The sequence below is a fragment of the Salmo salar genome, chromosome ssa23, assembly GCF_905237065.1.
Source record: "Salmo salar chromosome ssa23, Ssal_v3.1, whole genome shotgun sequence".
Classification (NCBI taxonomy): domain Eukaryota; kingdom Metazoa; phylum Chordata; class Actinopteri; order Salmoniformes; family Salmonidae; genus Salmo; species Salmo salar.
The window spans coordinates 15,235,663-15,360,628 of record NC_059464.1 but is presented as its reverse complement, the minus strand read 5'-3'; the positions used below and the strand labels follow the sequence as shown (position 1 = coordinate 15,360,628).

General features: G+C 42.0%; 1 protein-coding gene across 10 annotated transcripts; it reads left to right on the top strand.

Moving 5' to 3' along the window:
- Positions 1-3,479: 3,479 nt before the first annotated feature.
- LOC106584184 (CMP-N-acetylneuraminate-beta-1,4-galactoside alpha-2,3-sialyltransferase) lies at positions 3,480-103,814 on the top strand. Of its 10 annotated transcripts, none has more exons than XM_045705914.1 (13): positions 3,480-3,700; positions 7,656-7,782; positions 20,683-20,730; positions 22,742-22,784; positions 37,374-37,466; positions 56,833-56,927; positions 62,234-62,297; positions 62,853-62,948; positions 63,210-63,396; positions 80,308-80,454; positions 84,661-84,807; positions 92,415-92,555; positions 103,279-103,814. In XM_045705914.1, the coding sequence occupies exons 2-12, from the start codon at positions 7,665-7,667 to the stop codon at positions 92,538-92,540; spliced, it is 1,164 nt and encodes a 387-aa protein (XP_045561870.1). In that variant the 5' UTR covers positions 3,480-3,700; positions 7,656-7,664; the 3' UTR covers positions 92,541-92,555; positions 103,279-103,814. The 10 variants fall into 10 exon arrangements, 9 of the variants coding, with proteins under 9 accessions (XP_045561870.1, XP_045561871.1, XP_014024640.1 ...); XM_045705915.1 differs by lacking the exon at positions 103,279-103,814 and adding an exon at positions 93,380-93,474 and having other exon boundaries at positions 7,659-7,782; XM_014169165.2 differs by lacking the exon at positions 103,279-103,814 and adding an exon at positions 93,380-93,474.
- Positions 103,815-124,966: the final 21,152 nt, after the last annotated feature.

Here is a 124,966-nt window from a genome sequence, read left to right as displayed (position 1 = left end):
ACTCCCTCAAAACTTGATACATCTGTGGCATTGTGTTGCATAACAAAACTGCACATTCTACAGTGGCCTTTTATTATCCCCAGCACAAGGTACACCAGTGTAATGATAGTGGCATTTAATCAGCTTCTTGATATCCCATACCTGTAAGGTGGATGGATTATCTTAGCAAATGAGAAATGCTCACTAACAGGGATGTAAACTAATTTGTGCACAAATTGAGAGAAATAAGCTTTTTGTGCATATTGAACATTTCTGGGAATCTTTTATTTCAGCTCATGAAACATGGGACCAACACTTTACATGTTGCGTTTTATATTTTTGTTCAGTATAGTTTTTATGGTGCTACTTGCACCTATGTTTGATTTCAAGGAGGTGCAATGCCATTTTAGTAACTAATACTGCCTCCTCTTAGCAGATTCACACTGTTGACTGCATACCTATACATTGTATTTTGTAGGAATGCGTTGAATATAGCTTTTTCCATTTTGAGTTGGTTTTTTTACCAGCATATTTATTATATGGTGCTTGGAGAAAGTGAAAGTAACCTCTGCAATACAGACAGTTTGTCAGTTGCAATGCTGTAGAGGTTTCAAACCGATTAGGATGTATGTTCTATTTTTGCTATAGCGATGAATTGGATATAGCCTGTTCAGAATTGCTGTGGGCTCTCCATTTATTTCCAAGTTGGTTCTTTACTCATTTAATGAAAGTTGTGCATTGCACTTTTATTTAAGTCCAGTTTGAGAGGACATTTTAATAGTTGTGTGCTGCCATTTGCTATTTTTTTGTGAGGGGGGGGAAACATGTTTGAAAATATTATTGTTAATTCTACATCTATAAGATGTTCATACGGAGTGTGTCCCCTACTACCCATCTTCACTCGGCCAAGATCATCAACCATGATGCACTTATTAGGATAGGATATAGATTGTCTTCATTGTTTGTCTGTAAACTGCTGTTGTCTTGAGTGTAGGGTTGGAAAATTTTCCCACGTTTTCTAGAAATCCCGGTCGAAATATGCCTGGAATCAGGAGGGAATAAGCAGGAAATCTAGGTATACCCAATCTGGGATTTCTGGAAAACGTGGGAATTTTTAGAAAGTTCCCAGCATTTTGAGACCCTAATTGAGTGTGTGAGTCACAGAACTGACAGTATGGGTTACAGTTAGTTATAGAGGCCCACATTCACAGCAGTACTACTGAGCAAAAGGTTTATATCATCATCATTCAATAGTATGGAAAGACTTATGACTTATAATACATCGAGGAAAATTACTTTTCTATCAAAAATAACTGTATTGCTTTGTTTTATAATGATACATGTTCTATATTCACAGCCAGGAAGACACTGAGATGTAATTATTATAATAAGTAGTTTATTGAAAGATATAAACTGTTGACTCTAGGGATCTTGGCAGCATCCCAAATGGAACCCTATTCCCTATATAGGGAGTAGAGTACCATTGGGACCATTCCCTGGCCTGTTCATGTTTGACCTTTTGAACATTGACCTCTTTCCTGTGTCTGTGATAAATGAACGCTGGACTTCTTCCATATTATCATTCATGCATTTTGTAAACAATTTTTGTTTCAGTAAATTTTTGGCTTGCTTATGTCCTGTATTGGTGTTATTTGTTGATGGTTCCATTACTATTTAATTATACTGGTTAATGATGTTTGACATGCTTATGACAATTATGACTACAATTTGCAGTATATATAATCACACTTTCGGATACCTTGAGAGTTTTAGAAGATAATACTTCATACCATTACATTTACCTTCATATGGAGTAAAACGGTCAACTGAATTATTCCTGTCCTAAGAGAAGACTCTCCCGTGTTTGTACCAGCAAACCCCACAGGTTAGCCCAAAACAGGATTTACACAGAACGTTTGAGATTAAGTTCAAGGAACCTGTCATTGCTTGAATTCATAAAACAATTTTTACAGAACTGTATACCATTTTGAAGGTCATACAGTGCATTTGAAAAATTCAGACCATTAGACTTTTTTCCACATTTCGTCACACCATTGCAGCAGCGCAAAAGATTCGGGGCTGACCCAAAGACAGGTCCTGGTAACATCCATGCTGTGCACAACCATGGTCGCCAATACCCAATCATGACAAAGCTAAAACAGGTTTCTAGATTTTTTTCTTCTAATTTATAACAAATAAAAAGACTACCTTATATACATAAGTATTTAAGACCCTTTGCTATGAGACTCAAAATTGAGCTCAGGTGCATCCTGTTTCTACAATTTTATTGGAGTCCACCTGTGGTAAATTCAATTGATTGGACATGATTTGGAAAGGCACACAGCTGTCTATATAAGGTCCCACAGTTGACAGAGCAAAAACCAAGCCGTAAGTATAGCTCTGAGATAGGATTGTGTCGAGGCAGTTTGCTCCATGGAGTTTGCCAAAGGGCACCTAAAGGACTCTCAGACCATGAGAAACAAGGTTCTCCGGTTTGATGAAACCAAGATTCAATTATTTGGCCTGAATGCCTAGCCTCATGTCTGGAGGAAACCTGGCACCATCCCTACAGTGAAGCATGGTGGTGGCAGCATCATGCGGTGGGGATGTTTTTCAGTGGCAGGGACTGGGAGACTAGTCAGGATTGAGGGTAAGATGAATGGAGAAAAGTATAGAGAGATCCTTGATGAAGTCCTGAGCGCTCTGGAGCAGGTTCTCAGACTGGAGTGAATGTTCCCCTTCCAACAGGACAGCAACCCTAAGCTCACAGCCAAGACAACGCTGGAGTGGCTTTGGGACAAGTCTCAATGTTATTGAGTGGCCCAGCCAGAGCCCAGACTTGAACCCGATTGAACATCTCTGGAGAGACCTGAAAATAGCTGTGCAGTGACACTTCACACCCAACCTGACAGATCTGCAGAGAAGAATAGGAGAAACTCCCTAAATACAGGTGTGCCAAGCTTGTAGCGTCATACCTAAGATGACTTGAGGCTGTAATCACTGCCAAAGGTGCTTCAACAAAGTACTCAGTAAAGGGTCTGATTACTTATGTAAATGTGATACTTTTTTTTTTTTTAAATGTAAGTGTTTTGGCTTTGTCATTATGTGGTATTGTGTGTAGATTGATGAGGGGGAAAAAACAATTTAGAATAAGGCTGTGATGTAACAAAATGTGGGAAAAGTCAAGGGGTCTGAATACTTTACATAACACTAGCCCAGCCTTTACAAAAATAGCAGTTGTATATTGCTCTGTTTATGGTTTGCTCTCACACAGGTTGAATGTCATTTTTGTGTTTAGCAAGCATTGCTCATTGTTTTTGAATGTAGGCAAGAAAATGAAAAGTGCTGAACAGCCTTATGAATGTATGATTATATTTCCTATTTCTGCTTTTCTATTTGAATCCAATGCACTGACATTCAAGTCGCAACAACGTGACTTCTTTCCACCCACACAACTAGCTACATTGTAGCAGTGTGCCACTGATTTGGCGTATCAGAAATGTTCCCTCCCACTGTCAATGTTGGGTCTACTGTGTTGTGTGTGCTGATGGTGCAACTGTACAGTGATCGCTATTTACCTTTTGAGGAGGGTTCCACATACACTCGCTGCTGGATAACAATTTGAAATTGACGCTGGAGATGGACAGCTAACTTGCATATAAAGACGAAATGTTTATCTTAGCTATCAGTCACTTCTGGGACACGCATCATCAAAGAAACGGTAAGGACACAAAAGGTGACCGTTAGCATAGCGCTAGCTAGCTTCTGTACTGTGACCAGCCATGCTTCATTGCTTAAATAGTAGAATGTGATAGAATGTAAAGTAGATACCGGTATTTAACATATCGACAAGCCTGTGGCAATACATGTTCGGTCTTGCGCTTTGTTTCTGTTCACTTTATGCAATGCTGTCGGGCTAGCTAGCTGGCTTAGCTGTCCAGATATACCTGACAGCCACCTAACTCACTGAGCTATAATAAGAACGACCATGGTGGTGCACAGCATGGACGTCACCAGGACCTGGCTTTCTGGGCTGATTTTGGGTCAGCCCCGAATCTTTTGCGCTGCTGCAATGGTGTAAAAAAATAATGTGCCACTTACTTCATAGACCTGTGGTAGGCAAATGAGAAAGCCAAAACAAAATCATAGATAGCAAGACTATCTATGGCAACATATATGGATGTTGCCAAAAGAATGATTGGTAAATGTTGAATTAATATGGAAATGACTAAAAGTAACTCCACTAAGAATAACAGTTACATGTAGTGGAGTTACTTTTAGTCATTTCCATATTAATTCAACATTTACCAATCATTCTTTTGGCAACATCCATATATATGTTGCCATAGATAGTCTTGCTATCTATGATTTTGTTTTGGCTTTCTCATTTGCCTAGTTGACACACAGTACCTTTTCATCAAGGTCTATGTTTTAAACTCCCAAAGTCATCCAACGGTTATAATCAGGGGTGTAGTGCTGCTGGTGCGCAGCAGAGCGACGCTTCGCCACTTTTCATAATAGTGCTATGTCTCGCAAGATCACTTAATTATTAATTAGTATTTTACATAAACATAATAGCATGATAATATCAGACTACTATTATACCAAAAACACCATGTAATTTAGGCTGATTGTGCTGAAATGTTGAATTGTTTTTCTCATTCGATGACAGAGTTTAACTCCATTGGCTCTAAAATTCGATTAGTTCAGCTGGTTAGCCACAGTGGTGGTTCTAGACCATTTCAACTGGGGGGGGGGGGCAAGCTGGGGCCAGTTGTACTGTTAGAGGGGCCAGTTACATTAGACGTTATTGTTGTCATATCGTTTTCTTCACTGCATTGCAGGCATTAGCAGGCAAAAGACCATGGTCATTATGCAGATGCATGTTGTACGATACTGTTGTGTTCCGCCTAAAGCCGTCCCTCTAGAAAATGTGTGGGTTAAATTAGTGTTCGTGTTGCCACTGTCTAATAACGGATGTAAAAAAAGAACAATAGCAAAAATTTGTTATGTAAAAATGATTTCATACTCCACAAGGGGGTCCAAAATTGTTGTCACAGGGGCACTGCCCCCACCCCCCACCCCCCAGAACCGCTAGTGGTTAGCCACCCTTACATCATTCAAGATGAAAATGCATATTCCCATGAAACTGACTTGTATCACCTGTAAAACGTGAAGAATTATCATTCACGATTGACAGTGATGATGGCCTAATTTATAATAAGGTAGTCCTAATTTGGGGTTTTAGGATTTTTTTAAATATGACATTTTCCTTTAGCCACTTACAGTATGTGTCGGCATAGGCAATCATGCAATTAGGCTGGTACATTGTATGTATATTCTAAAATGATTTTATACATAGGCTTCATGTCAACTTTCATTCAGAAATTATGGCTAATAACGTTTAAAAAAAAAAAAAGTTTTTATCTATTAAAAAATTGGCACTACACCACTGGTTATAATAAATGTAAAGCAATTGCCGTGTGTGGTCAACTGATCATTCCAGCACCATTTTGATTAGGACAGCGTCATTGCACTTATTTGAGACAAGCATGGGAACTCATCTTGATAAATAAAAAATTAAAACAGATATGGATAGATAAATCAATCAATGTCCGATTTTTGTTTTAACTGAATCTCCGTTTGGATATTTGGTCACAATTAGGCTGGGAAATGTTAGCTAAATCGAGGTGAGTGCTCATGATCATTAGTCTGGCAATTGAAAGCGATTTTGTCCACACCACACACACACACACACACACACACACACACACACACACACACACACACACACACACACACATTACCTGATGAGCATCCCTGATGTTTTCCTGAACTTTCCAATACTTTTCTGATGCATTTCAGTCGCTTAGCCTACTGATGCGAATACACATTTGTACACTTTTCACATAGGCTATTCAAGTCATTTGACATATGTTTGTATTGTTTAAAATGTTAATGAGTCCTACATCGTTTCCATAACAATGTAGCTGAAACCACTATTGGCTTCATTGACTTACTAAATGTATTCTCCTGTAAGTGTAAGCGAGGCTACTTGCTGATATATTATTGTAACAGTAAGCCAACCTACACAGTAACCCATATGTGGTTACTGACCACAATCGATTGAATTAATAATAAGTGTTTATTAATTGGCATTGGGGAGAGCATCGCTCATGGCAGAAAACAGCGATGAGGGAAGGGGTGCTGGATTTGCCAAATTATAATTACTCCTGACTCTATAAAAAATAGATTGAATTAATTAAATTAATTGAAAATACTACACCAGCATAATTTAGCTACAGAGGATCGATATATATAAGTGGGTTACTTATATATATATATCAATCGTGAATGACTTATATATATATATATATACTTATATATATATATTTTTTTAAATAGCTGTAAATTATGTTTTGTCACATTATGAGAGCATAGCCTAGTCTACTGTCGGGAAACAATCAGTTGGGCAGCCCGCACAACAAATACAAAACAGTTGATTGTTGATGTGTGGCTTTCAATGAACAGCAGGCAGCAGCTAGAAGGTATTTCGCAATATTTCAAAATACAATTGCTGGGGGAAAAATCTGTTTGTATAGGTTAGTGCCACTGGAAAGTTGGTGGACTATAATTTCCTCCTCATATTATAGGCCTAAAATCTGTGTAGGCCTATCCACTATATTCATTGGCCTATGCTATTGGTTGCATTTAAGACATTTGTTTTATTGATCTCAGTATGTACATGTCAGAGTAGCTTGTCATTTTGATCATTTGTGTGGTATAAAAAAAACATATTATTGTAATGTCTCCATTCATGTAAAATTACGTAGAATTACAGGAAATTATTTTAGAAAAGGCACTTTTTTTCCTCGGACCCAGCAGCCCCTTAGCCCTGGTCTTCAAGACTGAGCCCCGATTGTTATGAAATTCTGGCGATGCCCCTGGCGCACAGGCCAGGTGGTGCTAAGGCAGCGAGGAACGCTCAACTCCGTTCACTTAAATCGAGGCCGAGTTGAGTTTTGATAAGTGGTCGAGCGATTTGCTAGCAACAACATTAAGTAATGAGTCGATACTTTTAAAAATGCCAATTCAGAAAACGCTTACCTGCAACTGCGGCCCATCGTACTTTTGATAAAATATTTTATGGAATACAACCAGCGACTTTTTCCTAAACACAAACGATGAAAAAGTCGGTGGTTGTAACTTATTCGATTAAAAAAAATATATATTAAAAGTATGAATATGAACACTATGTGGAAGGACCGTTGTTGTACAGGATAAACATAGGTACAGATAAGAGTCTTCACAATTTACATTTTTACAAGTATCAACTGATTGTTGTTGCTAGCACATCTCACAACCAGTTCTCAAAACTCAATCCCAGCCTCGATATTAGAGAACAGATTGTTCCTCAGTTAGGGGTGCGGTTGAAGTTCTGCGCAATCAATGAACCAAACCTGCTGCTATTCTACCCTGTTCTATTCTATTATTTTGACACTATTCTATAAAAAGTGCATTGTAATTCCATATTTTGGATTGTATCATATTCTATGCTATTATATTCTATACTACTCTTTCCTATTCAAACAAAAATATCCATGCATTTTGAAATTGAATTTATCCTGATAACAATCAATCTCCTTCACCTACAATGTGGATGGTGCCATGTACAGTAGGAGGTGATGAGAATCATGAAGCCAACCCGTCACCTGCTCCTGGCGCTTTGTCCCATGGTGGTCCTGGGCTTCCTCTACTACTCCTCTGGGAGACTGCACCCCTGGGGCTGGGGACATAAATCACGTAAGTACAGTATAGCAACTACCCATGTCCTAGACTGAGTGCCAGTCTGTTTGTGCTATCATGTCAAATCATTGTTACTCATTGTCATGCCAAACATGTTTATAATGAGTATGATGCACCAAGCTTTGCTCCCACCCCCACCCAGCATAATGTTTCCTGTCATTGTAGCAACATGTTTTGTGTATACTACTTCTTACCAGAAGGGGGCGCTAATAGACTAAGGCAACTAAGGAAACATGGAACTGAAAGATGTACTGTACATTCAATAAATTCAGAAATCACGTAACTAAACGAAATAAAAATAAACTACACTATAGAACAAAGAAATTATATAAAGCCTGATAGTAAAAAGCTCTGGAGTACCTTAAATGAAATTCTAGGCAAAAAAAGCGAACTCGGCTTCATCCTTCATTGAGGTAGATGGCTTGTTCGTAACAAAACCCTTTGATATTGCCAACCACCTGAATATCATTTTTTTGTTGACAAGATTTGCAAACTGAGGTATGACATGCGAGCAACAAATGCTGAGCCTTTATATTCATGCATAACGGACCAAATAATGAAAGTCAAGCAACTGTAATTTTGAGTTCTGCAAAGTTGGTGTGGGAGAGGTGAAAATATTGTTGCTATCTCTAAATAAGGACACACCACCTGGTACTGACGACCTGAATGGTAAATTGCTGAAGTTGGTAGCGGGATACATTGTGACTCCTGTTTGCCACATCTTCAATGTAGGCCTAGAAGATAGTGTGTGCCATCACACATGGAGGCAAAGATCTTTCCACTATCCAAGAATACCAAAGCGCCCGTAATGGTTCAGACAGCCGACCAATCAGCCTGTTACCAATGCTTAGCAAACTTTTGGAAAAAAATCGTGTATGACCAAAAACAGTGCTATTTTACAGAAAACAAATAAAAAACAGACTTTCAGCATGCTTATAGGGAAGGGCACTCAACATGCTCGGCACTGACACAAATTCCTGATGATTGGCTGAAAGAAAATGATAAGAAGATTGTGGGAGCTGTTTTGTTAGTATTCAGTGCAGCTTTTGATATCATCGATCATAACCTCTTGGTGAAAAAAACGTAGGCGTTATGGGTTTACATCCTCTGCCTTATGGATTGACAGTTACCCGAGTGTGGTGAACCACAAGGGCAGCTGGCTTGGGTAATTATTGTTTTCTGTTTTTACTAATGAACTTTCACTGACCTTGAATAAAGCCTGTGTGTCTATGTACTCTGACAATTCAACCGTATACACGTAAGCTAAGACAGTAAAATAAGTAACTGACACCCTTAACATAGAGCTCCAGTCAGTTTTAGAATGGGTAACTAGCAATAGGCTGGTGCTAAATATCTAAAAAACTAAAAGCATAGTTTTCGGGACAAATCACTCACTCAACCCTAAACCTAATCTTGATCTATTACTTAATAATGTGACGATTGAGCAAGTTGAGGAGACTAAACTGCTATGTGTAACCCTAGATAGCAAGCTGTCATGGTCAAAACATATAGACTCAATGGTTGCTAAAATGCGAAGAGGTCTGTCCATGATAAGGCATTGTTCTGCTTTCTTGGCATCTAAATCAACCAGGCAGGTCCTACAGGCCTTAGTTTTGTCGCACCTAGACTACTGCCCAGTTGTCTGGTCATGTGCGGCAAAGAAGGACATAGGAAAATTGCAGTTGGTCCAGAACAGAGCAACATGTATTGCACTTAGATGTACACGGAGGGCGAATGTCAGTGGTATGCCTGTCAATCTCTCCTCAGGGTTGAGGAGAGATTGACTGCATCGCTATTGGTCTTTGTGCAAGGTGTTGATGGGTTAACGGTACTGAATTTCTGTTGAAGCAGTTGTCAAACAGTTCGGACACTCATCGGTACCACACACGACATGCAGCCAGAGGTCTCTTCACAGTCCCCAGGTCCAGAACAGAGGCTGGGAAACACACAGTATTAAATAGAGCCATGACTATATGGAACTCTCTGCCACCCCAGGTAACTCAAGCTAGCAATAAAACCAGATAAAACCAAATGTATTAAAAATAAAAAACATATCACATTTACATAAGTATTCAGACCCTTTACTCAGTAATTTGTTTAAGCACCTTTGGCAGTGGTTACAGCCTTGAGTCTTCTTGGGTATAATGCTACAAGCTTGGCACACCTGTATTTGAGGAGTTTCTCCCATTCTTCTCTGCAGATCCTTTCGAGCTCTGTCAGGTTGGAGGGGGAGCGTCGCTGCACAGCTATTCTGAGGTCTCTCCAAAGATGTTCCATCGGATTCAAGTCCGGGCTCTGGCTGGGCCACTAAAGGACATTGAGACTTGTCTCAAAGTCAGTTCTGCATTGTCTTGGCTGTATGCTTAGGGTCGTTGTCCTGCTGGAAGGTGAACCTTCGCCCCAGTCTGAGGTCCTGAGCCCTCTGTAGCAGGTTTTCATCAAGGATCTCTATGTACTTTGCTCCATTCATTTTTCCCTCGATCCTGACTAGTCTCCCAGTCCCTGCCGCTGAAAAACATCCCCACAACATGATGCTGCCACCACCATGCTTCACCGTAGGGATGGTGCCAAGTCTCCTCCAGACGTGATGCTTGGCATTCAGGCCAAAGAGTAGAATTTTGGTTTCATCAGACCAGATAATCTTATTTCTCATGGTCTGAGAGTCCTTTAGGTGCCTTTTGGCAAACTCTAAGTGGGCTGTCATGTGCCTTTTACTGAGGACTGGCTTCCCTCTGGCCACTCTACTATAAAGGCCTGATTGGTAGAGTGCTGCAGAGAATGTTGTCCTTCTGACAGAGCTCCAGAGTTCCTCTGTGGAGATGGGAAAATCTTCCCATCTCCACAGAGGAACTCTGGAGCTCTGTCAGAGTGACCATCTGGTTTTTGGTCACCTCCCTGACCAAGACCCTTCTCCCCGATTGCTCAGTTTGGCCGGGGGGCCAGCTCTAGGAAGAGTCTTGGTGGTTCAAAACTCCTTCCATTTAAGAATCTTGGGGACCTTCAATGCTGCAGACATTTTTTGTACTCTCTCCCAGATCTGTACCTCGACACAATCCTGTCTCGGAGCTCTACGGGCAAATCCTTTGACCTCGTGGCTTGGTTTTTGCTCTGACATGCACTGTCAACTGTTGGACCTTATATAGACAGGTGTGTGCCTTTCCAAATCATGTCCAATCAATTGAATTTACCACAGGTGGACTCCAATAAAGTTGTAGAAACATCTCAAGGATGATCAATGGAAACAGGATTGACCTGAGCTCAAAGGGTCTGAATACTTGTGCAAATAGCAAAGGGTCTGAATACTTGTGCAAATAAGGTATCTGTTTTTTACTTTTAATATATTTGCAAACATTTCTAAAAACCTGTTTTCACTTTGTCATTATGGGGTTTTGTCTATAGATTGATGAGGAAAAACATGTATTTATTCCGTTTTAGAATAAGGCTGTAATGTAACAAAATGTGGAAAAAGTCAAGGGGTCTGAATGCTTTCTGAATGCACTGTAAATCTTTTGCCTTGCCCATTCACCCTCTGAATCGAACACATACACAATCCATGTCTCAATTGTCTCCAGGTTTAAAAATCCATCATTAACCTTTCTGCTCCCCATCCTCTACACTGATTGAAGTGGATTTAACAAGTGACGTCAATAAGGGATCATAGCTTTCACCTAGATGCACCTGGTCAGTCTGTCATGGAAAGAGCGGTTCCTAATGTTTTGTACACCCAGTGTATGATTTATTTTATGCGTTTTATTTGTTGTGTTTTCTTTCCTGTTTCGACCCCAGGAAGAGTAGCTAATTGGGCATCCCAATAAAATATGAAATACTAATACTACATCAGGCATGTGCATATGTAAATAGGCTGCATCGCAGATTGAGATTGCAGTGGTGGGCTCATCTGAAACACCTTGAAACCAAAAACCGGACAAAAGGGCCATGTAGGCTACTTAATACGTTGGAGTTGCAAAACTGCAGTATATTTGAACAAATGCTGTGACATGATACTAATGGATTATCAATCAATTTATTTGATGCAACTATACTCTATATACTCTGTCCTTTTCAGTTGTGTATTTTGTCCCCAGAAGGATTTTGAATCTCCAAAGGCTGTTTGTTTATTGTCATTAGCAATAAACGGACATGTTTTATCACACCATGTAGTGATGTTGGAACCAGCTAAAACTGGTGCCTCTACTTCTCTATCTATTATTTGCACAACCATTATTTTGTGTCTTTAATTTGTGATGGAAAGCTTGAATAATTTTTTCATGCGATATTGTGTCTGCCCTACTCTTTCATAGCATAAAGACAAGCGCTTTTGTATACAAGCATTAGACATCTAGCTTCTCACAGATTCAACTTGATTCACTAAAGCATTCAATTGCATGTGTTGCCGGGGTTTAAAAAACGGTTGCAAAATATTTTGCTATGGTGTGCTCCACTGAACACAACTTGGGTGTCTTTCTTGTACAGTAATCTTGTTCCCAGACACTTCTACCCAAATGTGTGAAGAGTCTGGTGGACCAATGCGTCAAACTTGGCCTTCAGTAGCCAATACAGCAAGACTGGGAGTTACTACCGGCGCATAGGCATTGGCTTAAATCGGCTTAAGGCCAACTTTGAATCGTTGATTTCCCAGGCTTACATGTGCTGGGCACAATAGCCTGTGGACGAGGTAACTTGTAAAGTAACTAGTTGATACTTTTAGTGGTAGAGGGCAATGTTTGCCTTCTTTCACCTGTTTATTTTAAAAAATGTATTTCACCTTTATTTAACCAGGTAGGCTAGTTGAGAACATGTTCTCATTTACAACTGCGACCTGGCCAAGATAAAACAAAGCAGTGCGACACAAACAACACAGTGTTACACATGGAATAAACAAACATACAGTCAATAATACAATATAAAAAGTCCATATACATTGTGTGCAAATGAGGAAAGATAAGGGAGGTAAGGCAATAAATAGGCCATAGTGGCGAAATAATGTATAATATATAGCAATTAAACACTGGAGTGATAGATGTGCAGAAAATGAGTGTGCAAGTAGAGACACTGGGGTGCAAAGGAGCTAAATAAATAAATAACAGTATGGGGATGAGGTAGTTGGATGGGCTATTTACAGATGGGCTACGTACAGGTGCAGTGATCTGTGAACTGCTCTGACAGCTGTTGCTTAAAGTTAGTGAGGGAGATATGAGTCTCCAGCTTCAGTGATTTTTGCAGTTCGTTCCAGTCATTGGCAGCAGAGAACTGGAAGGAAAGGCAGTCAAAGGAGGAATTGGCTTTGGGGGTGACCAGTGAAATATACCTGCTGGAGCGTGTGCTACGGGTGGGTGCCGCTATGGTGACCAGTGAGCTCAGATAAGGCAGGGCTTTACCTAGCAAAGACTTATAGATGACCTGGAGCCAGTGGGTTTGGTGACGAATATGAAGCGAGGGCCAGCCAACGAGAGCATGCAGGTCGCAGTGGTGGGTAGTATATGGGGCTTTGGTGACAAAATGGATGGCACTGTGATAGACTACATCCAATTTGTTGAGTAGAGTGTTGGAGGCTATTTTGTAAATGACATCGCCGAAGTCAAGGATTGGTAGGATAGTCAGTTTTACGAGGGTATGTTTAGCAGGATGAGTGAAGGATGCTTTGTTGCGAAATAGGAAGCCAATTCTAGATTTCATTTTGGATTGGAGATGCTTAATATGAGCCTGGAAGGAGAGTTTACAGTCTAACCAGAGACTTAGGTATTTGTAGTTGTCCACATTTTCTAAGTCAGAACCGTCCAGAGTAGTGATGCTGGACGGGCGGGTAGGTGCGGGCAGCGATCGGTTGAAGAGCATGCATTTAGTTTTACTTGCATTTAAGAGCAGTTGGAGGCCATGGAAGGAGAGCTGTATGGCATTGAAGCTCGTCTGGAGGTTAGTTAACACAGTGTCCAAAGATGGGCCAGAAGTATACAGAATGGTGTCGTCTGCGTAGAGGTGGATCAGAGAATCACCAGCAGCAAGAGCGACATCATTGATGCATACAGTGAAAAGAGTCGGCCTGAGGATTGAACCCTGTGGCACCCCCATAGAGATTGGCAGAGGTCCGGACAACAGGCCCTCCGATTTGACACTCTGAACTCTGTCTGAGAAATATTTGGTGAACCATGCGAGGCAGTCATTTGAGAAACCAAGGCTGTTGAGTCTGCCGATAAGAATGTGGTGATTGAAAGCCTCAAAAGCCTTGGCCAGGTCGATGAAAACAGCTGCACAGTATTGTCTCTTATCGATGGTGGTTATGATATCGTTTAGGACCTTTAGCGTGGCTGAGGTGCACCCATGACCAGCTCGGAAACCAGATTGCATAGCGGAGAAGGTACGATGGGATTCGAAATGGTCAGTGATCTGTTTGTTAACTTGGCTTTCGAAGACCTTAGAAAGGCAGGGTAGGATATATATAGGTCTGTAGCAGTTTAGGTCTAGAGTGTCGTCCCCTTTGAAGACGGGGATTACCACGGCAGCTTTCCAATCTTTGGGAATCTCAGACGATACGAAAGAGAGGTTGAACAGGCTAGTAATAGGGGTTGCAACAATTTTGACGGATAATTTTAGAAAGAGAGGGTCCAGATTGTCTAGCCTGGCTGATTTGTAGGGGTCCAGATTTTGCAGCTCTTTCAGAACATCAGCTATCTGGATTTGGGTGAAGGAGAAATGGGGGAGGCTTGGGCAAGTTGCTGTGGGGGTGCAGGGCTGTTGACTGGGGTAGGTGTAGCCAGGTTGAAAGCATGGCCAGCTGTAGTAAAAATGCTTATTGAAATTCTCAATTATCTTGGATTTATTGGTGGTGACAGTGTTTTCAAGTCTCAGTGCAGTGGGCAGCTGGGAGGAGGTGCTCTTATTCTCCATGGATTTTACAGTGTCCCAGAACTTTTGGAGTTTGTGCTACAGAATGCAAATTTCTGTTTGAAAAAGCTAGCCTTTGTTTTCCTAACTGCCTGTGTATATTGGTTCCTATCTTCCCTGAAAAGTTGCATATCGCGGGGGCTATTCAATGCTAATGCAGTACGCCACAGGATGTTTTTGTGCTGGTCAAGGGCAGTCAGGTCTGGAGTGAACCAAGGGCTATATCTGTTCCTGGTTCTAAGTTTTTTTTGAATGGGGCATGCTTATTTAAGATGGTGAGGAAAGCACTTTTAAAGAATAACCAGGCATACTCTACTAACGGAATGTGGTCAATATCCTTCCAGGATACCCAGGCCAGGTCGATTAGAAAGGCCTGCTCGCTGAAGTGTTTTGTGGAGCGTTTGACAGTGATGATGGGTGGTTGTTTGACCGCAGACCCGTTACGGACGCAGGCAATGAGGCAGTGATTGCTGAGATCCTGGTTGAAGACAGTATTTGGAGGGCAGGTTGGTTAGGATGATATCTGTGAGGGTGCCCGTGTTTACGGATTTGGGTTTGTACCTGGTAGGTTCATTGATAATTTATGTGAGATTGAGGGCATCAAGCTTAGATTGTAGGATGGCTGGGGTGTTAAGCATGTCCCAGTTTAGGTCACCTAACAGCACGAGCTCTGAAGATAGATGGGGGCAATCAATTCACATATGGTGTCCAGGGCACAGCTGGGGCCAGAAGGTGGTCTATAGCAAGCGACAACGGTGAGAGACTTGTTTCTGGAAAGGTGGATTTTTAAAAGTAGAATTGCAAATTGTTTGGGCACAGTCCTGGATAGTAAGACAGAACTCTGCAGGCTATCTCTGCAGTAGATTGCAACTCCGCCCCCTTTGGCAGTTATATCTTGTTGGAAAATGTTATAGTTAGGGATGAAAATTTCAGGGGTTTTGTTTTTTTTCCCAAGCCAGGATTCAGACACGGCTAGGACATCCGGGTTGGCAGAGTGTGCTAAAGAAGTGAATAAAACAAACTTTGGGAGGAGGCTTCTAATGTTAACATGCATGAAACTAAGGCTTTTAACCTCTATGGGCTAGGTGGGACGCTAGCGTGCCACCCGTGGTGCACTCCATCAACAGCAGGTGCATTTCAAGAGCGGCAAATTTGAATCCAAATAAATGTCAAAATTCAAACTATTTTACACCCTTTGAAAGATAAACATCTCCTTAATCTAACCACGTTTTACGATTTCAAAAAGGTTTTACGGCGAAAGCATAAATTTAGAGTATGTTAGGACAGTACATTTACAAGAGTTGTGTGTAATGTTTTGTCAAGTCAAAGACAGGGTCACCAAAACCATAAAACCAGCTAAAATGATGCACTAACCTTTTACAATCTCCATCAGATGACACTCCTAGGACATTATGTTAGACAATGCATGCATTTTTAGTTCTAGCAAGTTCATATTTATATCCAAAAACAGCGTTTTACTATGGCATTGATGTTGAGGAAATCGTTTCCCTCCAATAACCGGCAGTCAAGTCAGCGTCACAAATTAAATAATTAAAATTAGAAAACATTGGTAAAATATTATATTGTCATTTAAAGAATTATAGATTTACATCTCTTGAACGCAATCAACTTGCCAGATTTAAAAATAACCTTACTGGGAAATCACACTTTGCAATAATCTGAGCACTGCGCCCAGAAAAATACGCGTTGCGATACAGACTAGACGTCATGTTGGGGAGATCTAAAATCGAAAATACTATGTAAATAATCCATTACCTTTGATTCTCTTCATCAGATGTCACTTCTAGGTATCACAGGTCCATAACGAATGTAGTTTTGTTCAAAAAAGCTCATCATTTATGTCCAAAAATCTCCGTCTTGTTAGCACATGATCTAAGCCAGCCGGACTTCTCGTCATGAACAAGGGGAAAAAATATATTTACGTTCGTTCAAACATGTCAAACGTTGTATAGCATAAATCATTAGGGCCTTTTTTAACCAGAACATGAATAATATTCAAGGTGGACGAATGCATACTCTTTTATAACGTATTGGAACGAGGGTACCCAACATGAACTCGCGCGCCAGGTGTCTAATGGGACATCATCGTTCCATGGCTCTTGTTCGGTCAGATCTCCCTCCAGAAGACTCAAAACACTTTGTAAAGGCTGGTGACATCTAGTGGAAGCAATAGGAAGTGCCAAAATATTCCTCAGCCCCTGTGTTTTTCAATGGGATAGGTTTAAAGTCAATACAACACATCAGGTATCCACTTCCTGTCAGAAAATGTCTCAGGGTTTTGCCTGCCAAATGAGTTCTGTTATACTCACAGACACCATTCAAACAGTTTTAGAAACTTTAGAGTGTTTTCTATCCATATATAATAAGTATATGCATATTCTAGTTACTGGGTAGGATTAGTAACCAGATTAAATCGGGTACATTTTTTTTATCCAGACGTGCAAATGCTGCCCCCTAGCCCTAACAGGTTAAGGTTACAGACATCAACCAATGAGAGCGCCTGGGGAATGGGAGTGGAGCTAGGCATTGCAGGGCCTGGATTAACCTCTACATCACCAGAGGAACAGAGGAGGAGTAGGTTAAGGGTACGGCTAAAGGCTATAAGAACTGGTCGTCTAGTACGTTCGGAACAGAGAGTTAAAGGAGCAGGTTTCTGGGCACGGTAGAATAGATTCAAGGCATAATGTACAGACAAAGGTATGGTAGGATGTGAATACAGTGGAGGTAAACCTAGGCATTGAGTGACGATGAGAGAGATATTGTGTCTAGAAACATCATTTAAACCAGGTGAGGTCACCTCATGTGTGGAAGGTGGAACTAAAGGGTTAGCTAAGGCATATTGAGCAGGGCTAGAGGCTCTACAGTGAGATCAGACAATAACCACTAACCAAAACAGCAATGGACAAGGCATATTGACATTAGGAGAGGCATGCGTAGCTGAGTGATCATAGGGGTCCAGTGAGTAGCTAGGTGGGCTGGAGACACGGCGATTCAGACAGCTAGTCTGTTGTAGCCCCCTCGTGCAGTTATGTCGGCAGACCAGTTGTGGTGGATCAGCAGGGCTCCGTGTAGTAAAAGGGTCCAGGCCAATTGGCAAAATAGGTATAGTGTCCAAAGAAATTTGCCGATGGGCCTCTTCAGCTAACAGTCCGATATGCTCTAGACAGCTAGCGGGCCATGGCTAGCAGATGGTTATTCAGGGGACGTCGCGATGGAGGAGCCTGTTGAAAAAAAACCTCGGGCAGAATACGTCGGTAGTCCAGTCGTGATGGATCGGCGGGGCTCCGTATCGGCAGTAAAAGGGGTCCAGGCCAATTGGCAAAATGGGTATTGTAGCCCAAGGAGTGGCTGATGGACCTCTTCAGCTAGCCGGGAGATGGGCCTAGCATAGGCTAGCTCCAGGCTAATTGATGCTTGCTTTGGGATAGAGACGTTAGCCAGGAGTGGCCACTTGCATAGCAACTAGCTAGCTATGATGATCCAGGTGAAAAGGTTCAGAGCTTGCGGTAGAAATACGGAGATATGGAGAAAAATAAGTCCGATATGCTCTGGTTTGAATCGCGCTGTGCAGACTGGCAAGAGTTGTCCAGGCTAAATGTTAGCTGATGGCCGCTAGCAGTGGATAGCTGACTACAAGCTAGTAGCTAGTTAGCTGGCTAGCTTCTGTTGGGTGTTCCGGTTCTAAAGTAAAGAAAATAGCAGATCCATACCACATTGGGTGAGGCGGATTGCAGGAGAGTATGTTGAAGTTGAGGTTAAGAAAAATATTAAAAAATATATGCGAAGAAAAAAAATTATAAAAAGATATATACACGGGACAAGACAAAGACTGACTGCTACGCCATCTTAGATTTTTTTTGCAGTTCATCTGTAGTTCATTTGTACCATCACATTCTCCAGTAATAACATTCTGGGGGGTTATTGTACACAAACCTGTTGATGCATCACCTGTCTCAGTAAACACACAAATGACTGTGGCGCATCCCAAATGGCACCCTATTCCCTATGTAATGCTATATAGTGCACTACTTTTGCCCAGGGTCCTGGTCAAAAGTAGTTCACTATGTAGGGAATGAGGTATAATTTTGGTCATCAACGAGATGTTATGAGATATTAGTGCTAACTGACATAGACAGCAGAGGCAGTTGGGTTTTTAACTAACAGCTTGTTGTAATGGACTAGATATTTGTGTCGAATTACACCAAGGTGTCTGGGATTTATTAGAATCATGTCTTTGCCTCAACCAAGGAGACTTTTGTTTCGAAATCTCCTTGGCAAGGCTCACTTTCAAGTAATTATTATATTGTTAAATAATGTTATTCCAGCCTGAGCTTTTCTCTGCGTAATAACAAAATGGTTTAACTTTATTCCTATGCAATTACTGGAATAGGCTAACTGAAGTTATATGTAACAACGTACAGTAGGCCTACAACGTAACTACACAGCTGTAGAGCATTACACAACTTTGTCGTGTTTATTTTGTACAGTTATACATCCATGATGGTTTTTAAAGTTACATGTTTAGGTTAAATGTCTAACTCAGGAGAAACAAGAACAACACTACTTTTCTCTTTCATTCTCTTATGTCCTTCCTCTCACTCTGTCAACTAGCACCCAGGGTCTGTGAAAATACACGTATTTCAAAGCAGAAAATGATTCCTGTACCTCAGACATATCAGCATTTGTTAGCAATTTGGGAGATATGTTTGTTCACCACTCTCCACAGATGCAGGGTGAGTTTCCAAGTTCAGAAAATGATGGAGGAGTGAGCCAAGCATGATGCCGTAGGGCTTCTTGTTCTCTGCCACCCTGAGTCCAGGCTTGATTTGAAAATAGCCCATTATGTAAAAACCAAGTAAACGTTTGGAGATTAGTACATTTAACTTTACTCTGAGTGTTTAAGCTTTTTGGCAGATGAGCCAAAGAAAGAAAGTTGAGCAGGCTAACAGGTGTCCTCAAACAACAGATCTTGTGAGAGCAACTCAACAACCTCACACTCTCTATCCTGATTTTACGGTACATTTACGCCAACTGCGGTGTCACTGTGGGGTGTGTTGAGCTTTCTTTTATGTGGTTTGTAAGGTGTATCTCTTTAAATGGTCCTCATCCCTGATTTGAGGCTGCATCCCTATTCTCTACATAATTCACTACTTTTGACCAGAGCGCTATGGGCCCTGGTCAAAAGTAGTACATGACATAGGGAATAGGGTGCCATTTGGGACACAACCCCTATCTAACAGCTTGTTCTACAACAATAGCTTGTTCTCCTATGAACCCACTATCAAGTGATGCACCTCTCAGGAAGTTGTTTGGACTAGGCAGAATGTGTATTATATACTTGTTTGGACTCCTGAATGTCCAATGATGTGCAAACCAAACCCTCAAACCAATCCCTTCAACTGTGCAAACTTGATTGAATTACTTCTCTTTTTAATCATCCTGTCATCTGCTTCTCCTACTCTGGACAACAAACAGTGTTGATCTAAGCCCTTTTACAGCTTTAATTTGTTTATTTTTAATAGGGTTATTGCTTAATTTCATGATTTGCAATATCGTCCAACACTTTGTAAAATGGCGGGCTGAGACATTTTGAGTTTTGACCCAGTTTTGCCGACAGTGAATGATGATGTTGGTGGTAGAGCCTAGCTGCCTAGGAGCAACAGAACAGGAGATGGATGTGCTCTTCTGAGAGAGGGTGCTGGTAGTGTTAGTGGAAATTATGAGGGTAGTGGTTAATATGGCTTCTTGTTTATGTCACACCCTATGACTAACACTACTCAATCAAACACCTGTTTTCACACTGTGTTTTCCACATAGAAATAACATTTCTACAACGAACATTCCCATTCAAGTCATTGTTCTGTGATGGATGGGCCCATGGCAAATAATTATATTTCTATGGTTTTCCCTTGGATAGGAGGGCTTGTCCAGCGATATCTAACTGAACACTTACTACCCTGGGGGTTAACTCGTTACTTAACTCTTGTGTTTCAGAGAAAGACCTGGATAGTTTTTTCTCCGTGGGACGATTATTTCACTCAGGTAGTATAGATTAAGGTTTAGAGATAAGCCAACCCTGCCACATATAAACCAGGCATCCATGTTGGGAGGTTTTGTAGATCTTAGGAACTCATATGCATTTTAAAAAGCCTGGCTTTCTCATAGTACTCACTTAGGTGTGCTTACATTTGATGAACAATCATCTAGAATTGAGTGCAACTGCTGTAAATAGTGTCTCTGGCATATCAGATGATAATAGTGGTCATTCACTGTATTATTGAAACTATATATTTAATTTATTGAAATCCATCACCTCCCAACATTGTAAAACATTTCCAAACTGCCACCAGTTCAATCTTCTATGGTATGTCCACATGTTGAAATGCAGTATATCTTTCAAAGACAATTATCTTCTATCTAGATGTGTTAATTTTATAGGAAAAGAATGGCTGGAAATGTACAATTTCATTCAGTGTTTCTCTTTTGGATGTGTATGTAAGACTTCACCTTTAATGTTTTAATGATTCACTGTACATTGAGAACCAGCCTTCTTTTGAATTTCCTAACCAAATGTGGATCATTCAACCTCATTAATGACCTTGACATAGGAAATGAAAACGTGCCATAGAAACCCCCATAGTCGTCCAAAATCCACCCTGCAGTGAAGAGATATATCTTTGTAAGAGCAGGACCCATGGGCTCCCCTGATTTCCAGACCCCGGAATCTAGAGCCCAGAGGTAGCTGGCTAGAGGCTTGCTGCTTTCCATCAGGAAACTGCTGCTAGAACAAATCTCACTCTCTGCCCAGCAATAATAACAAGCACCTATTTATCTCCTCCCCAACTAACCCACCACGCTTCACAACAAACATGTCAATCCCATCAGTCCTCAATGAACCTGTCACCACAGCACTCCTCACACACACACACACACACACACACACATACAACACACACTCCACCACACACTGTGGTCTAGTCTCCCACAGCCAGATGGTATTAGATCAATTTACAGCTTTATCTTCAGTGTTCTTGAAGATCTCCAACTGGCTGTCTTCTCTTTTTATTTGTGCTTCATTTCCTTTTAAGCAGCAGGGTGCACGGAGTTATTTGCTTTAGCGGGCATATAGCAGCACCATGAAAGAGCTGGATAACTTGAGTAACTAATGAGAGGCCATAGATCTGGCTACTCCACTGTCAATTTAATTGAACTCTGCCAGGCAATGTTAAAGATCTGTACTTTTTTTGTTGTTGACTGAATGTACTGTTTTGAAAGTGGGTGAACAGTGCTCTGCTGCTTTTCAAATACAAGTGTGACCTCTGTTTATTTTTGTTTTAACAGGAAATGTTGGATTCAAAACGATCATTTGTTTTCTTGTTTTAAACATGGTATTTCGAATGAAGAAAGCTGTGTTTGAGATTAAGTTGTCCTGACCTCAGTAAATCAGTTAAACTAAACCACATCATTTATCTAGACACATTTGCCAGCCAGACCATTGAGAAGAGCAAATATGATGGTTTTTTTGTGTTACTGTACCACTCCTATAAGGACATGAAGTCATGTACCAGGCCTGCAAATAAAGGGCAGAGAAGACACAGTCATTACCAGATTAAAGAACAGCTCCAGTGACCTCTGATATGATGAATATAATATAATGATTGCAGACAGACATGTTTTTATGAAGTTGAAAATGTACCCATGTCGTAAGAGATTCATGTGTCCATGTCGTAAGTAGAAATAGCTACTGCCTCATGATCCATGACGTTTCCTATGACCCAGGCTCCAACAGAAACTTACCAAAAATGTCATTTTCTCTCATTGCTTTCCGCTAGTTGTTATTTTAAGCTTCATGATACCTAAGGATCTTAGACCTTGTCTATAGATGATCCACAGCTAAATTAATATGAAAGAAAGTAAACATTGATTACTACACTTTTTGTTTTAGTTTGTATTCATCCGTTTTGCAATGTTTTGTTCCTTGTTCTCTAGCCATCAACATTATACTTAATCTCGCTCTGTCGCTCTCTTTCTCTCTTTCTCGCTCTCGCTCTAGTGTATGACAAACAGGGATTCTTGCTGAAGTTGGATGGTAATCTGTAAGTATTCCCTTAATACATTCTCTTTTCCAGTGTGTTGTGTTTTACCCCTTCACCTTGCTTTGTGTGTTTTGGCTACATGATGTTCATGTATGTTTTCGGTAGCCTCGACAGTCATCAAACTCTTAAGACTGTTACTGCTTCGGCTCCTTATCGCAAGTATTCAGAGTTATTTAACAAGATAATTATTTTTGTGTCTTTGTGTGTTTGTTAATGATTAAATCGATTAGTTATACGTACGAGCATGATACTAGCAACGTCAAGGTTGTGGGTTCCCTTCTCACAGGGGGGTCGTTCATTTCATTTCAGCAAGTCATGACACCCAGATTGCTCTGAAATCGTTTCTGTAGTTAGAAAAAAATAAGCATTCCGGAATCATTATTTTGTTGAAATATTATTTGATCTCTGAGAAGTTAAGCTAATTGATTTCACCCATATTAGCCATTTTAATTTATAGGATTCATATAATATTCATTAATTATAGTACCTAGCATCTTATTCGAACCAACCTTTTTTCTAACAATGAGTTAGACATGAGGAATCCAAAGAAGTGGTCCAGGGACTTGCATTGATTTGTGACACAGGTGCAAAAAAGTTAGCATTTGAAACAGTGGCGGACTGCCGCGCAGAAGAAATATCAGCCTGTGCAGAGAAGTACGAGATTGACTCAACTTTGTAGAGTTAACACTATCAACGTTTTGCTTTACCTTGGGAATTGTGCTCAAATCAACACAATATTAGCCACTTCAATGTAACATACCGAAACAAAACAACTATGCAAGACTTAGTATGCAAAACTAACTGCAATAGATTTTATTGTAGGCAGAGTGCATTGGAGTAGGATTCAATTGCATTGACAGGCACAACTCAGCCCGCACTCTACATAGACCGCTATGCTATAACCAGTCAGAGCTAAAGTAGGCCTATATGCAAATACTATTACCATATATGGATCTGTGCCATTCACTTTGAACTGTTCTGTGTTTACAGCATGAGCGGTCACGAGTAGACGTGCTTGTTTTGAGATCAAAGCGAGAGCTGCATATGCATGTGCACATTTGATCATATTCTTTGCTAGTTAATGAGTTATTAGCCTTGTTATAGCTAATTTCTAGTCAGGAATGTGGGAGTGGTTGCTTCCTACAAGAGCACAACATGTGTGCCTTTCTAGACATCTTTGAAAAGCAAGTCAGGTAAAGAGCTTTTTTTATGTGTTAAAAGGGCAGTGTTGTATTTTGAGACAGTCTTGAATAAGCTAAGTAGCCAATAGGCAGAGCATAGCATAATTTCTCTGGTTCTCTGTAATAATGGTATAGGAATAATAATGCATTTTATTTTGTAAAGTGGTTTCTTGCATGAAACACAACATTTTCAGTCACCTCCATGTCTGAAGGACAAGTGGATAAACAGGTTAATGTCAAGCCCGGCATGTTTTTTTCAAAAGTCTCACGGAATGTAGACCTACATTTAACGCCACACATTTGCTGCTACTGTGGGCTGAATGATAGAACAGCTGTTTCCATGTTAATGTTATGGGATGCATTTTTCTCCATTATTTTTTTATGGTAGTCCATTCTGATCAAATAGCCACGGTTAGTTACTTGGCCACTGTTTAAAACTAACTTAAAACATTTTTTGGTTAATTTCCTGCAATTCTACACGTTTTACCATGGGGTGGAGAGAAATGTTTGCAGTTTTTATTATGATATCTGACTGAGAGTGACTAACAAAATCAATGGGGGCCCACCGGTCAAAAATTTGACCATGATTACTGCAAGTTTAGATTGCTGACCGCAAGACTAACTTACAATCTAAAATATTTTAGCTGATGGCTTATTGAGTGACTTTCAGTGATGAATGGTTATCCCAATTTGAGCCCAGAGTTGACCAAAGTTACCTCACTAACTCCTCAAACCTGCTTCGTAGGATACCCCTCTGGTCCATAGACTGCTTACAGTTTTTCTGCTTAAGAAAACCAATGTAATTTGAGTTAACTCTCCCTTTAACAATGGGGGGGGGGGGATTCAGGATGTAGGACGGGACAAACCCAACAACTTCAATGACACATTTCTCTGAACAGGGGGAAAAAAACATTCAATTCAATTCACCAATTCACTGAGAATACTGTACATTACATAGGATGAAGAAACAATACTCAAGAGCCGCCGCTCCATACTACTTGTTAAATATAGAAAACTGATATTATATACACATTGTTAGTTTAGTTAGGTACTATATTTATTCAATATTATATGGATCTTATGAATTAAAATGGCCAATTTGGGTGCAATCAATTAGGTTACCGTAATTTCCGGACTATTAAGCGCACCTGAATATAAGCCGCACCCACTGAATTAAAAAAAATATATTATTTTGAACATAAATAAGCCGCACATGTCTATAAGCCGCAGGTGCCTACCGGTACATTGAAACAAATGAACTTTACACAGGCTTTAACGAAACACGGCTTGTAACAAAAATAAATAGGCTTTAACGAAACACGGCTTGTAACAAAAATAAATAGGCTTTAACGAAACACGGCTTGTAACAAAAAATAAAAAATTAGCAGTAAGCTTTAGTTGTCTTTTTTGCACTGAGTCAATTCCTCACACTGCTGTTTCCAACGTCTTATCATCTACTCATTAAGACCAAGTTCCCGTGCAGCAGCTCTATTTCCTTTTCCAACAGCCGGATCAATCGCCTTCAACTTGAAAGCTGCATCATATGCATTTCTCCGTGTCTTTGCCACGATGAGGGTGACAAAATGACTACCGTAATCAGAATGATGGGAAGTTTGAGAGCGCTCGATTTAATCTAAACAGTAAACAAAAAAGTTGTTTGACCTTAACCCGTTCGGCAATTTCATTGGTCTAATGAAAGCTTCATGCCGGCAAAAAACGGACCACGTCACAGAATGTGTTTTTTTGGAGAGAAAAAATGTGAAAGCGGGAAAAATCCATATATTAGCCGCGTCATTGTTTAAGCCGCGAGGTTCAAAGCGTGGGAAAAAAGTTGCGGCTTATAGTCCGGAATTTACGCTAATTAAATTATATTTCAACAAAATAATGTTGCAGGAATGCTAATCTTATCTGTTTCCAACAACATAAACTATTTCAGAACAATCTGAGATGGTGGAACGACCCAGGGATCACATTCATAAAATGCATGCACTCAAACGTGTCTGCTAAGTGGAATAGATTAGTATTACAATGCTATGGTGTTGTGCCCTACTTTTCCCCAACTGATGTAGTTCCTCTGGCTTGTCTGTTTATTAGACTAAGCTATGGACTGAACAGGTTATTCGCGATGAGGTTAAAAGCTGCTGTTCAGAGCAGTAATTAATATCAATGTGTGTGGTTTTCAGAATATGGGCCTGGCGCTCTGGGTGCGTCCCAAATGGCACCCTATGCCCTTCATAATGTCTACTTTTGACAAGGGCCTATAGGGCTCTGGTCACAAGTAGTGCACTATGAAGGGAATAGGTTTGCCATTTGGGACACAGACTGTCTGTGAGGTCAACTGTTTTCTCTTTACTTAATTGATCTGTCGACAGCTGGTGCCCTCACCAACGACCAGCCACACCTCGACTAGAAACCATTTTCCTAATAATTTTAGGGGCCTCTTGGGGATATATTTAGCTTGCTGGAAACAGAGGGATACTGTAATTCCTGGGGCACTTCCTGATTTAGTTCCTCGTTTTAGATTTGGTTCATTAAGAAATGATAGCAGCCATGACGGAATTCAAACGTGAGTTGGTTTAGGGGTGTGGTTTGATGTGGATGTCGTGTGTTTGTAGGTGGTAAGAGTTAAACAAATGATTTAGCCAATTAGCTTCTTTGGATAAACTCATTCCAAGGCTTGAATTGCTGGTGCATAGAGCCTGGTAACACTGAGGGACTGTTTGGAATTCAGGGGTTGTGGATTTACTGAGTGACATGCTAATCAATTTAAATTCTGTTAAGAGGCGCGCGGCTCTAAATCGAGGCGGGAGAGGGTTGTCACTAATTAACAGAACCACAAAGTCATAAACCTTGCCTATTTCTAAAATGCCTCTTCTTAAGATCTGATTTTAAAGCTAACACTAACCACACTGCTAACCTTATGCCTAACCCTAACCTTAAATTATGACCAAAAAGCACATTTTTGTAGTCCATTTTTACTTTGTGGCTGTGGAAGCTAGTGGAAAACAAGATGTTCTATCACATGAACCATATTATTTTGGGGAAGCACAATTGAGTTGGGCATATAAAGTTTATATGTAAAAACTATTTCTAAGATGCATACTTTCAGATTTTCAAACTCACTTCCTTAAATCACTTGCGCTGCATGAACTTTGAATCCACAATGTAGGGGGGAGGTTCTAAGGGTTGCACTAGATGGTGATGAACAGAGATTAGCCAATTAAAACCGGCGGCTGTTTGACGCTCCTGCCATAAGTGCTCATTTGAGTGGATGAAAATAGACTAAGTCGAGGAGTGAAGTTGGGGGAGGTGCATCTGACAGCCAAGTCTGACACTGGTCTGGTTTCTAACAACAAGGCTAAGTGCAACATGGCAGCGTTGCCATTCTTTACAAAAGGTTGTTCTCCAGCCACCATATCACACACTTAAACTGAGAATGTATGTGTGTACATTGTATAATAAATTGGTGAAAGAGAACCTAAAATATCACATTCATTTGTACATTTCTATTGTATACATGAATTGTGGCAAAGTTGGTTCCTGTTTCAGTCACGTCTTTGGTCACGTTCGCGTGGGTCAAACAAAAGCACCCTAATGATTGGTTGACAAAAGAGCCTCCCACAGTGCAGCCACAATGACTGCAGGATAAAGTTGGTGAAGAGCCTGACAACTGCAGAGTCGGAACTTGTATCCCCATAATGCAACACACAGCAACGATGGTCACCAACTTGACAAAAGGGATCTGCTCGGAAAGCACCCATAGCCTCCCATTCAAGTTCCATTCTGAGCCGCTGTAAAACCAGATGTGCAACTTGTTACGCTCCCCAGCAAGAAAACCAAAAATGATGCCCAAACACAAGGGGGAACTAACGGTCACTGACCAACAACCAAAACAGGTAGGGTTTTTGGAGGCCTTCTGATAGACACTCATGGGGTTGTCTACTGAAAGTTGACTAGCAACAACTGGAACCGAAAAGACCCCCACCATGAGCATCCAGTAAAATTGCCCAAAAAGAGGCAAACAAAATAAAATCCCACACCAAACTTAGACAGGAAGCAATCAAAAAAGTTGGAGCAAAACAAAGTTAGACAAAGAAACGTTTTTCTAGAAATCAAATAGGGAGCGCTAACTTAAGGTCTCTCAAAACAACTGGAGCTCTGAGCTAGCCACTTTCAAATAGCATTTGGGCCGGCACAGGTGAAACACCTAATGACCAACCTCAAAACATAAATGGAAAAACCTAAACCTGTAACATCTTCCCCCTTGTTTTTCTTGGACAAGTTTGCTCACCACAAACAGAAAACAACTTCCATTGCACAACACAACCAACTTAAATACTTCGCTACTTAAATGCGTTGCCTTCTCCAATATAAAAATGGCGTATACTGGCTGTCAACAATTAAAAACAAGACAAAACACCTGTTTTATTTATTCTTAAATGTGTGTGTGTGTGTATATATATATAATATGCTCTGTTTTTTTTTTTGTATTTCACAATTTTTTCTTTTTTGTACCCCTGTTTTTTGTTTCTTCTTTCTATAGTTTTGAAAAACTCACGTAAGCTTGTAATACTCTCGGCCCCTTTGGAACGAGCCCAAAGAAAACAAATCTCAAATACGGGAAAAACGTGTACTCAAAATAAATTGTGAGCCAGGGCAACACACTGGCTAAACACAAAACTCATCGACTGCCCACCCTTGAAAGACAATCAGCAACCAGGTTGTCCTTACCATGGGCATGTCTAATTTCAAGGGGAAACTCCTGCAATATCCGTAGTAACTTTTATCTAGTGATTTTCCTTAGTGGAATGGCCACAGGGAAATGAGTGGCAGCACACATTATGGTCAAGAGAAACTGGTTACCACTCTTTGCTTTGGGCAAAAAAACAACACAATCCACCAGAACCCTGCTTGAAAGGTTCGTAAAAAGCAGGATTAATTACCAGAAGAAATTACGCAAGATACGGTCATACCTCTTTTTGACCCCAATATGGCCTGCCACGCTACCATCATGAGCCAACCTCAGTATCTCTTGTCAAACAGCAACTGGAACAGCAATTTGAGATACACTGGGCCAATCGTCTTGCCCAGAAGTGGTGCGAGAATGCTATTTCATTTACATTTACATTTACGTCATTTAGCAGACGCTCTTATCCAGAGCGACTTACAAATTGGTGCATTCACCTTATGATATCCAGTGGAACAACCACTTTACAATAGTACATCTATATATTTTTTTTGGGGGGGGGGGGGTTAGAAGGATTACTTTATCCTATCCTAGGTATTCCTTAAAGAGGTGGGGTTTCAGGTGTCTCCAGAAGGTGGTGATTGACTCCGCTGTCCTGGCGTCGTGAGGGAGCTTGTTCCACCATTGGGGTGCCAGAGCAGCGAACAGTTTTGACTGGGCTGAGCGGGAACTGTGCCTCCGCAGAGGTAGGGAGGCAAGCAGGCCAGAGGTGGATGAATGCAGTGCCCTTCTTTGGGTGTAGGGACTGATCAGAGCCTGAAGGTACGGAGGTGCCGTTCCCCTCACAGCTCCGTAGGCAAGCACCATGGTCTTGTAGCAGATGTGAGCTTCAACTGGAAGCCAGTGGAGTGTGCGGAGGAGTGGGGTGACGTGAGAGAACTTGGGAAGGTTGAACACCAGACGGGCTGCGGCGTTCTGGATGAGTTGGATGATTTCCTCATGAGAACACCATCTCTGTCGAAGTAACCCACACAAACTTCATGAAACTCCTCCTCTGGATGTATCTCAGCAAAAAGAGGGGCGAGGGAAACATCTTTACTCTGTTCTGCAATCAGCTGCTTCAAGTGTCAACTGTAGGGACCCTCTCTTCCTTCAGCGGTCCTAGAAGAAACTTGCTCACCTTTGGGGTTTTCAAAGGAGAGGTCAACTCAGGAGGTTTAGCAAAATCGGGATCACCCATAAATGTCTCGGACAGATCGACCAGGGTGGGATCGCTCCTCAACACTAGACACACTTTTCTGAAAACCCATCAGGTTTCTCTACTCTGGGTTCCTTACAAATGACAGGATTTGGAACGACCATCCCTCCAGCCAAATTGTTTCCCAAAATGAATGAGACCCCCTTCACCGGTAGGCTAGGCCTCACTCCAATGATAACGTAACTTGTTCAGACTTGAGTTCAGACTTGAGTTCCATATTATACAAAGGAACTTCCATGCAACCCATCTCCATGTCTTGTACTAACACACTGTAACCAGTTGCTGAAGTGTCAGACAAAGGCAAAACACCCTCCAAAATGAAGGCCTGGGATGCCCCAATATCTCGCAGTATCTTCACCAGCTGATTAAAAGCATCGCCACTCTGTAGAGATATGAGCCCTGCGGTACAGGCAGCCGGTGAAGATTCTGCGAAACACTGGAGCATCCCAGTCCTTCATTTTGGAGGTACAATCCAGCTGCGCCCTACATGCTAATGTGCTATACGTGCAAAAGTCCAATCTCAAAACAAATATGTAAAAAACAAAACCTGTAACAAGCTGCGCTCTGAATTGATGATTACTTGGGTACTGCCAGCTGTGGGCATGTTGGCAGGATCCAAATAAACCCAACCCAAGGAAAACTGTTACCATACCCTTCATTCCGTGACATTCATCATCTCGCAAATCTCAGTTTTGAATGAGACTGACTTTATGACCAAAATAACACATTGTTGTCAATTTTGACACTAGAATAAATGTTTGATGCCTCATAGGTCCTTTTCAAAACAAGAAGTTGCTTTTTAGGGGCAGTCGTGTTTCCAAATTTAGGAAATGTATTTACAGTACCAGTCAAAAGTTTGGACACACCTACTCATTCAAGGGTTTTTCTTTACTTTTACAACTTTATACATTGTAGAATAATAGTGAAGACATCAAACCTATCAAATAACACATATGGAATCATGTATTAATCAAAAAAGTGTTAAACAAATCAAAATATATTTATACACTGCTCAAAAAAATAAAGGGAACACTTAAACAACACATCCTAGATCTGAATGAAAGAAATAATCTTATTAAATACTTTTTTCTTTACATAGTTGAATTTGCTGACAACAAAATCACACAAAAATAATCAATGGAAATCCAATTTATCAACCCATGGAGGTCTGGATTTGGAGTCACACTCAAAATTAAAGTGGAAAACCACACTACAGGCTGATCCAACTTTGATGTAATGTCCTTAAAACAAGTCAAAATGAGGCTCAGTAGTGTGTGTGGCCTCCACGTGCCTGTATGACCTCCGTACAACGCCTGGGCATGCTCCTGATGAGGTGGCGGATGGTCTCCTGAGGGATCTCCTCCCAGACCTGGACTAAAGCATCCGCCAACTCCTGGACAGTCTGTGGTGCAACGTGGCGTTGGTGGATGGAGCGAGACATGATGTCCCAGATGTGCTCAATTGGATTCAGGTCTGGGGAACGGGCGGGTCAGTCCATAGCATCAATGCCTTCCTCTTGCAGGAACTGCTGACACACTCCAGCCACATGAGGTCTAGCATTGTCTTGCATTAGGATGAACCCAGGGCCAACCGCACCAGCATATGGTCTCACAAGGGGTCTGAGGATCTCATCTCGGTACCTAATGGCAGTCAGGCTACCTCTGGCGAACACATGGAGGGCTGTGTGGCCCCCCAAAGAAATGTCACCCCTCACCATGACTGACCCACCGCCAAACCGGACATGCTGGAGGATGTTGCAGGCAGCAGAACGTTCTCCACGGCGTCTCCAGACTCTGTCACGTCTGTCACGTGCTCAGTGTGAACCTGCTTTCATCTGTGAAGAGCACAGGGCGCCAGTGGCGAATTTGCCAATCTTGGTGTTCTCTGGCAAATGCCAAACGTCCTGCACGGTGTTGGGCTGTAAGCACAACCCCCACCTGTGGACGTCGGGCCCTCATACCACCCTCATGGAGTCTGTTTCTGACCATTTGAGCAGACACATGCACATTTGTGGCCTGCTGGAGGTCATTTTGCAGGGCTCTGGCAGTGCTCCTCCTGCTCCTCCTTGCACAAAGGCGGAGGTAGCGGTCCTGCTGCTGGGTTGTTACCCTCCTACGGCCTCCTCCACGTCTCCTGATGTACTGGCCTGTCTCCTGGTAGCGCCTCCATGCTCTGGACACTACGCTGACAGACACAGCAAACCTTCTTGCCACAGCTCGCATTGATGTGCCATCCTGGATGAGCTGCACTACCTGAGCCACTTGTGTGGGTTGTAGACTCTGTCTCATGCTACCACTAGAGTGAAAGCACCGCCAGCATTCAAAAGTGATCAAAACATCAGCCAGGAAGCATAAGAACTGAGAAGTGGTCTGTGGTCACCACCTGCTGAACCACTCCTTTATTGGGGGTGTCTTGCTTATTGCCTATAATTTCCACCTGTTGTCTATTCCATTTGCACAACAGCATGTGACATTTATTGTCAATCAGTGTTGCTTCCTAAGTGGACAGTTTGATTTCACAGAAGTGTGATTTACTTGGAGTTACATTGTGTTGTTTAAGTGTTCCCTTTATTTTTTTGAGCAGTATATTTCAGATTCTTCAAAGTGGCCACCCTTTGCCTTGACGACAGCTTTGCACACTCTTGGCATTCTCTCAACCAGTTCCACCTGGAATGCTTTTCCAACAGTCTTGAAGGATTTCCCACATATGCTGAGCACTTGTTGGCTGCTTTTCCTTCACTCTGCGGTCCAACTCATCCCAAATCATCTCAGTTGGGTTGAGGTTGGGTGATTGTGGATGCCAGGGCATCTTATGCAGCACTCCATCACTCTCCTTCTTGGTCAAATAGCCCTTATGCAGCCTGGAGTTTTTTTGGGGGGTCATTGTTCTGTTGAAATACAAATGATAGTCCCACTAAGCACAAAACAGATGGGATGGAGTATCGCTTGCAGAATGCTGTGGTAGCCATGCTGGTTAAGTGTGCTTTGAATTCTAAAATTGTGTGTGTGTGTGTGTGTGTGTGTGTGTGTGTGTGTGTGTGTGTGTGTGTGTGTGTGTGTGTGTGTGTGTGTGTGTGTGTGTGTGTGTGTGTGTGTGTGTGTGTGTGTGTGTGTGTGTGTGTATTATTATATATAAATATATATATGTGTGTATTTCAACTTATTAGCTAGGGTTTGTGCAGATTACCAAGTAATGATGATTCAATTAAATGACATGTAATTTTATCAAATCGATTACCTAACGTTTAATTGATTACGTGATTGAATTAAACCATGCAACAATTAATCCATTAATATCCTGGGGCACCACGGAAGCATTGATTTATATAGAGCGGTTATCTCCCGAATCCACTCTCTTAAAGGTCTGAAGATATTTTATATCAATAGCAGTCAATTATTAATTGTCACCTCAATCGGTCTCATTCTGATTGTCATAAGTACTTGGTAATCTGCACAAACCCTAGCTAATAAGTTGAATCAGCAATACACAAATTGACTTAATTATATATTTACTATATACCTAAATATTCACACAGAATGACATATATACACAGGATAGATCATACATCGATTACTAATCATGTCATGTAAAGCCCCTAGTGGGCTAACCCGATATGATGGCTGGTTAGACAAAGGAAGGGGGTTGGATTTGAATGAAAGAGTGGGAAGACTGAGGGACAAAGGGATTGAATCTCTATCGGTCCTTGAGAAGCTATGCTACAGTAAATACAGAATCTTATGCATTCTAATAACCACCCATTCGGAAGAGGAAAATGCAAGATATATATATTTACTCTGAGCTGCGCTTCGATAGATGAGTCAAAGATGGAAGACTGGTTTATCCAGCAGAGATCGCCATTGTTCTTTGAATAATCTTTCTTGTCGTAGTGTTGTAGCGCTGATACGTTAAAGTACCCTTTCGTTGTTCTGAGATTGTCTATCCTTTCCTAGGCCACGTACGTTTACAGCTGCAGCTGATAACTCGACGTCTAGGAGGTATCACTTCTTCTTTTGTGAATAATTGTTCAAAGTTCATACCAAGTTGCCATAATCAGCTCGTGCTGTATTCTGGCTGGACTAGTCGAAATTCACCATTCCAGCGTGGTGATCGTCACCTCCACGTTAAAATTTGCCCTTTTAAACGTTAGGACAGCAGTCCTAACATTTCTGGAACTAAATGTTAATTTCGTTAGGTTGTAGTTGAAATTAGCCCTTTTAAACGTATGGACACCAGTCCTCACATCATCGGGAACTAAGGTTGTCTTCCGTCAACGGAATTTTGTAGTGGGGGAGAGAAGGGCGTGTTTCATAGTTCTCAACCAATGTCTGTTCACTTGGGCGTGACCACTGAGTAGTCCTACGTTTTACTATGAAACAATTCTCTTATTTAGGAGGCTAAAATTACATTTAATCTTTTCACAAATAGTTTCATATTTGTACATTTCAATTACACAACAATTCCATGTGAATCTGTTAACTACAATGTGTAGACTTTCCTAGATAAAATTTATGCTGTCCTATCATCAGATATAATGTCCCAGACAACAACTGATCTGACATCATATTCTTTAAGTACCAACGGACACTTTCAACTGGTTGAGAAAGGGAAATATTGTTTCATTCCCCAACCTTTTGATGGTACCATACTTTCTCTGTGGTAACACAGGGCTTTCCAAGAGTCCATTATGTAGAGTGGAGAGAAAAGGGGGAAAGGTATTTATGGGGGTGGGTCATAAACCTCACCCAACAGGGCAACGTCATGACAATACAGTAGCAAAAAAAAGTATGTGAACCCTTTGGAATTACCTGGATTTCTGCATAAATTGGTCATCTGATCTTCATCTAAGTCACAACAATAGACAAACATAGTGTGCTTAAACAAATCACAGTGTGCTTAAACAAATATTTTCTATATTTTCTATATTGAATACATAATTTAAACATTCACAGTGTAGGTTGGGAAAAGTATGTGAATCCCTAGGCTAATAACTTCTCCGAAAGCTAATTTGAGTCAGGAGTCAGCTAAACTGGAGTCCAATCAAGGAGACGAGATTGGAGATGTTTGTTAGAGCTGCCTTGCCCTATAAAAAACACTCACAAAATGTGAGTTTGCTATTCACAAGAAGCATTGCCTGATGTGATCCATGCCTCAAAACAGAAGAGATCTCAGAAGACCTACAATTAAGAATTTTTGACTTGCATAAAGCTGGAAAGTGTTACAAAATTATCCCTAAAATCCTTGATGTTCATCAGTCCACGGTAAGACAAATTGTCTATAAATTGAGAAAGTTCAGCACTGTTGCTACTCTCCCTAGGTGTGGCCATCCTGCAAAGATGACTGCAAGAGCACAGCTCAGAATGCTCAATGAGGTTAAGAAGAATCCTAGAGTGTCAGCTAAAGACTTACAGAAATCTCTGGAACATGCTAACATCTCTGGTGATGAGTCTACAATACGTAAACACTAAACCAGAATGGTGTTCATGGGAGGACACCACGGAAGAAGCCACTGCTGTCCAAAAAAACATTGCTGCACGTCTGAAGTTTGCAAAAGTGCACCTGTTCCACAGCGCTACTGGCAAAATATTCTGTGGACAGATGAAACTACAGTTGAGTTTTTTGGAAGGAACACACAACACTATGTGTGGAGAAAAAAAAGGCACAGCACACCAACATCAAAACCTCATCCCAACTGTATAGTATGGTGGAGGGAGCATCATGGTTTGGGGTTGCTTTGCTGCCTCAGGGCCTGGACAGCTTGCTATCATCTACGGAAAAATGAATTCCCAAGTTTATCAAGACATTTTTAAGGAGAATGTTAGGCTACCTATCCGCCAATGGAAGCTCAACAGAAGTTGGGTGATGTAACAGGACAATGACCCAATCAAGTTTCAGATTCATATAATACACATTTTTCTGAGGAAAATAGAGATTTTCTCAATTCAATTTGAAGGTTTTGAAAATTACGTAAAAAATGTATGTTTTTACTATTTTAATTTGATATGCAAATAAAATGTCAACAATTCATCTTTAATGGAAGTTTAATCAAAATGATCACTACTGTGCGTGATTCATCCTTTATCACTGAATCATTGGATAGAGAGAGGTGAGAGTTAAATAAACGACATCGCGGAGAGGCTGCCCTCCCTTTTCGGTGAAAAGATTTTCTGAGTTTTTACCAGTTAGCCCCTTACTATAGCTGCTACACTACAGCTGCTCCAGTCAGAACGGTTTTCGGGTATGTGAGGCTTAACATTTTTAGGAGGGTATAATGCTCTTATGCATTATTAAAGAAATGAAAATCTATGTTTACAGTATAATTTGAGGATCTTTACAGTAGAGCCATCAAATTTTCATCAAAATGTATTCTTTGCAATCTTATTAGGGATTCAAAGGTTCAATGATCTGGTTGTTTGTTCTTAACAGTTACGCTTATACAGTGTACTCCTGGTTCTTTTTTAAGGCTTATGCAGCTTTTTAGGCTTTTAGATTCTCAGTGTTTTCAAGTTTTAAGGCACTGCATCTCAGTGCTAGAGGTGTCACTACAGACCCTGGTTCAATTCCAGGCTGTATCACAACCGTCCGGGTTTGGGAGTCCCATAGAGCGACGCACAATTGGCCCAGCATCGTCTGGGTTAGGGTTTGGCTGGGGTAGGCCGTCATTGTAGATAACTGACTTGCCTAGTTAAATCAAGGTTAAATAAATAAAAGAAGGTCCTGTCACACAAATTTCCTGGATTGCAAAGGTCCAGATGGATATTGTCATTTATCGGCGTAGTAACAAACCTCCACCTCGCAAACCATGCGACCCCAAACTGTTCACACCCCTCTTGTTAGTGGAGAGAACATTTTGTCATTTTAATGCGAAATTCCTGCAATTCTACACATTTTTCCATGTCTAATTTGTGTTTATATGACACCAGGGGTTGAAGCCCGACCAAGTTCCCCAAATAAAAAATGTAATAAACAATTGTAGTCGGGACCCACAGTCCATATTGACCCCGTTCTGGGTTCATATCCGGACCACAGTCCGCCAATTGAGTATGGGGGGGTATACACTGTCCAACGAAATGCTTACTTGCATGTTCTTAATTGACAATGCAACAACAATAAGAAATAATAAAAGATAAGAATATGAGCATGAAGTAAATGGCCTTTCCTCTAGCTTAGCAGTTAAGAGCGTTGGGCCAGTAACTGAAAAGTTATTGGTTCAAATCCCAGAGCTGGCAAGGTGCAAAAATCTGCCGTTCTGCCCTTGAGCAAGACAGTTAACCCCCAACAACTGCTCCCCATGCGCTGATAACGTTGATTAAGGCAGCCCCCTGCACCTCTCTGATTCAGAGGTGTTGTTTTAAATGGGGAAGACACATTTCAGTTGTATGCATTCAGTTTTTACTAGGTATCCTCTTCCCTTTCTTCTCCTTGTGTGACCTCCTCTGTCTCTGACTTTCCTCTTTGTTCCACAGGCCTTTGGAGCTGATGTACAAGTATGGCAATCTCAGCGAGGGAGTCTGCAAGCCTGGCTATGCAGCTGCCAAGATGACTGCCATTTATCCAAAGTAAGCAAAAGATTTTAATGTGCATGTGTTATCATCTGATCTGTTTTTCAGTTTTTATAATTTGGTTTCTGATGCATCATTATGATTCAGCACCCCATAATTGTTTCCTCTCCCATTTAAGTAAAGCGTTTTACTTCCGGTTGAGATGATGATGGCGCTAATTTGACGGCCTTATTCAAGGTTTTATTTCACTCTCTGACCACACCTTTCCATCTCATTAACATTCAGTTGTACTTTCTAATCATCAGTGTCCTACTGTATTGTATATGCCACTTCATGGATTCTCAGCATGATCACAATAAACCCACAGATTATCGTCAGCTCCATCTCAGATACTATATGAGTTGCTTCCTCCATCCAGAAAAAAACCATACTCATATTGTCTGCTGGCAGGCTACTGGCCCATTATCCGGCCCTCCGCAGCTAGCTAGAGACAGCCATGGAGAGTCATAGGTGACGTGACTCAGATGATCCTCTCATTGGACAGCTCATGGGTTAAAGGTCAGGGCACCCTCAGTGACTCCCAGTGAAGATGATGACCTTCCTGTGGATTCATCTCAATTAATCTTTCATTTGTAATGACCCAGTATGAACATGTGTTTCCATAGCGTTGTGGATGGTAGGATATCAGTGACCTTTCACCCGGCAGAGGCAAAGCATCTATCTCAATTTTTATTTCCTTGATTCCTTGTGTCCTCTCTCTTCGCCCTCTCAAAAAATATTGGTGGAGAAGATCTGAGAGAGAGGACCTCGGATGTTCTCCTCCAATGCGTTTTCAGAAGGAGGCGAGGAGAGAGGGCACAAGGAATCAAGAAAATAAAAATTGAGATAGACCCTTTGCCTCTGCCTGGTGAAAGGTCACTGATATCCTACCATCCACAACGCTATGGAAACAAATCAAATGTATTTATATAGCCCTTCTTACATCAGCTGATATCTCAAAGTGCTGTACAGAAACCCAGCCTAAAACTCCAAACAGCAAGCAATGCAGGTGTAGAAGCACGGTGGCTAGGAAAAACTCCCTAGAAAGGCCAAAACCTAGAAAGAAACCTAGAGAGGAACCAGGCTATGAGGGGTGGCCAGTCCTCTTCTGGCTGTGCCGGGTGGAGATTATAACAGAACATGGCCAAGATGTTCATAAATGACCAGCATGGTCAAATAATAATAATCATAGTAGTTGTCGAGGGTGCAACAAGTCAGCAACTCAAGAGTAAGTGTCAGTTGGCTTTTTCATAGCCGATCTTAGAGATACTCTCAATCTCTAGAGAGTTGAAAACAGCAGGTCTGGGACAGGTAGCACGTCCGGTGAACAGGTCAGGGTTCCATAACCGCAGGCAGAACAGTTCAAACTGGAGCAGCAGCACGGCCGGGTGGACTGGGGACAGCAAGGAGTCATCATGCCAGGTAGTCCTGAGGCATGGTCCTAGGGCTCAGGTCCTCCTCCAAGAGAGAGAGAGAGAAAGAAAGAAAGAAAGAAAGAAAGAAAGAAAGAAAGAAAGAAAGAAAGAAAGAAAGAAAGAAAGAAAGAAAGAAAGAAAGAAAGAAAGAAAGAAAGAAAGAAAGAAAGAAAGAAAGAAAGAGAGAGAGAAAGAGAGAGAGAATTAGAGAGAACATATTTAAATTCACACAGGACACCGGATAAGACAAGATAAATACTCCAGATGTAACAGACTGACCCTAGACCCCCGACACATAAACTACTGCAGCAAAAATACTGGAGGCTGAGACAACAGGGGTCAGGAGACACTGTGGCCCCATCCGATGATACCCCCGGACAGGGCCAAACAGGCAGGATATAACCCCACCCACTTTGCCAAAGCACAGCCCCCACACCACTAGAGGGATATCTTCATCCACCAACTTACCATCCTGAGACAAGGCCGAGTATAGCCCACAAAGGAGGCCTGCGTCTTGTGACAGTAGCGTACGTGTAGGTATGTACGGCAGGACCAAATCAGAAAGATAGGTAGGAGCAAGCCCATGTAATGCTTTGTAGGTTAGCAGTAAAACCTTGAAATCAGCCCCTGCCTTAACAGGAAGCCAGTGTAGGGAGGCTAGCACTGGTGTAGTATGATCAAATGTTTTGGTTCTAGTCAGGAATCTAGCAGCCGTATTTAGCACTAACTGAAGTTTATTTAGTGCTTTATCTGGGTAGCCGGAAAGTAGAGCATTGCAGTAGTCCAACCTAGAAGTAACAAAAGCATGGATTAATTTCTGCATCATTTGTGGACAGAAAGTTTCTGCTTTTTGCAATGTTACGTAGATGGAAAAAAGCTGTCCTTGAAACAGTCTTGATATGTTCTTCAAAAGAGAGATCATGGTCCAGAGTAACGCCGAGGTCCTTCACAGTTTTATTTGAGACGACTGTACAACCATCCAGATTAATTGTCAGATTCAACAGACGATCTCTTTGTTTCTTGGGACCTAGAACAAGCATCTCTGTTTTGTCCGAGTTTAAAAGTAGAAAGTTTGCAGCCATCCACTTCCTTATGTCTCTCGAAACACATTTTCATACTGGGTCATTACAAATGTCAAGCACATTCTATTTTAATGGAAGTTTAATCAAAATGATCACTACTGTGCATGATTCATCCTTTATCACTGAATCATTGGATAGAGATGAGAGTTAAATAAACGACGTCGCGGAGAGGCTGCCCTCTCTGTGAGGTGTGGGAGGGCCAAGAGACCAGATGTGGCAGAACGAAGTGCTCAGTTTGGGGTGTAGGATTTTAGCATATTCTGAAGGTAGGGAGGGGCAGTTCCTCTTGCTGCTCCGTAGGCAAGTACCATGGTTTTTTAGTGTGTGCGAGCTTTGACTAGAAGCCAGTGGAGTGTGCGGAGGAGCAGGGTGACATGGGAGAAATTTTGAAGGTTGAACACCAGCCGGGCTGCAGCGTCTCAGCGAAGCTCATCTGCGTGCTCGTCGTCCTCACCAGGGTCTTGACCTGACTGCAGTTCGGGATCGTAACTGACTTCAGTGGGTAAATGCTCACCTTCGATGGCCACTGGCATGCTGGAGAAGTGTGCTCTTCACGGATAAATCCTGTTTCAACTGTACCGGGCAGATGGCAGATAGCTTGTATGGTATCGTGTGGGTGACTGGTTTTCTGATGTCAACATTGTGAACAGAGTGCCCCATGGTTGCGGTTGGGTTATGGTATGGGCAAGCATAAGCTACGAACAACAAACACAATTGCATTTTATCAATGACAATTTGAATGCACAGAGATACCGTGAAGACATCATGTGTCACGCCCTGACCTGAGAGAGACGGTTTATTTCTCTATTTTGTTAGGTCAGGGTGTGGGGTGGGCATTCTATGTTTTGTATTTCTTTGTGTTGGGCCGAGTATGGTTCCTAATCAGAGGCAGCTGTCTCTCGTTGCCTCTGATTAGGAATCATACTTAGGCAGCCTTTTCCCACCTGTGTTTTGTGGGTAGTTGTTTTCTGTTTTGTATTCGTTACCTGACGGAACTGTTGGCTTTTCGTTTGTTTCTTTTGTTCTAGTGTTTCATTGTTTAATAAATTATCATGAACACGTACCACGCTGCGCTTTGGTCCACTCCTTCTAACGACAGCCATAACATAATGAGGCCCATTTTTGTACCATTCATCCGCCACCATCACCCCATGTTTCAGAAGCATGATAATGCATGGCCCCATGTCACAAGGATCTGTAAACAATTACTGGAAGCTCGAAAATGTCCTAGTCCTATTTTATAAGGTACTGTATCTATGACCAACATATTCATATATGCATTCCCAGTTGTGTGAAATCCATAGATTAGAACCTAATGAATGTATTTAAATTGACTGATTTCCTTATATGAACTGTAACTCATTAAAACCTTTGGAATTCTTGCATGTTGCATTTATATTTTTGTTCAATGTACAAGGTATCCAAGACTATGAGTGCTGATCTAGGATCACTTTGCAGATCATGAAAAATAAGACAGGGGGAACATATAATTTTTACACAATGTTACATTTTCTACAGTAAGTCTAAATTATGCATTTCTGACTGGATTTATACATTTAATCTAAATCTAATATAAGTAGATATACTTTTGTCAGAGGTTGCTTGTTGTGAGGGCTGAGGGAACTTTATGCACTTGGCCACATGATTCTGCATCGTTGTTGCATTCTTCACATATGATTTGGCACAGTATTTGCAAATGTACACAGCTTTTCCTTCTACATTAGCGGCAGTGAAATGTCTCCACACATCAGATAGTGCCCGTGGCATTTTCCTGAAAAGATTAGAAATAAATGAGTCGAAAAAAAAAATACTGTTAGCAGGCTCAAGCAAGCTAAAACCCACATGGTAGCAATAACTAACTGGCAGAAATTGTTAACAAGTTGGAAATTATTTAAACACACTTTGCTGTAGGCTACTATTTACTAGTTAACAAAGAATGATGTATGTCATATAAAATATATTCACCCCACCCAGTATTGTAATCAAAGCTTACCAGAAAGAATGTAGTCCTTGGCTCAGACAGTGTAGTAGTGTGGGCTCAAAAGCATCTCATTAGTGTGCAAGATCTTGAGAATCAGCTGTACATGTGATGGAAGAGTGCACTGCACATGTGATGGAAGAATGCACTGTGCATGCAGAGGGTTGCAATTACATTGAATTGAGGATAGTTTAACCAAAATATGCCACAAGACCTAGAATTGCCTTAAGTGTATCCCACAAAAAAGGTTCACTCTTATAAGCTAACTTTTTTGATGAATTTAAGCAAAATTCCCCAAATTCCCAGGCTTAACCTCCAATGGAAATCTTCCGGAAATTTACCAGAAAGTTTCCGACCCTTTGTAACCCTACCTTAGATATTGATTATCAAAGCTGTTCACTTCATGCGTCGATAATTCTGCGAGCCACAATGCACACTCTTTTTGCTCTTTAGATACACACGATATCAACACCATACCACTCCTGGTTACTTTGACTGCATCCACTTTTCCCAATGCCTTCTTCGTCGTGACTTCAAAAGGGTTTCCCAAATAAACATCATTATCCAAAAAAACGTAGTCCAACAAGCAAATCTATTTATAAAACCCTTTTTTACATCAGCAGATGTCACAAAGTGCTATACAGAAACACAGCCTAAAACCCCAAACAGCAAGCAATGCAGATGTAGAAGCACGGTGGTTAGGAAAAACTCCCTAGAATAGCAGGCACCTAGGAAGAAACCTAGAGAGAAACTAGGCTCTGAGGGGTGGCTAGTCAGGTGGATATTATAAGAGTACATCGGCATTTAAGTCCAGATTGTTCATCAGGCTCATTTTGAGTCATCAGACTCATTTTCCACATCAATTTTCCACAACAATTTTAGCTCTTTTTGTTCCATTCTTGGACTTCACTGTTGTCCACACATTTTTCTCGCTAACTGTACTCGACATGCTTTCAGCCTCAAACGACACTTCTGCTTCTGCCATGTTCCGCTTCCTACCAGCAAGCTCTTCAATGGATTCTGAATCATCTAGCGTGTTTGCAGACAGAGTAAAACAAAAATAACAAACAAAGGATGTGTCTTTCTGGACCTATACATGCAGTCGGTAGATACACCCAATACAAAAATAAAATTAAACGATGGTGTACTCACTCCTTCCTGCCTGTTATTTTGAAATATTTGCTGCAAACAATTCACTGAACCCAGGTAACCATTCTGTCAATTTCGATTTGTCCCTTAATTTAAGGTTAGGCTAAGGTTAGCAGTGTGATTTTAAGAAGAGAAAATTTAGAAATCAACAGTTTATGACTTTGTGGCTGTGTTAACTAATGATGACCCTACACTTGGACACCTTGCCATGGAGCAAATTAAAATACGGGGTGCACACTTTTTTTACCAGCAAATTATCACAATTCTTTGGATAATTTGTAAAGGTTTACTTATTTTTTAGCTAGTCTGCATAAAAAAGATAATTTTATAAATAGTAAAATTGCGTGATATGATTGCATTATAGAACCCGGCTCCCCCCATCGCCCCAAGATGAATGGTCTTGACCACTAACGTTTTAGGCAAATTTGTGTTGCATGGCCGGGTGTGCAGGGTTTGCTCATGTTTGACCATTCCATTGATCCCTAAAGAGAAATCTCCATCCACCCGGGACACCAGGGCATGCAAAACGAACTTACCCATATATGGTTCTACCTAGAACCCTCTATGAAGGGTTCTACCAAGAACCATTTTATAATCTAAATGTTCTTCCTAGAACTGTCTATGAACTGTTCTACCCAGAACCCTTTTGTCTTTGGAGGGTTCTTCCTAGAACCCTCTATGAAAGGTTGCACCAGCCTCATTAGCCTTATATTTTGTATTATTTATGTCAATACATTAGATTTTATAAGGCCTTTCTTTGAGGGCCTAGTTATACCCTAACACAGTGGTGTTAGGAATCTCCTGGTTTGGCCTGCAAGTTACATTATGCTGGCTTGCAAAGTGATGTGTAATTCCTATTGGAATCCAGCCAGAGTTAGGATATCCAATAAGTGGAATTGTTAATCATCCGCAACCTGCATTCAGAATGACTGCCAGGATAGGAACAATTGATTATTGCGACTACCTCAATCATCTAAATTGGAACAACCATCTCAGTAACGGGTGCAATAAATCCAACAGATTGTATTGGTTTAGGATTGGTTTAGGAAACTGTATGTTATTTATCTTTGTGTAGCATAAAATGTATTAACCAATCAATGTTCATACAAAAACACATATATTACAGTAAAACAAACCATTCTGAAAATCTCCATGCAATAGAGCATGCTGGGAAATATTGGTTCTATGTAGAACTGGTAGTCTTTTTCTGAGATAATGATATTCACCTGATTTACAGTATGCCTGTCTTAACTGAAATGATGCTCTCATAGCTTTCATTAGCTGGCTAAGGTTAGCATGCTAGCTAGTTACACTGACAGCTGTCAGTCTGTGCCCTATTTGTTGTTATTTCTCTGCTACACGTGGAAATCACCACAATGTTCCCACCCCAATTCCTGAATATGTATTAGCGGATTGCTTCAGTCTTTGATGTGGAACTTGAGGTGGGCCTTTAACGATCTGCCCCACCCTGATACAAACATTATCTTAATGTCAGCACAACTGGACAGTTTTAGTGTTTTAGGAATGTCTTGTCATATCCCCACAATGTTTCCACAACCTAAATAAACATTCTGGGAACCTTTTAAAGAGACTAAATGTGTTCTGGGAACATTCTTGTAACATCAAGTGAATGTTTTTGCAGCCTAAAAGACACATTTTTAAAAATATATTTAACTAGGCAAGTCAGTTAAGAATAAATTCATTTTATAACAGGGCCTTGGAACAGTGGGTTAACTGCCTTATTCAGAACAACAGATTTTGACCATGGCAGCTCAGGGACTCAATCCACCAACTTTTTGGTTACTGGCCCAACACTCTAACCACTAGGCTACCTGCCATTGTAGAATCATCTGCACAACTGGACAGTTTTTTGTGTTTTGGGAACATAATAATGTAGCCGCTGTACATCTGAGGCAGAATGCCTTAAAGGGAAGACATGTGAGCAGTAAATAGACAAGAACATAATACAATGTTAGTTGAAACACTAAATCAACAAAGACTGTAACTATGTAATATGCATTTTACATGCATTGTTGAACATGCACCCTGAAACTCAATCTGACTTCAGATGTATGGGGAAAACTCTATTGAAAAGGGAGAATCATCAATTGGAAATGTTGTTTGTAGGAGTCTTACAGTTACTAAAAGTCCTGTGGTAATGATCAGCTTACTGTGATGATACCCTTACTGTGGAAAATACCCTCATCAGATGTATCTGACATATCAGGTGACATGTTGAGGACAGTAACATCTACACTGAGGTCATGCATAATTTATTTTCATTGGTGCAGGTGGCAGGGCATTTTGAAGGAGGTTTTCCGGCCTCTGGGTGAACTGTTGTTGCTCCCTCTCACTGTAAAGACCAATGAGATACAATGCTGTGCAGAATGATAGCTCTTTATCTCACCCTCGCCACCACCATCATATGCCCCTGAATCAGTCCTGCAATGAGTGGTGGAACTACTGAATGTTACAAAGCATCTGATTTCAATGGATGATGGAACCATTGCTTTTGTGTACAGTAGCCTGTCACATACATTCATCACAAGTTTTTCATATTCAATAGGTTTTACCTTTGTGTGGTCTGTCAAGACGATGTGGCTAATCATTCACAGACAGAAGATGGACAGCAGTATGGGTTGTTTGTCAAAACAACATAGTGGTGATGCTTAAAACTACCCTTTCTGTCAGTGCATTGGCAACTGTTTGAGACAGACTGGAGAGCAGGAGGTTCTCGTTGAGGCATAACCCCTTGTAGTTATTGTAGTGTTCCCATGCATTCCTGACAGTTGTCCAGACAGCGTTCGCTCAGCTAAGCCTATGTCTTGATCTGTTTTTAGATGCATCTCTGCATTTCCTCTCACGCTATGTTGGATGAAGGATGCTGTCACCTCTCGCTCGCTCTCTCTTTCTCTCTGCCCATCCCTCCCTCCCTCCCTCCCTCGCTGTACTCTGGGTGCTGATAAAGACGGGGACAGCCAGTAGATGACCTGAAACACAACTCCTGTAATCTTGTAAAGCATGCTGCCTCACATTAATCAGAGCATCTCCTGCCTTACGTCCACATGGGGGTTCTATGTCTGTCTAGTTGGTGTCTGGACTTACAGTGCATTCGGAAAGTGTTCAGACCCCTTCCCCTTTTCCACATTTTGTTACGTCACAGCCTTATTCTAAAATGTATATAAAAAAGGTCCTCACACACAATAACCCATAACGACAAAGTGAAAATAGCGTTTCTGAAATGTTTGCAAACATATTAAAAATACAAAACTGAAAAACCTTATTTAAATAAGTATTCCAACCCTTTGCTATGAGACTTGAAATTAAGCTCAGGTGCATCCTGTTTCCATTGATCATCATTGAGATGTTTCTACAACTTGATTTCAGTCCACCTGATTTGACATGATTTGGAAAGGCACACACCTGTCTATATAAGGTCCCACAATTGACAGTACATGTCAGAGTAAAAACCAAGCAATGAAGTTGAAGGAATTGTCCATAGAGATCCGAGACAGGATTGCTTCGAGGCACAGATCCGGGGAAGGGTACAAAAAAAATTCTGCAGCGTTGAAGGTCCCCAAGAACACGGTGGCCTCCATTATTCTTAAATGGAAGAAGTTTGGAACAACCAAGTTTGAAACCTCTTCCTAGACCTGGTCGCCCAGCCAAACAGCAGTCAGGGGAGAAGGGCCTTGGTCAGGGAGGTGACCAAGAACCCGATGGTCATTCTGACAGAGCTCCAGAGTTCCTCTGTGGAGATGGGAAAACCTTCCAGAAGGACAACCATCTCTGCAGCACTCCACCATTCAGGCCTTTATGGTAAAGTGGCCAGACGGAAGCCATTCCTCAGTAAAAGGCACATGACAGCCGGCTTGGAGTTTGCCAAAAGCCACCTAAAGGTCTCTCAGACCATGAGAAACAAGATTCTCTGCTCTGATGAAACCAAGATTAAACTCTTTGGCCTGAATGTCAAGCGTCACGTCTGGAGAAAACCTGGCACCATCCCTATGGTGAAGCATGGTGGTGGCAGCATCATGCTGTGGGGATGTTTTTCAGCTGCAGGGACTGAGAGACTAGTCAGGAACGAGGGAAAGATGAATGGTGCAAAGTACAGAGAGATCCTTGATGAAAGCCTGCTACAGAGTGCTCAGGACCTCAGACTGGGGCAAAGGTTCACCTTCCAAGAGGACAACGACCATAAGCACTGTTGGATTCTGTGTTAAACTTGAAACGTTGCTGTCCTAGAGACTGGTTAATGGTTATCTGTAGGACTCAGTTGGCTATGGAATGTGTTGGGTGGACAGGAGGAAGTTACAGGATTGCTATATTGGATATGGCTGGACATCTGTGGATTAGGCAAATGAGGGGTTGAGGTCAGGTCAGATCCCCTTAAGGGCGAAATTATGGTTTATTACCCTATTACTTCATCTTCCTGTCGAACCATAATAGATGTTTATTTTTTTAACCTTTATTTAACTAGGCAAGTCAGTTAAGAACAAATTCTTATTTTAAATGATGCCCTAGGGTAGAATGACAGATTTGTACCTTGTCAGCTCGGGGATTCAAACTTGCAACCTTTCGGTTACTAGCCCAACGCTCTAACCACTAGGCTACCCTGCCGCCCCAATGTAAGGATTGGAGAGAAGGAGGAGTGCCTAAACTGAAGTAAATATGCTTGTGGTGGTGGAAAAATGTTTTGTCTAATGCAGCTGTATTGATCCTCTGGGAAGAATTAACCTAGTTAAGCTTTCATAGTGTCCTTTGAGTTATTTACTCGGAGAATTAGAACCTCTGAGAATTAGAATTAGAACAGTTGGCGCTGCAGGTAAGACCCGGGTGGGGTTTGTTCACTGCTAAACCTGTAACAAGAGGGTGAAAGTCTCAGTCGCAGTGGCCGTGAGAGCGCAGCGTGTGTGGGGGTGTGTATGAAGGTTTGAACAAACTCTATTATAAGGGTTTGAGTCCGCTATTAAAAGGTTTGAGGCCTCTGTTTTTCAGCTAGAAGAGGTTTGTGTCCTCAAAACGGGTTATATAGCAGTAAAGAGAGGTTGGTTTTATGCCCTGTTGGGGTGGTGAACCATGAAAGATTATGTGGAATTAGGAAGAGAAGTGTGAATAATTTTGGTTATGTGGGTTATCAACAACAGTGACATTTGAGGCGCAATACTGGAATAAGACATTAAGTCATTCATATTCTCCAGTAATACATTTGCAGATGCTATAGTACAGGTTCTAATACAAGGTATTAAGGGCCGTAACCAATTAATAGGTATGAATACCATAACTATTATCCGGGGAAGTGGGTAGCTCTACCTTGGAAAATAGTTAATAGAAGGTGTGTATTATAGACGGGAGTGAAGAAATCTAAAATACCCTGAACACCTTCGGGAGAGGTTAGGAAATAATAACTATTGATATGGCGACAAACGGCCCCGATTCTCCCTGTAATAAGGAGCTAGAGGATTTTAATAAAGCAATGGAGGCTCTGAAAGAAGCGCACAAGCATTCTACCAATTTGGCTCAAATATGGGAAAAATTTGGCAAACTGGATAAAATTGGGCAACATTTCCCTGCTGACAGAGAATTCAAATCAAATAAAGAATTCAGGGAGGCAATTATGACTTGGCACAATGACATAAACCAGAATAATCAAAAGCTCAATATACCAGCATTTTGATGTCAGCATTCTTTCAACAAAAAATACAAACTGATAAAACTGGAATTAGTATTAGTACTCAGCCACAGGAAGAGTGCATTGATAGAATTTGCACTTCTGCTTTGATGGCAGGTTTGAACCCTGTGATCAAAACGGTAACTGCGGGGGTCCTTTTTTTGTCCTTTTTTGAGGTTATCATGGAAGGGTATATTAGATCGTGTCTTAATGCATGGTAGGAATAATTTGACCACAAACAGTGTGTGGGAACCTCAAAACCCTCCGTAACCGACTGAAGAAAGAGCGACAAAGGCGCTCAATGCGACAGTGACTTTTAACACTTCTATCTGAGTCCGAGCCATTCACCTGGGTAAAGGCGGCAGGAGTGCACCAGAGTCCTGAGTCCGCGCATGTTGAGTGAGTGTGGAGAGAGATAAAGGGTCAGGTGATAGACTTGTGTACATGGGAGAAACGGATGTACAGTTGAAGTCGGAAGTTTACATACACCTTAGCCAAATATATTTAAACTCAGTTTTTTTCACAATTCCTGACATTTAATCCGAGTAAAAATTCCCTGTTTTAGGTCAGTTAGGATCACCACTTTATTTTAAGAATGTGAAATGTCCGAATAATAGTGGAGAGAATTATTTATTTCAGCTTTTATTTCTTTCATCACATTCCCAGTGGGTCAGAAGTTTACATACACTCAATTAGTATTTGGTAGCATTGCCTTTAAATTGTTTAACTTGGGGCAAACGTTTCGGGTAGCCTTCCACAAGCTTCCCATAATAAGTTGGGTGAATTTTGGCCCATTTCCTCTTGGAAATTGCTCCTAAGGATGAACCAGACTTGTGGAGGTCTACAATGACCTGAGGTCTTGGCTGATTTTTTAACATTTTCCCATGATGTCAAGCAAAGAGGCACTGAGTTTGAAGGTAGGCCTTGAAATACATCCACAGGTACACCTCCAATTTACTCAAATTATGTCAATTAGCCTATCAGAAGCTTCTAAAGCCATGACATCATATTCTGGAATTTTCCAAGCTGTTTAAAGGCACAGTCAACTTAATGTATGTAAACTTCTGACCCACTGGAATTGTGATACAGTGAATTATAAGTGAAATAATCTGTCTGTAAACAATTGTTGGAAAAATTACTTGTCATGCACAAAGTAGATGTCCTAACCGACTTGCCAAAACTATAGTGTGTTAACATGAAGTTTGTGGAGTGGTTGAAAAACGAGTTTTAATGACTCCAACCTAAGTGTATGTAAACTTCTGACTTCAACTGTATCTATTTGGATATTGAAATCGGGACATTATCAAGGGTATTAAATGGGACAGGCAAGAGTTACATGTGCTGTTGGGAAGATGAACTGTAAAGGCTATCTGAAAAAGACAAGCTAGAATGATAAGTGCCGGGAGAAAGGGGGTGGGGGGGGGGTGGTCTACACAGTGCAAACAATTTAGACGAAGTATGATTTGAGATACTGATCTTTCATTACCAGGCCACTTGCAACAGGAAACCAGGGACAAAGGGGGTCTGTAATGAGAAGAGTTATTACCGGCACTAAAAGGTTCCATTTATAAATGTACATTCTAACCGGGATGATGTGTGCTAAATTGAGAAGCTTGAATTTGAGTCATAGAATCAAAGTAAGTACTAAGGACTGTCATTCTGAATTTGGGTTGGATAATACATCAAATGTTTTAGTTATGATTCGGATACAGCGAGAGATAGTTGCTTTCGAACGGTGAGGGGTGGGGGCGCTGCTCAAATTTATTAGTCCTAGGGAGGCTCCAGAAACCATGTCTCTAAGTATCCTCCGACAGTGAGGCTGTTCGAGAACTCACTGGATGATAGCTTGGGTCAATCATTACGTTTTTTTTGTTGTTTTCTTTTGTTTTACCATGTCATCAGAATTGTAATGTTAAATCGCATGGATACGTAGAGATGGCTGGATGATACGGTACAATGAATTGCATACAAGGCTCCTAGTCTGTGTTTTGCGATAACGCCCAAGGATGAAAATTAAGGAGAGGGTATGGGACCAGCATAACATGGGCAGAGAACGTAACGGATGGACGATTCTATCCCCAGTTTTAGTCACATCAAGGGTGGTGTGAAGGTATTAAACATGTATTTTTTCTCTCTTTCCTTTTCAAGTCAATATGTTTTTAGGTTTCATGAAACATAAGGGTGTTCATTGTTCCAGAGGAGGGACTGATGTATATTGACTAATTGATTTGAGAATGTTTTAGTATGTTTATATCTGTAGAAGTGCATTAGTAGTAGTGACTAGTGTGTTATGGGTTAGATGGAATGATATATGTGCAGATGTATCTGTAGCAGGAGGCGAGGTGTTTGAGACAGAATGTTTACATAGGGCTGTTAAGTGGGATGGAACTTGACTGCAATGGAGATCTGTAGGGGCTCATAAATTAAGGTCGTGGTGGTAGAGGGGTTTCGTTCCCAGAGACTAGGTATATTGTTACAAGAGATGGCTCATAGGAGAGGGAGGACAATTAACTGTGCACAATATAGGGACTATTATGAAGTTAAATTGAACATTACACATACCCAGATCATGGTGAGAGTAGAAGAGATAGTTGTGGTATTTCAGACACTATTCAAGAAACCTGTGACTCAGAGTTTGGTTAGGTTGGATATTCTTCCGTAATTGAAGGAGGCTATAGTCATGGGCCATGTTAGTAGTAACAGGGGTTACATTAGTAGCATTGTTGGGATATCAGTTTGAGGACTCATGCCACATGGCTTAGTAACTGGGAGACCGATGGGAGTACAGGGGGGGCTGTTATTCAAATGTCACAATTTGGTGATCTTGCCATAAGAGGAGAGTCTATGTTGTCAGGAAATGACCCATGTGTTGCAGTGTGTATATCCTCAGGTGGAAGCAGCACATGAGGAGCAGGAGATAACTGAGGGCACAGGCTGAATTCTGGAGATTGAGTGTAAGTCAAGATACACCAGGCAGGGGGGTTGTGACAGCGTTGGTGTGGTCCACACACAGTACTCCTTACTGCACCTGCAGCGGTAAAGATCGTCATGTCTCTCCTTGGTGGGTGCATAGTTCTTATGTAAAGTGAGGTCCAGCTGCATAATGGGGGAGCTTGACGACACCATGACAGAGGAAGCAGAGCTAAAGAGAGAGAGAGAGAGACTTGATTCCACTGTAGACATGCAGATGGGTTGGGTTTGGGAGCTACTTTAAACATCATAGTTGGGTTGGGTTAGCTGCTTTATTGGTTAATGCATCATATGAAAGAGGATAGATGTTGGGGTAATTGTACTCTAAACAACATTTTGAAGGCATTGATGTGAAAGCATGTACATTGCTGAGTTACCTCAAGAGGATGTAGCGTTGATTACGGATACGCACGTGTCTATCAGGTGGCAATGGAGGAGATGGGGATCAAAGTGAAAATGACATGGCTTGGGAACACCTCTCGGAGCCTGGGGCCGGAAAGTGGAAGTCTGGGCGAAAGCATGAGGAGGCTTTTTAGAGCTTTCATTTTTGTGGAATCCAGCAGAAAAGTATCCTGGAGGCATAGTCAGGTGAAGAGAGAGTGGGAGTTGTCATGGTCTCGGACTTTGGTTTTCATGCATGTATAGGTCTGGTCAGCTTACCACATTGTTAATACTGTTATGTTTTGTGTGTCTTTTTGTTGCTTTCCAAATCACCTCAAAACAAATTGTATTGGTCACATACACATGGTTAGCAGATGTTAAATGTGAGTGTAGCGAAATGCTTGTGCTTCTAGTTTCGACTATGCAGTAATATCTAACAAGTAATCTAACAAATTCACAACAACTACCTTGTACACACAAATGTAAAGGGATGAAAATAATATGTACATATAAATATATGGATGAGCGATGGCGTGCGGCATAGGCAAGATGCAGTAGATGGTATAGAATACAGTATATACATATGAGATGAGGAATGTAGGATATGTAAACATTATTAAAGTAGCGTTATTTAAAGTGACTAGTGATACCTTTAAGTCAATTTATTTAAGTGGAGAGAGATTTGAGTCTGTATTTTGGCAGCAGCCTCTCTATGTTAGTGATGGCTGTTTAACAGTCTGATGGCCTTGAGATAGAAGCTGTTTTGTGGTCTCTCGGTCCCAGCTTTGATGCACCTGAACTGACCTCGCCTTCTGGATGATAGGGGGGTGAACAGGCAGTGGCTCGAGTGGTTGTTGTTCTTGATGAGCTTTTAAGCCTTCCTGTGACATCGGGTGAAGTAGGTGTCCTGGAGGGCAAGTAGTTTGCCCCTGGTGATGCATTGTGCAGGCTGCACCACCCTCTGGAGAGCCTTGCGGTTCAGGGCGATGTAATTGCTGTACCAGGTGGTGATACAGCCCGACAGGATGCTCTCTATTGTGCATCTGTAAAAGTTAGTGAGTGTTTTAGATGACAAGCCCAATTTCTTCAGCCTCCTGAGGTTGAAGAGGTGCTGTTACGCCTTCTTCACCACGCCGTCTGTGTGGGTGGACCATTTCAGTTTGTCTGTGATGTGTACGCCGAGGAACTTAAAACTTTCCACCTTCTCCACTACTGTCCCATCGATGTGGATGGGGGGATGCTCCCTCTGCTGTTTCCTGTAGTCCACGATCATCTCTTTTGTTTTGTTGGTAATCATTGTTGCTAATCAGGCCTGCCACTGTAGTGTTGTCTGCAAACTTGATGATTGAGTTGGAAGCGTGCATGGCCACGCAGTCATGGGTGAACAGGGAGTACAGGAGAGGGCTAAGAATGCACCCTTGTGGGGTCCCAGTGTTGAGGATCAGCTGGGTGGAGAAGTTGTTTCCTACCTTCACCACCTGGGAGTGGCCCGTCCAGGACCCAGTTGCACAGGGCGGGGTTGAGACCCAGCGTACTATGGAGGGTACTATGGTGTTAAATGCTGAGCTGTAGTCAATGAACAGCATTCTTACATAGGTATTCCTCTTGTCCAGATGGGATAGGGCAGTGTGATGGCAATTGCATCATCAGTGGACCTATTGGGGCGGTAAGCAAATTGGAGTTGGTCTAGGGTATCAGGTAGGGTGGAGGTGATATGATCCTTAACTAGTCTCTCAAAGCACTTCATGATACAGAAGTGAGTGCAATGGGGTGATAGTCATGTAGTTCAGTTACCTTAGCTTTCTTGAGAACAGGAACAATGGTGGCCATCTTGAAGCATGTGGGGACAACAGACTGGGATGGGGATTCTTTGAATATGTCGGTAAACACACCAGCCAGCTGGTCTGCGCATGCTCTGAGGACGCGGCTAGGGATGCCGTCTGGGCAGCCTTGCGAGGGTTAACACGTTTAAATGTTATACTCACGTTGGCGGAGGAGAGCCCACATTCTTTCGTAGCGTGCCTTGCCAGTGGCACTGTATTGTTCTTAAAGCGAGCAAAGAAGTAGTTTAATTTGTCTGGGAGCAAGACGTCGATGTCCGCAACGGGGCTGGTTTTCTTTTTGTAATCCGTGATTGACTGTAGACCCTGCCACATACGTCTCGTGTTTGAGCCGTTTAATTGCGACTCTACTTTGTCTCTATACTGACACATTGCTTGTTTGATTGCCTTGCGGAGGGAATAGCTGCACTGTTTGTATTCGGTCATGTTTCCGGTCATCTTGCCGGTCATCTTGCCATGATTAAAAGCAGTGGTTCGCCCTTTCAGTTTTGCGCGAATGCTGCCATTAATTCACGGTTTCTGGTTAGGGAAGGTTTTAATAGTCACAGCGGGTACGACATCTCCGATGCACTTGCTAATAAACTCCCTCACCGAGTCATCAATGTTGTCTGAGACTATCTGGAACATATTCAAGTCCACATGAATGAAGCAATCTTAAAGCGTGGAATCCGATTGGTCAGAACAGCGTTGTATTGACCTGAGCACGGGCGTTTCCTGTTTTAGTTTCTGTCTATAGGCTGGGAGCAACAAAATGGATTCATGGTCAGATTTGCCGAAGGCAGAGCGCGGGAGGGCTTTGTATGCATTAAGTTCGAGGAGCAATGATCCAGAATTCTGCCAGCTTGTGTCGCGCATTCGATATGCTGATAGAATTTAGGGAGTATTGATCTTAGGTTAGCTTTGTTAAAATCCCCAGCTACAATAAATGCAGCCTCCGGATGTATGGTTTCCAGTTTACATAGAGTCCAGTGAAGTTCTTTCAGGGCCGACGAGGTATCTGCTTGGGGGGGGGGGAATATACACGGCTGTCACTATAATCGAAGAGAATTCTCTTGGAAGATAATGCGGTCGGCATTTGATTGTAAGGAATTCTAGGTCAGGTGAACAAAAGGAATTGAGATCCTGTATGTTGTTGTGATTACACCATCAGTCGTTAATCATGAGGCATACACCCCCGCCCTTCTTCTTACCAGAGAGATGTTTGTTTCTGTCGGCGAGTTGCGTGAAGAAACCGGGTGGCTGTACTGACTCTGACAACGTATCCCAAGTGAGCCATGTTTCCGTGAAACAGAACGTTACAATCTCTGATGTCTCTCTGGAAGGCAACTCGTGCCCTTATTTCGTCCACCTTGTTTTCTAGAGATTGGACATTGGAGAGTAATATGCTAGGAAGCAGTGGATGGTGTGCTCGCCTTCTGAGTCTGACCAGTGGCCGCTCTGTCCGTCTCTCCTGCGGCGACCGCGTTGTTTTGGGTCGGCCTCTGGTATAAGATTGCATGTCCAGGGTGGAGGATTGCATGTCCAGGGTGGAGGATCCGCTTCGGGTAAGACGTATTCCTGGTCGTATAGATGGTAAGTCGACTTCGCTTTTATATCCAATAGTTCATCCCGGCTGTATGTAATAACACCTGAGATTTTCTGGGCTAACAATGTAAGAAATAATACATAAAATTACAAATAACTGCATAGTTTCTAAGGACCTGAAGCAAGGCGACCATCTCTGTCAGCGCAATCAAGTCTTATGCTATCACTCTCTTAGGAACCAGAAGGAGAAAGTGGAGAAGCTAAAAGCAGCTCCAGCTGAAGTGGAGGAAGCCACCAGCTTCAGCTGGAATGTCATTCTGTTTGATGAGAGATGGAAATAAGATTGTGCATGGTGTGATCATAGAACAGAGGACATAAGTCTCTGAGTTTGTAAACCTCACAGTGAATGTTTTGTTATTATTGTTTGTTCATTTATAATCCTGGTTTATTTATTTTTTGTTCATGTTTTATTATTATTGTTTGTTCATTTATATGTAATTTCCAAGGGTATGTAATGTTGAACAGTATGGAGTTAAAATGTTCAAAACGGGGGACTGTTGGATTCTGTGTTAAACTTGGAACTTTGCTATCCTAGAGACTGGTTTTTACATCAGACGTTAATGGTTATCTGTAGGAGCCAGATGGCTTTGGAATGTGCTGGGTGGATGGGAGGAAGTCACAGAATTGCTATAGGGGATATGGATGGACATCTGTGGATTAGGCAAATGAGGGGTTGAGGTCAGGTCAGATCCCCTTAAGGGAGAACTTGTGGTTTATAGTATATATACTTGTGTAGTATATATACTTGTGGTGGTGGAAACATGTTTTGTCTAATGCAGCTGTATTGATCTTCTGGGAAGAATTAAACTTGGTTACGCTTTCATAGTGTCCGTTGAGTTATTTATTCAGAGAATTAGAACCTAACAGCACACAGCCAAGACAACGCAGGAGTGGCCTTGGGTACAAGTTTCTGAATGTCCTTGACTGGCCCAGTCAGAGCCCAGACTTGAACTTGATCGAACATCTCTGAAAGTAGAATGGGAGAAACTCCCCAAATACAGGTGTGCCAAGCTTGTAGTGTCATTCCCAAGAAGACTTCAGGCTGTAATCACTGCCAAAGGTGCTTTTTTAATACATTTGAAAAAATGTCTAAACCTGTGTTTCCTTTGTCATTATGGGATATTGTTTGTAGATTGATGAGGAAAAAAACTATTTCATCAATTTTAGAATAAGGCTGTAACGTAACAAAATGTGGAAAAAGTCAAGGGGTCTGAATCCTTCCCGAATGCACTGTTTTTATGGCCTGTTAATTCTCACTAGTCTCACTCTCACTTGTTATATCTTGTGCTCTCTCTGTTTTTCTCTATCTCCAGGTTCACTAAACCAGCCCCCATGTTCCTTGATCCGAATTTTAGACGATTCACGAAAATCAGCAAATTCTTCCCACCTTTTGGAATGAAAATGCAAGGTATGGACCTCATTTTAGATCTATTTAATTTTGGATGACCATGAGGAATGGGGAGCCCCTGGGAGAGGACAGTGTTGAACAGGGAGGAGAGTGTCCATGCTCTGGATCACTGCTCAGATGAGGGACTGTACACCATATCCAAATACTGGCCTTATTGAGAAGAACCTCACTGTTTCTCCTAGCTATTCAGGGATCACAGCAAAGCAAAGCATTTCTTGCTGCCCCTCGCTTATCCTTTTTAAACAATGTGATCACCAATTTAACTCGTGTTTAATCTCATCAAATAAATCCCTTGTAAAGTTGATGTTACACATTTGGTTGATTTGACATAAATATCATGTAAATCTGTCTAAATGTAATGACGGTAATGATGGTGTCAGTGCGCTCAAATTGTGCTAAATATATAAATATCCCTGGAAAGGTATCAGGGGGATGACTTTGTAGTCTAGCTCTCCATGTTGCATGTGCAGAAAATGCCTTTATGTTCATGGTTCTCGGTATTAGAGGAAAGGTGTTTGCTAACTAGTGTTCTCGTAGAAATCTGTCTGAATCTTACCTGACTCCATCCATGCCCTGCCCTTTCTCTGTAACACTGAACAGTAACATTGAGCAACACCAACACACTACAGGACCACTGTCAGATCCTTCTGCCTACCAGTCTCAGGCCCTGATTGGAAAGCCCAGTCTCAGCCCCACACATTTGTTCCTCACGCCACAAGTCTCCCACCCAAACACATGTTAGTTGTGGAATGATTACCTACAGTATGTAGCCAGCCACTACCCTGTCTTCAACACAGCATCATCTAATCAGTTTTATTTAATTTAACCTTTATTTATACAGGTTATTGAAATAATCTCTTCTGTAAGAGAGACCTATTAATCAGTAATAATCAGTAAGCTATTTGTGGCCTGACTGTCTGCCCTCATCCTCATAGCTGATCAGAACCAGGAAGCCCAACCAACACCCTCTACTCTCCCAACTAACCAACACATTCTGGGTGTTTTCTGTTCTGTGACTTGGTAGTAGGGCAGTTTGAGGGATCACACTAAACATGTGGTTTCCACTTCTGCCTGAACATAGATTATTAAGGTCATACTGTAGGCCTTTGTATTGTTAATGATTGGTTGGCAGAACTGGAGTTCTTCATTGTCAGACATTGGGCTGTTTCAGGGGTGTGCCTAGCCTAGGTGCCTCACCCTTGCAGATGGTGCTATGGTAGCCTAGCCCTCATCTGATATCAGCTGTGTGGTTTGGCTGGAACGAGAGACAATCCTTTCAAATGATTCCCATCCGGCCTGATTGATCTTGTCTGTTTATATGTAGGATATCACCACAGTAGTCAACATCTCTTCTCCCTGGTTGCATCCCAAATTGCACTATATAGGGAGAAGGGTACCATTTATTATGCAGCCCTCTCCCTCCCTATCTCTCCAGTGTTAGTCACAATGCAGATATGCAAGTCATTTTGGACAGAGCTGGGACTGTCTCTACATCAATGCTTTTGACTGCCTCTGAGTGATCCTTAATTATACTATAGTAGATTGTGTCACGGGATGTGTCATTTTTTTCAAAATCATGTGTCATACTGTAGGTCAATGTTTTCTAATCCAGGGTCTGGGGACCCAAAAGGGTGCACATTTTTGTTTTTGCACTGTTCTACTTATCAACTCATCATCAAACTTTTGACTAGTGAAATTGTGGGTTTAGTGCTAGGGCAAAAACTAAAATGTGCACCCGTTGTGTCCCCAGGACCAGCATTAAGAAACACTGCTATAAGCTATATTGTTTTCACAATGGGCTGATTTCATTTTTCCCAAAAAATGCCTCATGACAAAATTACAGTAATAATTATGTTCAAAAAGTATGGTAACTGAAAAACATATTTTGCTAAAATGGGTCATCTTTGGGTCATGGTTTTTATGATCTCCATTGCATCTGAGAATTGAACACAAGTGCCTAATAGCAATTTAATGCTCTGGCAATTTAGTTTTATGTCAATAATCATGAATAGCACGCAAGTAGCCTACTTGGCCTAGGCCTACAGTATGCAGTCAAATCATGTGGACTTTCATCTCGTGACAAATGGTCCAGCGATTCAGCTCTCACAATTGTTTAGGCAATTACTGTTAATTTAAACTTGATCTCCTGAATTATAGGCCAAGTGTATTTACCCTTGTCAATTGCATAGAAATCATCCGGATAACTGGCTATATAAATAGGCCTAGCTAGTGTTGTTGTGCAGACAGGAGCATCTCAGTCTAAGGACTATAGGAAATTGTACTTCATAGTTACTCCCTAGGCCTTGCTAGAATAACTGGCTATGTAAATAGTGGAAAGACCCAGGGAAAGTAAGGACTAGGAAACAGTACTTAAGTTTTTCCTTCCTCTAAAATAATGTATTCCTACTATAACTGACAGCAAGAGCTGTTGAACAGGCAGACGATGGGCATCTCAGTTTAAGGGAAGCATACATTTACATTTACGTCATTTAGCAGACGCTCTTATCCAGAGCGACTTACTTACATAAAGGCCAGCAGTGTGTAAGGACAAGAAACAAAGTGAGGTAGTGAGAGCATTTGTTTACTGTAGTTACTCAGTTATTCTGCACTCTGGCACACTCAGACAAGAGTGCTCTGAAATCGGAGTAGATAGCAAGAGCGAATTTACCAGCTACGTCTATCGACAGTTGTCGCAGTGACATCATGAAGATTCTATTAAAATGGTTACTTGCATAGTGGAGTCTTTTGTTTAAACATGTAGCTAGCTAAACAATTAACCATAATCTCAACTCATATCGTTACTACCCTGCATGAATCTGCAGGTAGCTAACCAACCAGTTTCAATGTTAGCTAGCTAGCTAACATTAGGCTATAACTAGCAATGCAAATGGATCTGAGATACAAATAATATTACTAAAGTAACACACATTATACACGTAACGTTAGCTAGCTAGCTAACAGTAAGCTTTAAATAAACAACTTTCACAAAATAAACGACTTTGACAAAATTTCAAATGTGTAATATATGAAAATGTACAGTTGAAGTCGGAAGTTTACATACACTTAGATTGGAGTCATTAAAACTTGTTTTTCAACCACTCCACAAATTTCTTGTTAACAAACTATAGTTTTGGCAAGTCGGTTAGGACATCTACTTTGTGCATGACACAAGTCATTTTTCCAACATTTCTTTACAGACAGATTATTTCACTTATAATTCACTGTATCACAATTCCAGTGGGTCAGAAGTTTACATACACTAAGTTGACTGTGACTTTAACAGCTTGGAAAATTCCAGAATATGATGTCATGGCTTTAGAAGCTTCTGATAGGCTAATTGACATAATTTGAGTCAATTGGAGGTGTACCTGTGGATGTATTTCAAGGCCTATCTTCAAACTCAGTGCCTCTTTGCTTGACATCATGAGAAAATCAAAAGAAATCAGCCAAGACCTCTGCAAGTCTGGTTCATCCTTGGGAGCAATTTCCAAATGCCTGAAGGTACCACGTTCATCTGTACAAACAATTGTACTCAAGTATCTCACCATGGGACCACGCAGCCATCATACCGCTCAGGAAGGAGACGCGTTCTGTCTCCTGGAGATGAATGTACCTTGGTGCGAAAAGTGCAAATCAATCCCAGAACAACATCAAAGGACCTTGTGAAGATGCTGGAGGAAACAGGTACAAAAGTATCTATATCCACAGTAAAACAAGTCCTATATCGACATAACCTGAATGGCCGCTCAGCAAGGAAGAAGCCACTGCTCCAAAATATTGTACTTTTTGGAGAAATGTTCTCTGGTCTGATGAAACAAAAATAGAACTGTTTGGCCATAATAACCATCGTTAAGTTTGGAGGAAAAAGGAGGACGCTTGCAAGCCGAAGAACACCATCCCAACCGTGAAGCACGGGGGAGGCAGTATCATGCTGTGGGGGTGCTTTGCTGCAGGAGGGACTGGTGCACTTCACAAAATAGATGGCATCATAAGGGAGGAAAATTATGTGGATATATTGAAGCAGCATCTCAAGACATCAGTCAGGAAGGTAAAGCTTGGTTGCAAATGGGTCTGGATGGACAATGACCCCAAGCATACTTCCAAAGTTGTGGCAAAATGGCTTAAGAACAACAAAGTCAAGGTAATGGAGTGGCCATCACAAAGCCCTGACCTCAATCCTATAGACAATTTGTGGGCAGAACTGAAAAAGCGTGTGCGAGCAGGGAGGCCTACAAACCTGACTCAGTTACACCAGAATGGGCCAAAATTCACCCAACTTATTGTGGGAAGCTTGTGGAAGGCTACCTGAAACGTTTGACCCAAGTTAAACAATTTAAAGGCAATTTTACCAAATACTAAATGACTGTACGTAAACTTTTTTTGTGAAAAACTGAGTTTAAATGTTTTTGGCAAAGGTGTATGTTAACTTCCGACTTCAACTGTAGCTAGCTAGACTATCTTACCTGTATACATGGATAGACACTTCTCTCTCTCTCTGTCACAGATGCCATGGTTGCCCTATATTTGAAGTAGTCCGGAGACAGGTGTTTTATACAATAGCCTTCTGTGTGTTCTCTTTTCGACTCCCTCTGCATATTTCCAATCAAATGGCAGAATTTTCTCTGTCTCCTTAGCTATCATACTCTAATTCCACCTGAGTGCAACACTTCGCTTTTTACAGTTTTACTACGTGATATTGTTCAAAAAAGCTGCGTTAGAAAGGATTAGCTATACATACTGACCAGCTCATGTTATAGACAGAAGCGGGCTACATGGCAGACAAATCCGAACTCATCTCTCGGCATGTCCAGCCCACTTATTATCTCAGCCAATCTTGACTAGCGGGAAGGTTCCTGCATTTGTCGGTGGCTGAACCAGCTAGGCTCGTAATTTAACAATTGTATTCGTATTTACAGATGGCATACATGTTTGTTATTAAGGCACATGAAATTTCACATGTTCCAGGAAGTATTTCTGCCAAAAAAATCATTTTGATAAAACAAAAGTTTACATTCAAATGGCTCTCCTGTGAAGTGATGCGTGACATACGCCTAGTTTCCTGAAACGAGTCACAGTATAAATACTGTAGTATTACTTTATTAAAAACTGTTGTAAATACTATAGTAATTACTGTAGTGTTTTTGCGGATATTACTGTAGTATTTACTATAGTGTTTTTTGTTTTATTATCTTTGACATAGTGGGGGCATTATCCTTGGGGAAACCTGATGTAATCTCATTCCCTGGGGTCCAAGGATTGCTGCCTGGAGAATGTGCTTGTTTAAAAATCTTCTCTTCTCTCCTCAGAAAAGATCATAGATAATATTCTGACAGCCACAAAGAGCTATGGTCTGGAAGATGAGCTGGACAGGTATTTCACACCTCTACCACAACAACACCAGGGGGCATCTTGGGGTATTTAAAGGGTCATGCCTGCTTCTCAAAGACATTCAGAAACTAACCTCCAGTATGCAAACTCTCGGCGTACTCAGAAATATTCTAGCCTGGTCCCAAATATGTTTGTGCTGATTTTCCAATTTATGGTCGTTGTCATGCGAAAACGACCATATAAGTTGGCTAGACAGCACAAACAGATCTGGGACCAGGCAAGAAATATGTTCTACCAATCCCGAAAACATTGCTGATTTTCCAGGGTTCTGTCTTGTTAAGGGCTTGGATCTTTCCGCAACCATTATTTGCCGACCTGATATCATCAAGTAAGGAAATTGGGAATGTGTTTAATTTTCCACCTGGAATGTAATAGAGGTCACATTCTCTACTACATAATGCTGTCAGGGTACCTGATAGCAATTGCAAAACTACACATAATATCAGAATAAATCACTGTGCAGTACTTGTCATTTTCCTCTCTTCACAAACCTCACAGAAATTTTGTTTTTCTGCTGTTCTTTTCCTGCTCTTCTAGTCTAAATTGTAAAAAGTGCGTCATCATGGGAAATGGTGCTATTCTGTCCAACAAGTCTATGGGTGCAAGGATTGACGAGTACAACGTAATTGCAAGGTCAGTTTTAAAAGGCACCTCAACTCCAGGGTTCTTAAATAATCTTTCCTAGATTCCTTACATCCTCTATCCTCGCCTCCTTCTCAAAAGCACCAGAGGAGAACATCCGAAGTTCTCTGACCTTGTCCATTATGTTTTGAGAAGGAGGCGAAGAGAGAGGATGCGAGGAATTGAGGAAAGACAAATTGTGTAAGAGCCAATGATTGTGAGAACCCTATGTTTATAGATTCCCAACACCAGTTGACCTGTGTGTGTTTGCAGGTTGAACGAGGCCCCAGTGAGTGGCTATGAGAAAGATGTGGGCTCCCGGACCACTATGCGTATCACCTACCCAGAGGGAGCCATCCAGAAGACTGAACGCTACGAACAGGACTCCCTCTTTGTTCTCTCTGCCTTCAAAGCTCTCGACTTCAAATGGCTGCGGTCCATGATCTTTAAAGAGAGGCTGGTAAGTGGTAATCCAGCAAAGAGTGACCGTTCCTACAACATTAGGTAAAGTTCCAATTGAGTCCCAATTCATGGAGAAAACGTTAAAGCCATGTCATGAGAACATCAGGGTTGGGGTCAATTCCAATTTAATTTCAAATTCAATTCTGGAATTCAAGCAGGAAGTGGAGAATTTACTTGGAATTCAATTGGAATTGCAGCAATCGTATTTTTTTTAATTGGAATTGAATTGGATTTAAATTGTCTGAATTTGAATTGTAAAAGAAAATCAACCCCGGAATGGATTTGGAATTGAATTGGAATTCATACTGTCTGAATTGGAATTGAATTGGAAAATAAAAACATAATTGGAATGGAATTGGACTTTAGAATTTTAAAACTTGAGTTGTATTATAATTGGGCAAATTCCTGTTACTGGAGTTAATGCATTTAGCATTGAAATTGAATGCAAACTTTCTTTTAAATCAGTTTTCATTGTGAAAATTATCTTCCCCAAACTTGAATCTCAGGCCGTGCTTATGTATGCCAGTTAGGCTCTACACCCTTTGTAAAGCAGATTAATGTGCTTCATTTTAAGAAGTTATTTGGCTACTCTAGTTGTTATTCAAACTTTATCAAAACATATACAGTACCAGTCAAAAGTTTGGACACCTACACATTCAAGGGTTTTTCTTTATTTTTACTAATTTCTACATTGTCAAGTGATTGTGGAGGCCAGGTCATCTGATGCAGCACTCCATCACTCTCCTACTTGGTAAAATAGCCCTTACCCAGCCTGGAGGTGTGCTGGGTCATTGTCCTGTTGAAAAACAAATGATAGTCGCACTAAGCGCAAACCAGATGGGATGGAGTATCGCTGCAGAATGCTGTGGTAGCCATGCTGGTTAAGTGTGCCTTGAATTCTAAATAAATCACTGACAGTGTCACCATCAAAGCACCATCACACCTCCTTCTCCATGCTTCACAGTGGCAACCACACATGCGGAGATTATCCGTTCACCTACTCTGCATCTCACAAAGACACGGCGGTTAGAACCAGAAATCTCAAATTTGGACTCATCAGACCAAAGGACAGTTTTCCACCAGTCTAATATTGATTGCTCGTGTTTCTCAGCCCAAGCAAGTCTCTTCTTCTTCTTTGTGTCCTTTAGTAGTGGTTTCTTTGAAGCAGTTCTACCATGAAGGCCTGATTTACGCATTCTCCTCTGAACAGTTGATGTTGAGATGTGTCTGTTACTTGAATTCTGAAGCATGTATTTGGGCTGCAATTTCTGAGCCTGGTAACTCCAATGAACTTATCCTCTGCAGCAGAGTTAACTCTGGGTCTTCTTTTACTGTGGCGGTCCTGATGAGAGCCAGTTTCATCATAGTGCTTGATAGTTTTGCGACTGCACTTCGAAGAAACTTTCAAAGTTCTTGACATTTTCACTCTCCACTGAGTTTTTAAACTACACTAGGGAGCGCGATATGTTTTAATGTGCCAATAAATCAGCACAATCTACTTTTTTGTTTTTTCAAATTGCCAGCATCTTAAAGCAAAAATTGGGATCATGTATACTCTGCTAATGACCATACAAATTTTTTTATGAATTTAGCGAACTTGGAATTTGTGGTAAGTGCATGCTGGCCGCCATCTTTATCCACCTCCGCTTTTGAACACTTACGGGAGATTCTGGAGCGGACCCTGAGACATTGTTCTCCACCACCATCAACAAAACACCAAATCATGGAATTTCTCATAGAAGAATGGTGTCGCATTCCTCTAATAGAGTTCCAGACACTTGTAGAATCTATGTGAAGGTGCATTAAAGCTGTTCTGGCCCATGGTGGCCCAATGTCGTATTAATACACTTTATGTTGGTGTTTCATTATTTTGTCACTTACCTGTTTATAACCATCTTTACCACACTGTTTACCTCAATTGGATAATACTAGATAATAGTAGCCTTATAATCTGACTTTGGAACTCCGCACTTGTTGTGACTGGAGAATTCATATTTATCTCATTATACCATTTGTACCATTATACCATACTGAATTGTATGAAGAATATGTATGTATTTTTTTGGGCCGCCTCAGTCCAAACAATGTAAGAAACAAAATACATTTTTGGGATGGAAAACCGTTTTCAGTGTAAACTTAAACGACCAAAACAGATATACAACATGTAGAAAGATAATGTATCTAGATATTTTTATCACCAAAATAAAAGGTAAACAGTCTGGGAGAAATGAAAATTCCCAAAACAATGAATTTAGCAGTATGTATTTTGTTATTATGTTTGAGCAAAAGAACACAGCCTTAGCCATGGCAAATGCATAAAATTGCAGGAAATTTGTGTTAAAACTGCAACATTTTCTCTCAGCTCCATGGCAGAATATGTAGAAACGCAGGAAATTTGCTTTAAATCTGGAACATTTTCTCTACACCGCCAAGATAGGAGCCTCTGAAATGTTCTCTAAAATTCAGCCATGCCAATTGGCCGACGACTTCCATTGCCATGCCCCCTTCCACACCCACTAGCTAAGCCACTTTTTGATCCAGAAGAAACCCTGGAATACACTTTCAAGTTTGAGGGAGAGTTTATTTTCCTGGTACCACTCCACCAGGGCCCTCACCTCCTCCCTGTAGGCTGTCTCATCATTGTTGGTAATCAAGCCTACCACTGTTGTGTCATCTGCAAACTTGATGATTGAGTTGGAGACGTGCGTAGCCATGCAGTCATGAGTGAACAGGGAGTACAGGAGGGGGCTGAGCACGCGCCCATGTTGGGCTCCCTGTTGAGGATCAGTGTAGGGGTGGTGTTGTTGCCTACCTTCACCACCTGGGGTCGGCCTGTCAGGAAATCCAGGACCTAGTTTCACAGGGCAGGGTTCAGACCCAGGGCCCCGAGCTTAGTGATTAGCTTGGAGGGAACTATGGTGTTGAAGGCTGAACTGTAGTCGATGAACAACATTCTTACATAGGTGTTCCTCTTGTCCAGATGGGATAGAGCAGTGTGCAATGCGATGGTGATTGTGTCATCCGTGGATCTGTTGGGGCAGTATGCCAATTGTAGTGTGTTTAGCGTGTCGGGTAAGGTGGAGGTGATATGTTCCTAACTACCCTCTCACAAGCACTTCATGATGACAGAAGTGAGTTCTACAGGGCGATAGTCATTTAGTTCAGTTAACTTCGCTTTCTTGGGTTCAGAAACAATGGTGGACATCTTGAAGCAAGTGGGGACACAGAATGGGATTGGGAGGTGTCATTGCCCTTGTGGAATTTCTCTGTCTTCATTTAAGGGGTATAACTCTAATCCCTGCTTGTAAATTATTGTGAATGTAATAATAACCATACAGTACATTTTAATCCATAGTTTCAGAGCAGCATTCCAATGTTGCTTTTTAGTATAGAGGGCTATGACATTTTAAGGTTGCTTTGTAGAGGGCTGTGACTGACATGGTTTTGGTCTCTGAGAAGAAAAATGTCTAGCTCTGGTTACAGTCACTGTGGTCATTCCTTTATGGTTGAATGGGAATAGAACACATACAACACATTCCTACTTTTAAAATAACAGCATACCTTATTCTCCCTTCCTCTCTTCATTCTCCAATCTTTACAGAAGGATGGGTCAGAGTCAAATCGTATAGTATTGTATCTGATGTAGGCATAAATTGCATGGATATGAACATCTATAGGGGCTCCAGAGACAGACTCCCTCCTGTCCTTGTCGATGCTCTGATCACTTAGAGCAGGAGGTGGGTCAGGGTGTGTGGGGTTCAGAGGGTTTGGGGGGCCAGGGTTGGAGGCTGACAGGCTATGGGATTCAGGGGTCTGATGCACATCAGAGAGCAACAGTATCTCAGATCTGGGCTCACCTGGCCTGCCCAATGCCCATAGACAGACGATGGGTGGATGGATGGATGGATGGATGGATGGATGGATGGATGGATGGATGGATGGATGGATGGATGGATGGATGGATGGATGGATGATAGGCATATCACCGGGGTGGTCCTGTGAGTCTGGATCACTATTCACACAGTGACAGACAGACAGGTGGGTATTTGTATTTATTGTTGGATCCCCTACTCTTCCTGGGGTGCAGACACATTAGGCATATCATACAATAAAATAAAACAGTATATCATTACACCAATACATACAGTGCATTCGGAAAGTATTCAAACCCATTGACTTTTTCAACATTTTGTTACATTACATCCTTATTGTAAAATGTATTAAATTGTTTTTTTCCCCTCATCAGTCTACACGCAATATCCCATAATGACAAAGCGAAAACAGGTTTTTAGGTATGTTTGCAAATGTATTAAAAAAAAAAAAAAAAACCTTATTTACATAAGTATTCAGACCCTTTGCTATGAGACTCGAAATTTATCTCAGGTGCATCCTGTTTCCATTGATCATCCTTGAGAAGTTTCTACAACTTGATTGCAGTCAAATCAAACTTTATTTGTCAAATGCGCCGAATACAACATGTGTAGATCTTACCGGGAAATGCTTACTTACAAGCCCTTAACCAACAGTGGAGTTCAAGAAAGAGTTTAAAAAATATTTACCAAATAAACTAAAGTAAAAAAAGAACAAAAAGTAACAATAAAATAACAATAACGAGGCTACATACAGAGGGTACCGGTACCGAGTCAATGTGTGTGGGTACAGGTTAGTTGAGGTAATTTGAACATATAGGTAGGGGTGAAGTGACTATGCATAGATAATAAACAGTGAGTAGCAGCAGTGTAATAAACAAATGGGGGTGGTGTCAATGTAAATAGTCCAGTGGCCATTTTATTTATTTAGTCTTGTGGTTTGGGGTTAGAAGCTGTTAACCTCTTGGGGCTAGGTGGGACGCTAGCGTGCCACCCGTGGTGCACTCCATCAACAGCAGGTGCATTTCAAGAGCGGCAAATTTGAATCCAAATAAATGTCAAAATTCAAATTTTTCAAAAATACAACTATTTTACACCATTTGAAAGATAAACATCTCCTTAATCTAACCACGTTTTACGATTTCAAAAAGGTTTTACGGCGAAAGCATACATTTAGAGTATGTTAGGACAGTACATTTACAAGAGTTGTGTGTAATGTTTTGTCAAGTCAAAGACAGGGTCACCAAAACCATAAAACCAGCTAAAATGATGCACTAACCTTTTACAATCTCCATCAGATGACAATCCTAGGACATTATGTTAGACAATGCATGCATTTTTAGTTCTATCAAGTTCATATTTATATCCAAAAACAGCGTTTTACTATGGCATTGATGTTGAGGAAATCGTTTCCCTCCAATAACCGGCAGTCAAGTCAGCGTCACAAATTAAATAATTAAAATTAGAAAACATTGGTAAAATATTATATTGTCATTTAAAGAATTATAGATTTACATCTCTTGAACTCAATCAACTTGCCAGATTTAAAAATAACCTTACTGGGAAATCACACTTTGCAATAATCTGAGCACTGCGCCCAGAAAAATACGCGTTGCGATACAGACTAGACGTCATGTTGGGGAGATCTAAAATCGAAAATACTATGTAAATAATCCATTACCTTTGATTCTCTTCATCAGATGTCACTTCCAGGTATCACAGGTCCATAACGAATGTAGTTTTGTTCAAAAAAGCTCATCATTTATGTCCAAAAATCTCCGTCTCGTTAGCACATGATGTAAGCCAGCCGGACTTCTCGTCATGAACGAGGGGAAAAAATATATTTCCGTTCGTTAAAACATGTCAAACGTTGTATAGCATAAATCATTAGGGCCTTTTTTAACCAGAACATGAATAATATTCAAGGTGGACGAATGCATACTCTTTTATAACGTATTGGAACGAGGGTACCCAACATGAACACGCGCGCCAGGTGTCTAATGGGACATCATCGTTCCATGGCTCTTGTTCGGTCAGATCTCCCTCCAGAAGACTCAAAACACTTTGTAAAGGCTGGTGACATCTAGTGGAAGCAATAGGAAGTGCCAAAATATTCCTAAGCCCCTGTGTTTTTCAATGGGATAGGTTTAAAGTCAATACAACACATCAGGTATCCACTTCCTGTCAGAAAATGTCTCAGGGTTTTGCCTGCCAAATGAGTTCTGTTATACTCACAGACACCATTCAAACAGTTTTAGAAACTTTAGAGTGTTTTCTATCCATATATAATAAGTATATGCATATTCTAGTTACTGGGTAGGATTAGTAACCAGATTAAATCGGGTACATTTTTTTTATCCAGACGTGCAAATGCTGCCCCCTAGACCCAACAGGTTAAGGAGCCTTTTGGTCCTAGACTTGGCGCTCCGATACCGCCAATTTTTTGGGCTTTCCTCTGACACCACCTAGTATAAAGGTCCTGGATGGCAGGAAGCTTTGCCCCAGTGATGTACTGGGCCGTATGCACTACCCTCTGTAGTGCCTTACGGTCAGATGCAGAACAGTTGCCATACCAGGCGGTGATGCAACCAGTCAGGATGCTCTCGATGGTGCAGCTGTACAACATTTTGAGGATCTGAGGACCCATGCCACATCTTTTCAGTCTTCTGAGGTGGCAAAGGTGTTGTCGTGCCCTCTTCACGACTGTTTTGGTGTGTTTGGACCTTGATAGTTTGTTGGTGATGTGGACACCAAGGAACTTGAAACTCTCGACCCGCTCCACTACAGCCCCATCGATGTTGATGGGGGCCTGTTCGGCCCGCCTTTTCCTGTAGTCCACTATCAGCTCCTTTGTCTTGCTCACATTGAAGGAGAGGTTGTTGTCCTGGCACCACACTGCCAGGTCTCTGACCTCCTCCCCATAGGATTTCTCATTGTTGTCGGTGATCAGGCCTACTACTGTTGTGTCGTCAGCAAAGTTAATGATGGTGTGGGAGTCGTGTTTGGCCACTCAGTCGTGGGTGAACAGGGAGTACAGGAGGGGACTAAGTACACACCCCTGAGGGGCCCCAGTGTTGAGGATCAGCGTGGCAGATGTGTCGTTGCCTACCCTTACCAACTGGGGATGGCCCGTCAGGTCCAGGATCCAGTTGCAGAGAGAGGTGTTTAGTCCCAGGGTCCTTAGCTTAGTGATGAGCTTCGTGGGCACTATGGTGTTGAACGTTGAGCGGTAGTCAATGAACAGCATTCTCACATAGGTGTTCCTTTTGTCCAGGTGGGAAAGGGCAGTGTAGAGTGCGATTGAGATTGCGTCATCAGTGGATCTGTTGGGGCAGTATGCGAATTGGAGTGGGTTTAGGGTATCCAGGAGGATGCTGTTGATGTGAGCAATGACCAGCCTTTCAAAGCACTTCATGGCTACCGACATGAGTGCTACGGGGCGGTAATCATTTCGGCAGGTTACCTTCGCTTCCTTGGGGACAGGGAATACGGTGGTCTGCTTGAAACATGTAGGTATTACAGACTCGGTCAGGGAGAGGTGGAAAATGTAAGTGAAGACATTTGCCAGTTGGTCCGTGCATACTTTGAGTACACGTAATCTGGTAATCCGTCTGGCCCCGCGGCTTTGTGAATGTTGACCTGTTTAAAGGTCTTGCTCACATCGTCTACCGAGAGCGTTATCACACAGTCGTCCAGAACAGTTGGTGCTCTCGTGCATGCTTCAGTGTTGTTTGCCTCGAAGCGAGCATAAAAGGCATTTAGCTCGTCTGGTAGGCTCGCGTCACTGGGAAGCTCACATCTGGCTTTCCCTTTGTATTCTGTAATAGTTTTCAAGCCCTGCCACATCCGATTCAATCTTAATCCTGTGTTGACGCTTTGCTTGTTTGATGGTTTGTCTGAGGGCATAGTGGGATTTCTCATAAGCATCTGGATTAGTGTCCCGCTCCTTGAAAGCGGCAGCTCTTGCATTTAGCTTGACGCGGTTGTTGCCTGTAATCCATGGCTTATGGTTGGGATATGTACATACAGTCACTGTGGGGATGACGTTGGTTGTGCACTTATTGATGAAGCCGATGACTGAGGTGGTATACTCCTCAATGCCATTGGATGAATAGTTTTTGCTTGTAAGCAGCATTCAGGAGGATAGAATTATGGTCAGATTTGCCAAATGGAGGGTGGGGAAGAGCTTTGTATCCATCTCTGTGTTTGGAGTAAAGGTGGTCTAGAGTTTTTTTCCCATGCTGGTAGAAATGAGGTAAAACGGTTTTAAGTTTGCCTTCATTAAAGTCCCCGGCCACTAGGAGCGCCGCTTCTGGATGAGCATTTTCTTGTTTGCTTATGGTCTTATAGAGTTGGTTGAGTGCGGTCTTAGTGCCAACATCGGTTTGTGGAGGTAAATAGACAGTTACGAATAATATAGATGAGAACTTTCTTGGTAGATAGTGTGGACTACAGCTTATCATAAGGTACTCTACCTCAGGCGAGCAATACCTCGAGACTTCTTTAATATTAGAGATCGCGCACCAGCTGTTATTGACAATTAGACACACACCCCCACCCCTCGTCTTACCAGACGTAACTTCTCTGTTCTGCCGGTGCATGGAAAATCCCGCCAGCTCCATTTTATCTGTGTCGTTGTTCAGCCATGACTCGGTGAAACATAAGATTTTACAGTTTTTAATGTCCTGTTGGTAGGATAATCTTGATCGTAGCTAGTCAATTTTATCTTCCAATGATTGCACGTTGGCCAATAGAACGTATGGCAGTGGGAGTTTCACTCGCTCGCCTACGAATTCTCAGAAGGCAGCCCGACCTCCGCCCCCTTTTTCTCTGTATTTTCTTCACTGAAATGACGGAGATTTCAGTCTGTTCCCGGGAAAGCACTGTATCCTTCTCATCAGGCTTGTCGGACTCATTAAAGGAAAAAGCTTCTTCCAGTTCAAGGTGAGTAATCGCTGTTCTGATATCCAGAAGTCCTTTTCGGTCATAAAAGACTGTAGCAGCAACATTATGTACAAAATAAGTAAAGAAATATGTGACAAACAACGCAACAAAAACTAACAAAATAGCAGTCAGTTAGGAGCACGTAAAACATCAACCATCTTCTCCGGCACCATTTTTGTTCTGACTGTGATTAGAGCGATGTTGATTGCTTTTGCCGATCACTCATCATCTTCAACCATCAGTGAGTCGATGGCTTGAACAGTCTTGCTGGAAATAGAATACAATGTAAAAATGTGCAGCATACAGTAAAGACCAGCAGTTGATTTATTTAAGCATTATTTTTAGCATTATTAGGCCTGGAGTTATTTTAAGAATACAAAATAAGCCATGTACCCTTGATGGGCTATCAGCAGGTGTCACGACTTCCGCCGAAGTTGGTGCTTCTCCTTGTTCAGGCGGCGTTCGGCGGTCATCGTCACCGGCTTTCTAGCTGCCACCGATCCATGTTTCTTTGTCGATTTGTTATGTCTTGATTGTTCACACCTGGTTCCCATTTTGTTATGATTACTTCCCTATTTAAACCCTCTGGTCATCGTGATGTTTTGTGCGTTATTGTTTTACTGTTGGTACTGTTCGTTGTGTTTGTAGTTCTTGTTTTTCCTGCGTGGATTTTGTATGCAGAATTTTTATTTGAGTAAATGACTTATGTTTTACTCAGTTCGGTGTCCTGCGATTGACTCCTTTTCCTCATCACCTATACACGGACACTCGTCAACAAATGATTGGAAAACGGATGGAGATAGTCGTCCTTTAGGATCGGGTATTATAAGGGAGGTCACGGTTCCACTGTGTATGAGAACGCAGGGGGATCATAAGGAGAGAATTAGTCTTTTCCCGATTGATTCTCCTGCATTTCCAGTGGTATTGGGATTTCCCTGGTTGGCTAATCATGACCCTACTATCTCATGGCAACAGAAGGCTCTTACAGGATGGTTGCATCAGTGTTCAGGGAGATGTATCGGTGTTTCCATAGGTGCAACTACGGTGGAGAGTCCAAACCAGGTCTCCACCATGCACATCCCCTCTGAATATGCCGATTTGGCTCTCGTCTTCTGTAAAAAGAAGGCGTCCCAATTACCACCCCATCGACGGGGGGACTGTGCGAAAAATCTCTTGGCAGACACTGCACTTCCCAGGAGTCACGTGTATCCTCTGTCACAGGAGGAGACGGCGGCTATGGAAACATATGTCACCGAATCTCTGGGACAGGGATACATTCAACCTTCCATTTCACCTGCCTCCTCGAGTTTCTTTTTTGTGAAGAAAAAAGATGGAGGTTTGCGCCCGTGCATTGACTATAGGGGTCTTAATCAGATTACTGTGAAGTATAGTTACCCTCTGCCTCTTATAGCCAGTGTAACTGAGTCATTGCATGGGGCGCGTTTCTTCACCAAATTGGATCTCAGGAGCGCTTACAACCTGGTGCGTATCCGGAAAGGGGATGAATGGAAGACATTTAGTACTACCTCTGGGCACTATGAGTACCTGGTCATGCCATACGGGTTGATGAATGCTCCATCCGTTTTCCAATCATTTGTTGACGAGATCTTCAGGGACCTGTATGGGCAGGGAGTAGTGGTATATATAGATGACATTCTAATATACTCCACTACTCGCGCCGAGCATGTGGCTATGGTGCGCAAGGTGCTTGGTAGACTGCTGGAGCATGACCTGTATGTGAAGGCTGAAAAATGTTTGTTCTTCCAACAGTCCGTCTCCTTTCTAGGGTATCGTCTGTCAGAGTCAGGGGTGGAGATGGAGAATGACCGCATTTTAGCCGTGCGTAATTGGCCGACTCCAACCACGGTTAAGGAGGTGCAGCGGTTCTTAGGGTTTGCCAACTACTACCAGAGCTTTATCCGGGGCTTTGGGCAGGTAGCGGCTCCCATTACCTCACTGCTTAAAGGGGGACCGGTGCAGCTGCAGTGGTCAGCTGGGGCAGACAGGGCTTTTAATCAACTGAAGGCTCTGTTTACTTTGGTTCCTGGGTTGGCTCATCCTGATCCCTCCTTACAGTTCATAGTAGAGGTGGACGCGTCCGAGGCTGGGATAGGAGCTGTGCTGTTTCAGCGCTCTGGTACGCCACCGAAACTCCGTCCTTGTGCGTTCTTCTCAAACAAGCTCAGCCCGACGGAGAGAAACTATGATGTGGGGGATCGGGAGTCGTTGGTTGTAGTTGGAGCTCTGAAAGCGTGGAGGCATTGGCTTGAGGGGGCTAAACACCCTTTTCTCATTTGGACTGACCACCGCAATCTGGAGTACATCCAGGCGGCGAGGAGAATGAATCCTCGCCAGGCAAGGTGGGCCATGTTTTTCACCCGTTTTGTGTTTACTCTATCCTACCGACCAGGTTCCCAGAACGCTAAGGCAGACGCACTGTCTCGCATGTATGACACAGAGGAACGAGCCATGGATCCCACTCCCATAATCCCGGCTTCTTGCCTGGTGGCACCGGTGGTATGGGAGGTTGACGCAGACATCGAACGGGCGTTACGTGCGGAACCCACTCCCACCCACTGCCCAGTTGGACGTAAGTACGTTCCCCTTGATGTTCGTGATCGATTGATCTGTTGGGCTCATACGTCACCTTCCTCTGGTCATCCTGGCATCGATCGGACAGTGCGCTGTCTTAGTGGGAAGTACTGGTGGCCCACTTTAGCTAAGGACGTGAGGGTGTATGTTTCCTCCTGCTCGGTGTGCGCTCAGTGTAAGGCACCTAGACATCTGCCCAGAGGGATTTTACAACCCCTACCCGTTCCACAACGACCATGGTCACATCTGTCGGTGGTACTGTCACGACTTCTGCCGAAGTTGGTGCCTCTCCTTGTTCGTTCGGCGGTCATCGTCGGTCACCGGCTTTCTAGCTGCCACCGATCCATGTTTCTTTGTCGATTGGTTATGTCTTGATTGTTCACACCTGGTTCCCATTTTTATGATTACTTCCCTATTTAAACCCTCTGGTCATCGTGATGTTTTGTGCGTTATTGTTTTACTGTTGGCATTGTTCGTTGTGTTTGTAGTTCTTGTTTTCCCTGCGTGGATTTTGTATGCAGAATTTTTATTTGAGTAAATGACTTATGTTTTACTCAGTTCGGTGTCCTGCGATTGACTCCTTTTCCTCATCACCTATACACTGACACTGACAGCAGGACAATAGACTCTTACCGAGTCCACCAAATGCATTTTTTCGAACGTCGTCTGGATGGATCCATAACGAATTACTATGGGAATAAATATCACTGAATGACAAAAATATTGGAATAAAGTAGGCTAATGAAGGCAACAAAATGTTGCTTACTGGAACACCCAAAGTCATCCAATTGTTATAATAGGATTTGAAGCAATAGCCTACCCGCGTGTGGTCAACTATTTCAGCACCATTTCGAGCTGCTCTGAGACAAGCAAGCGAACTTAATAAACATGTGCATTTTAAAACAGTTTTTTTGAATGAATTCAATAATATATTTGTACCACTGTAGATGCGTGCGGTCAGTAAGAGTTGAGTCCTATTGTAAAGTGTAGCCTGAAGGCCAAATTGGGCAAACTTGCAATGTATTCGATGCTTTAGCACTCTAAAACCTGATTTGCCCCAACCAAAAAATGCATCAACCCCTACAAATATAATCATTCATTATTAACCCTGCATTATAATTGTATAAAAGCCCCTTAGATATTAATTTAGAATTTAATTAGGTCTACTACTGTACAATGACATTTTATTGATCTGCCAGAATTTTCATTTAGAGATTCCGGTAAACTCTTTGATGTTTCCTTTTATGTGTCCTACCAATTACTATTGGATTATTCACCATGACAAATGTATTTCTTAGTTAGGTTGGCTTTTGTGGAGATCAGACTGTTTTCATCTGATATTTGTTTTTGACCAAATGTAAGCCAGAACAAATACTTATTTCACTTTTATAATATTCTTGTTGCTATTGTTATATGTAAATACAATATTCTCTTGAGAGGAATTATGGGGTGTTATTTTTGCCTATTCTCATTGTCCTGTTGGTTTTTCAGACTGCTCAGTAGCCTAATACACATATGCATTTTGAAATATATATATTTTTAAATTGAATTCAATAACATATTTCTACCATGGTAGATGCTGTGTTTTTGGTTGATGGCCAATATTAAAAACAGTCAAATGCATTTGTGAATTCTTTCACTTTATTGTTTAATTATGTAAGGCTCCTTTGTCTTCTCTGTGCTGGAGTTCTTTTAAGAATAAAGTAGGCTAATGAAGACAACAAATTGTTGCTGACTGGAACACCCAAAGTCATCCAATTGTTATAGTAGGATTTGAAGCAATAGCCTACCCGCGTGTGGTCAACTATTTCAGCACCGTTTCGTGCTGCTTAGAGACAAGCTTGAGGACTGGTCTTGATAGATTTTTATTTTCACAGAATCTCCGTTTGGGTATTGGTTAGCCTACAATTAGGGTGTGGAAATGTTAGGATTATTTTGCTCTTAGTAGCCTACTCCTGACCGGTCATGTTGTACAGCGACATATTTTCCTAATAGAAACCCTGAGGGTTTCGTTTTTACATTTTTCTTGGAATAGAAACAACATAATATTAATCAAATTAAGCTACATTTCTTAAAATCAATCCCATATACTATGTTCTTACAAAAAAGGTTTTAAATTATCTAGTACAGCCAATATTAAAAACTGTCAAATGCTTCTCAAATATGCCCTCTGGTGGTCAAACTAGCATTAATGGCAACAATGGCTGACACTTAAATAAGGTGCCATAGAATTATGCGGCAGTCCGCAAGCTGTGCTGCAGTACGACGCAACTTTTAAAAGAAGAACCGCTGTATAAGCACGAATGTTCCAAAATGCAATCAGTTAGCGGGAAAACACTATTCTCAAAAGTAATCGCAAATGCTATTATGCATATAATGCTTTATTATTAGGCTCTACGCCAGTTGTAAAGCAGATGAATGTGCTTAATCTTAAATTATTTGGCCACTTTAGTTGTGATACAAAACTTATCAAAACATATAGGCCTATATGCGAGTGCGAGTATGATTTGAATTCACAGCAAAAAGGCATGCGTTGTTTCTTGCCTTAAGCTGGGCATCATACACAAGTGATAATTTATCATTCACAAGTTATAGGCTAATATTGTCACCCATTAGACTATTCTTGATTTAATATTGTCTTTACATATACTAAATAATATATGTGTGAAATTTGTTTTGATTTAGAATAGATCATTATCCTGCAACTGTCTCGAAACAGGGACGGGGACGGGGACGGGGGAATTGTAATCTATGCAAATAGCGAATTGAGGACACTTTTCCCGTGGTAAATTTTTATGATAGCCAGGAAGGCTATACTGCTGTTGTAAAGAGAAGCAAAGTGTTTAATATCAAGAAAGTATGCCTAGCCTATAGAAAGCTGATGGGTCCCTCCTCTTTTTAACAGAGGCCATCAAAACTCAGTTTTCTCACGGAATTGCATAGGCTATAGAAATGTTGCTCAACATGATTTGATTTTTGATCACATTTGCATTGATGTCAGAGTGGTTAGAGGGACAATAGAATGCTGAGTACCAGGCAGTTAGCAAGTTTGGTAGGCTACTAATGACCATCAGGAGCATTAGAGTTAGGAGAAGCCTAGTTACGGTGACTAAACGGTCCCGTGGAATTTAACTGAGGTCATGACTAGTGACTGCCGGTGTGGCGGTAATATGGTCACCGTAACAGCCCTATCTGTGGATCTGTAGGGTCGGTATGCAAATTGTATTTCATCAAGGAAGTTGGGTAAGGTGGAGGTGTGATCTGATTTGCTGAAGGGTGGAGCAGGCAAGGGTCTTGTAGCCTTCCCAGAAGGGAGAGTAACAATGTGTAGCACAGGAGATGTGTTGGTAGATTTTATTTGCCTCAGATTTCCTTTATTAAAGTCCCCAGCTACAATAAATGCAGCCTCAGGATATGCGGTTTCCAGTTTGCACAAAGTCCAGTGTAGTTCCTTGTGAGCCATCGCGGTGTCGGCTTAGGGGAGAAATATACAGGGTAGTGACAATATCCAAAGAAAATTGTCTTGGGAGTTAATGTTGTCGGCATTTGATGGTGAGATATTCCAGATCGGGAGAACAAAAGGACTTGATTTCCTGTACATTACCACAATCACACCATGAGTTGTTAATCATGAGACATACCTCCCACCTTAGTTTTTTCCAAAGAGTTCTTTCCTCCTGTCAGCGCGATGTAAAGAGAACTTTGTTGGCTGTGTGGATGGGGACAATATATACGGAGAGAGCCTTGATTCCGTAAAACAGAGTATGTTCCAGTCCCTTATGTCTCTTTGAAAGGAGATCCTAGCCCTGAGCTCATCTACTTTATTTTCCAGGGACTGAATATTTTAGCGAGTAATATACTCGGAAGCGGTGGATGGTTTGCTCGCAGCCTGACTAGAACCCGAGCTCTCCTCCCTCTGGTGGAGCATCTGGGATGAATGGGGCTGCCTCGGGAAATCCAAACAAAAGATCCAGCTCTGTGGTGGTAAATAAACAGCCACGAAAAGTATAGCTGAGAACTCTCTAGGCAAGTAGTGTGGCCTGCAATTTATCACAATATACTCTACTTCAGGCGAGCACAGACCCCCCCACCCCTCTCGTCTTACCGGAGTGTGCTGTTCTATCCTGCCGGTGCAGCGTATATCCCGCTAGCTGAATATCCATGTTGTCATTCAGCCACGATTCTGTGAAACATTGGATATTACAGTTTTTGATGTCCCGTTGGTAGGATATTCGTGATCGTACCTCGTCTAGTTTATTGTCCAATGATTGCACGTTGGCGAGTAATATTGACGGTAACGGCAGCTTTCCTACTCGCCTTCTGCGGGTCCAGACGAGGCATCCTGCTCTTCGTCCTCTGCGTCGCTTCCTTTTGCGAATAATTGTGATGTCTGCCCTGTGGGGTGTTTGGAGAATATCGTGTGAGTCCTGCTTGTTGTTGTTGAAAAAATCTTTGTCTAATCCGAGGTGAGTGATCGCTGTCCTGATATCCAGAAGCTCTTTTGTGCCGTAAGATATGGTTGCAGAAACATTATGTACAAAATAATTTACAAATATCGCGAAGAAAAACTCATAGTAGCACAATTGGTTAAGAGACCGTAAAACGGCGGCCATCTCCTCCGGCGCCATCTTGTGTAATAGATGGCAATAGTAGGTGTCATCTTCCATCACTTTTCACCCTCCGAACAACCTGTTGAAACCTGAGACCATATGTTTTTGGTTTCCCTAGGGTGGGGGGGGACTGTGTCCCTGGGCCTGGCTTTATGTGTCCCTTGCCGTGATGTTGTTGCCCCATCAGAATCAGAAAGGCCCTTTATTCAGAACCGGTCTGACAGAGAGGTGGGTTGTGTCTGGGCTTGTCCTGGGCACACAGCCAAACCACCTCAAAGCCACTTGGCCATATTTTAGTCACTATTTATTTGGAAATATCAAAGGAATCCCTGGTTTATTTGTACAGGTGACGTGTGTTAAAATTCACTGACCAACTGCTAAGCATCAGCTCTCACTTTGCCAGTTTCTCAGCTGAAGAGAAGAATGAATGACTAATCATGAGGCAGAAGAACATGAGAAGCAGACCTTGGTTCAAATATGAAACTGAAATAATTTCAAATACATCATCTGTGTTTGATTATGCTTGGCTGATTTAATGAACCAATAGAATAGTCTCAAAATGTAAAATCCTGCCCATCTGGCATTCCAAGCAGGCTAAAGCAAAAGCTCAAAGTATTTGAAATTATTTAAATTAGTATTTGAACCCAGGTCTGATGAGAAGAGATGTTGAGGTGCTCTGGATTGGCTGAGCTCCCTTGTAATTGATGGTCAGGTCTAAAAGCTGGATGACTTGTGCTGTTGGAGACCACCAACAGAGAGACATTACATTGTTAAAGCAAGTGGTAAATCTATTACTGATGTCTTAATTTGTTATTACCATTTGTAATGCTATTATTCAAATTAACCTCTCTCTCTCTCGCTCTCTCTCTCTCTCACTCTCACTCTCTCACGTAGCGTAATACAGATGGGTTCTGGAAGTCTGTGGCCCGTCATGTTCCCAGGGAGCCCAGTGAGATGAGGATCCTCAACCCTTACTTCATCCAGGAGGCTGCCTTCAGGTTCATTGGCCTGCCACACAACAAGGGACAGATGGGGAGAGGGGTGAGAGACGGGGAAACTAACTGATCGAAACATAATGCCATCAAACACAGGAATCAGGCTCTGGTTTTATACAGCTAACAACTAGTCATTTACATAAATAGCCTACAGAATATGTGTTATCAGGATACTCAAGGTAGTTAAATTACATTCTAAGAAATGAAATATAAAGAAAAAACCCTCAGCTGTTTCACACATAAGCATGCGTTAATGGCTGGGCTGGGCTGCACTGGTTCATGTTCTCTCCTTGTCTGTGTGCCTGGTCCTATCAGGACAGGTCAGCCCTGACACACAGCAGACCAGGTCAGCCCTAACATACTACCCTAACACACTGTAGACACACAGCAGACCCTCCAGGTGCCCGATAGTAGTAGCTTTTAGTAACATCCTCGTAACGTCCACACTTAGTAGAGAGATGCGGTTGAGAGCCACGGTGGGAGCAAGGACTTGGGAAGCATGGACCTGGGCTGGAGATGTGGAGGCTAGAGTTGGTTCGCCCTTCTTATCAATCAGTAGCTTTGCCTTTGCCGTAGCTGCTAAAGAAGATGCGCTTCCCTGTTGCAACATCCACACCTATAGAGGCATGGCTCCGAGCCATGGAGGGAGCAAGGACTGTAGGCTGGACAGAGGTGGTTGGCTCTGTCAGTGAGTGCGGACACCTTCAGCACCACAGATAAACCTACAGCAACTGCTCCCTCAGACACCAGCAGCCAGCTGATAAATTCACTTTGTCCTACCTGGGCGTCCAGCTATCTTTAATAGGATTTCAGGCCGAACAGAGAGAGAGCAAAAAAGGGAGAGAGAGCGAGATGTTGGGGGGGGCACTGTTTCCCACCACCAGTAACTCTGTTAAAACCTGTTATGGACAGGAGTTCCGCTAGTGGAACCCCTCGCCAACAGCCAATGTAATAGCAGGGCGCGAAATACAAAACAGCAAGAATCTCATAATTCAATTTTCTCAAACATACAACTATTATACACCATTTTGAAAATAATCTTCTCGTTAATCCAACCACATTGTCCGATTTCAAAAAGGCTTTACGGCGAAAGCATAACATTAGATTATGTTAGGACATCAACTTGACAAGAAAAACCATACAGCCATTTTCCAAGCAAGGAGAGGCATCACAAAAACCAGAAATACAGCTAAAATGAATCACTAACCTTTGACGATCTTCATCAGATGACACTCCCAGGACTCAATGTTACACAATACATATATGTTTTGTTCGATAAAGTTCATATTTATATCCAAAAACCCCATTTTACATTGGCGCGTGATATTCAGAAAATGTATTGCCTCCCAAAACTTCCGGTGAATGAGCACATCAATTTACAAAAATACTCATCATAAACGTTGATAAACTTTACAACAGTTATTGAAAGAATTATAGATACACTTCTCCTTAATGCAACCGCTGTGTCAGATTTCAAAATAGCTTTACGGCGAAAGCACATTGTTCAATATTCTGAGTACAGAGCTCAGCCATCAAAGCAAGCTATACAGTTACCCGCCAAGTTCTGGAGTCAACTAAACTCAGAAATAGTGTTATAGATCTTCACTTACCTTTGCTGATCTTCATCTGAATGCACTCCCAGGACTCCCACAAGAAATGTTATTTTTGTTCGGCAAACTCCATATTTATGTACAAATACCTCCTTTTGTTCGAGCGTTCTGATCACTATCCAAAGGCAAATTGCGCGAGCGCAAAACCAGAGACGAAAAGTCAAAATGTTCCATTACCGTTCGTAGAAACATGTCAAACGATGTTTACAATCAATCCTTAGGGTATTTTTAACATAAATATTCGATAATATTCCAACCGGACAATAGTGTATTCATTACAGAGGAAAAAGAAGGAGCTGCGCGCCTGTGTGCCTGCGCAGTAAACAACTCCTTGGTCTCAGGCAGTCCACTGGTTGACTGGGCTCTTATTCTCTGCCCAGTAACAGTAGAAGTATGAAACAAGGTTCTAAAGACTGTTGACATCTAGTGGAAGCCTTAGGAAGTGCAATATGACCCCACAGACACTGTAGTTTGGATAGGGATTAGATAGAAAAACTGCTAGTCTCAGATTTCCCACTTCCTGGTTGGATTTTTCTCAGGTTTTTGCCTGCCAGTTCTGTTATACTCACAGACATCATTCAAACAGTTTTAGAAACTTCAGAGTGTTTTCTATCCAAATCTACTAATAATATGCAAATATTTGACTCTGGGCCCGAGTAGCAGGCAGTTTACTCTGGGCATGCTTTTCATCCGAATGTGAAAATACTGCCCCCTATCCCTAACAGGTTTAACAAAATATATTGACATAGTTTCCTCAATCAAATCAAGTTTTATTGGTCGCATACACATATTTTGCAGATGTTATCGCGGGTTTAGTGAAATGCTTATGTTCCTAGCTCCAACAGTTCAATAATACCTAACAATACAAACAATACATGCAAATCCCAAAAATAAAAAGAAAGGAATTAAGAACGAGCAATACTCAATATAAATATACACTGAATGTACAAAACATTAGGAACACCTTCCTAATATTGTGTTGCACCCCATTTTACCCTCAGAACAGCCTCGATTTGTCAAAGGCATGGACTGCAAGGCATCAAAATCGTTCCACAGGGATGCTGGCCCATGTTGACTCCAATGCCTCCAACAGTTGTGTCTAGTTTGGCTGGATGTCCTTTGGGTGGTGGACCATTCTTGATTCACACGGGAAACTGTTGAGCGTGAAAAACTCAGCAGCATTGCAGTTCTTGACACACTCAAACTGGTGCCCCTGGTCCCTACCACCATACCCCGTTCAAAGGCACTTAAATATTTTGTCTTGCCCATTCACCCTCTGAATGGCACACATGCACAATCCATGTCTCAATTGTCTCAAGGCTTAAAAAACCTTCTTTAACCTGTTTCTTCCCCTTCATCTAAACTGAAATGGATTTAACAGGTGACATCAATAAGCTTTCACCTAGATTCAACGCTTAAATGTGTTACTCACATCAGCCACGTAGAACAAGCGCTCAGTCTCTACTTGCGACTCCACTTTGTCTCTGTAGTGACGATTTGCCGAAGGGAGGGAGGGGGCGGGCCTTGTAGCCGTCCCAGAAGGGGGAGTAGCAATGGTCAAGAATTATTAATGAGCGAGTGGCGCAGGCGATGTGTTGATAAAATTTAAGTAGCGTTTTCCTCAGATTTGTTTTATTAAAGTCCCCAGCTACATTAAATGCGGCCTTGAGATATGCGGTTTCCAGTTTGCACAAAGTCCAGTGTAGTTCCTTGAGTGCAGTCGCGGTGTTGGCTTAAGGGGGAATATAGATGGCCGTGATGATGACCGAAAATTATTCTCTCGGGAGGTAATGTGGTTGCCATTTGATAGTGAGGTATTCCAGATTGGGAGAACAAAAGGACTTGAGTTCCTGTACGTTACCACAATCACACGAGTAGTTAATCATGAAACATACACCTCTGACTTTATTTTTCCCAGAGAGTTCTTTCTTACTGTTCAAGGGATGTTACGGAGAACCCAGATGGCTGTATGGATGGGGACAGTATATCCGGAGAGAGCCATGATTCCGTGAAACAGATGATGTTACTGCCCCTGATGTCTCTCTGGAAGGAGATCCTCGTCCTGAGCTTGTCTACTTTATTGTCCATGGGCTAAACATTAGTGAGTAATATACTTGGAGGCTGTGGATGGTATGCAAATTAAAGCCCAATCCGTATTCCTCTTCTGCTTCGAGGGCGTCTTGGAGCAGCCCCTGTGATGAGTGGAAATGTCTTGGGAGGTACGAACAAAGGCGCCAATTCAGGAAAGTCTAATTCATGGTTTAAATTATGGTGAGTGACCGGGCAATCTAATATCCAAAAGTTATCCAAAAGTTATTTTCGGCTGTAGGTAATAATGCAAGAAATGTTCTGAGCAAATAATGTAAGAAATAACACACAAAAAAACGAAATACTGCAAAGTTGGCTCGGAGCTAGGAACTGGACGACCATGTCTGTCGGCGCCATCTTTTCAAATCTTGACTCAGCTGTGACTAAAGTCTTTCAAATAGTTCCATTACTTCTGTTTTGGTAACCTTTTTTAAAACATTTTTACATTTCTTCTTTGTTACCCCATGTGCTATTAAACTCCAGTAGTTCTAGTAGTCTACTTTACTCACTGTCCTGTTTCAGGGAACATTTGTCTTCTCTTCTGTGTTTTCCAGAATATTCCGACACTGGGGACTGTTGCCATAACAATGGCCCTCCATAACTGTGATGAGGTAGCTGTGGCTGGATTTGGTTATGACATGAGTACCCCCCACGCCCCCCTACACTACTACGAGAAGATCAGGATGGCGGCCATCAAACAGGTACAAGTGACCTGACACTGACAACAGCCATTTGCCCCGTCTACGTATTCTCTGTCGACCCCTTAAAGGGTCACAGGGGGCCTTGACACACAAACACACTCATGCACACTTACATACATCATGGAAACATGAAAATAAATATGTCATCTATTTTGTATACAATGCATTCATCTGACCATGAGGTCACACTGACCTACTGTATAGCAGAAGGTTTGTTAAGATTTCTAGCAGTCCTGTTGAAATAATGGAAGCTGAAAGAGTGGCATGTGTTATATATGTTGTCAGTCTGATAGTTAACTATGGATGATGGTTGTGTCATCCTTACCCAGCAACTCACCTCTCAACTACATGTTCACACGCACACAGTCCACACAGCATCAAAGTGAGAAGAACTGATGGCTTAGTTTGGTGCCAATGTCAAAATAGCTTCATTAAGAAAAACATTTATAAATGTCTTGTTAAACAAGAGGGAAATTTACAGACAAACTGACCTGAATATTTGAACCATAATTGGCACCGTAATTGTAAACTATTTCCAATTAAACCTGAGTTATTCTTTCTAGAGACTTTACTGTGTAGTGAACAGGTGTCTGGTGTATGTTTGGCTATATCTAGAAAGCCTCAGATCTGCTTTTCATGCACTCACTCAACCTGCGTAACAAATGGCACCCTATTCCCTATAGTGCCTATATAGTGCACTACATTTGACCAGGGTCCATTGGGAATTGGCTGCCATTTAGGACGCAGGTGTTAGTCTCCTAAGTTAGGTTATGAAAGCCAGGGTTAGGTTAGCCTCGTCGCAAACCAGGCTTCCCTAGTACAGGAAGCCTGGGGAAGTTTCATGGAAGAAATCAGCTAAAGATGGGTGGGAATCCAGTGTAAATCAGTGACGCCTCACAACAAGTCAAACCCATCAAATGCCTTGCTTGGCGGAACTCGAAAGGTGCTCCCCAGATTAGTGCTGTATGAGCAAAAGTGCATGTTTTTAACAAACAAGCATTGGTGACAAACGTTCTAGAACATTTGCAGCATGCTGGTTTTCACAGCATTTCACTGTCATTCAAGATGAGCTAAAGCTGCAGCAAGAGGGGAGAAATGGTCTCAAATGCTGGCCATATAAATGTAATTTGGACATTTCTGGAGTGAAATTTGGCTGTGCAGGCTAGCATGAGGGACAAGATGTAGCTAGCTACAATGAGTTTTGTTTTGAGAAAAGTCAGCTAACCTTGTAAGGTATAACTAGCTAGCTACCGTTAGCTACTAGCTAGTTTAATTTCTCTCACCATTATAACAACACTTTAATAAAAACAGCATATTATTGACCTAAAAGCTTAGCTGTGATTAGTATCTAGCTTATACAGGGTGATAGGCCACATAGAGCAACCCTGTACTGTATATCTCCCTCAAACTCAACTCTGGTCCTTTTTTTCATTGTTCCCCTCTAATGAGGGACTGATTTAGACCTGGAACACCAGGTGGATGCAATTAATTACAAGGTAGAACAGAAAACCAGCAGGCCCCGGACCTCGTAGTGTAAGAGTTGAATATCCTTGGTCTATCTGCTATGGAAACAACTATTTCCTTTTTGCAAGCAACATTGCTGAAATTAATAAAATGAACCTCATAATATGTTACCTGTAATGCTCATCTCCTGTAGCCTAATTGTTGTTATCTTCTTTTCATACTGTACCTAAATTACAAGGGTTGAATTTCACTAGACAATTTCATATGTCAGGACTTAACAGGAATGTACAGAATCTGGTATATGGTTTGCCTCATATACATTGTCTACTGGTATCATTTTAAATTGAGCTCAATATAGCTCAACATGTAAACAATGTGTGAGTTTAGCTGTTCTCTGAGTGCTACAGGCATATGGCTGCATTGGCTATGCATGCCATATGATAAATGGCAAAATGGATTCAGATATGCTGAGACAGATTGACAATCAAATAAAACAGATCGTACAACTAGACAAAAAGGAAATGTTCATTTGTGAATACAACACAGAAACAGACACATTAGAGACAGAACCCCTTCACCTCTTTATTACAGGATTGTGATATATGATTAACCAACATTGACACTAGTTCATTTTGAATATTAGTAACAAAAAATTGTAAAAGTTTAAAGGTGCAATATGCAGAAATCACTCCGCCATTTTCTGGATGCTAAAATTCTAATTTCAGTTTGTGACAAAACAAGCTATATATAGTGAAGAGAATTGTACCCCATAAACTGCTGTGAAATATCCTTTCAATAACCAAAAATATTGTATTTTCAGCTGTTTGAAGCTGGTGTACAAAACCAAAAGTAAAAGACTCAAATACAAAACCAATGAACGGGAAGCATAGAAATTGTGCACCTAGAATACATCTACCGCTTCTTTAAGTCACATTTCTATGTGAATTTGGTCGGGTCGACCAGAAAGTTACATATTGCAGCTTTAAACGCTTCTCTTCAAAGAATCAACTCTTCATCACTACAAAATGTACAAATAACTTAACTAATATTTAAAGATTAGACATCTAGGTATAAACAACAATAAATAATTGAGTAATAACAAGTAGGCTATTATTACTAAAGCATAATTTCAGGTGAACAAAAAAAAAATGCACACCAACGGTGGCAAACCTTGCTCCACTGGTCCCTGATCTACTGGGTGAGCAGACTTCTGTTTCAACCCAGCAATAGCACACTTGATTATCACCTCATTAGAGTTGAATCCGGTGTGTTATTGCTGGGCTGATGCACACCCAGCAGATCTCCAGCAGGGTTGACCTGCTCCAGTTGTAATAGGTTGATATATTGTAAGTAATATAACATATAGAATGTGTATAACATGCTAATATAGGTACTGTGGGCCTACACCTATAACTCATGGCATATAGGTAGGCCTATCTACAGTATGTTAGCAAATGTTGCATACAAAAATAATGCTGGTATACGCAGTTGCTTTATGAGAAGATGTTAAAGTTCATAGTTAGCCATTATTGTGTAAACGGAAGATGAAAAGTACCAGCGGCCTAGTTTTGGCCCCAAGGGAGAGCAGGTCTGCCGGAGCCATGGCCCAGTGAGAGACGGGTGCCGGCCTGCGTAGATGGAAACAGAAAAGTCTGAGCCTTTTGAGTAAAACACTGGGATAAATCCTGTATGAAAATCTGTCTCTTGGGACATTCATTGGTACCCCTCTCTTCATCTGCAAACACAGGTTTTCATTGATTTACATATCTGAGGACAGAAAACATCACAAAGAAATAGGCTTCATTATACTCAAATTAGACAGCACTGAATATTATGTTGCTATTATCTCTCTGTCTTTCCCTCTAGGGAATGGAACATTAGAATCTTTACATAATGGCCTCCCAGAAAGTTACCTATCCGATCCAGTAGCCTACACTCTCCCTTTACTGACAGCTGGAGCTGGAATTTCATCCTCTTCCTAGTCAAATAAAATGTTATTGGTCACGTACATATATTTTTCCGATGTTATCGTGGGTGTACCGAAATGCTTATGTTCATAGCTATCAATATAATACAATACACGCAAACCCAATTATTTTATATAAAGGAATTAAGAAATGTAGTAATATTAGAATGAGCAATGTCAGAGTCAGGAATGGAAATATATCTATATAATTGTGTCTATAGACATCATGGACAGCATATGAATAGAAAAGGTGTGTACAGCAGTAATTATATAGGATGAGCCTTGACTAGAATACAGTATATACATATGAAGTATATGTAAAACAGTATGTAAACATTATTAAAGTGTTCAATGACTACAGTATGTACATAGGGCAGCAGTTTCTAAGGTGCAGGGTTAAGTACCGGTTGGTAGCAGGCTTGTTCAGGGCAGGCTACTGGGCGGAGGCCAGCTAGTGGTGACAAGCTGAGTCGGGCCACGGCCTGTAGATGTTCTGGAGGGCAGGCAGTGTGCCCTCAGTGATGCGTTGGGCTGACCACCCTCTGGAGAGCCCTACTGTTGCGAATGGTGCAGTTGCCGTACCAGGCGTTGATACAGTCCAACAGGATGCATTCAGTGGTGCATCTGTAGAAGGGGCCAAGCCAAATTTCTTCAGCTTCCTGAGGTTAAAGAGTGAGGTTGAACATGGATGGACCATGTCAGGTTGTCAGTGATGTACACGGCAAGGAACTTTTAACCTTTTAACTTTTACGTTTTTTAACCCTCTCCATTGCGGCCCCGTCGATGTGGGCGTGCTCCCTCTGCTGCCTCCTGAATTCCACGATCAGCTCCTTTGTTTTGTTGACATTTACATTTTAGTCATTTAGCAGACACTCTTATCCAGAGTGACTTACAGTAGTGAATGCATACATTTCATAAAAAAATTTTTTCTGTGCTGGTCCCCCGTGGGAATCGAACCCACAACCCTGGCGTTGCAAACACCATGCTCTACCAACTGAGCTACAGGGAAGGCTAAGGGAGAGATTATTTTCCTGGCACCACTCCGCTAGGGCCCTCACCTCCTCTCTGTAGGCGATCTCGTCATTGTTGGTAATCAGGACTACCACTGATGTGTCGTCTGCAAACTTGATACTTGACTTGGAGACGTGCGTGGCCACGCAGTCATGGATGAACAGGGAGTATAGGACGGGGCTGATCACGCACCTTTGTGGGGTCCCCGTGTTGAGGATCAACGTAGTGAAGATGTTGTTGCCTACCTTCCCCACCTGGGGTCGGCCCGTCAGGAAGTCCAGGACCTAGTTGCACAGGGTGGGGTTCAGACCCAGGGTCCGGAGGTTAGTGATCAGCTTGGAGGGCACTATGGTGTTGAAGGCTGAGCTGTAGTCGATTAACAGCAATCTTACATATGTATTCCTCTTTTTCAGATGTGATAGGGCAGTGCCATGGCGATTGCGTCATCCGTGGATCTGTTGGTGTGGTATGCAAATTGTTGTGGGTCTAGTGTGTCCGGTAAGGTGGAGGGGATATGATCCTTAACTACCCTCTCAAAGCACTTCATGATGACAGATGTGAGTGCTACAGGGCGATAGTCATTTAGTTCAGTTACTTTCGCTTTCTTGGGTACAGGAACAATGGTGGACATCATGAAGCAAGTAGGGACAACAGACTGGGATAGGGAGAGCTTCAATATGTCTTTAAACACTCCAGCCAGCTGGTCTGCACATGCTCTGAGGACACGGCTATGGATGCTGTCTGGGCTGGCAGCCTTGCGAGGGTTAACAGGCTTACATGTCTTACTCATGTCAGCCACGTAGAACGAGAGCGCACAGTCCTCATGACCGGTGTTGGCCTGTACCGACGGCACTTTGTTTTCCTCGAAGCGGGTGAAGAAGATGTGTAGCTTGTCTGGGAGCAAGGCGTCAGTGTCAGCGATGTGGCTGGTTTTACATTTATAATCCATGATTGTCTGGACTCCCTGCCATATACATCTTGTGTCTGAGCCATTGAATTGTGACTGCTTTATTGCCTTACGGAGGGCATAGCTGGACTGTTTGTACATGTTCCCAGTCACCTTGCCACGGTTAATTACGGTGGTTTACACCTTTAGTTTTGTCTTAACGCTGCCAATTATCCGATTTTTGGGGGTTTGGATAAGTTTTATTCGTCACAGTTGGAACAACATCCTCTATGCACTTCCTCTATGAACACCAGCTGCCTGTGAGTTTTAGAATACATTTTAAGATTCTTCTATTGGTTTTTAAACCAATCCATGATTGTGCACCCCAGTACTTGTCAGACATGCTTTTAAGTTATGTAACCAGTAGGTCCCTCAGATCCTCTGTCACTGGCCTTTAACAATCCCAAAGCCTAGGACCAAGAGGCATGGAGAGGCAGCCTTTAGTTATTATGCCCCCAGCTTCTGGAATAGCCTGCTAGAGGACCTGAGGGAGGCCGAAACTCTGGACATATGTGGACTGTGGACACATCTTTTTAGCTTTTCTTTTCCTTAGGGTACTTTTTAGTTGTTCAGTTTGTGTCATTCTATTACGCCTGCTCTCTCTCCTCCTCTCTGGTGCCAGGCTTCCTATCATTACGCACACCTGTCACCATCATTACGCGCATCAGCACTCATTGGACACACCTGGACACCTGGCCCCTCTATATCTGTCTGTTCCTCAGTTAGTTCCGTGTGTCAGCATTATTGTTGTTTTGTTTTCCCCTGTCCAGACGCTGTCTGTATTCTGTTCCTGTCCGTGTTTCATTAAATGTTCTCTCCCTGTACTTGCTTCTCGTCTCCAGCGTCTGTCCTTACGGAATGTTGACATCAATATTTGAAGCTTCAGGGAGGTTTTTGTTTTCTGTTTTGTTGGTGATGCCGGGCCCGGGTGCCGCTGCCGTAGGAGCCAGGGGTGCCTCAGCTGGCTCGTCAGGCTCCCATGCCTTAGCTGGTTCGAGAGGTTTCCTTGCCTCGGTTGGTAAAAACAATTAAGCTTGATTTGATTTCATCTGATAAACTCAGTCACCGAGTCAGTGTATACGCCAATGTTATTCTCAAAGTCAACTCAGAACATATCAACATGCAATCTTGAAGCATAGATTCTGATTGGTCAGACCAACGTTGAACAGTCCTTACCATGGATACTTCCTGTTTAAGTTTCTGCCTATAGGAAGGCAGGAGTAGAATGGAGGCGTGATCTGATTTGCTGAAGGAAGGGCACTGGGGAGGGCTTTTTAGGGGAGTAACACTTGTCAATAATTCCATGGCTGTTTTCTACAAATGCATTTGGAGACTGTATTTTTAATTTACAATGATTACATCAAGATAGCTAGTGAAAAGAAAGTTAGCTAGCTGATTACATTTAATTAACTTAGCTAAACAGTGTGTAAAGTTAGCTAGCTAGCAGCTCAATTGAGTTAGCCTACAAAGTGGCCTACTAATATTACTGTTTTAACATTTTTCAAAATGTATTTACTTACTTAAATAGGTTCTCCCACTGCCTCTGTTTTTTTTGTGTCCTTACAAAAACAAACATTTCCGGTGGTAGCAATGCGCAGCCAGCAGCCATGTGGATGAATGGATACAAGCCAAAGAGTTTGTTTGTCACCACAGCGGGTTAGATCGTGTAGCACTTGAAACTAGAATACACAACAATCAAAATCTTGCTGCTTGGAGCCAGCAGACCATTCAAACCAGGCAGGAATATGGGTCTGTTATCCCACCTGATAGGGTCTGTGATTGGCTGACCAGTTCAACTGACTGAGTACCTGAGCAACCTGGTCCCTAACACAGAGGTGTGAAGTGGACTCTGCCACTGGACAATGGGGTCAAGCTGAGGCGGGTGATGGTAGCCTACCTCGGCAGTAAACCTACAAAGGTTAACTGCCTTGCTCAAGGGCAGAACAACACATTTTTACCATGTCGGCTCGGGGACTCGATCCAGCAACCTTTCGGGTACCTACCCAATGCTCCTACCCGCCAGGCTACCTACCGCCCCATTTATAGAAGACTATAAAGATCATTATGTCATCCTAGGTTCCAGTGATTCATTCATGAAGTGCGTCATTTATACCTGTAGCCTTTATGTTCAAAACCCTCTAACCTTTGTCATTAAACCCTCAGACATTAACCATTCAAACCTTCTCCCTATCTCTGATACTGAAGAGACAAGCTTTGTAGCCTTTTACTGCAGGGGTGCAGAGAGACAACAGGTCGGAAGAACTTTGCATCACCTCAACAAAGCTCACCACTGGATCCTTTCTACGAGGACAAGCCTCCACCCTGGACTGTGCAACCGTGTGTTAGTGTGTCACTGACCATGTAAGTGGACTTTATTAGGGTTCATGTGTATATTCTGCCTCTGTATATAATAGTCCCTTTGGACTGTGTAACTACTGTGTAATTACTACCGTGTGCTTATTCATTTGAGGGTTAAATGTTACTATCTCAGGCCTGTGTACTAGCCACACTAGTCCTGCTTATCTGGCCCTTATGGCATAGTTCAGGGGTACTTTACATGTTCAGGCTATGAGGTAAAATCTTTCCCCATTACACTCTATGAGCCAAGATGTCTGCCAGCCTATTGTGTCTCACACTCACCCAAGATGGCCGGCCTATAACATCATCACGTCCTGGCCTCTCCCAAGATGCCTGCCCCCATGGCCTTGTTATTGTCTACACGTTAACATCCTTGCATCTATTAGCCTTGCTCGCGCGCTAACTGTATAGCTTTTACGTTGTCTGCCATGTCCCAGAGCCTGTGGTCTACTAGCCTAGCATGCTATCCTGCCTCTGTATATACTGTCCCGTACTACTAGCCTGGTATTGCCTAACATAGTGTGCTACATGTATACTGTCATATTGTGTGCTACATTAGCTGGGTCCTACTAGCCTCTCTGTGTAGCCAATATTGCTAACATACTAGTACTGCTCATGCTACTGCTATTCCTTTGCACATACTGTAGCCTGTTCTGTTCATTATGTGCTATTAGCCAATATATTGCTTGCCACTTTACAATTATGTAGTTATTAGCACTGCTATTACTATGGTAGCATTACAATTACATTGTTATTATTGTTATTACTGCCTTTGTAGCTATACCAGTTGTACATTGTCTGATTCTTTCTCTCTTGTCTTTTCCTAGACATCCACTATCCCTTTCACTACTACCATCAGTCCAATTCCTATCGCTGTGTGTGTGCCTGTCTGTCTTGAATGTGGAATAAAGCGTGTTCTGTACATCTGTCTCCTATTTGTCATTATCCGCCTTCTAACAGAGAACAGTTGTACCAACATGTTAAACCAGCACCTCTATTGGAGTCCACCGCCAGTTAGTGACACTCTTTTTCACTTTAGAATCCCTCAGTCCAGAAGGGTTCCAAAAGGCATCTTTGGCAGTCCCCATAGGACAACCCTTTTGTGGAAAGGGTCCTACCTAAAACCAAAAATGTTTCTTTAAATGGTTCTCTTATGGAGACAGCAGAAGTACATTTTAAGTTCTAGATAGTACCTTTATTTCTAAGTGTTAGGGTTAGGTTGTGAAAGGGTTAGTTTGCAAAGGTTTTGTTTATGAAAGAGTTCTGACAGGGTTAGTTTCTGAAAGAGTTAGGTTGTGAAAGGGTAAAGTTGTGAAAGGGTTAGGTTGATCTGAAAGAGACAAAAAGTCAACGTTGCGGGGGATCCCTTTGATGATGAGTCCTACAGGTCACTTGACTGTGTTGCTGTGGTATCGGCTGTTCTCTGAACCCTTAGTTACTGGAACATACCAGTAACATCCACCCATCCATCTGCCCACTCAAAGTCCACAGCTATGAACCTTACAGCCAGCCGGTGATTCTGTGTTAGCATTCCCTGCTAAGCGTGTGTCCCTGTCTCCCCTGCCCACCAACATCCTGTCTGTTTAGCTTTGATAGTTTACTTCTCCCCAGTGGAAGTTTACACAAACCTTTCTGTCATGATTTAATACCCTTCTCCAAGAGTCTCGTGGTTACTCTCTTATATTCATCATGTTACTTCCCTGTTCCCACCACCAAACGAGAGGCGAGATGTGGAGTAGGATATGAAGTAGGATGTGTAAAGAAAGTCAAGTGTATAGGAGCCTGTGGGTGCTGAGTTCTAAAGAGGGGACACTACCACAAGCACCACAGTGAGTGTGTCCCAAATGGCACCCTATTCCCTTAATAGTGCACAACTTTAGACCATAGCCCTAAAACAAATTAGGGCACTATAGGGAATAGGGACACAGACAGACAAGTCCCTGTGTCTACAGGGGCCATCTGTCTGCTGGTTAAGTACACAGTACACAGGCAAAGCATCAATTCAGGACTAAGATCTAATCCTTCTACACCGTCTCTGATACTCGTTGGATGTAGCAGGGCTTGCAAACTATCACAGACTACAAAGGGAAACCCATCTGAGAGCTGCCCAGTGATGGAAGGCTACCAGATGAGCTAAATGCCTTCTATGCTCGCTTCGAGGCAAACAACATTGAAGCATATGTGAGAGCCCCAGCTGTTCAGGACAACTGTATGATCATGCTCTCCATAACCGTTGTGAGTGAGACCTTTAAACAGGTTAACATTCACAAGGCCACAGGGCCAGATGGATTACCAGGACAAGTACTCGGAGTATGCGCTGACCAGCTGGCAAGTGTCTTCAATGACATTTTCAACCTCTCTCTGACACAGTCTGTAATACTTTTGTATATATAGTGTATGTGGACATCCCTTTGAATTAGTGGATTCGGCTATTTCAGCCACACCTGTTGCTGACAAGTGTATAAAACCAAGCACACGGCCAAGCAATCACCTTAGACAAACATTGGCAGTTGAATGGCATTACTGAATAGATCAGTTAATTTCAATATGGCACCATCATAGGATGCCACCTTTCCAACAAGTCAGTTCATCAAATGTCTGCCCTGCTAGAGCTGCCCCAGTCAACTGTAAGTGCTGTTCTTGTGAAGTGGAAATGTCTAGGAGCAACAACGGCTCAGCTGTGAAATGGTAGTCCATATAAGCTCACAGAACAGGACCGCAGAGTGCTGAAGCGTGTAGTGCGTAAAAATGGTCTGTCCTCGGTTGCAACACTCACTACCGAGTTTCAAACTTCCTCTGGAAGCAAAGTCAGCTCAATAACTGTTCATCGGGAGCTTAATAAAATGGGTTTCCATGGCCGAGCAGCCACACACAAGCCTAAGATCACCATGTGCAATGCCAAGCGTCAGCCGGAGTGGTGTAAAGCTAGCCGCCAATTGGACTCTGGAGTAGTGGAAACGCATTCTCTGTAGTGATGAATCACGCTCTACCATCTGGCAGTCGGACCGACGAATCTGGGTTTGGTGGAGGGAAATCTTAACGTTACAGCAAACAATGACATTCTAGACGATTCTGTGCTTCCAACTTTGTGGCAACAGTTTGGGGAAGGCCCTTTCCTGTTTCAGCAGGACAATGCCCCTGTGCAAAAAGCGAGGTCCATACAGAAATGGTTTGTTGAGATCGTTGTGGAAGAACTTGACTGGTCTGCACAGAGCCCTGACCTCAACCCCATCGAACACCTTTGGAATGAATTGGAATGCCAACTGCGAGCCAGGCCTAATCTCCCAACATCAGTGCTCGACCTCACTAATGCTCTTGTGGCTGAATGGAAGTTAGTCCCTGCAGCAATGTTCCAACATCTAGTGGAAAGTCTTCCCAGGTGAGTGGAGGCTGGTATAACTGCAAAGGGGGGGGACCAGCTCCATATTAACGCCCATGACTTTGGAAAGAGACGAGCAGTTGTCCACATACTTTTGGTCATGTAGTTTACCTACATTTTTTAATTAGGGACAGACGTTCCGCTAGCGGAACGCCTCACCAATATCCAATCGTATAGTGTGGCGCAAAATACAAATACCTCAAAAATGCTATAACTTCAATTTCTCAAACATATGACTATTTTACACCATTTTAACCTCTCTGTGCTAGGCGGGACGAAATCGTCACACCTACGCAACAGCCAGTGGAATCCCGTGGCGCGATTTTCAAATACCTTAGAAATGCTATTACTTCAATTTCTCAAACATATGACTATTTTACACCATTTTAAAGACAAGACTCTCGTTAATCTAACCACACTGTCCGATTTCAAAAAGGCTTTACAACGAAAGCAAAACATTAGATTATGTCAGCAGAGTACCCAGCCAGAAATAATCAGACACCCATTTTTCAAGCTAGCATATAATGTCACAAAAACACAGAAGACAGCTAAATGCAGCACTAAGCTTTGATGATCTTCATCAGATGACACACCTAGGACATTATGTTATACAATACATGCATGTTTTGTTCAATCAAGTTCATATTTATATCAAAAAACAGCTTTTTACATTATCATGTGACGTTCAGAACTAGCATACCCCCCGCAAACCTCCGGTGAATTTACTAAATTACTCACGATAAACGTTCACAAAAAACATAACAATTATTTTAAGAATTATAGATACAGAACTCCTTTGTGCAATCGAGGTGTCCGATTTTAAAATAGCTTTTCGGTGAAAGCACATTTTGCAATATTCTGAGTAGATAGCCCAGCCATCACGGCTAGCCATTTAGACACCCACCAAGTTTAGCCCTGACCAAACTCCGATTTACTATTACAAAAGTTTGATTACCTTTGATGTTCTTCGTCAGAATGCACTCCCAGGACTGCTACTTCAATAACAAATGTTGGTTTGGTCCAAAATAATCCATCGTTATATCCAAATAGCGGCGTTTTGTTTGTGCGTTCAAGACACTATCCGAAGTGTAAATAAGGGTCACGAGCATGGCGCATTTCGTGACAAAAAAATTCTAAATATTCCATTACCGTACTTCGAAGCATGTCAACCACTGTTTAAAATCCATTTTTATGCCATTTTTCTCGTAAAAAAGCGATAATATTCCGACCGGGAATCTGCGTTTAGGTAAACAGAGGAAAGAAAACAAAGCATTCGGTCGACGCGGGCACGAGCCTGAGTCTCACAGTACTGTAACCAGCCACTATCCAAACGCGACATTTTCCCGAAATTTTTAATTAAATAAGGGTCGAAGCACTATGAATCTTCTCAGGTTTTGGCCTGCCATATGAGTTCTGTTATACTCACCGACACCATTCAAACAGTTTTAGAAACTTTAGGGTGTTTTCTATCCAAAGCCAATAATTATATGCATATTCTAGTTACTGGGCAGGAGTAGTAACCAGATTAAATCGGGTACGTTTTTTATCCAGCAGTGTCAATACTGCCCCCAGCCCTAACAGGTTAAAGACAAGACTCTCCTTTATCTAACCATATTGTCCGATTTCAAAAAGGCTTTACAGCGAAAGCAAAACAGTAGATTATGTCAGGAGAGTACCCTCCCAAAAATAATCACACAGCCATTTTCAAAGCAAGCATATATGTCACAAAAACCACAGCTAAATGCAGCACTAACCTTTGATGATCTTCATCAGATGACACTCCTAGGACATTATGTTATTCAATACATGCATGTTTTGTTCAAGTTCATATTTATATCAAAAAACAGCTTTTTACATTAGCATGTGATGTTCAGAACTAGCATACCCACCGCAAACTTCCGGTGAATTTACTAAATGACTCACGATAAACGTTCACAAAAAACATAACAATTATTTAAAGAATTATAGATACAGAACTCCTTTATGCAATCGCGGTGTCAGATTTTAAAATAGCTTTTCGGTGAAAGCACATTTTGCAATATTCTGAATACATAGCCCGGCCATCATGGCTAGCTAATTTGACACCCACCAACTTTGGCCCTCACCAAACTCAGATTTACTATAAGAAAAATTGGATTACCTTTGCTGTTCTTCGTCAGAATGCACTCCCAGGACTTCTACTTCTACAACAAATGTTGTTTTGGTTCGAAATAATCCATAGTTATATCCAAATAGCTCCGTTTTGTTCGTGCGTTCAAGTCACTATCCGAAGGGTGACGCGCCGGCGCATTTCGCGACAAAAAATGTAAAAATATTCCATTATCGTACTTCGAAGCATGTCAAACGCAGTTTAAAATAAATGTTTATGCTATTTTTCTTGTAAAATAGCGATAATATTCCAACCGGGCGACGTTGTATTCGTTCAAACACTGAAAGTAAAACATGGAGTCGTCTCGTGCACGCGCGCTCCAGTGTCATTGTTCTCAGAAGGACCACTCACAAAAACCCCTGCTGTTTTTCACCCAGAGACTGGAGAGCTCTCATTCCACTTTCTGGCGCCTTCTGAGAGCGATTGAAAACCTTAGAAAGTGTCATGTTACAGCAGAGATGCTGTATTTTTGATAGAGATGCCCTAGAAGGAGAACAAATTGTCAGACAGGGCACTTCCTGTATAGAATCTTCTCAGGTTTTGGCCTGTCATATGAGTTCTGTTATACTCACAGACACCATTCAAACAGTTTTAGAAACTTTAGAGTGTTTTCTATCCAAATCTACTAATTATATGCATATTCTAGTTTCTGGGCAGGAGTAGTAACCAGATTAAATCGGGTACGTTTTTTACCTGGCCGTGAAAATGCTGCCCCCTATCCCAAACAGGTTAAGCAAATAGTCTCCATAGTCCCTGTGCCTAAGAATGCCAAGGTAACCTGTCTAAATGACCTACTGCCCCATAGCATTCACATCTGTAGCCATGAAATGCTTTATACGGCTAGTCATGGCTCACATCAACACCAGCATCCCAGAAACTCTGGACCCACTCAAATTCGCATACCGCCCCAACAGATCAACAGATGATGCAATCTCTATTGCACTCCACATTGCTCTTTCCCACCTGGACAAAATCAACACATACGTGAGAATGCTGTTCATTGATTACAGCTCAGCATTCAACAACATAGTGCCCTCCAAGCTCATCGCTAAGCTAAGGAACCTGGGACTGAACATCTCCTTCTGCAACTGGATCCTGGACTTCCTGATGGGCCGCCCCTAGTTGGTGAGGGGGGCCCTTCAAGGGTGCGTGCTGATTCCCCTCGTGTAGTCCCTGTTCACCCACAACTGCGTGGCCGTGCATGACTCCAACACCATCATTAAGTTTGCCGACAACACGACAGTGGTAGGCCTGATCACTGAGGCTGATGAAACAGCCTATAGCAAGGAGGTCAGAAACCTGGCAGACCACTCCCTCAATATGGGCAAGACAAATATGCTTTTCGTGGACTACAGGAAATGGGGGGCTGAACACGCCCCCATTCACATCGAAGGGGGTGTAGTGGAGTGTCCACATCACTAAGGACCTATCATCATCCAAACAAACCAACACAGTCATGAAGAGGGCACGACAATGCCAGGACCTCTATAACAGGCAGTGTCAGAGCAAGGCCCTAAAAATTGTCAAAGACTCCAGCCACCCAAGTAATAGACTGTTCTCTCTGCTACCGCATGGAAAACGGTACCGGAGCGCCAAGTCTGGGACCAAAAGGTACCTGAACAGCTTCTAACCCCAAGCCATAAGACTGATGAACAGTTAATCAAATGGCTACCCGGACTATTTACGTTGACCCCTTTTATTATTGAATTCTTTATCTTAATTGTTTTGCACTGACACCCTTGCACAGGATCTGCACACTCACTAGACTCTGCCCACACATTCCCACTACACTAACACTCCACACACTCCAACCCACACACACACACTACATACTCTCACACACACGCTTGCATATTGATGCCACACATAGACCCAATTTCACAATCTTCACATACACTGCTGCTAGTCTGTTTATTATATATCCTGATTGCCTAGTCACTTTTACCCCTACCTACATGTACATTACCGTTTAAAAGTTTGAGGTCACTTTGAAATGTCCTTGTTTTTGAAAGAAAAGCACATTTTTTGTTCATTAAAATCATATCAAATTGATCAGAAATACAGTGTGGACATTGTTAATGTTGTAAATGACTATTGTAGCTGGAAACGGCAGATTTTTTATGGAATATCTACATAGGCGGACAGAGGCCCATTATCAGCAACCATCACTCCTGTGTTCCAATGGCACGTTGTGTTAGCTAATCCAAGTTTATCATTTTAAAAGGCTAGTTGATCATTAGAAAACACTTTTGCAATTATGTTAGCACAGCTGAAAACTGTTGTACTGATTAAAGAATCAATAAAACTGGCCTTTAGACTAGTTAAGTATCTGAAGCATCAGCATTTGTGGGTTTGATTACAGGCTCAAAATGGCCAGAAACAAATAACTTTTTTCTGAAACTCATCAGTCTATTCTTGTTCCGAGAAATGAAGGCTATTCTAATGCGTGAAATTGCCAAGAAACTGAAGATCTCGTACAATGCTGTGTACTACTCCCTTCACAGAACAGCGCAAACTGGCTCTAACCAGAATAGAAAGAGGAGTGGGAGGCCCCGGTGCACAACTGAGCAAGAGGACAAGTACATTAGAGTGTCTAGTTTGAGAAACAGACGCCTCACAAATCCTCAACTGGCAGCTTCATTAAATAATCCCTGCAAAACACCAGTCTCAACGTCAACAGTGAAGAGGTGACTCCGGGGTGCTGGGCTTCTAGGCAGAGTTCCTCTGTCCAGTGTCTGTGTTCTTTTGCCCATCTTAATATTTTATTTTTATTGGCCAGTCTGAGATATGGCTTTTTTTTTGCTACTCAGTGTTATACAAGATCTTCAGTTTCTTGGCAATTTCTCGGTATTACCTCAATTAACTAATCTACCTAGTACCCCTGCACGTTGACTCGATACTTGTACTCCTTGTATATTACCTCATTATTGTTTTAATTGTGTTACTATTTCTTTTTTTTAGCAAATATTTTTATTTTTGTATTCTGCATTTCCATGTAAAGTCTACACCAGTTAAATTTGGTGAATGTAACCAATACAATTTGATTTGTTTTGCACCAGATGTCAGTGTCAACTTGTGTTTTAGTTTGCAGTGGCACAAACCCATCTCAGCACCACTCCCACCCCCCTGCCATGTATAATTGAGAGCTGTGGTAGTACAGTATTCTCTCTGTGGGTGACCCAGGGCCCGTGTGAAGCTGTCATTCCAAGATGAACGCTGGGCCTCACACTCAAAGACCTTTGGGTCTGTGCCAGTAGAACCGCTCGGTCCAACAGGCTATCCTGCCTCTGAATGGAGCAATCACACACAGCTATGTACTGAACAGCTAAGACTGTTCAAACACTTATCATATGCTCTTTCTAATGATACCTAAAGGATTCACTGCACTATTAGACCAAAAGGTGATATCTTGAACCGAAAGGGATTCTTAGGCTGCCCCCATATAACAACCCTTTGAATAACACTTTTTGGTTCCCAGTAGATCTCTTTTGTTTCCAGGTAGAACCCTTTTGGGTTCCATGTAAAACCCTTTCTACAGAGAGTTCTACACGGAACCCAAAAGGGTTGTACCTGGAACCCAAAAGGGTTCTACCTGGAACCAAAAAGGGTTCCCCTATGGGGACAGCCAAATCAAGACACAACAAATATCACTTACACTGAGAGTACAAAACTTTATGAACACCTGCTCTTTCCATGACATAGACTGACCAGGTGAATCCGGGTGGAAGATATGATCCTTTATTGATGTCACTTCTTCAATCAGATGAAAGGGAAGAGAAGAGAGCTTGTGTGGCCTACCACTTCACGGCTGAGCCGTTGTTGCTCCTAGACGTTTCCACTTCACAATAACATCACTTACAGTTGACTGGGGCAGCTCTAGCAGGGCAGACATTTGACAAACTGGCTTGTTGGGAAGGTCGCATCCTATGATGGTGCCACGTTGAAAGTCACTGAGCGTTTCAGTAAGGCCATTCTGCTGCCAATGTTTGTCTATGGAGATTGTGTGGCTGTGTGTTCGATTTTATACACCTGTCAGCAACGGGTGTGGCTGAAATTGCAGAATTTGAAGGGGTGTCCACATACTTTTGTATATATAGAGTATGATCCCTTATTGATGTCACCTGTTATATCTACTTCAATCAGTATAGATGAAGGGGAGGAAACAGGTTAGAGAAGGATTTTTAAGCCTTGAGACAATTGAGACATGGATTGTGTATGTGAACCAACTCTACCTGAGATTGCCAGTCTAGCCAATAGTACACACTCTTTTAAGCATGGTTCTGTAGATAGCTTTATTATAAAAAAGAGAACTCCCGCACACCCAATGTTTACTGCTCCACATTGTTTATTAGGTCTAATTTTTGATCAGAGACCTGCAGACATCTTCTCCTAAGGAAAAAAAAAGAATGTATGGCAGTTATATAGGATAGTTATGTAAAGGGTGATGTTTTAGACCAGATACACGATAGCTATTGCCTTTCAACTGTTTGAAAACAGCTATTAGTTTCAGTAGAGGCAAGTATGGGATAGGTTGTTCCTGTAAAGGATGTGGTCGTGGTTGATACTAAAAAAGGTTTTGAACATGCCTGCAATGACACTAGTTTTCCCATCATCATTTACCGTCATGTACCGGCATCTCCAACATCAGATCTTTCACTATGGACGTCGCTGTTTTGAGCAGTGAATGGCTTTCACATTTCGCTCGTGAAGCCATAATAATACATCCGTTATCTCTTTCTCTTATCTTTTGCATCCAACGGCCCACCTTAAAATGGTTTAGCCACAACGTTTAGTGAAAAACATTGTACGGTCATGTGGTATTGTCTCTCTCTCGTCCGCTGTATTTAAAGGGGCAGCTCCGTAAGTGTAGAAAGCTCCTTTTAAAAAGACACAATAGTGTCCCCGTCAACCTCAACGGTCTGTTTACTTTCGGTCTTCTATTGTACCTCTCGCCTTTGCCTCCGCTGAGAAAATCTCTGATCAAAAGTTGAAAGTAAAGTAATAGTATGTGGACGCAGCAGCTTTGTCATCCTCCCTGCCTCCATTTTCAAAGAATGTTACTTTTTACCTCCATCTCCTGTAAAGTACCTAATTGTTTCCTCTGCATCTCCTGCCCTCTACCCCTCTGTCCTTTCTATCTCTCCATCCTCCCTCTCTCCCCACCTATCCTCTCCTCCCTCCCTGTCTCCTGTTCGCAGTCCTGGACTCATAACATTTCTAAAGAGAAGGAGTTCCTGATTAAGCTGGTGAAGGCCGGGGTTATACAGGACTTGACCCATGGGATCTGTGGCTCAGGGTGCTGATGACAACATCCAGCCAATCCCAGATCGCAGAGAGATATGGAGGAGAAACACAGGGGCAGCATTGTGAAGTCCTGCTCTGTTCCCTTCAACCTAACCTTCACCGCTTGCTGAGGCATACTGTTTTCAGGACAGAAGGCTGGTGAAGGGTTCTGAAGCTTTCCTATCTCTGACAGAAGATAACTGTGGTAGATGGCATCTTCACTGGACTTCATTGGCGAGATAGAACTATACACAACACTTTAGAATACTCTTGAACTCTGTAGAACACGGAGTTATACTGTTCTATTTCATGATTTGCTGCAGTGTGACAATAGTTTTAAGTTTTATTAGTCATATGTATGGGATAAACATGGTATACACCGTCCAACTAAATGCTTCTCTACAGTGCAACAACAATAATAAATAATAAATGATAAGAATATGAACATAAAGTAAATGGCTCAGTTGAATAGAATATTTTTTTTGTATAAGTATAATACAGGAAGACACAATTTATAGTCCAGTATTTACCTGTGTGTTTTGGGGAAGAGGGGATTTGGGGGCAAGTGTTTAAATTGTGCAGCATTTAGCAATCGTAATAAGAGTCTGGTAGCAGCATTTGTGGTGTGTGTGTGTGTGTGTGTGTGTGTGTGTGTGTGTGTGTGTGTGTGTGTGTGTGTGTGTGTGTGTGTGTGTGTGTGTGTGTGTGTGTGTGTGTGTGTGTGTGTGTGTGTGTGTGTGTGTGTGCGCGCTAATGTGCCGAGAATCCGAGCAGGTGGTCAGTCAAGTTCAAGTGTTCAGAAGTCTGATGGCTGGTAGATACAAATTCTCACTGAGCCTGTTGGTATCAGACTTCATGCTCCGATACCATCTGCCTGACGGTAAGGGAGTAAACAACTTGTGGCTGGGGTGTGTGGGGTCCTTGATTGGAGCTTTCCTCAGGCACCGTTTCGAGTAGATGTCATAGATGGGTCGGAGCACGGTCCCAGTGATGTGGTGGGCCGTCTTCACCACTCGCTGGAGAGCCTTGTGGTCGTGAATGGAGCAATTCCTGTACCAGTCCGTAATACAACCGGTCAGGGCATTCTCAATGGTGCATCGGTAGTATTTAGAGAGGACCCGGGGTGACATGCCAAATTTCTTCAGTCGCCTTAGGAATTACAGACTCTGACAAGAGTGGTGGTGTTGTTGGTCCATGACAAGTCCTCTGTGATGTGGACACCGAGGAACTTAAAACTGCTGACTCAATACAGTATTGTGAAAAGATGGACTGAGAATATCTTTGGAGGAGGAAGAAGTGCATACCTCTGCTCATACAGTATACTTGAATATATTCAGTCACCACATACACATCGCAGAAACTGTTGTTACTGTTCTTAAACTTTTATTTTCATATCTCATAATGGCTGCGGTGCCCTCTTTATCTGGGCTTCGTCATTATAGGATGGTTTACGTCAGGGTAGCAAATAATGTGCATACATATTCTGCTTCTACTGTATCAGGAAGCAGAGATGCTCATGACTTTTAGAAGCCCTCCACAACTTCCTTCCCCCTTTTAAGATGCATTACAATTATTTACCTTTAGAGATTACTTTGTTCTACTGTCTTTTTTTTTCAATGCAAAGAAGAGGAGTGAACAATCAATCCCCTCTCTGGATAAACATATATTATTTGTAAGAGCCTATATTTTATTTTACTGTTCTCTCTGGGCTTTGTGTGATCTTAAGTCCATCAGTGTGGTTCCCAAACACTGAACTGTCCTGGATAACGTTTCACACTGTTACTCTGGTCTTAATGCTGTTATCTTTGCCTGAGTCCCAAATGACACCCTATTACAGGGCTCTCCAACTCTGTTCCTGGGGAGCTACCATCCTGTAGGTTTTCGCTTTAACACTAATCTAGTACACCTGATTCTAATAATTAGCTGGCTGATGAATTGAATCAGGTTAGTTGGAGAAAAAAAAAAAACAGGAGGGTGGCTCTCCAGGAACAGGGTTGGAGAGCCCTGTCCTATTGCCTATGTACTGGACTACTTTTGGCCAGGAGCCTATACGTCATTAAACAGACAATCTTATCCAGTCCGACTTACAGGAACAATTAGGGTTAAGTGCCTTGCTCAAAGGCACAATTTGTATCTAGTTGGCTAGGGGATTTGAATCAGCGACCTGAACGCTCTTAACTGCTAGGCTACCAGCAGCCCTATAGGGAATAGGGTGTCATTTGGGATGCATCCTTTATGTCAGGCCTCTGCATGGCCCGCAAACATACTCAGTGTTACTACTGACTACTGTTAGTTGTTCTATAAACATTATAATTTACTTTGTTTTTGCCCAAAATAATAGAAATGTTTTAAGTAATAATATGTGGTGTCTTAACCGCCATTCTCTGTTCAACTACATATGGTCTTATTTTCTACATTTTTGGTAGCGTAAAATGCATTACTGTAAAATGGATTACAGTAACTTACTGGAAGAAAGTGGCCAATAATTTACTGTAATTTATTTTACAGTACTGCTACTGTAATGCATTTTACACTACCAAAAAAGTTACTGTAATCTAATTTAGAGTATATTACTGGAATTACCCATGCTGTGACATATTAAGCAGTGTTCTTTGCAAGTTCTCCTTTTGATATTTACCTTTTGGTCATTTAGTGGGTGCTGTTGTCCTTAGCAATTTACAGTCAAATGAAATCAAATGTTATTTGTCACATGCGCAGAAGTCAACAGGTATTGACCTTACCGTGAAATGCTTACTTACAAGCCCTTAAACAACAATGCAGTTCAAGAAATTGAGTTAAAAAATAGATTTACTAAATCAACTAAAGTAAAAAATTCAATAAAATGTTACACAATAAAATAACAATAACGAGGTTATATACAGGGGGTACCGGTATGTGCAGAGGTACAGGTTAGTCGAGGTAATTTGTACATGTAGGGGTAAAGTGACTAAGCATAGATAATAAACTGCGAGTAGCAGCAGTGTAAAAACAGTCCGTGTGGCCATTTGATTAATTGTTCAGCAGTCTTATGGCTTGGGGGTAGAAGGTGTTCAGGAGCCTTTTGGACCTAGACTTGGCGCTCCGGTACCGCTTGCCATGCAGTAGCAGAAAGAACAGTCTATGACTTGGGTGACTGGAGTCTTCGACAATTTTCTCTGACACTGCTTAGTAAATAGTTCTTGGATGTCAGGAAGCTTGGCCCCAGTGATGCACTGTGCCGTACGCACTGCCCTCTGTTGCGCCTTGTGGTCGGAGCAGTTGCCATACCAGGCGGTGATGCAACCGGTCAGGATGCTCTCAATGGTGCAGCTGTAGAACTTTTTAAGGATCTGGGGACCCATGCTAAATCTTTTCAGTCTCCTGAGGGGGAAAAGGTGTTGGCCAGGGATGGACTGAAACAATAATTCAGGCCGGGAATTTGACTCCATCCCAGGCCACCCTATTCACGCAAACCACCAGACCGCTAATTTTGTAGGCTAACCCTATTTGTTGAAGTAACGGGTTCCAAACTAGTTATACATTTGGCCACTATGTTCATCTGGGAAGAAAGTTATCCACATAACAAAATACAAACATTTGGGACTGACCAACAAGTAGCCTATCTGAACACTGAGTTTTCAAGGTATGCTATGACTCACTAGGAATACACCAATCATAGCACATACAAAAGGCCCTCTTCACACCCTCAAAGTCTCGGGCACACTTTCTCAGGTTATCCTCCGTTCCCGTCACCAAGTGCTGTGCTGTTACGATATGCATGCCACTTGATTGCAAGTATCTGCTCAAAAATCCTGAGAAAAACTTCAGCTGTAAGTATGGTTTCATACTTTAGGAGAGCATCCTTGTACCCTTGGGCCTTGCAGGTTTTATGGTTACATTCTTTTCAATTCTTTCCATAGTGATGACCCCATCCATGTAAAGTGCACGGTCAGGCTTTGCAAAGCTTCCAAATACTTTCCTCAAGGCCTCGTCTTTAGCCCACCAGCGTGTTTCACCAATTACATCAAGCTGTCTGTGTCTCCTGTCCTCACTGGTTTCCTCCCATAGCTTCATACGCTTGTAGCAATCTAAAACGAACACTGCAATGTCATTCAGTAGTGAGAAAAGGGATTCACTTGCCACAACAACCCCAGTGGTGTCAGTTAGCACAAGGTTGAGGACATGTGAGTAACACTATATGTGTACTAGGTTAGGAGACTCTCCTGTGAGCAATGCATATTAGCTGCTCTGTCTGTTGCATTACCAACGCACTGTTTGATATCTATGTCCTTCTTCTCAAGGGACTGTTTCACAAGGTCCACAATGACTCAGTCAATGACCGCAATGAGTCTCTCGTGGACAACGTCAGTGACATATCGCAGAACTACTGCACACTGGTCTTTGGATATTAAATCATGTGTTGTGTCCATTTGTATTGAGAACATCCCTGCCTTTCTCACTTCAACAGCAATTGTCTGCTGAATCAACATTCTGATGACTTCAATTACTTTATTTGCTGTTGTTTTGGACGTCATAGTTACCAAGGACCCTCTTCCTTTACTTCCCATCTGCTTCTTGCTCTTCTCAATGTTATCACTAACATGCTTTTGCAGGCAGACATCATATTTGCTTAGCAACAATATAAGCTCAAGAAACTTGCCATGATTGCTGGCCATGTTTTCCAAGTTATATGCAGCTTCGTGTATGTGTCCTCTGTAGCTAAGCCCACATTTACCAATAACTTTAACTACATCAATCACACGTTCCATGACCTGCCTCCTCTTTCTGACCTGGTCTCGTTGAACTGACATTGGCTTATCACTCAGAAGGGTACGGATGTCTGCTTTGCTGGCTCTGAGGAAAAAGGCTTCTGCACTTTGTCTATGGGTCTTGCTTCTCTCATGTTCCTGTACTCTCTGATGTGCATGTTTCCAGGCCTGCATGGATCCTTTGACAAATGCACTATCACTGGCTGAAGGTTTTGCGAATGCAAGACATACTGAGCAGAACAAGGAGTGAGTTACTTCATTGTATGTCAGCATTTTTCTGTTTTTGCCATCTTTGGAGTGGAATACATTGGGAATGACTCTTTGAGGGGTTTGTTTTGGGTGGTACTGAAAAAATAAGTCAAAATCCTTGGACTGATGACGGGCAAAATAATCAAATGGATTTTCAGTGCTTTTGCTGTCCCTTTCTATTTTCCCTGTACTGGGCTCTGAACCTCTCTCTCTCTCTCTCTCTCTCTGCAGATCTGGTTGCTCTGCAGAATGAGATTAACATTATAAATAACCTAAACTTAAAATTGTATTACTTATGCAGTCATCGATTGTATGCCCCCCGATTACAGTCCTACTGATAATCTCATAAATAAAGCACATATTAATCTAAAATCATAGCCTACATGTTTAGGTTTGTGCTCTTAAGTTGTACCTGAAGGTTCCTGCTCTGAGTCTGACTCTGAACTGACCACCATCTCCAGTTCTGCAGGAGCACCTGAAGCTCTAGTGCTGCTGCTGCTTCCTTCTCCACCTTTGCAAAGAAAAGACTCTATTATCATACTCACTATCATTAGTGTAATACAGCTCTGAAAAAATTAAGAGCGGTTTCTTAATTTGGAGTGGTCTCTTAATTTTTCCCAGAGCTGTATATTATTATAGTAACTTGTAATGCTGGTACTAGTGGTGCTAATGATCTTTGTCATTGCCTGTGCTGTGTCACACAGGCTACTGTGTTACGTTCATGGATGTATTACGGTTAAGTTACTGTAGCCTGTTTCGCTGTACAGTGTATGTGCACTTTCCCTAGCTTATGTGGCATGAGTCATGACCGAATGCTGGCATGTCCATAGTCTAGGTTTACTATTTTTTACTAGTTGCCTTCAATGTCATATTATGATCGCTATGTTGCACTCATTGCTATGATATAATTCCTCCACGAAGACGTGAGACGTGCAAACTGTTTAGCCTACCGGCCGTTGTGTCACTATTATTAGCTAGGCTACTTAGCCAGCCATGCTGGGTGTCTTGTGTGTGTTTTAGCTAGTGTTTTTGACTGATATGGTCCCTTACTGGTGAACATGTTGCTTATTTTGCAGCATTTAGCTGCATCTGTGGCAAGGGCCTTCCTCTTTTTTATTCTCTCCCTCTCTGCTCTACCTTTTCTGACCGTCCATTTTGCTGTGCAACTTGTCTAAAATGTTATCGGTAGAGAAGCAGATAGACGGTTGCTATGTGCGTCGCGGAGAGACCTGATGTCATTTTTGGCGCACGCACTATCGCTCAGGGACACTGCAGCGAGAGAGTGGGAGTCGCGCCTGATGCGTGGATTCTCCGTCAACTCATTCCTGCTTGCAATATTATCGCTGGTCAAGTTGACTATTCCCAGCAGGCGCTCCCGGCGGCCAGTCTACCGTTGGTGTTGGCGTGCCCTCTTCAGGACTGTCTCAGTGTGTTTGGACCATGATAGTTTGTTGGTGATGTGGACAGAAAGAACTTTAAACACTTGACACGCTCCACTACAGCCCTGTCGATGGTAATGGGGGCGTGTTCGGCCCTCCTTTTCCTGTAGTTCACGATCAGCTCCTTTGTCTTGCTCACGTTGAGAGTGAGGTTGTTTTCCTGGGACCACACTGCAAGGTCTCTGACCTCCTCCCTATAGGCTGTCTCATTGTTGCCGTGCTTGGCCACGCAGTCATGGGTGAACAGGGAGTACAGGAGGGGACAGCGTGGCAGATGTGTTGTTGCTGACACTTACCACCTGGGGGTGGCCCATCAGGAAGTCCAGGATCCAGTTGCAGAGGGAGGTATTTAGTCCCAGGGTCCTTAGCTTAATGATGAGCTTTCTGGGCACTATGGTGTTGAATGCTGAGCTGTAATCTATGAACAGCATTCTCACATAGGTGTTCCTTTTGTCCAGCTGGGAAAGGGCAGTGTGGAGTGCAAATGAGATTGCATCATCTGTGGATCTGTTGGGGTGAATTGTAGTGAGTCTAAGGTTTCTGGGATAATGGTGTTGATGTGAGCCATGACCTGCCTTTCAAATCACTTCATGGCTACCGATGTGAGTGCTATGTTGTGGTAGTCATTTAGGCAGGTTACCTTCGCTTTTTTGGGCACAGGGACTATGGTGGTTTGCTTGAAACATGTAGGTATTATAGACTCAGTCAGGGAGAGGTTGAAAATGTCAGTGAAGACACTTGCCAGTTTCTCCGCGCATGCTCCCAGTACACGTCCTGGTCATCCGTCTGGCCCAGCAGCCTTGTGAATGTTGACCTGTTTAAAAGTCTTGCTCATATCGGCTACGGAGAACGTGATCGCACACTCGTCTGGAACAGCTGGTGCTCTCATGCATGCTTCGGTGTTGCTTGCCTCGAAGTGAGCATAAAAGGCATTTAGCTCATCTGGTAGGCTCACGTCACTGGGCAGCTCGCAGCTGGGTTTCCCTTTGTAGTTCGTAATAGTTTGCAAGCCCTGCCACATCTGACGAGCGTCAGAGCCAATGTAGTAGGATTGATGTTTTGCCTGTTTGAAGGTTTGTCTGAGGGGATAGAGGGATTCTTATAAGCGTCCGGATTAGTGTCCCGCTCCTTGAAAGCGGCAGTTCTAGCCTTTAACTCGGTGCAGAATCAATGGCTTCTGGTTGAGATATGTACTTACAGTCACTGTGGGGACGACATCATCGATGCTCTTATTGATGAAGTCGGTGACTGAGATGGTATACAATACCATTGGATGAATCCAGAAACATATTCCAGTCTGTGCTAGCAAAATAGTCCTGTAGCGTAGCATTCGCGTCATCTGACCACTTCCGTATTGAGCGAGTCACTGGTACTTCCTGCTTTAGTTTTTGCTTGTAAGCAGGAATCAGGAGGAGAGAATTAAGGTCAGATTTGCTAAATGGAGGGCGAGGGAGAGCTTTGTATGTCTCTGTGCGTGGCGTAAAGGTGTTCTAGAGTTGTTTTTCTCTTGTTGCACGTGACATGCTGATAGAAATGAGGTAAAATGGATTTAAGTTTAACTGTCATAAAGTCCCCGGACACTAGGAGCGCCGCTTCTGGATGAGCATTTTCTTGTTTGCTTATGGCCTTATACAGCTCATTGAGTGCGGCCTTAGTGCCAGCATTGGTTTGGGGTGGTAAATAGACAGCTACGAAAAACATAGATGAAAACTCTCTTGGTAGATAATGTGGTTTACAGCTTATCATGAGGTACTCTACCTCAGGTGAGCAATACCTTGAGATTTCCTTAATATTAGACATCGCGCACCAGCTGTTATTGACAAATACACACATAACCCCACCCCTCGTTTTACCAGATGTAGCTGTTCTGTCCTGCCGATGCATGGAACACCCAGCCAACTGCATATTATCTGTGTCGTCATTCAGCCACGACTCGTGAAACATAAGATATTACAGTTTTTAATGTCCTGTTGGTAGGATAATCTCGAACGGAGATCGTCCAGTTTATTCTCCAGTCATTGCAAGTTGGCCAATAGAACGGATGGTAGAAGCGGGTTACCCACTCGCCAACGAATTCTCACAAGGCACCCCGATCTCCGACCCCTGTATTTACGTCTTTTCTTCACACAAATGACGGGGATTTGTGCCTGGTCTCGGAGAAGCGGTATATCCTTTGTGTTGGACTCATTAAAGAAACATTTTTTGTCCAGTTCGAGGTGATTAACCACTGTTCTGATATCCAGAAGCTCTTTTCAGTCATAAGAGACAGTAGCAACAACATTATGTACAAAATAAGTTACAAACAATGTGAAAAAACACGCAAAATAGCACAGTTGGTTAGGAGCCTGTAAAACAGCAGCCATCCCCTCCGGCGCCATTATTTAGTCAGTGCATTCAACCAAGGCTGTTGTAGATAAGGATACATTGGTCTTCAAAATAATTGTAATTACAACAAGATATTTCTGACTCTCTCTGGATAGTACCAATACAATACTGAGATATTCACAGTAACTTGATGCCAGAGCAATAAAACAGTACAATACAGTAAAAGTGCATATTACAGCGTATTAATGAATACCAGGTGTTTTAGATCGCTTACACTTCTAGAGGATTAAACAAAGGCTTCCAAACTGGCTGTGATTAAAGGGCAAAACACAGCAAATGGACATGGTTAAGTAATTAAAAAACAATTAAAAAGTTTAAGACCCACTACCACTCCAATCTCTTTCCTATATGCATTTAATTGTTAAGGAATTACTACCAAATATAACTTAAATTGGTACAGGACTCTAACGGGTGCAGCAAATATCGGCACTTAAAATGTGTCAATGAGCCAGCGATTCTTTCCTCCCACAATGCACCATAAGTTACAGTATGCTGCAGTAAATATATAGCAAAACAGAAATACAGTACTTTATGGTTGAATTGTATTGAAAAGAAATTCAGCAATTGCTAATAGTGAATATTGAATGATATATTACAGCATACTAACTGATATTTGGTGTTTTTATATCACTTCCAATTTTAAGCTTTAACAAAGGCTTCTAAACTGACAGTGACTACAGGGCAAATCAAATGACATGGCTAGCCACTCAACCATTAAAGGTTTGAGACTTGCTGCCACTCTGATCTGTTCCCTAAGTACATTTCATTGTTAGGGAACCACTACCACATATCACTTAAATTGGTACATCACTCTCACTGACAGGTGCAACAAATATAGGCTCTAACAAGACATGCCTCAAAATGTTAGTGAGTGAGAAACAACAATACCACAGACCCACTAGTATCTTACGGCAAAAAAGAGCTTCTGGATATCAGGACAGTGATCACTCAACTCGGATTAGACAAAGATTTCTTCTTCAACAAACAAGAAGCAAAAGACGTTCTCCAAACACCCGGCAGGGCCGAAATCCACGTTATTTGCAAGATGAAGCGACGCAGGTACAGAGGACAAAGAGCCGGATGCCTGGTCCGGACCCGAAAAAGGCGAGTGGAAAGCTGCCGTTACCGTCAATACTACTCGCCAACGTGCAATCATTGGACAATAAACTAGACGAGGTACGATCACGAATATCCTACCAACGGGACATCAACAACTGTAATATCCAATGTTTCACGGAATCGTGGCTGAATGACGACATGGATATTCAGCTAGCGGGATATACGCTGCACCGGCAGGATAGAACAGCACACTCCAGTAAGACAGGGGGGGGGGGTCTGTGCACATTTGTAAACAACAGCTGGTGCACGAAATCTAAGGAAGTCTCTAGATTTTGCTCGCCTGAAGTAGAGTATATTGTGATAAATTGCAGACCACACTACTTGCCTAGAGAGTTTTCAGCTATACTTTTCGTGGCTGTTTATTTACCACCACAGACAGATGCTGGCACTAAGACCGCACTCAGTCAGCTGTATTAGGAAATAAGCAAACAGGAAACCACTCACTCAGAGGCGGCGCTCCTAGTGGCCGGAGACTTTAATGCAGGGAAACTTAAATCAGTTCTATCAAATCTCCATCAACATGTTAAATGTGCAACCAGAGGGAAAACAATTCTAGATCACCTGTACTCCACACACAGAGCCACGTACAAAGCTCTCCCTCGCCCTCCATTTGGTAAATCCGACCACAACTCTATCCTCCTGATTCCTGCTTGCAAGCAAAAATTAAAGCAGGAAGCACCTGTGACTCGTTCTATAAAAAAGTGGTCAGATGAAGCAGATGCTAAACTACAGGACTGTTTTGCTATCACAGACTGTAACATGTTCTGGGATTCTTCCGATGGCATTGAGAAGTACACCACATCAGTCATTGGCTTTATCAATAAGTGCATCGAGGACCCCAACCAGAAGCCATGGATTACAGGCAACATTCGCACTGAGCTAAAGGGTAGAGCTGCCGCTTTCAAGGAATGGGACTCTAACCCGGAAGCTTACAAGAAATCCTGCTATGCCCTGCGACGAACCATCAAACAGGCAAAGCGTCAATACAGGGCTAAGATTGAATCATACTACACCGGCTCCGACACTCGTCTTATGTGGCAGGGCTTGCAAACTATTATAGACTACAAAGGGAAGCACAGCCGCGAGCTGCCCAGTGACACGAGCTTACCAGACGAGCTAAATCACTTCTATGCTCGCTTCGAGGCAAGCAACACTGAGGCATGCATGAGAGTATCAGCTGTTCCAGGCGACTGTGTGATCACGCTCTCCGTAGCCGACGTGAGTAAGACCTTTAAACAGGTCAACATACACAAGGCTGTGGGGCCAGACGGATTACCAGGACGTGTGCTCCGGGCATGTGCTGACCAACTGGCAGGTGTCTTCACTGACATTTTCAACATGTCCCTGATTAAGTCTGTAATACCAACATGTTTCAAGCAGACCACCATAGTCCCTGTGCCCAAGAACACAAAGGCAACCTGCCTAAATGACTACAGACCCGTAGCACTCACGTCTGTAGCCATGAAGTGCTTTGAAAGGTTGGTCATGGCTCACATCAACACCATTATCCCAGAAACCCCAGACCCACTCCAATTTGCATACCGCCCAAACAGATCCACAGATGATGCAATCTCTATTGCACTCCACACTGCCCTTTCCCACCTGGACAAAAGGAACACTTATGTGAGAATGCTATTCATTGACTACAGCTCAGCGTTCATCACCATAGTACCCTCAAAGCTCATCACTAAGCTAAGGATCCTGGGACTAAACACCTCCCTCTGCAACTGGATCCTGGACTTCCTGATGGGCCACCCCCAGGTGGTGAGGGTAGGTAGCAACACATCTGCCACGCTGATCCTCAACACTGGAGCTCCCCAGGGGTGCGTGCTCAGTCCCCTCCTGTGCTCCCTGTTCGCCCATGATTGCATGGCCAGCCACGACTCCAACAACATAATTAAGTTTGCAGACGACACAACAGTGGTAGGCCTGATCAACGACGAGACGGCCTATAGGGAGGAAGTCAGAGACCTGGGCGGGTGGTGCCAGAATAACAACCAATCCCTCAACGTAATCAAGACTAAGGAGATGATTGTGGACTTCAGGAAAAGGAGGACCAAGCACGCACCCATTCTCATCGACGGGGCTGTAGTGGAGCATGTTGAGAGCTTCAAGTTCCTTGGTGTCCACATCAACAACAAACTAGAATGGTCCAAACACACCAAGACAGACGTGAAGAGGGCACGACAAAGCCTATTCCCCCTCAGGAAACTAAAAAGATTTGGCATGGGTCCTGAGATCCTCAAAAGGTTCTACAGCTGCAACATCGAGAGCATCCTGACTGGTTGCATCACTGCCTGGTACGGCAACTGCTCGGCCTCTGACCGCAAGCCACTACAGAGGGTAGTGCCTACGGCCCAGTACATCACTGGGGCTAAGCTGCCTGCCTTCCAGGACCTCTACACCAGGCGGTGTCAGAGGAATGCCCTAAAAATTGTCAAAGACCCTTGCTACCCCAGTCATAGACTGTTCTCTCTACTACCGCATGGCAAGCGGTACCGGAATGCCAAGTCTAGGACAAAAAGGCTTCTCAACAGTTTTTTCCCCCAAGCCATAAGACTCCTGAACAGGTAGTCAAATGGCTACCCGGACTATTTGTATTGTGTGCCCCCCCCCAACCCCTCTTTTTACGCTGCTGCTACTCTCTGTTTATCATATATGCATTGTCACTTTAACTATACATTCATGTACATACTACCTCAATTGGGCCGACCAACCAGTGCTCCCACACAGTGGCTAACCGGGCTATCTGCATTGTGTCCCACCCACAACCCGCCAACCCCTCTTTTACACTACTGCTACTCTCTGTTCATCATATATGCATAGTCACTTTAACCATATCTACATGTAATACTACCTCAATCAGCCTGACTAACCGGTGTCTGTATGTAGCCTCGCTACTTTTATAGCCTCGCTGCTGTATATAGCCTGTCTTTTTACTGTTGTTTTATTTCTTTACCTACCTATTCTTCACCTAATACATTTTATTGAACTATTGGTTAGAGCCTGTAAGTAAGCATTTCAGTGTTGTATTCAGGGCACGTGACAAATAAACTTTGATTTGATTTGATTTAGTGTTCAAAAGGTTTTTGGTGCTCCAAAGATGCAGTATTGGTACTGTGTTCTGAATTACAGTTAATTACTGGCAACAATTAGCCAGTAAGGTACTGTAGAGTTTCAGGACAAGGGTTGTAGAATTCCTGAAATACAGTATATTAACGCATTCTGTGGGGGTACAGCATTCTCACTCACGGGTGCAACAAATACAGTATAGCCTCTTACAAGGCACACCTTAAAATATGTTAAGGAGCCAGACCTCTTTCCCACCCACAACATTTTCTACAAAGCGCCATAATTAATACTGTAAAACACATTTTTCAGCATTTTACTGTGCATTGTACAGTGTTTTACTGTTGAAATTACTGAAAGGTCCTACTAGTGTGCTGTAACCCAAATGTATGGTATTTTACGGTGCATTCTATGATAATCTACTGTATTCAGTTTATACAGTGTTATACTGTTGATTAATACAGTAAGTTACTGATACATTTACAAAAATTGTGTATGCGGAAGCCAAAGCACTTATGTATTATGCATTTCTCATCGCTCATACACAGTCACTACACAATGGATTGTCATGCGTCATGGTTTGACAAACGAAATAAAACAGATTCTAATAAACTGTATCGCCTGACTCTGTCCCTTGTAATTACATGAAATGCATACAACTGGAGAGAGATAATGAAATATATTTTTTTATTGTTTAATTTAATATAAAATCTACTGTCTTCCCTAGAAAACTTTTTTAGGCATTTACAAAGCATCTATTTAATATTGCAAAACAGCAAAGTCTAACAGTGTTGTTTTCTAATGCCATGTTGTTTAGATATAGTATGTTTGTATTTATATGTTCTCCACCCACCCATCCATGTGTTCCAGTAGTGGATACACCTTATCAGATAGATCATCTCGGCTTTTTCTTGTCCCACTTTTGAGAGCTGTAAACTATTCCCCTTCTCATAGGTGGCATCAACAAACAGTAGATGTTTATAGGAGTGTGCAGGTAAACATGTTCAATGTAACTGATGGATCTGAGTCATCTTTGTGCTTTGAGCTGGGTTCAACTAGTATTCGAAACCTTTCAAAGTCTTTCAGAGTTTGCTCTATCCTGCCTGGAATGCCAGGTAGGTGGCTGTTGCAGTTTTGTCTCTTATATTCATCCATTAAGCCAGGCAAGCTCAATCAAGCACAGATAAAGTGTTTGGAATGATTTTGAATAGTGTTTGAACCCAGGTCTGGTGCTTTCCTGGGTGGATTCTAGTAGGATATTTGTGTGGAAAAGGTCAAGAACAAGAAATGTTGACAGTCTCCAGTGGAGACTAGTGTCCCACATACCCCAGAGAGGTTAATGGGTGGGATAATCCATGGATTTCTTCTGAGCTGTCTTGTATTATTCAAAAACGTAATCTAGCCTGGGCTAAAGCAAGGAAATCATGTTCTGATGCTGATTGGCTTCATTTTAGGCAGCTACGAAACAGGTGTTCTTTTCTTCTCGGGAATGCCAAGTCCGAATATTTTATGTCTGTTATCACCTATAACCTGAATGACCCTAGAAGGTTTTGGAATGCTATTAAGTCTATGTCTGGTAACAGTAATGTTAATGAATTACCGTCATGTGTTTTGAAGGACTCTGTTGCTGTATATGACAAAACTGAAACGCTGAATTGTTTCAATGAGCACTTTGTATCATCTGGTAGGCTGTTTGAGTATCCTCTGTCTCTGTACAACCCTGTGTGCATGAACCAGTGAGAGCTGGTCAAACTTTTAGCTTTTTGCCATTTTGCAGGAGGTACATAAAGCCCTGAAATCCTTTGATCAGAGAAAGCCTGCAGGTCCTGATCTTCTTGATCCCTGCTTTTTAAAACTGGCAGCTCATTTCATAGCTGAACCACTTACATATCTGTTCAATTGAACCCTGGAATGTAATGAAAAAATACCACTTTTTAAAAGGGGAGATCCAACTCTTTTAAATAATTATAGGCCAATCTCAAGCTGTCACCCCTGGTGAAAATACTTCAAACCCTCATTAGTGAACAGCTAAAATAGTTTTTATATACTAACTCTATTTTATCAACGTACAAATCGGGCTTCAGGAAGAAGCATAGCACAATTACAGCAGCCATGAAGGTTTTCAATTATTTCACTGAAGCCCTTGACAAAAACAGCATTGTGTCTCACTTTTTATTGATCTCTCTAAGACTTTTGATACAGTTGATCATGCTATACTGAGGCAGAGATTATTGAGCGTAGGTCTTTCGGAGCATACAGTTGCATGGTTTGCTTACTATCTGTCTGATATAACTCAGTGCACTCAATTTGATAGGGCTCATGTCTGTTAAATTGTCTGTTTTTAATGGTGGGCCCCAGGGCTCTGTACTTGGTCCCCTCTTATTCACTATTTGTATAAATATTTTAGACAAAAATGTGCAAAATGCGCAACTTTACTTTTATGCTGATGATACTGTTATTTATTGTTGTCCCTCGTCTCACAAAAGATTTCCAGAACTTGCAAACTGCTTTTTATACTGTTCAACATACCTTGTGTCAATTGAGGCTTATCCTCAATACTGACAACTAAACTAATGGTGTTTTCTAAAGCAAGAAATAGACCTCTGAACCTTTCACATATTACTATCTGTCAGGGTAATGAGATTGAGACTGTAACCTCATATAAATATCTTGTAATTGTAATTGATGATGGCCTCTCTTTTAAGTTGCGTATTCAACAACTTACAAAAAAATTGAAACTGAAGTTGGGATTTTATTTTAGGAATATGGCCTGTTTTTCTTTTGAAGCCAGAAGGAGGCTAGTATCAGCTATCTTTATGCCTATACTAGACTATGGGGGTATTTTAGATATGAATGCTTCCGCTCAGTGTTTGAGATCAATTGACACCTAGTCAATCGTAGGCTCAGTCACTGGTATACTTTTATTTATAAAGCCATTTTGGGTTTACCACCATTTTTTTGGGGGGGGGGGCATTTTTATTGTTTAGAAATGTGGTGGGTACTCTCTTCTTGTCTGAACAGAATTTGGTAAAAGGGATTTTATGTACTCTGCACCATCGGCTTGGAACGCCTTACATAATGCTTTTAATCTGGAAGAATTTGTCCCGATGGTGTTTTTAAATCATTGATGCAGGATTTCAAGGCAGATTCTCTGACCTGTCAATGTTTTTAATTTGCTGTTTTATTTGGTGTGTGTTGGGTCATTGTCCTGTTGAAAAACAAATGATAGTCCCACTAAGCGCAAACCAGATGGGATGGCATATTGCTGCAGAATGCTGTCGTAGCCATGCTGGTTAAGTGTGCCTTGAATTCTAAATACATCACTGACAGTGTCACCAGCAAAGCACCATCACACCTCCTTCTCCATGCTTCACGGTGGGAACCACATAGATCATCCGTTCACCTACTCTGCGTCTGTTGAAAAACAAATGATAGTCCCACTAAGCGCAAACCAGATGGGATGGCATATTGCTGCAGAATGCTGTCGTAGCCATGCTGGTTAAGTGTGCCTTGAATTCGAAATACATCACTGACAGTGTCACCAGCAAAGCACCATCACACGTCCTTCTCCATGCTTCACGGTGGGAACCACGTAGATCATCCGTTTACCTACTCTGCGTCTCATTGGTTCCAACACGGTGGTTGGAACCAAAAATCTCAAATATGGACTCATCAGACCAAAGGACAGTTTTCCACCGGCCTATTGTCCATTGCTCGTGTTTCTTGGCCCAAGCAAGTCTATTCTTCTTATTGGTGTCCTTTAGTAGTGGTTTCTTTGCAGCAATTCAACCATGAAGACCTGATTCATGCAATCTCCTCTGAACAGTTGATGTGTATGTTACTTGAACTCTGTGAAGCATTTATTTGGGCTGCAATCTGAGAAGCAGTTAGCTCTAATTAACTTATCCTCTGCAGCAGAGGTAACTCTGGGTCTTCCATTCCTGTGGCAGTCCTCATGAGAGCCAGTTTCATTGTAGCGCTTGATGGTTTTTGCGACTGCACTTTAAGAAACTTTCAAAGTTCTTGACATTTTCCGCATTGACTGACCTTCATGTCTTAAAGTAATGACGGACCATCATTTCTCTTTGCTTATTTGAGCTGTTCTTGCCACAATATGGACTTGGTCTTTTACCAAATAGGGCTATCTTCTGTTTACCACCCCTACCTTGTCACAACACAACTGATTGGCTCAAATATATTAAGAAGGAAATACATTTTAACAAGGCACACCTGTTAATTGAAATGCATTCCAGGTGACTACCTCATGAAGCTGGCTGAGAGAATGCCAAGTGTGCAAAGCTGTCATCAAGGCAAAGGGTGGCTACTTTGAAGAATCTCAAATATAAAATATATTTTGATTTGTTTAACACTTTTTAGGTTTCTACATGATTCCGTATGTGTTATTTCATAGTTTTGATGTCTTCACTATTATTCTACAATGTAGAAGATAGTAAAAAATAAAGAAATACCCTTGAATGAGCTGGTTTATCCAAACTTTTGACTGGTACTGTATGTAAATTAGATATGTTTCTATTTCATTTTCAATACATTTCATTTTTTTCTTCTAGAAACATGTTTTCACTTTGTCGTTATTGGGTATTGTGTTAATGGGTGAGAATCAATTTAATCCATTTTGAATTCAGGCTGTAACACAACAACATGTGGAATAAGTTCATGGGTATGAATACTTTCTGAAGGCACTGTAAGTGTAATGGGTTTCCTCAAAAGCTTTGAGTAATGACCACATTGACATTTATAGTATTGGCTAATATCTAAGGTGATTGAAATAGTAGGAAACAGAGAAAGTTGGGACATATAACTACAACTTTCAAGACTGCCCAAAGGTTCAAGTTGGTGTGACTGTCATTTTGCGATGCTTTGCATCGTCATCACTTAGCCTACCCATTTGTCTTGTGTCTCCAAGTTTCATCACTGCAAGTTAAAAGTCCATACAATTTATATTATGCACAAGGTCTTTGCATTTTATACTTCACTGTGGGAAAGGGGCAGAAATACCTGTCATGTTGACATGCTTTTCTGTTTGATTACATGACTGGTTTCACATTCGTCCACTGGCAACCCGTCATTCAAGGCAGGTGGGGCAAAGCCCACCTCTTTGAGCCCCACCTGTTTAGCTGTTTTGTGTCTAATATGTGTCACATATCAGTTTGCAAACAATGAAAAGTTCATCTGAGTTAATGAAGCCGCATACAAACATGGTCTCTTTTTTGCTTTCTTTCATAAGGCAGCTCCTAAATGCAGGTGTTTCAGCCTAGCTCCATGTTTACCGTGGTGGTCGGGCAGCCAGCAGGAAAAATACGGAGCGTAGGGGTTGATAATGTTCTCTAGTTGCGCCATGATTGGCTCAGTGTTCTGTCACTGACAATTCTAGCCCCTTGGGTGCTGCCATAGAGTTGCATTAGAAGTAGCCATCCAAGAAGGCTCAAAGTCATTGGCCACAGATAAAATGACGTCAAATCATGTTATATTGATTGGACTGTTCATGTCAACATTCTTTCAAAATCTTAGCTAGCATTCATCATCATGAATCAAGTCCACAATCTACTGCCAACGCCTTTGCAATCCTTGTCAGAAATGATGAAGAGAAATTAAAGATAAAGTGTATCGGTGCTCATCGGCCTTTAGACATAAACATTACACACCAAGTTGGAAATCGCAAATTCAACAATGAGTGGTTTGGTAGCATCCACTACCCTGCTATTCAGTGTAGTGGGTGTGTGGTGCAAGTCTGGGTTTGTGTCTCTTTTCCATCTACATTGGCTATGCTGTATATCCATCATGCCTGATTCAAAACAAATGGAAACTCGGAACTGAGAAATCTCAGACTTCAGTGAGTTCAAGACAACTGGGAACTGTAAAAATTTGCTCTGGGAAAATAACTTTTGAAAGGTCATCCAACTCGGAATTCCAAGCCTCTTTTTAAAGCTCCGACCTGAAGATCACTGATGGCATGTTTCAACCTTGTTTTTTTCAGAGTTTCCAGTTGTCTTGAAAGCACCATAAATCCAGAAAATGACAGATTTTGATGACAAAGTTTGATGACAAAATTTGCCCACGAAGGACCGCCGCGCCTCCTTCCTATTAAAGTGAGTCCAAAAATGTCTTGTATGCAGTTGCATAAATTATGGAATATACCAGGGAGATACGTACAGTATACTGTAGCTAAGAATGTAATACTAAGTGTATGTTGTGTAGTAAGCTGTTAGCTGTTAGTTGGCGGTGTTAGTGAATTGTCATCATCGAATATTGTAAGAGCTTTCATTGTCTGCTCATATGCCCCCTTTATTTATCCTACGGATCTGACTTTATGTACAGGGAGAGTACTGTAAGAACGGCCCATGTTCTGAATTCTGTCGCTGTACATTTCAAAAGTGCTGAACAAATAGTTATATTGACTACGTCCGTCCCACTGTAGCTCAATCATTAATGTCTTAATTGCCTCTTATCCGCACGTCATCCCCTTATGCCATAGTTTCAACATCTCAATTGTCAGTAGAAACCACATTTGTTTAAGCAAGTCAACCATATCAGCAATGTTTTTTAAAAAGGCAGTAAATGAGGCTCAATTAACTGTTTTGCTGCCAGACATGGATCTGCTGATAGCCAGGTGTAGCAGTGGTAAGGATTCACTCATGGTGCTGAAAAGAAAGCTCTGCTGTTTGGACAGCTTTATGTAGGCCCTAACAGTTTGTGGGCAGTGTTTGCACGTTATAGTGCAAATAATGTATTGTTTAGTGTTGAGTAGTGGCTTTGCTGGCATGCATGTGAAATATTTTGGCAGAGTTTGCCCCACCGAGATGTACATGCAAAAATTGCCACTGCATTCATCTCCAGCAATCAGAATGAAACATAATCTAAAACAATTGCTATTTGAATTTACAATCCCCTTCTCCATACGGATTACTCATTTACCTAGATAACTCCTATCAATTTATAAATACATTACAGGGAGAATGGTATTATTTCTATCAGAAAAAAATAATTAGGCCTAGTTTTTCCACTTGGAATGGACAGGTTCGCTCAACCTTATTCATGGTTTCCTCGCACATAAAGGTAGTGGAATTATGAGGGAATTAAGTCAAGGTCAGAATATGGCTTATCTGTAGACACACCTCTGCCACACCTCAATTTCTGTGATTTCCACCCTAACTGAATACTTGGCTGGCACATGCATTTACCCATGCTTAAGTTCATGGTCAGAATACTTGTAGAGAGAGAAGTGCATAAAAAGGGATTTAAGTTCAATCTATCCGTGTGTAACTGAGAGGGCTGACAGTCTGACCCTCTATTGTTTTTAATACACTTGTAGCATCTGCAGTAAATAGTACACAGATTTAGAAAGTGTGTGAGATCAGAGACAGCTCTGCTATGGACACAACATGCAGGTGGACACTATTTAAAGAGCTGGGTCGTTGACCTGGACATGTTTTGTGTGTGTTTGGTTTTACTATCCTTGTGGGGACCAGATGTCCTCACAAGGATAGTAAAACACGGAAAATTCAGACAAGTGGGGACATTTTGCTGGGGTTGGTAGAGTGCACACAGACAGGTGGTCTGGTCTTCTCTACTCTATCTAGGTGGCCTCTGATCTGAGTGACAACATGGATATGGCTGGGAAGGGGACACCAGGGAACAGCTCTCACATACCACCACCAGCAGAAAAGGCCAGACTGGGTTCAGTTGTTGCTCCCAAGTCTTTTGATCTTATTTTTCTTCATCTTCTGTCTGACCTGAAATACAAGCCCTGGTTCTTGTTGGTGGGTCACATCATTTAGTTTTAATTAAACCCTGAGCGAGACAGGGTTTTGGTCCGCCCATGCACTGTTCTCCAGCAGAGTGTGTCTGTGCAATCTCAGGTTCCACAACCTATTTCTACTGACTCTGCATCATGGCTGCTACAACGCTGACCTATAAAAATATTTACTCGAAAACGGAAGACACTTGCAGATGAAAAACATTTGGCGGTAACACTTTACTTGATTCCCAATGTCATAACATGTTATGACATGGTAATAAACATGTCATAATATGTCATAACCTGTTATAATATGGTGATAACACTGTCATGACACATATATTTACACCTGTTGTGACATATATTGCGTTATTCTATAGCTGGTCATGACACCTACATAAGAGTGTCAAAACCAACATTTATTGAAATGACTTTTTTCCCTGCCAATACGTTTTCTTTCGTTTGAAAGTTTGTTTCTTAAATCCTTTGATGTTGTAATGAATTCTTTGCGGTCGTGTTTTTCTCATCATATTTTTTAAATAACTTGTAGAAAATACACTTTATGGCACTGTCATGAAGCATAATGATCATCCTGTGTCATTTTTTGATACATATTTTTTTATCCCCACCCCCCTCTTCGGAGGTCACATATCTTATTTTGTTTTTACAGCTTTTCAGCTACATATACTGTACATACAGTACCAGTCAAAAGTGTGGACACACCTACTCAGTCAAGGTTTTTTCTTTATTTGTACTATTTTCTACATTGTAGAATAATAGTGAAGACATCAAAACCATGAAATAACACATATGGAATCATGTAGTAACCAAAAATGTG

Excerpts from the sequence above, each read along its gene's own strand:
- LOC106584184 (XM_045705914.1), top strand. The coding sequence starts at position 7,665 with ATGAGAATCATGAAGCCAACCCGTCACCTGCTCCTGGCGCTTTGTCCC. Across the intron at positions 20,731-22,741 it reads GGGACGATTATTTCACTCAG|TGTATGACAAACAGGGATTC; the intron begins GTAGTATAGATT and ends CTCTCGCTCTAG. Across the intron at positions 37,467-56,832 it reads ATGACTGCCATTTATCCAAA|GTTCACTAAACCAGCCCCCA; the intron begins GTAAGCAAAAGA and ends CTCTATCTCCAG.